The sequence below is a fragment of the Leptopilina heterotoma genome, unplaced genomic scaffold, assembly GCF_015476425.1.
Source record: "Leptopilina heterotoma isolate Lh14 unplaced genomic scaffold, ASM1547642v1 Lhet_247, whole genome shotgun sequence".
NCBI classification, from domain to species: domain Eukaryota; kingdom Metazoa; phylum Arthropoda; class Insecta; order Hymenoptera; family Figitidae; genus Leptopilina; species Leptopilina heterotoma.
Window position 1 is genome coordinate 188,492 of NW_025110963.1, and position 144,179 is coordinate 332,670.

Here is a 144,179-nt window from a genome sequence, read left to right on the forward strand (position 1 = left end):
GGGTTGTTAGGGCAATGTAGTGCAATTATACAGAGTACCGTAAATATGTATTATTTAACCATGTGTGCTTTTTGCAAATTTTTGCAGTTTTCTTTCAGTTTTATCTAACACAGGACCAAAGAAATCTCTAGTTTATAGTGCTGTCCACGAGATAAGATAATACCATGCAAAGTCTAGATCTCGTCTCGGTTTTTACATGCAAAGTCTCGTCTCGTGGGCATCACTACTAGTTTATAGTTTTTTTAAGTTTCTTATGTTCCTAATATTATATCTAATAAAATAAAATCGTTTATAATATATATTTTCTGCTTTTTATTTCACTAATAAAGTGGTGCACTACATTGCCCCACAAATTTTAGAATGTCGAAAAAAAGTGCCTTCAGTTTTTTGGATATAGAGAAGCTCTATATACATCTACAAAAAAATAATGTACACCATAAATGTAGCTAGAAGCATTGTCTTTCCAACGAGTCCTTATTGATCAAAATTGGTTAAATTGGTCTTCGAAAGAAAAGTGCACTACATTACCCCCTTCTACTCTACATATACTGTAAATATATTATTAACTTTAATAAAACTCATTTTAACCTTATTATAACGTTGGTAAAGATATTTATATAAATTATATTGTGTATCGATAAAAATATTAAAAGTAAAAGTTGAAATGTAATTTATAATAAGGAATCACAGTACCTTTTTTCCTCGAAAAAGGTGAAAAGGGGAATTTTTGTCCTCAAAAAGGGGACCAAAAGGGGATAAAAATTTATTTGTTTTTACAAATTGCATTCAAATTTTTTACCACATAGCTTTCATAAAATTTTTTAAAAATGATTAGATTTTAATCAGAGTTGCCAAAAAAATTTCTATTACACTTATTTACGGATTTCTTTAACTGTAAAATTATTCGAAAACAGCAATAATTTAAAAAAAAATTATAATCATTATTATTTTTCCATAGGAATTAAGATTTTCAAAACATTCAAATTCAAATATTTTTTAAATTCAACAATTTATGAGAATATTATTATAAAACATAAAGAAAATGATCACTCCGAGTCGAAGACTCAAAGTGATCACTTTCTTCATGTTTTATAATAATTAAAGATAACCGAGTGATAAGATGATTATTTTCTACTATAAAAAATATTTTTACTGTAACTTCTTCAAAATTATTTTCATCATTTCATTTCAATTATTATTGTTAGATATAAATTTGATTATTCATTTATTAACAAAATAAATTTTATTTCAAACAATTTCCACTCTAACTATATTGAAAAAATACTTTCGACAAATTAAAGAGAATAAAAGTCAGAAATTAAATATCTCAAGATAAACGTATTTGCTCTTCAGAATAAAAAATATTAAAAGGTAGTGGATCCTTTTCTTAAACTGTTATCTAGTCAACAGTTCCGATTAAACGGTACTTACTTGAATATAAAGGAAGGAAAATATATTGTAATAGGTGTAAGATTTCAATGATACGCTATTCCATTTAGTTAAAATAATATATGATTTATTATTGTACACGGAGAGAAAAAAAAGTGAGCCGTTTGATTTGCCAGGAGAGAGCTGTTTTCCCTTTATAAAGCGCAGCAGTTGCGCCGCAAACGTCGAACGGTTGTACTTTTTGAGGAGTATCGGTTCTCTTCTCCACACAAATAGAGCCGCTTACTTTCCAAAAAGTGTACCCGCTTTTCCCAAAAAGGAGAACCGTTCTCCCCTCGAGAGTAAGCAGCGTGCTTAACCTCAAGTTGAACGGCTGTTTCGCATTTAACGCAACCGCTCTACCGACAGGTAGAGCCGCTTACTTTTTTTCTCTCCGTGTATATAATTGTATTATTATTATTATTATATTTATATATTATTTATATTATTATATTATTTATATTATTTATTATATTATTTATAATTGTATATATTTAAACCAAATGACAATTTTAATTTTATATGCTTGTTATCAATTATAAAAAAACAATAATCTATTCTTTTGCACAATATCATGTAGTATCAAAATGAATGTGTAATTGTATAAATTGTGTGCTGTGATGGACAATATTAAATCAACTCACCAAAACAATTTCATTTCATTCAACCTATTTCAGAAAAGTATCTTATTACTTCCTCAGGTGGAATGTTTAGTATACACCTGTTTTGAGATAAGTATTTCTGTACTCCAATTTTATTTCCTTGGTCATTTTTTTATTTTCAATATTAATCCTCATATATATTTATACTATTTGAAAATTCACGATGAAGTAAATTTCTTTTTTTTTCACTGATTCCATACAATTAAATAAATATTCAAAACCCGGGGTCACCGGACTTAAACTTTATTCAATTGATCTATTTTACTTTTTGTTTAAATGCACTATATTTTTAATAATTAATCACTTTAAATTGTAATGCAAATTACGTTTTATCAAAATAATGAACAAAACAAAATCAAAATATCAAATCGAAAAATAAAATATCGCAGAAACTTCACAAAATATATATATATATATATATATATATATACTAGGGGTGCTTCGCCCCCCTGCGTGCCAACCCCCTAAAGTTTAAAGTTTAAGTTTTATTTATTAGTATTTAATTAACTTATTTTTACTTATAAGTTTTAAAAATTATTATACTGATTTCATTTTTTTAAAATACCTTAATAATTGGTTTTTAGCCAAATTCTTTAAAAGTAAATTTTAAAATTTTCTCTTAAAAGTAATTTAAATTAATTAATTATTAAGTAAATTAACTTTGTCCAATAATTAAATTCAATTAATATTGTTAATAGCAAATTATTAAAACATTTTTTATTTTTGTAGCTTTTAATGAATTTGTTTCCAAGATGCACCGCGAGGAGGTATAATAAATTTTAATTTTTAATTAAAGTTTATTATAAACTAATGTAGCATCTCGCCTAAACTAAAAATTTGTAAATAATGTATAAATATTATATTGTAAATATAGTAAATAAGTAATTCTAGGAATAAAAGCAGTACATCCTGCTTTTATTCCTGTAATTATTGAGACTTTTATATTAAATTTAAACAACTTTAAAATTTTTAGTCTTGTTCCATTACAAAGATTTAAGGAAAAACAGTTCTGCGGTCTTGAAATTTGCTTCTGATTTGGAATATATGGATAGAAACTAGAGCTGTGCAAAATTCGAACCTAACCGAGTTTAGTTCGGTTTTGGTGTGCCGAAATGTCGAATGTCGAATATTCGACATTCGACAATTCGGCGCCCCAAAACCGAACAAAACTCGGTTCGGTTCGAATTTTGTAGTAACTCGAATGTCGAATATTCGACATCCGAACTGGGCTAGTTCGAATGTCGGTTTTTCGACATTCCAACTGGGCTAGTTCTAATGTCGAATATTCGACATTCGAACTGGGCTAGTTCGAATGTCGAAAAACCGACATTCGAGCTAAGCTAACTCGAATGTCGAATTTTCGACATTCGAACTAGGCGAAAAAATTCGAACAGTTCGGTTCGAATTATTTTGCACAGCTCTAATAGAAACCCGTCCAGAAAAGTTATGAAAACCTCTCAAAATAAAGAACTTGAGGTCCCGATTGATCCGGATAATTAGAATTCTACTGTAATTGTTGTTATATATTAACTTTTTTTACCCATTACACATAGAAGAAAAAGAATTTATTCTTATGTTAATGTTTTCAATCACTGATTGAAACCAAAATTCTAAATAGCTCAAGAGGCTACAAGGTTTATGAACGGCCCCTTATTAGATAAAAAATCAATTAAATTCACAGAAAAACAATCAGAGATAGATTAATACAAAATTAATTATTCGAAAATTATTTTACTTACCCATGTCTTCACTTTCAGAGTTAATCTTCTTCAACTCACATTTGCGTGCTTCTAGATCTCTTAATTTAAAAACTCAACTATTCTAATCTATACTATACAAACAAAAAAATAAAAAAAAGCCATACAGTAAATCAGGAAACGAATTCTAAAACTAAAGTATTATACAATTAAAAAGTCAAACGAAAAAGCCCTAATCTATATTCAAAAACTAAAATCTATAAAAAAACACAAGAAACTAAAATCCAGAAAAAAATCCAAAACCACACAAGAAATAGTCCGGGAGCTAGCGACCAAAACAACTATCTCATTTCATACCGGCTGAAAATTTGAGTATAGATTACTGAAGACATGTAAATAACAGAAACCCACGTCTGGCAGGCCGGCGCTGGAGCAGGGGGGCGAATAGGTGAAAAATAATGTAAAATTTTCTCATTTCATACCGCTTAAACCCTTCATAACTCGAAAGTTGACATCCACACGAGTGTAAAAATGTGCGTCTGGCAGTTCTGGGGTGGGGCAAAGTCTGGCAGCCCTTCCAAGATGCGGCAAATCGGTCAAGCGGTGAAAAAAAAGTAAATTTTCTCATTTTATACCGATTAAAACCTTCATAACTCGAAAGTTTACATCCACACGAGTTTAAAAATGTGCGTCTGGCAGTTCTGGGGTGGGGCAAAGTACGTCTGGCAAAGGGTTAAACACGCAAAAAAATCGAAAATTTTTTCTGACTTCATACCGATTAAAACCTTTAGAAATCGAAAGTTTACATCTACACGAGTGTAAAAATGTGCGTCTGGCAGTTCTGGGGTGGAGCAAAGTACGTCTGGCAAAGGGTTAAACACGCAAAAAAGTCGAAAATTTTTTCTGATTTCATACCGATTAAAACCTTCGTAACTCGAAAGTTTACATCCACACGAGTGTAAAAATGTGCGTCTGGCAGTTCCGGGGTGGGGCAAAGTTCGTCTGGCAAAGGGTTAAACACGTAAGAAAATCGAAAACTTTTTCTGATTTCATACCGATTAAAACCTTTAGAAATCGAAAGTTTACATTCAAACAAGTGTAAAAATACACGTCTGGCTGTCGTGGGGTGGGGCAAAGTACGTCTGGCAGCCCTTCAAAAATGCGGCAAATGGGTCAATAGGTGAAAAAGAAGTAAATTTTCTCATTTCATACCGATTAAAACCTTTATAACTTGAAAGTTTACATCTACACGTGTGTAAAAATGAACGTCTGGCAGTTCTGGGGTGGGGCAAAGTACGTCTGGCAAGGGTTAATCATATAAAAAATCATAAAATTTAATCTCATTTCATACCGATTAAAACCATCATATATCGAAAGTTTACATTTAAACAAATGTAAAAATCTACATCTTCAAAAGGCCGCCAGACGTACATTGCCCCACCCCAGAACTGCCAGACGCACATTTTTGCACTCTTGTGGATGTAAACTTTCGAGTTATGAAGGTTTTAATCGGTATGAAATGAGAAAAATTACTTTTTTTACCGCTTGACCGATTTGCCGCATCTTCGAACGGCTGCCAGACGTACTTTTCCCCACCCTAGAACTGCCAGACGCACATTTTTACACTCGTGTGGATGTCAACTTTCGAGTTACGATGGTTTTAATCGGTATGAAATGAGAAAATTTACTTTTTTTTCACCGCTTGACCGATTTGCCGCATCTTCTAAGGGCTGCCAGACGTACTTTTCCCCACCCCAGAACTGCCAGACGCACATTTTTACACTCGTGTGGGTGTAAACTTTCGATATATGATGGTTTTAATCGGTATGAAATGAGAAAATTTTACATTATTTTTCACCTATACGCCCCCCGCCGCCGCCCCCTGCCCCAGCGCCGGCCTTCCAGACGTGGGTTTCTGTTATTTACATGTCTTCAGTAATCTATACTCAAATTTTTAGCCGGTATGAAATGAGATAGTTGTTTTGGTCGCTAGCTCCCGGACTGAAACTAATATTTAGAAAAAAAACCCGATACCACACAAGAAACTAAAATCTAGAAAAAAACATTAAAGTACACAAAAATTTTTAATCTAAAAAAACACTAAACCACAAAAAAATCAAAATCTAGTAAAAAATAAAAAATCAATATCACAATCAAAAATGAACTAAAAAGATTTTTCAATTATTTTCAATTAAGAGAGATATTTTCCAGAGCGCACAAAAATAGACCATCAATTGTCTACGGAGTTTCAGAAGTAAATAATGAGGGAATTTTCCAAGAATCAGTGAGATTAGTCAGTAGTCACCAGTCCAGACTAGACCCATCCCCACTCTGCGAAAAATAAACGAAAAGGAAATGGAAACGTAAACAAATCAACCGACCAATTAGTGATACCTTCGTCGAACTGTGAAAATGTATACAAACTATGCATTCAAACTATGTATTCTTATTTATGATGATAGCTACTGGAAATATCACTTCTTGCCTTTCTACTAGAAATATTATTATGGAAACATTAATAATCCTTAATACTATTATTTTTAAAATGATTCAAGCTCATCGTTATTCTTTTATTAGTATTATATTTTAATTCATGCTATACTAATAAGATATTATGAATCATTTAAAATTCAAAAAACTAATTCACAATATTTAAATATTTATAATATATATACTTACACTGATTTTCATAAGTAAATGTAGGTGAACACAAATCTTCCAGAACTATATCTCACAATAAGTCCATTTCAATTTATTAATGATATTAACACTGTAATTTTTCTTGTATTTTGTTTTTTTTTAAATTAGAGAGAATAAATTCAAATGATAAACATAAACTTCACGGAGAAAAAGGAATAGTTGACACATCCAGATACATGGATATCACAGACATATTATATTGAAAAATATGGGATATCCATAGTTAAGGTTGCTGCATCCATATTCTATGGCTGGCTGTATTATTGTTGGAGCAGCAAAAGATCTATGGTTGGGTGATCCATAGTAATAGAAATATGAAACAAAAAAATTAGAATCACTCAATTAATTAAATTTTATGTCACTTGAGATATTTTATACACATTTTTGTTAATTAATACACACCACTTATTGAATAACCGCATATTTACGAAATAAATTATTAACCGATGGGGGAGACACGAACCCTAGACCTAACGCATACTAAACACTAACGCTATCCACTACACTATACACACAACTACAATATTTGAGCATATAATATTCCTTATATACTCTACACATATTTCATGAAAATGAATTTACATAAACACAAATAGACAATAACGATAATAAATAATAAACAATTATAACACTATTTATACACAATAAACTCACAACGTGATTATATAGACGTGACAGGAAACCGACGCGACGGACAAATTGAGACGACCATTTTTAAATGGATGCCATGATAATGAATTGCGCGCAAGATATATCGAAATTTTGAACTAACTATGGATCTCCGGCTAGTTGAAATCCTGCGCATAATTTGCGCCAATGTTGCGATTATTAGGTTCCGGAACCAGAATTTTTTTTTTACTTGTACATGTTACTTCAAATGACAAATAAAGATATTTCCAACAGTTTTTGGGTGGGACAACATAACAGGGCGCTAGATAGGCAAATTCAAAACCTGTTACTTTGAATAGAACTAACTCTGGAACATAAAAAATGTTAAAACTCTAGAATGTGAATTAAAATAGTAACTAATTCTTATTCTAATAGTTTTTAGACAGGACAACCTAACAGGGCGCTAGATAGGCCAACTAGAAACCTGTTCTTTTGAATAAAACTAACTCCGCAACATGAAAAACTTTAATACTCCAGGATATGAATTGAGATTGTAACTAATTCTTATTGCAATAGTTTTTAGACGGGACAACATAACCGGGCGCTAGATAGGCAAATTCAAAGACTATTATTTTGAATAAAACTAACTCCGAAACATAAAAAACTATAATACTCCTGGATATGAATTGAAATTGTAACTAATACTTATTGCAATAGTTTTTAGACGGGACAACATAATTAGGCGCTAGATAGACAAATTCAAAGACTATTATTTTGAATAAAACTAACTCCGAAACATGAAAAACTTTAATACTCCTGGATATGAATTGAAATTGTAACTAATACTTATTGCAATAGTTTTTAGACGAGACAACATAATTGGGCGCTAGATAGGCAAATTCAAAGACTATTATTTTGAATAAAACTAACTCCGAAACATGAAAAACTTTAATACTCCAGGATATGAATTGAAATTGTAACTAATTCTTATTGCAATAGTTTTTAGACGAGACATCATAATTGGGCGCTAGATAGGCAAATTCAAAGACTATTATTTTGAATAAAACTAACTCCGAAACATGAAAATCTTTAATACTCCAGGATATGAATTGAAATTGTAACTAATTCTTATTGCAATAGTTTTTAGACGGTACAACATAACCGGGCGCTAGATAGGCAAATTCAAAGACTATTATTTTGAATAAAACTAAATCCGTAACATAAATGTGAATGGAAATGGTGAGTAATTTTTATTGCAATATTTTTTAGAAGGGAAGACAACCCGGCGCTAGGTCAACTAATTCCGTGGACATTATATTTTGTACATAACTAACTTCATAACTTGAAAAATTGCAAGACTCTCCTAGATTACTTCAAATGGCAACTTTTTCGAATTTCAATAGTTTTTATATGGTCGACTTATAGATGATTTATTTTTGTTTAAAACCTATTCGAGAACTTAAAATTTTAGGACTAATGTACGTTATTCAAAATATTACATGATTAAGTTACAATTAGTTTTTATAATGGCAGATTTTATAGCACAATGAGAAAACTCGTATTATTTTATTTTTGATTAATTTATTAAACATAACGAAACTGTATTTTCAAAATTTTTTGATTTGCGAATATATACATTTTAAAGATTTTTTTTAATAATTATGAATTGTTAATTCAATCAATAATGCTTAACATGCTTTAAGTACTACAAACAAATTAAAATTAAACTAAATAACATTGCGTAGAAACTATTTTTTAATCATTCATTCACGAGGACACACTTTGCATAATTCTGAATTCATATAATTATCAATTGTTAATTCAGTCAATAATGTTTTACATGTTTTAAGTTCTATAAATTAATTAAAATTAATCCTAATAGCATTGCGTAGAAACTATTTTTTATACATCCATTCACGAGGACAGACTTTGCATGCCTTTGTACAAGCTTCACACGTATAAAATGTTGATTTTTTTTTGTAGTCTGTATTGTCTCTAAATTTTTGTTTTAAACAAATTGTATGTGCCCATCTTCTACATAAATCGCACATTACCATTTTTTTATTTGGGTCTGTGTTTGTGCAATATTGACAGCTATCTTTTAAGTTCTTCGATTTCTTCAGTAGATTATCAGCTATTTTCATTCTGTATTGGTTCGCTTTAAAGTTAAAATTGAAAGTTCTATTTTTTGCTATGCAATCTAAGTAATACATTACGTATACGCCGCAATTATATCCATCTGTCTGCAAATGACGTCCTCTTGGTGGATCACTTGATACCCAGTTTTTATTGAGTAATTTGAATTTGTGGTTTCCAGATTGAATGTAGTTTGTAAATGCTGTAAATGCTCTTTCACTATCAAGACATTTTTGTATGCTTTGAGGATTGACAACCATTACCTCACTTGTGTCTACATCTATAATCATAGCTCTCCAATGGTCTGCGTATAGATAAAGCATGAAAACTTTTCCACTTTTTGGTAGGCTGATGTTATATATGGGACTGTCTTCGTCCATAGTTTTGTTAGAAAAATCTCCTACAATAGAACAGGATAAGGTTGTTGGAATATATTTTACATTTTTCCATGTCGGTAAATTAATTGCTGCAAAGCAGTCTATGACATCTCCATCAATCCATGCTGATTTGCCTTCACTTTTTGTATCTAAAGTTCGATAAGCGTTGCCATTTAAATAAAAATTTACATCACCAATTGACCTTGTACTTAGATAAATTCCAATTATGTAATTGTCCGAAGTGTACTTGTTATAATACTCTCTGTCATGAAACAGAGTATTCTTCATTGCTGTTTGATGCGTAGAGCAATCACTTCTATCTAGAGGACGAGTTTTTATCTCTTCTAGATTCTTGCAAATTTTTTTCAGAGTGTGACCATCAAAATGTGTAGGAATTTTTCTTTTCTTTGGTTTGTTCCATTCTTCTTTTGGATTTGCTGGAGGATGATGGTGTACTAAGATCTGATTATCTTCGTTTGGTTCTTCTTCTTCCACATTTCGGTTCAGCCCTTCAGTTTCAATGTTTTTATTAAATTGTTTAGATTTTTTTCCTCCGTCACTAGTTTCTTTTTCAGTCCTTTCGCCCTTTGTTGTCCTTTGATTTACTTTTACATGATTTCTTCCTTTTAAACTCAATTTCTCTATAAATATACGACAGTTTTGATTAGTATACGATTTCATTCCTAACACAAACTCCGAAATAGTCGTAGGTAATTGGTTTTTAAATAAATTTGTTTTCACAAATCCATAAAATCCTTCGACTGTTCCATTACTTAGTCGTGGTACTGAAGGGAGGTTTCCTTTTAAAAGTAAAGCTGTAAACATACAAGCATATGGCATATAATTATTTGTTATAAAATGCGCTAATGCTGGGCAATGATACTCATTGTTAACGTCATCAGCTGAAACACTTTCTTGTACAGAATCTAATATTTTTTTATATCTCTTCCAAAATGCTGAGTTTTGATAAATTGTGTTGTGTACATTTTTATTTTCACTATAAAGAACTTTGTTTTCTTCTGAGATAGCAGGATCAATTACTTTTTCAGGGATATCTTTCTTTTCAAAACCTGCTAAAACTGCAATGCTAGCAGAAGCTTCTTCGCGGCTAGTAGTCAATAAGACAAATACAATCGCTTTGAAAACTACATCTAATTCTTCCAGTGTTGTGCAAAGTATCATGCGTGATAAACAATCTAAATAAAAATCAATATTTAGCCAACATTTTCTAAATTTTGCTCGAATTGTTAGCCTGAAGTTGGTTGCTATATGATAGCAGCAAATGTGAACTATTTTTGTAGATTTAGGGAAAATACCATCATCTAAGATACAATTAAAAGCCAAATCTAAATATTGCGATGTTGACAGTCCATTCCACTCCTTATTTATTGCAATGATTGAGGCCCAACTCCAGTCTACAACAATTGCTTTTACGTTAGACAAATTGTATCCATTACTTTTGGCAAAGTACAAAAAACTTCCCATAAAGTTCCCAATAGTAGTAGCATCATGCTTTTCGCTTATCATTTCAGCCAAAGGGATAAACATTTGTTTTTTTCTCAGGACGAGAGTATACCAAAGAATTTTACAAGCCGGGATATCTCTTGGTTTCATTACAGTTCCACCGGTAGCATCAAAAAATAGGACCTCATCTTCAGGACTAAGAATTTCTAATTGATTTTTCGAATACATTTGAATGTTTATTGGCAAACTGCATTGTTGGATATAAACATTATTGTTATTTAACTCCTCAATTTTTTGTTGAAATAAATTACTTAAATCTTTAGATGCAAGAACTAAATCATTTCGATGCCTAAATTCTGAATTTGCTTTATGGTATACTGTTAAACTTCTTAAGTGTTGATTGTGTCCACTGTGCGCTACTTCTGGATCAACTTCTTCTCTGAGTTTCAATTGTAATTGTTTAGGAGTCATTTTCTGCATCTGTAGTTGAACCTTTAACCGTTCTTTACCACGGAGCGTTTGAAATATTGGTTGCCCTAAGTGCTTTGCCGTATTCCATTTAGTACAGGAAATAAATACATTGGTTGTTTCAGTCCAAACATTATAGAAAAAAAATATTTTAAAGAAGAGTTTTATTTTTGCAGAAACAGATAATGTACACTACGAGGAGAATCTCCTGCAAATATTATTGTGTCATATTTTTCTCAGAGTCTCTTTTAGAACTCACTAAAGAGAAGTTTGCTTTTAATGAATTTATGTCAATTATAATTATTATAAAAGTAAAATATAAATAGGTTAAATAAGTAATTACTTATTTAACCCAGCAAGTTACAAAATTGGACAATATCAAACAAAATATTAGTTACTATAAAAAATAAAAATAAATTTACTACAATATTACTAATTGTTACCTAAATGTTTATTAATTGTCAAAGAGTGTTCTTCACTGTCTGGCTCACTTGTAATCTTGCCATGTACAGTCTCCTTATTATCATCTACAATTACTTTTCTTTGATCTTGTAATAGGTTTGAAGTAAGTTCACGAATTCCACATGTATTTTTTTCCCACGCACGAACGATTCGTTTAACGAATTTTTTGTTATAAGGTTTTTTCAAGTGCTTGCAAATCTATACACAAATAAAAGATTAAAATAGAAAATATTTTTAATTCAATACATTTTGTATAATTTTATGTTACAAATATTATCTATAAATCTCCTAATTTCTCTTAAAAATCATATTGAATTATTAAAATCATTTTCAATTTATGACATTATCATAAATTAATATTTTCAAGGTTAAAAGTCCTAAATTTTAAATAGTAAAATATTTAACCATGGAACAATAGAAAAATATTAACCATACGTGTGTATTTTAAGTAGATTTTCAAACAAAACAAACTTTTAAATAGACAATAAGTTGATATTTTATTTTAATAAATATTTTTAATAAAATTATTTGTTATTAAAGTAAACTCAATAAAAGTACAACTATTGAAAACAATCGCTTTAAAAATAAAGCAGACTAGCAAAATTAGAAAATAAAATAATAATAATAAAATAATTTAACCTTTCCACATAGAGATGTTTGAGAACAACACGAAAAGTCTACTTCACTTATGTTCTCTACATTATGTGATATTGCAGAAGCCCAACTTGAAATCTGTCTATCAATATTTACTTCTTTCAAAGATGAATTGATGTTTGTCATGATAAAATTAAAATAAAAAAATTTTTTTTACTTTGACAGAAAGTTACATGGTAAATGTTTCACTAAAAAAAACAAATGACATAATAGAAACAGTTAAAACTGTTCATTCCTATGTGTTATTATCTATATGAAAATAATTGAATTCTTAAAAAGAATTTTATGCATAAAATTTTTTAATAATTTAAATTTGAACAAGAATTTTTTTTAATGTTTGAACATAGTTAAATTAGTTTTTCAAAGAATTGTATTACTTTTAAAAATAATTGAATTTCTGCAATCATTTGTATTTTTTCCACAAGTTAATTTTTGTTAGTGTTTTTAATTTATATTACTTTATAAATTAATTATTTTAAATAATTAATTAAATACATATTAAAATTTAACTTACTTTAAAAGATTTTAAATTATTGAAATTTTTTTAAAAATGTAAGTTCTGTTTCTTATTAAATTTATTTAAAATTGAAATTTTATAAGAATTTTAAATTGAAACAATTTTAATTTCCTATAATTATTAAAATTAAAATTAGTATTAAATTTATGTTGTCCTGTTTAAAAATTATTGGAATAAGAATTAGTTTCCATTTTAGTTAACATACTGGAATATTAAAGATTTTCATGTTCCGGAGTTAGTTCTATTCAAAATAACAGATTTCCAATACGCCTACCTAGCGCCTGGTTATGTTGTCCCATCTAAAAATTATTGGAATAAGAATTAGTTACTATTTCAATTCATATCCTGGAGTAATAAAGTTTTTCATGTTCTGGAGTTAGTTTTATTAAAAAAAACAGGTTTCTAGTTGGCCTATCTAGCGCCCTGTTATGTTGTCCCGTCTGAAAACTATTGGAATAAGAATTAGTTATTATTTCAATTCACATACTGGAGTTTTAACATTTTTCATGTTCCGGCGTTAGTTTTATTCAAAAAAACAGGTTTCTAGTTGGCCTATCTAGCGCCCTGTTATGTTGTCCCGTCTGAAAACTATTGGAATAAGAATTAGTTATTATTTCAATTCACATACTGGAGTTTTAACATTTTTCATGTTCCGGCGTTAGTTTTATTCAAAATAACAGTCTTTGAATTTGCCTATCTAGCGCCCTGTTATGTTGTCCCACCCAAAAACGGTTGGAAATTTTTTCATTTGTCGTTTGAAGTAACATGTAAAGGTAAAAAAAAATTCTGGTTTCGGAACCTAATAATCGCAACATTGGCGCAATATAAGCGCAGGATTTCAACAAGCCGATCTCCCAACCAAACCCAGATAACACAATGCGCGTTGTGTGCTACTAATATCATCTGCACGCGTGCCGATTTATCCGCACTATGCGCGTTCACTGGACCACTCAGATGCGTCATCATATGCGATCCATAACTGTCGCATATTGTGATGGGCACATGCGTGACGGTATAATGCGAATGAATTATATTTATACTTCAGCCTCATTTGAATTAAATAAAAAGAAAATATTATTGACATTAGTAATTTTTTTTAAATTAAAATGGTATTTATAAAAACGATTTTAATTTAATATTTCAGTATAATTTTGGAACTGAAATTGTTAAAAACTTCCAAATTCTTTTTTTTGAGGTTATATCTAATAAACAAAAATATATATGTACTTTAAACAAAATTTAACTTTCTTATTTTGCTGCAGTACTGAAAAATTAAATCCTCAATAATTCCTCACAATAATATCGCAATAAAAAACAATAAAAAATGAAATCACAATAAAAACTTATTTTGATAACACACCACAAACAATGCTGTCGCCATTATAAAATGTGTGATTGCCGATACGGGTGGTTGCGCATCATTAATTGCGTGCGTTTGAAGTGCAGTTCACTGCACACGCATTCACAGCATTCGCACTGTGGATGGTAAAATGCGTATGGATTGACTCTTCTAGCGAGTCGCACTTGTGAACGGAACATGCTTATTTTTGTCACAGGCAGGGTTGGGCGCGTAAAATACCTCAGGTAAATTACGTGGTTTTTTACGGTAAAATACAAGGTAAATTACTTCACTAGTTTTTGACGCGATGTAAATTACTCGAACTCCAAACTGTCAAACTAATTATTTTAAATTTAAAAAATAAACCATGAGCAAAGGTGGCAGGCATCGTTATATAATAATTATAATGCATGTTTTTAAAAATGCCTTTCTGTATTCATGTAAAATAGAACGACTTCAAATGCTCTAAATATTTATATAATATGAAACTAAAAATAAATATTGAAATAATTTCGAAATTATCTGATTAATGTAATTAATTAAACTAAAAATACATTAATAATTAATAGAAAACAGTATTTATTTATAAATTTACATATCTATAATTTCTACGTTTTGAACATTTTAAAGTTATGTTTGAATAAAAATTATAATTTTTTGTCAATAATAAATAATTTAAGTAACATAACCTAAAATTTAACACATGTTTCTTATTGGAATCTGAAAAATTGGTCTTTTTTATTTTAAATTACGAAATTATGACATTGGAATAACTTTTGTTTTGACTTAATGTAAGGTGATTAGTGATTTTGTTTAATTTTATGTTTCTGCAACATTCTTAACAACAAAATGTGAGGTTATAAACGGTTTCATTTGAACCATGTAATTTACCAAGTATTTTACCAGTTTTTGACGTAAATTACCCGACTTAGGTATTTTACGTCAAAAACCTCGAGTGACGCGTCACTGCACAACCCTGATCACAGGCGCTTACGAAATGCAGTTCACAACACTCGCATTATTACCAGCGTCACAGACGATAGTAAGATGCGTATATGAACCGACTCATCTGGTAAGACGCAGTTAGTGCAAGAAACATGCGTTTAAATGCGACGCACGATTGTTATCTGGGAAGTTTATATGGATGATAGGCAGCCATATGTGAAAATCCATAGCATGAATTGTAAGCCCAACCATGCCTATGGATGTCACATCCATATTTGATTCAACAATATAATATGGCTCCCTCATCCATTGAATATGGAATGTGCTTCCATTTTGAAAGTTGTCTCTTCCATTGAATTGGATAACACAACAATATTCTGCTCAACAATATTTTTATGGATATCCCTTCCAGACCTTTTCTTTCCGTGTTGTTCTGAATTTTTCACATCACATTTTTAGAGGAGGAAAAGGGTCATATTGTATTCTTTAAATCTCAATTTTTTCTATTAATTGAATTGATAAAATAATATTAAAATAAAAATATACCCATTTTGTTTATTATATGCTTTCTTCTGTAACATATTTCATTTGATTGTTCTAAAATATGCAAATTTTTCTTCTTTTCATTTATAAAAAATAGAAAATTGTTAAACAATTATGATTATAAAGTAGGAAATATAGCTATTTTATGCATAATTTTTATTTCTCAATAACAATATTGTTCACAAACTGATTCTTTCCTTTGGAAAAAACATTACACGGAAAAAAATGGTATGGTTGGGATATCAAAAATGATATTGTTTGCGAAAATATGGTTGGCACATCCATATATATGGTTGGTACAGCTATATATATGGATGTCCTATCCATACATCCGGCTGTACCAACCATATATATGGATGTGCCAACCATATTTTCGCAAACAATATCATTTTTTATATCCCAACCATACAATTTTTTTCCGTGTACATATTCCCGTTTCTTAATATTTATGTAATAAATTCTCAATTTTCATAAGGAAAAAATTTACCATAATTTTTTTATATTTCTCAATTACAATTGTTTTACTTAATAAAATAAAATTTAAAGTTTTTCAAAAATAAAGGGAAAAAATGATTATAAATTCTATTTGTCAATTAGGTATACAAATATTAATTAAAAATTAAATTGAAAATTTTTTAATGTTTAGAAAATAAAGGGAAAAATTTTACTCAAATAAATGTTCTGTTACATTTATTTACGAATTTCTTCAATTATTGTAAAATTATTCGAAAGCATCAATAACTTTATGTTTAAATAAATATTTAATAATTATTATTTTTTCATATACGAATTAAGATTTTCCAAACTTCTATAAGGGAAGTGTTCTGGTTGTGGGCACCCTTTTGTTTTTGCCTCATAACATTTGTCCATGTGCATATTATACAAATGTATGTGTACGAATTTAAATCTAGAGGTCTAAGGTGACTGTCAGTGAAGGAATTAAATTGCTTTTTTTAAATAAAAAAGTTTTATTCGAAATTTAGTGAAATGGAAATTTTTTGACAAAAAAATTTTTGTACCCGGTTGTGGGCACCCTTGAAAAATCCGCTAAAAATGAAAAAATATTAAAGGAAACCAACACAAATAAAGAAGAAATGAAAGTTTCTTTATTTTAAGAGACTTTGCCGGGATAAAGAACAAAAATGATGACACGTTTTCACACTATGCTCATCGCTAACAAAAGCATAATGCTTGCATGTGAAGTAGCTAGTACGCATACCATAACGCACTTCTAATGCACTGAACGACTATATTCATTACATTTAATGAAGTTTGCGGCTGTCACTTTCCTTGGCAGAAAGTTTAGACCCAATGGGAAGTAAACGATTGGTTCAATAATGGGCCATGCTTGGCGAACTCCGTTCCATTATTGGAACATTAATGGCAACCATCATTGGACCACCAATGGAGCAGGTACTTATAGAGCCAGTGAAACAGGTCACAATCGAGAAGAAATCACTAGCATGCACTCTGGCGGCGCTTGTCGGAACTGTTTTCTGGCGCGCATGCATATCCTGACATTATCGACACAGCGCTTGGCAACCAACGTTGCGCCACTTCCGACAAGCGTCGCCAGAGTACATGCTAGTGATTTCTTCTCGCTTGTGACCTGTTACACTGGCTCTATAAGTACCTGCTCCTCTCTCGCAAAGACATTCACAGTTATCCCTCCACTGTGAGATACGGTGAGGGAATTTTTATCAGTCTTTCACCTTTGTTTTACCAGAGGTGAAAAATTAAATTAATACGTTCTATTAATTTAAAAAAATATATATTTTTGAAAAATATATTTTTTTTAAATAAATTTTCGAAAAATGTATTTTTTAAAAATAAATTTTAATTAATAATTTAAAAAAATCAATTTTCAAAACCTTGGTTTTTTGTTGGCTGCCAATAAAAAATCAAGCTTTTGAAAATCGATTTTGTTTCCTTGGCAATTCCTTGGCAACTAATATTGGCCCGATGCTTGGCTACCGATCATTGGCAGTAGCGTGATCATCCCAAGTTTAAACCATTGGTGGTCCAATGATGGTTGCCAATTGTTTTGCCAAAAAAAACCATTGGGCACCAAGCATGGCCCATTATTGAACCAATCGTTACCATTGGCAACTTCCCGTTGGGGATAGATGAGACAGTAGTCCACATCATTGTCAGATGGTAGAGCCTCCTTAACATAAAGGTGCCCACAACCGGGAATGACAGTCATTTTTTAAAAAGACCAACACATTTTGTGATGCAGGATTTTGGTTAAACACGAAGGTGTATCACAAAATATAATAACAACACTGCAAAAAAAAATTAAACCCTTTCTTTCTGAACGAATCTACACCCATATGTTGCTCTTCGAAAACAATACAAAATTACTTTTTTATTTATTTAATGCAAATTTTCTTTATTATGCTCACAGCTATTACCTAAATACATATATTTGTTTCGTTATCAATACGAAAAGTCCGTATTGTCAACGAACACGACTTGCAATACTTAGTTCAGTAAAGTCTGCTTGCCGTCAAAGTTTACGTAGGGGTGCCCACAACCGGCGCACTTCCCCTACTTTTATAGTAAAAAATTTCTCGTAAAGAATTTCTGATAATTTTTACTACTTTTGGAATAAATTTTGCTACGTTCGAAATAAATTTTACTAATTTTTACAAATATTTACTTCGAACGTAGCAAAATTTACTGCAAAAGTAGTAAAAATTACCAGAAATGCTTTACCGGATATTTTTTTACTATAAAAGTAGTAAAAGTTACTTTTTATTTTTTTCCGTGTAAATTTAAACCTTTTTGAAATTGAACAACTTAGAAAAATATATATTTCTTCCTTTTTTATGATAATTTAGATGATAAAGTGATAAAATAATTATTTTATATTATAAGAATATATTGTTACTGCAACTTCTTCGAAAGTATTTTCATATTCAATTATCTATAAAATTTTAACTAAAATTTATTTTAAAACCAATTTTCATTAAACGCAACTCTTTCAAAATAAAATTAATTTTGAAATATTCATTGATTGTCATTATTTTATGATATAGTTGTTCAAGATTTAAATTATTTAAAAAGAAATTATTGTTAGAAATTAAAAACATAGAATGTTTTGTATTATAATTTGTGGTAAGTTTATAGTTTATGAAGCAGACAAAGCACACCCTAAAAAAGTAATCTTATAGTTGGAGAAAATATCCTCTTCTAATATCCTCTCAAGTTCTACTATTTTTAAAATTGTTAATTTTATTTTAAAAAGTAAGTAAGAGGTTAGCCGCTCTTTCCTGATATTAAAACTATTTTCCCTGGCCAAATTTTTTTTACAGGAAAATATAAAAGTTTACGGAAAATGAGTAAAATTTAATAATTTTTAAAAATTACAATTATAACCCTACCTGAATTCAATTATTTACTACAATTTTCAATTTAACTGTATATCTAAATCAATTATTTTAAATAATTTTCCGAAAGTTCTTCTAGAATAGTTCAATTATTTAAATACAAAAACTCAATTCTTTATAATAATTGTAACTGTCCATGTTTATTTCTTAAGTTAGTAAGATATAATATTTTTAAAACATAATAAAGACATTCTTAAAATTAATTTTTCAAAAATTAATAATTTTTCAATTATATACGATTGAAAAATTTACAAACAATTGAAATTTGGTGAAATTTTGTATTGAATTTATGAAAAATATAAATAAAAATAATCAAATTTTTGAAAACTTTTAATTGTAAATAATATGAACATGGTTTCTCCTAAATTTAATGAAGTTTAAAAAAGTACATTTTAAAAAATTGAAATTTATTTTGTTTAAAAATAATTGAATCTTAAAAAATTATGATAAAACACTTATAAGAATTAGATTTTAATAATATTGTAATGTAATTTTTCAAAAATAATTGAATTTGTTAAAAGAATTTTTGTATAATTTAAGAAAACTAATTAATTTTTTGATGAATTTTAATAAAAAATGTTGAACGTAGAGTAGAGGGGGGTAATGTAGTGCACTGACTTTACTGACTAAACGAATGAATTGAATTACTTGTCGTTGGTATGGTAGGGTTAAGGTATCAAATTATAGTAATGTATATCATTTAGGCTTTATTGTGCTTCTTCTAAAAGAAGTTGTGGCGTCACTTCAAAAACACTAGATTTCGAAACCATATTTCCGTTTTTTTAGTGACTTGAAGAAAATGTGAGGCTCGTTAAAAAAGTATCAGGAAAGTGATTTTTCCATGTAAAATTTACTTCTGAACCCAAATTTAGTATTGTTTTGACGTTTAATTTTGTTTTTATTGAGATATTGAAGTCAATGTGAAAAAAGTGCTTGGGGGCATTGTAGTGCACGGGGTTGTTGGGGCAATCAGAGTACCGTAAGTATGTATTATTTAACCATGTTTGCTTTTTGCAAATTTTTGCAGTTTTCTTTCAGTTTTATCTAACACAGGACCAAAGAAATCTCTAGTTTATAGTGCTATCCACGAGATGAGATGATACCATGCAAAGTCTTGATCTCGTCTCGGTTTTTACATGCAAAGTCTCATCTCGTGGGCATCACTACTAGTTTATAGTTTTTTAAGTTTCTTATGTCCCTAATATTATATCTAATAAAATAAAATCGTTTATAATATATTCTCTGCTTTTTATTTCACTAATAAAGTGGTGCACTACATTGCCCCACAAATTTTAGAATGTCGAAAAAAAGTGCCTTCAGTTTTTTTGATATAGAAAAGCTCCATCTACATCTACAAAAAAATAATGTACACCATAAATGTAGCTAGAAGCATTGTCTTTCCAACGAGTCCTTATTGATCAAAATTTGGTTGAAAATTGCGACCACAGGAGTCTTCGAAAGAAAAGTGCACTACATTACCCCCTTCTACTCCATGGTTTTTTTCTCAAAAATGTTAAAAATAATTCTAAAATATTATTTTTGCATGTATTAAAATTTTCGGAAATATGTTATTTAAAATACTGAAAGTATTGAATTTTGAAAAATTAGAAGCTAATTTTCATAAATTTATATTTTTATAAATTTTTATTTAAAGATTTTTTATTAACAGTTTTGATAATTCAATTATTTTAAAAATTTGCCATTAAAATTCTTCAAAAGTTGATTTTCAAAAATTGTAACAAAAATACTTGAAAAAATTAATTATTTTCAATTAAATTTTACAAAATTTAAATTATTCAAAAAGATTTTTATTATAGGTATATTTGAAAAATTTAATTATCTTAAACAATGATTCAAAAATAATTTTGCTTCCTCGTGAGGAAGCTTTGTAGTCGTTTAATTTACAAAATTTTTAAAAATCCTTTTAACAAATTTTCTTCTATATAGGACTATGTTATAAAAGACCCTGAACAATTGTCCGGATGTATGTATGTGTGTGTGGATCCCGATTTTTGTGAACACGATAACTCGAAGAGGTTTTAACGAATTTGGCTAAAATTTACCAGGTATATTTATCATAAAAATATCTCGAAATGGATTGATAGACTAAAAAATTCTCAGAACAAAAATTTTTTTTTTTCAAAAAATTTTTTTTAAGTTGGTTATTGAAGTTAATCTATAATAAAATCTTATTCTTTGCATCAAGACGAATCGATTGGTATATAAAAAGTATAAATTGTATGAAAATTTATAGAATTAAAACCATTTATAGACAAAAAATTTGAACTTTTATTCATTTTTTCTTAAAAATCATGTTGCTGTACAATAAAATGTTATTATTTATTGAAAAATGAATCAAAAATCTTATTCTTTGCATCAAGACGAATCGACTGATGTATATAAAGTATATATTCTATTGAAAATTATAGAATTAATTACAATTACAGTTGAAAAATTCACTTTTTTACTAAAATTTTTTTGTTTATTTAAATTCATATTACTGTATAAGAAAATTTTATTGTTTTTATTAAGAGGAATAAACTTTATTTTATAAATGTTAAATTGTATTAAAAATGATTTAAAAGTAAAATATATTTATCGTTAATGCTTCCTCCACGAGGAAGCAAATTTTTTTTGATGATCGTAAAGAGGAAGCAAAATGTTCATGTAATGAACATCTGGATTTACAACTTGTTTAAAAGATTTGTTTATACCTAGTTATTTTTCACACTATAGACATCGAAACAAGTTGCATTTTATAACTGAAAAATGTGGTATTTTGTTGCAATATTTAAAAGAAAAGTCTAAGAAAGTCAATTTTCCTAATTTTCCCCCCGTCATTTCCCTGACTATACTAAAAAAAAATTTATTTATACACACATACATCAGGACAATTGTTTCTCATGTCGAAATATGTATACCACGCTTAAAAAATTGTAAAAATAATTGATTTTAAGTTTAATAATCGACATCACTATAGAACTTCCTATGACGAAGCAAAATAATCTATTTAACATTTGTGAAAATTATTCTACTTCTTTTCACATATAATACACGTAAATTTATAGGTTTATAGTGATAGAAAATTAAAAAACAACAAAATGTTAATAAATATATATTAGTTTTATTTCTATAACAATATACGCTTTTATCGGTAATATAATAATGACTCACTGTAACGCAATGGAGATTTATTTATGATATTTTGATTTTTGTTTTAAATATATAATATGTTTATGTAAATAATAAGGCACATCTGGATGTTCATCAATCTAAGATAATAAAACTTAAAGAATAAAATGTCCCAAAGTTATGCTTTTTTTAATTTAACTTATCAAATTTATAATTTAATCAGATAAATTGAAATAAATTGACGAAAAAACACTGTCGTATCTTGTGTAATAAAAATATCCAGAACGATAATATCTTACATCCTAACTCTTGGAAATACCAAGTAGCAATTTTGCTAAACTATAAAAAGTAAATTGGTCGGTTGGGGGGGACATTGAGAAATAGGCAAGTTGTGTTAAAAAATCTAGATGCTGCACTCACAATGACAAAATTGATAATTAAATAACATCTAAAGTGATCATTTGACATTCGAAACTTTTGTTCGCGCATAAAATTTGCTCTCGCAAAAAAATACATCAATTCATTTCTCGTTTTTTTCCATATAAGGATTTCGATTTTCAATCTAAACTTCTACTTTATAAGGTGATCCAGGAATATGATCGTCACCCCATTTTACAATAACTATATATTCTCCTCGTTCACGTACTAAGTAGCTTACGTTATAGTTATTTCTTCCCGCGTGTTTCACATAAACTTCCTCGCAAGGGCCTTTAGGTCCATATACACCACAGTACAAAATGTTGTTGCCTGAAACAAATAATTAAAATTAGTTTTTAAATCATTTATATCATTTTCTTATAAGTCGACTCAATATGAATATTAAAATAATAATTTTTCAAGAAGCTTATTTAATAAACATTAGGCATTCTTTATCAATTTATGGAAAAGATAAAAGTGGGCTATGAAATTGGCGTTAATTCTGAGCGTCAAAAATCATTTCTTGCGTGGAACCAAAAAATCGACCATTTTTTTTAAAAATTTCAGATTAAAAGCGTGCCCTAAAAATTTTTAACTCCCCAATTGAATCGAAACTTGGAAATTAGTAACATTTTCATTCTTAAAAACCTAGTGAGATATTTTTCGATGCATAGAATCGACGCCAACTTCAGGAATCTGACAAAAGAAAATGATTTAAATTTTGAGAGGAATTCAATGGCTATAAAATAAAATCGGTCAGAAAATATTTTGACCATTTTTGAATTTTTATTTTTCTTAAAAATTCATAGATTTTAAAGTCCATCCGTAATTATGTAAAAAATATGTCTTAGTACCTTCTAATAAAAAAATTGCTGATTGAAAACATTTATTTTTACTATTTTTAAAGCATTTTCTTTATAAAAATTATTGTTTTTAGGTTAAAAATGATTTTTTATATGAGAATTCATTTGTTTATTTTTCTAACTAATTTCAAACCATAATTTTTAAAAATATATCTAAAATATAAAAAAATTATGATTAATAAATTATGATTTGAAATTAGTTAGAAAAATGAACAAATGAATGTCCAATAAAAAAATTGAAAAAATTCTAACAATTTTTAAGAAAAATAAATATTTAAAAAGTGTCAAAATATTTTCTGACCGATTTTATTTTATAACCATTAAATTCCTATCGAAATAATTTTATAGAAGATTTAGATCATTTTCTTGATATTTAAATGTTTAAAAAGTTTTGATAAAATAACTGTAAACTAATCGTTAAAAGACGATTTTACAATTTTTGAAGCATTTTTCCATTTAAAAAAACTTTGTTTTTAAGTTGAAAATGCTAAAAATTATCATTATTATTCAATTTTTTATTTGGAAATTCATTTGCTTATTTTTCTAACTAACTTCAAATTATAATTTTTTTTAATAAACATATAATAAAATATTAAAATAAATAATGATAAAATTATGATTTGAAATTAGTTAGAATAATAAAAAAATGATTTTTTCAGATTTTAAAAGTAACAAACAATTGTATTTTTTACATTTTCAACCTAAAAACAAAATGTTCTTTTTTTTACAAAAGAATGGTTCAAAAATAGTAAAAACTTAGTTTTTAATTCGGCAAATTTTTCGTTAATACAAAAACATATTTTTCACAAAATTACTGATGAATTTTACATTTTATCAATTTTTAAGAAAATAAATTTTTAAAAAGTGTAAAAATATTTTCTGACCGATTTTATTTTATAACCATTGAATTACTATAAAAAAATTACTATAAAAATGATTTTATAGAAGATTAAAATCAGTTTCTTGGTATAGTGATAAATATACATAGTCGAAACTTTTATTAAAATAAAAATTTTAAAAATTAATTTTTCTCAAAAGTTTATATTTTTAAAAAGTTTGTATAAAATGACTGTAAAATAATCAGTAAAAGATAAAATTATGAGACTTGTTTAAAAAAAAAAATAATAATAATAGAAAATTATTCATAAGTTCTCTAACATTTTTTTAAACTTATTGACTAAAAATTCTCAAAAACTCGGTGTTTAAAAAAATTATCATTTTTGTTATTTATTTCTGTTGTAAATGTTTTTAAAAATTCTTACATTTAATTTTAATGAAATGGTTTTAAAAATTTTTTTAGATTTATTTTAGAGCACTAAAATAGCTCTAAATTTTTGTATCTCCAAAAAAATCACTGAATGAAAAGCTTGATTTTTAAAATTTTTGAAGCATTTTTTCATTGAAAAGAACTTTGTTTTTAGGTTGAAATTGATAAAAAAAATTAATAAGGACGGTCAAAATATATTCTGACCCTTTTTGGATTAATATTTTTCTCAAAAATTGATAGATTTTAAAATCCATCCGTAATTTTGTAGAAAATATGTTTTTGTGTCTATAAAAAATTACCGAATAAAAAAATTGATTTTTATAAGTTTTGAAGCATTTTTTTGAAAAAAGTATTGTTTTCAGGTTAAAAATAATAAAAAATATCATTGTTATTTAAATTTTTATATGGAAATTCACTTGTTTATTTTTCTAATTTCAAATCACAATATCATAATTTTGTTATATTGTGATTGGAAATTTTTTAGAAAGATAAAAAAGTGAATTTCCATATAAAAAATTGAATAATAATGGTATTTTTTATCATGTTCAACTTAAAAACAATTTTTTTTCCAAAAAAAATGCTTCAAAAAATTATAAAAATCAATTTTTTTATTCGTTAATTTTTTTGGTGATACAGAAACATATTTTCTACAAAATTACGGATGGATTTTAAAATCTATCAATTTTTGAGAAAAATATAAATCTAAAAAGAGTCAGAATATATTTTGAGAAATTTCTTCATTTTCTGACTATTGATTTCCCCTCAAGAAATTATTTTAAACATAATTTTATGGAAGATTTAAATCATTTTCTTGCGATACAGTTAAAAATTCTCCCCTTAAGCTGTCAGTGCCATACATTTTTAAAAATACTTTAACAGCTTTAAATTGTTGAATATACGGCAATAAATTAACACTAAATTCTGTGATGATTTCATGAAAAAATTAATTATAGATACTTAAATATATTACATTAGATTTATTATAAATACTCTCAGTTAGAAAAGTAATCAAGTAAAATGATAATATTATTTACCTGCGTCTGTAGCATTGACAGTGAATTGATTTTGTTTTCCTAGATAAGCTTTTTTCAGTCCCATGCCTTTACTTGATACTTTACTGGCATCAGATTTGAAACGTGGAAGAATTGGACCGGCATTTTTTGACTTGGATATTTTTTGTACAGTTTCAACAACAATTGTGCTAGTTTCTTGAGCTCCCCTCTCAGCTAAGTCTTTCCCTGTAAATTAATTTTTAAAAATTTTAATTTTAATTAAATATAAACATTGTTTTGATCAGAAAGAAAAAATGGCAAAGATAATGAATTTACCTGTCGCTGTAACTTTATAAGGCGATCCAACAGTATGATATCCGTTATATTTGATGCTGATGTAGTAATCGCCAGGAACTAAGGGGGTGTACCTGACTTTGTAGCCTTCTTCAACTTCAGTGCAATCCATCGCAACTTTGCTGGGACCGTCGACAGTGACTCCGAGAGCTCCAGAACCAGCATTACACGTGTCAATAATAAAATCGGTCTTTTGTCCTGTTTTCACTTCGGACAATCCATTTCCATGGACGTGGATAGCAGCCGGATCAGCGTCCACTTTGCCGACCTTCACTCTAAACGGACTTCCGTTTATGTGAACTCCATTGAATTTAAGATGGATATTGTGGACTCCATTCTCATGGGGCATAAACCTCACCGAGTATTCCTCAGAGTCAATGGCTTGGATGAAACAGTCATCCTCAACTCCACTGGGAGAAACGATCTAAAAATCAGTTAATTATTCAATTTATGTTCAGATTCAGACCATAACCAGAAAGAAATATTGGCGGGTAAAAATTATTTTTGTTTTCAAAAATATTGATAAATTGGTCCCCTTCACAATAAATTCGCAACTATCTAATTACCAGGGCTCGAACCAGTGAAAGTATTTAAAAATACGGACTTTACGGACCAAAAATAAAAAATTACGGACCATTTACGGACCAAATGCTGAGTGCTGACAAAAATATAACCAGTCCGAGTCAAATAAGAGAACATTTTACTTAAAACTAGAAATTAAATTTTTCATAACTATAAAACATGAAGATATCGATCACTCCGAGTCTTCGACTCGGAGTAATCGCTTTCTTCATGTTTTATAATAATTTATTAAAGATGGCCGACTAATGAAATTATTATTTTATATTATAAGAATATTGTATTTCTTGAAAACTATTTTCATCACTTCAATTTAACTTTTTTTAAAAGAATTTTTAACTAAAATTCTATCTTTAAATCAATTATTTTTAATATTTTTCGAAAAGTTCTTTGACAATTTTCAAAAATCCATTTTTTACAATTCAATTTTACGAAATTACAATTATTCAAAAATTCTCCAATTAAATATATTATATTAAAAAATAACAAAACTTCAAAAAATTTTTTAAAAAAATTCAATTAAACCCTTTGAAAAAAATTAATTTCACAGAATTATTAGTTAAAATTTTAATAACAGAAATTAATTTTTAAATCAATTTTTATTAGAAAATTCAACGAGAATTCAATTATTTAAATAAAAAATTAATAACTTATTGAACAATTGAATGTTTCTTTAAATTGAATTCTCATAAAAAATTTTATCAACAAACTTTTCAGGATAATTAAATTTTTCGAGGAATTCGATTGAAATTGTATTAAATGAAATTGAAATTCTGCAATGAGTTTTATTATTTATGAAAATAATTAAAATTTTCCAAAGAATTTTATTAAAAAAATTTTTTAAATAATTGAATTGATATGAAGAATTTTATAAAAATAATTTTATATAATCGATTTTTTTCGAAAAAAATTGATGAAAATTGTGTTTGTTCGAAAATAATTAAATTTCTGTGAAAATTTTATAAACGAAAATAATTCAATTCCTGAATAAGTTTTATTTATACACAAATTTTTTTTTTTTCTTTAATCAAAAATTTAAAAAAGAAAAAATTTTTTTTTCTCTTTTGAATAAAATTTTTTTTTTTTTCTCTAAAAAGAGTTTTATTATTTACGAAAATGATTAAATCGCTGTACAAATTTTATACTATTTATGAAAATAATTAAATTGTTGACAAAAAAAATTTATAAAAAATTTACAAATCATTGAATGTATGCAAAGATTTTTATCAAAAAATTTGTTAATAATTTAATTTCTTCGAAGAATTTTATTATTTATGGAAATAATTGAATTTTTAGGGAGAATTTTATTAAAAATTTTCATAATCCTAATTAAATTCTTTTGAAGAATTTATTTGAATTTCTTTAAAATAATGGAGTTTCTTTAATAATTTTCATTGAAAATTTTCAAACTAATTGAATTTTATATAAACAATTTATTTCAAGTTTTTTACAATAATCGTGTTTCTTAATAATTAAAATTAAACATTTAATTCTTGAATTTTATTTAAATTTTTAGAAAATAATTTAATTCTTTCGAAAAATTTCTTTAATTTATTGAATACAATCGAATTTTTTTAATGATTGTATTGAAAATAATTAAATTCTTACTATGAATTTTACTAGATACTTAAAAAAAAGAATTGAATTGTTTTGAGGGATTTATTAAAAATTTTAGAAATTAATTACATTCTTTCAAAAAATGTTATTAAAATTTTTTTTTTAATTTGAATTCTTTCATGAAATGTTATTAAAATTGTATTCTAAATTGTAATTGAATTTTTGGGTAAAATTTTATTAAAATTTTTGAAAATAATTGAATTTCGGAGAAGAATTTTATTATTTATAAAGATAATTGAAATTTTGACGAGGATTTTTAAAAATTTTTGAAAATAATTGAAATTTCGCCATGAATTTTATTGCTTTAGAAAATAATTAAATTTTTGCAATTATTTGGAACTTTTCAAAAATTTTCTAAATTATATCGTTAAATTTACGAACTTTTATTGCTTTTTCAATCAAATTACGGACTTTAAGGATCTTTTTTAAAAAAAGGGACTTTTACGGACTTTAAACAAATTTACGGACTTTTACGGGATTTATGGATCTAGTTCGAGCCTTAAATTACACTTCTACATTAAATTAATTGACAAATTGTTCCCCTTTCGAATAAATTCGTAACTACCATCTAATTAATACAATAAATAAAATTCAATTAATTAGTAAAATTTAATAAAATTTTGAATTTACAATTTTTAGTTAAATGTTTCATTAAAATTCGACTTTGGTAAAAATATTCGCTTTTGCATTTTTCTCGCATTAAATTCTTCCCACGTGTTATGATATAGTATGTTCATTTCGTAAGAGAGGGGAAGCTATATTTAAAATGTTTTGCGATAGAAATAAACTTAGCTTTAAAAATATAAAGGTGTATGCAGAGTCTTGGAAAGGCCAATTAAAATGTTCATCAAATTATATAAAAAATTTACCAAAAAGTATTTGAAATTAATTTACCTTTCCATCGAGTTGTCCCTTGGCACCATTGTTGCGAACAAGGAAAGTTGCCGGTTTGTCAATTTGTACTCCGGAATCAGGAAATTGAGCTATTTCAACCTTGTGAGCATCTCCCATTGCTGGAGAAATGTAAACTCTATGTGGAGAATCCGGGATGTGTTGATCATTGAATTTAATTCCCACTCTGTATTCACCTGAAATTACAATACTCAAATTAGCTCAAATCGAAGTAATTATTTAGATTCCATAACTTTTACATAATTGTTCAAAATCAGTAGAAATCATTAAAATTTTTCATATTATTTTTCTGTTGTATACTTAGTTAATTATAATAATAAAGGAAATTACAATTACAATTTGAATTACAATTAAAATTCCAGAAATAAATTGAATATCAAGAATAAAAATAAGTTTATTATCAAAAATTGTAATTAGGTTGTAATTATGATTACGATATTAGAATGAAATAGAAAAACTAGTCAGCAAATGTTATAACAACTATGCACTTAAGAGTTATGATTCATTATCGTAATTATAAAGTGAATGAAGAAATGGTAATCAATGATAAAATCAATTAAATATTCTCTGTGCTGAAAAATTAGAAAATGGATTATTCATCATATTCGCCTAACTGACCGTCATCCTCTGAATCTTGACTTGTATCGTCTGAGATTGTAAGTTGAGTACACGTCGTGAAGGTGCTCATCTTTAAGAAGTGAGAAATTAATCAAAAATCTTTTTCTAATATCCGAGAGAAGACACTATTGAAATTGACAAATGGGAAAGAGAAGAAAAGTTAAATGACGAAATTAGAAGAACTTAATAAGAGACAGTAAATAAATGTAGCAAAAATTCAAAGATATAAAAGAGTGAAAGGGGAAGAAAAACAAAAATAAGGGAAAAGAGGCGAGTGCCGCTGTAGAAGCGGAGATTGGTCGCGCACCACTATACTTTTCTCCAACCGAACCTAATTCTCAAACTCAAATATTCTTCTTCAGCGTTTTTCGTTCTTGTTCTCTCTCTCTCTCTCTCCCTCTATTGGCTCTCTATTCGCACTCTTGAAAATTGATATTCTTCTCTTTCTTCTTTTTGGCGACCCAAATATAATTCGCATTCAGAGCGACGAGGCAACAAATATATTCATGCCACCAAAATATGAATCTACCTTAGTAAATATAGTCGATGATATTTTGGGATCATGAAGAGAGGAAGGGTTAAGATGATAATTCACACTAAGTTGAAGAAGAAACTTAGTCAAAAATTTCCAAGATTGATAGATAGATTAATCTTCGAGACCATTCACATATTTCAACTTGCTCAAGTTTGTCAACCGTTAAAGATTGGAAATTATGATTAATTTCCACCAGAAGGACCCTTTTTGCTAATTTTCTCCATCCGTTTGTAGAATTGAAAGAAGAATAAACAATAAGAGATTTAATTTAATTTCACGGTTGATTTCTGTATGATTGTTCTTGACCTATTTGTTTAAAAATGTAATACTCATCCCTGGCATGAAAAGAGTTTAATTTAAGAAGGAGATTCCATTTCATCAACATCCTTGCCAGTAATCTTACATTTCTTGTCAAGTTGCCAAACAATTTTCCAAAAAATCTCAAGAGACTCTGCATTAATGGAATTGAATAAACAAAATTTATCAATGGCTTGACAAAAGTTCAATACCTTTATTTACCATCAAAGTTTTATTAGTGATTCATCAGTATCATTCCTTGAATAGTGGAGAATAATCCTTATATGAAAAGAGTAGATATGCAAATTAGGTAAAGGAAGATATTCTTATGGTCATTCTTATGGTATTCGTTTTGGAAAAAGGAAGAAAATACATAGTGGAATTTGAAGATATTCTTATATCAAAGTCTACAAGTAGACAGAGTGAGGAAGTGTAAGATTTTTAGTCTTATGTCATTTTGAATTGTCGAGATAGAGAAGTACAATGTTAAACGAAGAAGTTGCCTTGGTGTGAGAAATAAAGATTTCCGTTACCGCCTGAGGAACGTGTCAAGTTTTATACTTTTATCTATAGTCTTCCATTCGATGAAGGGAGAAAGAAAATATCACTTGGGTTCTCGGAGTTAATCCTCATTTACAAAGGCTATTGTTCAAGTATTCGTATTGTTTGTGGTAATCCTTAAGCTAAATTTAGGCAAATAGAAAAATGCACTTGTGGAAGACGTTCATTTTTCTATTTGCCTGGATTGATTTATGCAATTAGCTTCTAGGATTAAAATTAACACAACTGAAATGAATCTGTACTGCCTCATAATTTACCTAGATCTGGCAAGAGTCCTATTGGCATGTGGACTAACTAAGAAATCCCATTGGTAAGAAAAGGACGAAGTCTATCCTTTTCTCATTAATGAAATTTAGTTAGTCCACAGTCACCAGGACCCCTGTCGAATAAAACAAATTTATAAATAATTAAGTAAATTAAAAAGCACTTAATTACATTTTAAAGTCGTAATGTAAACTTGCCTGGTTCGGAAACTACGTAACTGACGTAACAACTGCCATCCTTGCGATCCTTGAAGTCGATCTGAGCTTTGCTGGGACCCTCAACAGACACAGCGAGTGTTCCTGCTCCGGCCTCTCGAGTCCAGATATTAAACTCGCAAGGCTCACCCTGCTCTCCCCTCTCGAGTCCAGGACCTCCGGCGTGAACTCTGTGAGCTCCACCGTCCCTCAGTGGACCAACGGTGAATTGGAAAGGTGATCCAGGAATGTGCAATTCCTTGTATTTAACGGACACTGTATGTACACCAAGTTCCTTTGGCACGAAAGCAACGGCATAAAGACCATCCTCGATTTCCTTAACTTCAGCGTCTTCAGTGACACCGCCCGGAGAAGTGACCGTTGCCGACAGGTCAAAGGAAGTAATTCCAGGCATTTTAAACGTAAGTTTGCATTGACTGCCAACTTCCGTAATAGGAACAGCTTCCCTTTGTCGTTGAATCTTTTCCCTCTGACGATTGCTTCCTTCTCCGGAAACCTTGACTGTGAAAGGCGAACCCTCGACATGATGGTCGGCGAATTTCAAGTTCATGATGTAATACCCTGGTTCGGTTGGCTTGTACGAAATGTTTAATGTGCCGTCTTCGTTGTCTTTGCACTGGATTTCTGCTTTACTCGGTCCCTCCATGGAGAGGGATAAGCCACCGTATCCGGCGTTTCTCGTATCGATGGAGAATGTATTTTCCACGTGAGTCTTTCCTTCCTTGAGGGCATTGCCTTTAACTTTGACTTTTTTCGCGTCACCAACTTCACGATCCTTAACGTCTATTTTGAAAGGCGAATTGGCAATGTGCTTGCCCATTCGTTTTACCGCAACTGTATGTTCTCCAGACTCGCGAGGAGTGAAAGAGACACACATGTTTCCACTAGGCAACTTCTTCAGGAAGCATGGCTCCTCCAAACCACTTGGAGCTGTGATCGAGGCATTTAACGATCTGATATCTTCGTCGGATACTTTTCCTGGAAGCTGAACTTCACTCGAAGATCCTACTGATATTTGGTTCCTCTTGCGACCCTCGCCTTTAAAGAATTTACAATGTATTAAAAATTTGGTGCCAAACTAATACAAAATACAAAAAATAGTAATAAGTAATAAAAAAAATAGCATCCTAGAAAGCTTACCAGTAATTTTGGCAACGTAGGGACTGCCTCTAATGTGCTTATCGCCGAACTTAACAGTGATCTTGTATTCTCCGGGCGCTGTTGGTAGATAAGAAACAGAGACTGTTCCATCTTTGTTGTCGTGGCAGGAAATTTCAGCTTTGCTAGGACCTTCTACGGCCATAGACAATCCACCTGCGCCTGCTCCTTTGGTGGAGATAGTGAAGTTTCCAGGTTCACCACAAACGCCGTAAACTAAGCCAGGACCATAAGCCGTCACATATCCACTTGCTAAAGAATCTACATGGAACTTATAAGGGGATCCTGAAATAGAAATACATATTATTATAGCTTATATTGAAAAATTATCTAACGTAAAAAAATAGAAGAGTTTTCTGAGACGTAATTAGGTCATAATTAGTTTTCAGAGAAATACTGAGGCTCTATTAAAAATACCCATATATTCCATCCCTCTTACAATAAAATATTTTTTTTCGTCATTATACATTTGAGAAAATATACTAAAACTTATTTGATGCGAGTCAATGGTTATTCCAGGGTTTTTCAGATTTCTGAATCTAAATTTGATGTTTAATTTAAAAATACACTGTACCATAAAACAATAAAAATCATATCTTTAATTTCTTTAAACAGTGATAAAATATTAAAGTGACAAATGATATCTACATTTTTTCAGGGTCGCTGATTACCAATCTAATGTCAGATTTTTTAAATTCAAAATGGCGGATCCAATATGGCGGACCGAAAATTTTAAATTCAATGGATTTTTATCAAACTTGGTACCTAGGAGTTTTTGGGATCTCTGATTATGAATCTAAGGCTAGATTTTCAAATTTCAAAATGGCAAATCCAATATGCCGGACCAAAATTTTTAAATTTCATAGATTTTGATGAAGCTTTGTATCTAAGAGTTTTCGGTGTCGCTGATTATAAATTTGATATTATATTTTCATTTTGCAAAATAGCGGATTCAATATGGCGGACTGAAGTTTTTTAATTGAATAGATTTTTATTAGACAAGTGGTTTTGAATTTTGCAAATCTGGCATTAAATTCGTAATCTGCGGCACCGAAAACCCCTAGATACTAAGTTTAATAATAAAAATGAAGCAATATTTTAAAATTTTTTCAATCCGCCATATTGGATCCGACATTTTGAATTTTGAAAATGTAACATCAGATTCGTAATCAGTGATTCCAAAAATCCTTAGGTACCAAAACTTCATAAAAATCCATCAAATTAAAAATTTTCGGGCGTTAAAGGATTAAAAATAGACCGAATTAGTGTGAAACTTATTACTCGAGGGTTTTTGAAGTCGTTGAATTCAAATTTGATGTTAAATTTGCAAAATATAGAAATTGGCATATTCAATAGGGCTTCTCAATGTAACATAAATTTTATTAATCTATAGAATGTATTTGAAAAACTGACATCAAATTTGCAATAAGCGACCCCAAAAACCTCTACATAGTGATTTTCATAAGTGTTGCTGCATTTCTTAAATGTTAATTCGGTAAATTGGTATTTTTAATTTTGAAAATCTGACTTTGGATTTGTAATCAGCGACCTAACTTTATCAGTGTAAGTTTAAAAATAAAAAATTTATTTAGTAAAAATTGTAAATCACAGATCATTTTTTATTTTTAATGTAGTTTTTAACGTTTTAGTATTTTTCTACCCATTAAAAATTTAAGATATCAAATTTTTAGAATTTTTTTGTACTATTACAATTAATTGTATAATTAATTCTGAAAATTATATTTTAATCAATTTTAATTGATAATTTTAGTTTTAATTTAGTAAACACAAAATTTTAAACATCAAATTTATTTACAGCGATATTCAACCGATTAATTTAAATTTTTGGAAGTGTGAAACAAATATTAAAATAAGTGTAACTTTTACGAAAGGAAAAATATAGTAAAGTGTAAGATCCAGATTTATCAAATCTATTTTTTTAACTTTAAAGTTCAACACTCCAGTTTTCTCCGTGTGGAATATTGTATGGTTAGGATGGGGAGTGTAAAATGTATTTAAGGTAGAAATGGAGGAGGGAGAAGAAGGCTGAATTTGACATAGATAAGGTAGAGTGATAGAATGTTGAATAAAAAAATTGGTTTCCATTAATTTATCTGTTTAAATTGATAAATAGATAATGTCTTTTTTGAAACGATGAACGACAATTTAATAATATGTCATTTGGCACGATTGTACATTTGTACACGAAAATACAAATGAACCTGGATTGTATTTAATATTAATTGGCTTGGGATTATGTGATTCGTGCTGACAATTAGTTAACATAAATTGCGGACAATTAATGATGACAATCTGAGAGAAATCTTAAGCACAAGTGTAAGCAATTTATCGTCTTAGTTTTAGTTAGTCGGTCCTTTAATTAATAACCTCACTGAAATAGCTTTCAAGTTAGTTGTTTGAACATTCAATTTATTATCTCAACAGCTAATTTACAATTAAAAATTATTTATCCAGAAATAAGTCAAGGTTCAACTTCGATGATTAGTAGTTTCAGACTAATTGAAATTTAGAGGGTAAGTAATTTATAAAAAGACATAAATTATTTTTTAGTTTTAAAGGAAGTTACCTGGAATATGTTCGCCATTAAATCTCACAGAAATTTCATGAAGACCTTCTTCTCTTGGATCGTATTTGAGAGAAACAGTGCCATCATGATTGTCTTCAATAACAGGTTTGTCAATGTTTCCACTTGGCATCTTTACTTCAGCTGAAACAGTTGATAAGAACCAGAGTTAATAACTGGAGAAATACAGCTAGTAATTAAAAAAATTTGTTTACTAGTTTATAGTCCCAGTACTTAACATGTAAATTTATTGTAACCGCCTATAAGATTGATACTTAGACCGCGGCTTTCTTTTATATCTGTGATTATAATATTAAACTAATTGTTCTGAACTTTATTATCGTACATTTTAGACAAAACATAACAACAGACAATATAAACATTTAATAGATCTGACTTTAGGCTGATTTTGTCTAACCATTAGCAAAACTTTGGAAAGGATAGTTAAAGAACTTTTTCAACTCTTCATTGGAAGACCACTTATTAATATGTGTCCCAAGTTAAAAATTCAACTACTTTAAAAAAAATTAAGAGGGAATTCATTGTCTAGTGTTTTTATTAGTCTAGTCTATTTATTTATCTAGTGGTAACATAACTCAAAAAACTTTTCGCCTTTTTTGAAAATCTGACGGGGTTAGAACTGAAAGAGTTTTTAATGATCTTTTGATTGATTAATTTTACTTTTTAACATTTTAAAAATTTGACCATAATTTTTTATAATTAATATTTAATCTGATATTTTCACCAACATTGGTCTGATTCATTTTAAAATAAATTATTGCAAACGAAAGCTGATATTTTTTTCATCGATTTAATAATTTTTAAAACCCCGATTTTGATTATTGCATTTAAAACTAAATGTAATAAGTGCAATCTTTTACTTACATATATATGTTCTTTAATTAACCAAAAGCATTCATGTCTCTTATACTTATTAATTAATAAGAAGACTGTTTATTATCAGGTACGTATATCATATTAATTTTCGACTCTTTAAATAAAATATTTGCTTTTATTTGATAATATTAAACTAAAAGCTAAATTTAAACTCTAGGGTCAAGTATAAGTAAAAATATGCATTTTTTTTAAATTAACGAAATTCAATTTCTTCGAGTGTTAAGTAATAACAATGTCATCGACGAATTCAATGATAATGAAGGTTTCGGGGTTAAATGATGTGAATGTTTATAAAAAATGGCGAAAGTAAGTATTTCAAGTTTTTTTTAAATAAACATTTTTTAAAAATGGCAACAATATTTGAGTAATTTTTGAAAAATTGATAAATATATTTTCAATCACAATCACTGTTGACAAAGTGTCTAGCGATTCGTCAATTTAAAATTCCCGGGTTTTTCCCGGTTTTTTCCCGGGTTCTTGAATAATTTTCCCGGATATTCACAAAGGATTTAAAAACATATTTAAATGTTTATCAATAACATTATTTACGTAATTAAATATTGTTTTTATTAAATTACAATCATTAAAGTTATACAATAATTTCTAAAAACTTGACATAGAATATCAAAATTTCACTTATAAAAATTTCTCAACTTTATAATATAATTGTCAATTCAGGGGAATTTAAGAAATTTATTAAATTTTACAAAGATGTCAGAGGTTGAAGTGTGAAAAAATTTGAAAAAAAATTCCGCTCGGTACATACATTATACCCTTTGAAATACTTGTAAAATTTAATTAATTTCTCAAACCATGAATTGCTCATTATAATGTTTACATAGAATTAAACTAGAATATTTAAGCTTTATTTTGACATAAGTTTCAAGAAAATCGGATGCGACGTGTTTTAAGATATTCAAAAAGGTTATCTTTCAAACTTAATTTTTTTCATAAATTCTATTATTTAAAAAAAAAATTTCTACCATTATAAAGTTGAGAAATTTTTGTTTTAAAACCACTAATAGTAAATAAAGTTTGGCTTCAATAAATATAAGAAATAATGATTTAAAAATTGCCTTACAATGTCAATTGTTTATAAGAAGGATCGTTTTCAAATGGAATGCCCCATATTTAGTTTTAAAAAGTAAAATCTTTGCCTTTCCTATATCACAGAAGATTCTTAATTTCTTCTTATAAAATTTGTTACGTATTGTATACCTATAAATTGTTATATAAAAATAATAATAGTAAAAATCCTTTAACTTTTATAATATAACGTATACTAAAGTTAGTTTTAAATAAAATTTAAGTTATTATTTTTACTACTGCTTCATACTATCAATTTACCCTTGACGATTTGAGCTGTGACCGTGTTATTATTTTACGCTTTGAAAAAAATTATAATTTTTTATATACATAATTCAAAAAATACCCTATAAATAAAAAATTCCCGGGGTTTTCCCGGTTTTTCCCGATTTCCCGGTTCGCTAGACACCCTGCTTGAATTTATGAAGAAAAATTTATTATTAGAAAAAATTTTCAATTTAAAAACATTTAAACAAAAATATCCAAACTTATCTAAAATGATTTACAATTTGTCTACATCAAAGGATTTTGTCCCTCATTTATTAATAGGCTTTTTAAAAAAAATTATTACAATTTTAATATAATATTTGTTTTTATTGATATTACAGCATCGGTTGCCATGGTAACCGTTTCCATAACACCAGTTGCTATGGTTACCGTTTTTGTAGAAACTGTTGCTATGGTTACCGTTTTAAGGTTTACCATATCCATAACAACTGCGTCGCAATATTTATATTATATTATATTAATTTATATTTATATTATATTTGAAAGAAACCATCATACATTTTTGTAGCATTATATTAGGTTCATAAAAAGTACACTGAAAAAATGTATTTCTGTTATACATGCAAAATGTGGACCAATACTACCATACTGTATTGGTATGATATACAAAAAACATAGTTGATCTGTTTTAGTCTTATGAGCAAATCTACGGAACTGCATGATTTAACGTAGTAAATATAAAAAATTTTAAATTACAAGCACACATTTTATTTATAGACAATTATGTTAAGGATAAATTTAAAAATCGTAATTTTTCATGTGAATCCTTTTCTTTTAGTGAAAAAAGTTCTGACCAAAATTTTTTTTTTCAAAAATTCATTATTTAAAACGACAAAATAAATTAAGACTACTTAAGCTTTAGGATAAATTCAGGTCAATTATTTTAATAATAAAAGTTATTAAAAAATTGTACATATTTAACGTTTTTAAATAATATCTATTATTCACATAAACATTTAACTTATTGTATATTATTTTCAAAAAGAAAATTATAAATCAGGCACTGGATAATTAATACAAACAATGTTGGTGAGGGTACCAATGTCGGTGCCGAAACGTTCAAAAATTAATATACTTGATTATTGAGCATATTATGAATTATATAAATTATACAGTGTAATCCTGATTTTTAATTTTCTTTTTAAAAATAATACAATAATAATTACTCGATGGAATCACTAAGTTTTATTAAATTAAACCTATTATTCTTCAATCTGTAAGTGTGCCATTAAAATTACTTACAAATTTATAATCGTTCGCTAAAATAACAAAATAAAAAAATCTTCAAAACCAATTCCGTAGATTTGCTCATATGCAATGTGGTCTAGTCATACGTATGAGAGAAATAGAATTATGTATAGGAAGAATACCAATACTGTATTTAAAGGACACCAATAGTGTTTTATTAATACTAACAATAATCCTAACCATGCTCGTATGTCAAAAGCCATATAATTTTTTTCAGTGTATTTGAATTAAAATTTTCGAAAAAAATAATTAATATTTCATTGAAATAAATGAATTTTTCTTTATGCTACCAATGATCTACGCGCAGTCTCCTTCGCTAATACCAATCAAGTTAGAGTGTACTATTCAGAAGCGCTCACTTATACTTCAGCTCTTAATATTATAATCCATTTTTACTATCAGCCTCTCAATTATTGTACAGAAAATTCAAGAGGTCTTCTAGTAAGTTATTATAGTTCTCAACGAAAAGCTCTTAGAATATTTCAAAGTACGTTTCTATAAGATCTATACTTTAATTTTCTAAAAATTAACTTTGTATGCTATCTGAAGCTAATTTTTAAATACTAAAGTTGAAAATTTTTAGAAATTAAGGACATACATCAGTAAACACTGTATTCGTAAAAAATACCAAGTAGACCTAAGTAGAAGATGTTACGTTAATATTAAAACTTAAAATATGTTAAGCTACCAAAAGAACTTAAAAGTGATTTTATTTTAATAAGTTTAAGTATATAGTTTAAAAAATTATGGATTTCAATAAATAAGTACTGAATTAATTATGTAGAAAATGAAATAAAAAACCTTTTCTCGTCTGAATGAAGAAGATACTCTGGAATATGAGGGGACTGAAACTAAGTCCTGAAGTTTCTTTTGGTTCAACCGGCTGAGCGTAGCAAATTGGTCCACGTATAGGACGATCTAGTTCGCTATGTGTTACACTTTTCAACCAAGCTCTATAATAGGTGGATATTTCTTGCCACGTGGTTGGAATTTCACGCGGTTTAAACATCTCCAAAATGTGTAAAAAAAATTACACTTAACCACCTAATTTGTTTCTTGTTAACACTATCTGAGAACACCATTACAACTTTTAGCAGATTATCACTAATTTTTGTGTTCGGACTCTTTTACAAATGGTTCCAAAATTCCTGTTAACTACAATATTTCAATACTTTTAGTTATTTTATGCTTTTATTTTCTCTAAATTTCTTTATATTTTGAATATATAGTGTATTAAATTTGTATAGGATTATTTACATATTGTAATTAATTTGAAAAGTAATGTTTATAAAACAAGTGGAATTATAAAAATATTTAGATAAAAGGTAAAATGTTTTAAGCAGTCGTAAAAATTTAATTTCTTCAATAAGAAGATTTAGTAGTTTTGAATATTTAGTTAGGATACATTTAGTAGTTTGGAAAAATGAGATGCAAAAGAAATGAAGCTAAAGAATATTGAGGCTACTATTTGAAATCTTTGATCGTGGAACCACTTTAAAAGAATATCATCAAAAAACACAGAGCGCGCACCAATTGCAAAAATAGATGATTTTTTTGCGGATTTCAATTTGCACCACAGTCCTTGAAGGAATTCATACTATTCGGAAACACATCGCTAACAAGACTGTCGGAGGCGGGATGATTTTAAGACAGAGATAGTATCGAGATGGCAGCTGCCCGAAATCTTTTCCAGTTACGGCACACCAGGACGTGATATATCAGGGGTCGCTTGTGTTTATTAAATGACTAGTCAGGTCGTCAATTTGGCGCAGACGCCCTGACGAAAATTATCCAGAAAGAGGGAGATTTCTTGGACGGAGAAGACATTCATATGCAAGGAAAATATTTGATTCAGGAAGAGAAATTAGTGACTTCAGGTACATGGCTGATTAAATTTATAAATGTCATTTTTCAGTCCTATACCGACAAAACTGAAAGTATAAATTTATATATTGAAGAAATTTTAGTCAATTTTTTATTGTTGTTTTGTTTAAATTCAAAATTTCCTTGACAACAAAAAAAAGACTCAAAACAACAAGAAAAAAGCTCTGCAAAAAAGACGGACAAATTTCGGACAGAATGTCCCTTGTTCGAAACCAAGAAATTAGGACTTGTTTATTCATAAATCTAATTGTTTTTCAGTTATTAAATGACGAAGAACTTATTTTATAAAAAGAATATTTTATATTTAAAGAAAATCGTACAGGTCAACAGAACAATTTAATAACAGTGCTTGAAAAAAATCGAAGGTCCTAAATTTTCTTATTTTTAAGTGAAATGTTGTTAGCAAATTTAACAAAAGATTGGAAAAATATCAAATTTATAGAATTACTACAAAAATTCTGATTTTTTGGGACCGAAACATTTTTGAAAAACTTAAAAACTTTGAATTTCTTTTAAGGAATTACACTATAAAAAAGTAAGTTTTAAAATTTTTGTTAAAAAATAAAAAATATTAAAAATAAGGCCCGTAGTAAAAGATTCTTCGGGACCCTTTCCAAAAAAATTGCTTTTGCAGTGGTCAAGATATCTTTTGACTGCTTCATTTAAAATAAAAAAACAAAAAATTTTTTGTCAATGGGTGAATATAGCTCATGATTGAGCGAAGGGTTTTTAAAGAAATTAAAATTTGACATTATATTACATGGTCTTAATGACACATTTAACATCTTAAATCTTATAAACATTTAAATCCCAATTTTAAGAAAATTTTTCTTGTTTCTGTAGAAAATTAATAATAATAATTATACAAAAATTTAGAAAATTACTTAGTTCTTAAATACTTTTAAAATTATGATGATTATGGTGACATTTATCAACAATGTCATCAGAGATTTAAAAAAAACCGAATTTTCAAAGAATTAATTTAATAATATTGATACAAAATAATTTAATTTTACAAACAGTCAAATTCGAATATATTCCTTTTTAATCAGCATAAAAAGCAGCATTAAGAAGTCTAAATATTAAAAAGATTTAACATTTTTATTTAAATTAAAATTTCGAAAAATCTTATTTCAAATTCTGAAAAATTTGTGTTTTAAAATGTTTGAGTTTTGTTTTCTTTAAATATAATTAGATTTTTACAAATAAATAATTGAAATTTCCTAAAATTCTATTTAAAATAATTGAATTTTTTAAGAATTTTATTAAAATTTTTAAAATAACCGAAGAAAGTTCGCCCTTCGCCGTAATTATTTTTAGAATAGACATATAGACACCATTCAAGTTTGAAATTAAATTTTTGATTAGAAAAATTATCTTATTTATAATTGAACCTGAAATTTTTTAATTTCCTTCAATTTTTTTAAAGAAAAATTATTCGAACCTTTCTTCTGACATTTGACACGTGATACAATTTAATTTTTTTAAAAAAATTTTTTGCAGTAATATTCATTTAAAGTATACTATTTTAACATTTTAAAAAAATTTTTAAATTTTTAAAAAAATTTTTAAAAAAGTTTAAATTTAAATTTAAAAAATTAAAACAAAATTTTTTTTTAAATTTAAAAACATTTTAAAATTAATAATTTTGAAAAATCGTTGCGCTGCAAATTAAAAAATACTATTATTTAAAAAGTTTCAAGAATTACAGTATAAGTAAATGGCTTCAATATTATAATTCAATAAATACGTAAAAGGTGCATTTGAAAAAACTTAACAAAATGAAATATATCTGTAGATATGTATATAATTTTAAAATTGTTTTACGAATATTTGGTGAAATTTAAATTTTTTATATGACAATTGCTTTATTTTTCACTGTAGAATAATTATTTCAAAATGTATGTAGGATAAGTTTTGAAAAAATACAAAATTTGAATTTTTTGTTTAAAATAAAAATAGCGTTTAATTTTATAAATATTTGTAAAATGTATACTTTATATACATCAATCCATTTGTTTCCGTGCCAGCAATACAATTTTGACAAAAATTAACTAAACTTTTTACTAGGAAAAAGTTAATTCAAAAAAAGAAAAAAACAATTTTTTTCAAAAATTCAAAAAAATGATTTAGTCTACAGATTTCAGTAAAATATGAACTTTATATAAAGGTTAATCGATTCGTTTCAATGCAAAAAATACATTTTTTTTAACAAAGAAAAATGATTAATCTTAAAAGAAAGGATCAAATTTTGAATGCCTTGAAAAGCATTTTTTCACCATTTGATAAAATTTAATAAAGCAGAAAAAACTTATAATTACAAAATATTAGGTAAAAAATGTTTACATACTGTTTATATGATACCTGTTTTATATAAAAATGATACTGTATGCTTCAAGATTTTATTTGAAATTAGTTAATTAATGTACTAATTTTTTAGAATAAACAAATAGAAAAAAAAATTATCCAAACAGAAATTTAAAGATGCGAACAAAAAATAGATGACAGAAATAACTTATTTTATTTCTTTGTATAAATAAATCGTTTTTAAAAATACATATAACAGATTAAACGAAGGGTTTTGGGATGAGAAGTACTGAAATCGGTCCTATTGAACAGCGCGAGAAGAAAATATATATCGTGTGCGTAGGTGATTTCCTGTCTCGTAAATTGTATTAAATGTCTTGAAGAAAATAATAAAAATCATGAAAATGTTAATTTTCTACTTTTAGAAAAATTGATTGTCTCGTTAGAAACATCCCATTATTTCCAATTCTTAATCTCTTTCATTTTTAAATTTTCAAATATAACTTTCAGATGAACAGAAATAAGCATCATAATCTTGGTGGATGTTGAGGTTAATTCAAACCGGCTTAAAGAACACATTTTTAAATATAAAATTTTAAAAAAAAATTGTTATTATTAATAAGTTATAAGCAAAGCAAAGAGTTCATGGAATGAACACAAAAAATAATTCCTCCATGAGGAAGCAATTGAAAACTTAAACTTGATATAGCGGTTTTGCATTAATTTTCATATGTAAAAAGTAATCGGTTGAATATTTTTTATATGCTGTAAAAAATGTATAATACCAATAGAAGATTTTTACGATGTTAGATAAATCGGGTGATTGATAATTTTATCTAACATCATATATACATTATCTTTAATTGAGTGATAAATTCTGGTATACTAATAAAAAAATTTATTCCAAGTGTATTAAAGAAACGATATTTTTTTCCTAAAAAAATTTTTATTATTATTTTCTATTATTTTTTTTAAATATTCTGAAAATATATAATTTTGACAAATTTATAACCCGTAGTTGACGATTCTTTTGAACTTATACTTTGCACTTGACACTAAAAGCAAACGTTAAGAAAACAAATACCACAAAAATTTATTGAAATAGAAAACTAATACCTTTTGTTTTTTTTAGAGAATCTTAGAGCGTGGACATGAAAACCGTTTCAATTTCAAATTTCGAAAGACGGGAAACTGATCTAAATTGGATAGGTAGTTTATTTGTGAGAAAGATTACTTGAGATCATTAGTCACTGCATGGCTTAATTTTTGTTATATTTTACTTGGCAAGCTTCCGCTTTCTTCCATCTGACTTATTAAGCTTTTTCTAAACTAATTTTCTCAAGTTTCTATAGTTTGTATAATTTAGTTTTAAATTTACTAAACTATTACAAATTCTTTCTTATTTTCATTAAAATGAAATTATTATTTCTCCTCTAATTTACTGAGTTAATAAACGGAATATTTATTATTATTCGATTTCATTTCTTAGTTACATGTACAAGTATAAATAAATAAATAAATATTAGCACTAAATTATATTTACACTAAGTTTTATAGTGAAAACTTTCGGAAGCTGAGAAGCTCATTTTGGTGGAAGTAAAAAATAATTTATTTTTCAACAATTTAAAGTTGCAATTGAATAAAAATTATAATTTCTTGTTAAAAAGAACCGATTTAGGTAAAGTATGACATTTCTCAAGTATTTCTTACTGACAAAAAATTGTAAGTTTTATTCAAATGCAACTTGAAATTCTTTAAAATGTTGAAAATTAAATTCTTTACCCTTCCAGTAAAAATAATTTAAAATTTGTCTACAAATTTATGACATTGGACTGACTCTTGTTTTGACTGTCCGTCAGATACTTCCTTAAATTAAAATTTTTTATCCCAATATTCAGTAAATTCAAATAGAAACCCAGTCGGACAAGTTATATAGAATAGAATGATTCTGCAGAATATCTTTATAGATTTTTGAAAACATTCCAAAGGAATTATATAGAAATTTTATACAACTTTAAAAACAAAAATATGAAATTTGTTTTGTTTAATGTCTTTCCGTCTGTAACGATTTCTTATAATTTCTAAAGAGATTTTAGTAGAATTCATACAGATATCCCTTAAAATCGTTTAAAAAATTTCTTGAACTAGTAGGAAAGAAAAATGTAATGAATTAGTTTTCTAATTACAAATTTTAGAACCGTTAATAACTAGATGATAATTTAATATGTGATAATTTATCTTTATGATGAAAATAAATGTAATTTATTTAATGAATTAAAGTTTCTAATTCTAGAAACTTGAAAATTTGGTTAAAATAAGTGTCAAAATGAATGAAATTATGAACTTTAGTTAAAAATTATATAAAGCTATTAAAGAGTCGCTGGACTATAGAAAAGGTGATAAATGAAAGATGAAGTTTCGTACGAATTTGCAAGAAAAAGGGACGAGGGACTGTGTGGGTAGTTAGATCTTTTTTTGGATTGTCCTCGAGGCTCTAAAGTTCAATTTTTGGCCAACCACAAGTGCGCATCCGTGGCTACTTAATCACCTAACATTAATATCACGTCGCTTCCGACACCATCGTTCGTGTAAAAGAACTCGCTTCCTCTCTCTCTCTCTCTCCCCTAACCATTCTAAATTTTGTAAATCTGACTTCAGATTTGTAATAAGTGACCCCAAAAATTTCTGGACTATGAACGTGGTTACTATACTTTCTTCACATAGCAACCGTTGCTATGTAAATAATAACCATAGCAATCATTGTTATGAAAGTGGTATAACCATAGTAACTATTTTAATCAGTTACCATAGCAACTGTTTATATTGCTACGTTTGACATGACAATAGATACCACAAATTATTATAACTTAATAATTCGTGAAAGTTTCAGTTTTTATGGAAATATTTCTGAAAAATTATTGTGATTTTCTCGAGAGTTAATTATTTATTTTATTTGTTTTAACAGTACGAGTTGAGAATGAATACTCTGATGCTTTTTTTCAAACTTCTGGAGTCCCTCAGGGTTCAAACCTTGGAACCTTACTGTTTATATTGTTTATAAATGATATAAATTTAGTTAGTTTTCGTTGTTTATAAATGATCTAAAATTATATATGTCAATATCCAATGGAAGTGATTAGGTACGTGCAGTTGCAATATGATTTGAATCAACTGCAATCTTGGTCTAGAAAGAACAGACTGTTTTTGAACTTGAATAAATGTAAAGTCATAACATTTTCTACTTCTCTGGCACCCATAAAACAAAATTACTTTACAGATGGTAGTGTTTCTCCAAGAGCATCAACGATATATGACCTTGGAGTAACGATTGATAATTCATTTTCATTCACAAATCACATTCTGTATGTACAATTAATAAAGCTACACGTCAATAAAATTTATTATTATAAAAATCTTATGTAAATGCTTTTATGTTTCTAATGTTAAACAAAAATTGTTTCATTATATTTTACATAACCGCTAATGGCAAAACTATGAGCTTAAAGTCTGTGGAAGAAAGGCATAACAGCATAACTGACATTTTTATCAAATTTGAGATAACATCAGCTTTGTATATATTTAATATTGCTCTTCAAAGTTCAATAGCTGAAAAATCATTAAAATGGTTATTAATGTAGAAAATAATGGAAAACATAATCGCATAATTGCATTTTTGACAAAAGGAGACCAGCATAATAACATAACTGCATTCAGCTTAAAAAACAATTGACATAATTAAAAATGAAAATAACCTTTATGAATAAAAACAATAAGAATTTTGTAATAAAATGTTTTTAGTAAAATACATTTTTCGTACTTTAGATTAAATATATTTATTTTAATAAAACTGGAACAAATTTTTTATAGCATAAATTGTGCATTTAATTATGTACTTATTTTTAAGGGTATTTCTATTCTAAAAAATTTTGGAAAGTATTTCAAAAAATAAATTGAAAAATTCTTCAAGTTGAACAGTAAAGTAAATTTTTTTCTCGTTTCAATAAATTAAAAACATTTTATAAAAAAATAAATTTTATAACTAAATAAACTCTTATAATTTTTTCTAACGAATTAATAGTTTAATTTGTCTTTGTATGAAAAATTTTTTTATTATGACAAATCAAACCAAAATAAATTGTGACATTAAAAGTGTCTGAAGTTGGACTCATATACAATCTGAACTTGCATAACCGCATAAGTGCAATAAAACTCATGATTCCGATGAAAAATTATCAAAATTTATATCAAATCGTGTGTTTTATTAAATGATATAAAAGAATTTTGAAAATATATTAAATAATAATACTAAATGCAAAAGACCGAACAAATCTGTTGATTTTCTGAATTGACAGAAGTGAGAGAACATTAAAATTAATTTATCTCGAAATCATGACAAATGCAGTTATGCCGTTATGCCTTTCTTCCACAGAAGTATTTTTGAAGGTTTCTATTATTTTGGGGTTGAGTGGGCATTGTTTTACGTTGAGTCAGGAGTTTGAATTGTCTTGCATTAACATTTTTGATAGAATTATATTGTCCGCAATTTCACGTGTTATTATATTGCACGCAAATTTGAATTAGAATTGTCTTGCACAATTTTTTTTTGTTAACTTTATATTGCACTTGTTTTTCAATTAGAATTATCTTGCTCTGACATTTATGTTATAGCATTTTATGAATTATTAATTAATTCGATGGGAGGCATCGAATTAAGATCTAATAGGGGATCCTATTTGTATGTTGCTTATATGAACTGTTCGCTCGAAAAACGACTTAATTGTTTTTAAGTCATTTCGGGAAATCTTAAAATTAAGATTCATTTTTAAATTATATGTCATTTAAAGCATTAAACAATTTCCTCCTAGCATCCTTTTTAAATAGGATCCCTTGTAGCATCCTACGTAAGAACACAAACAAATGTCTGCAAGGGATCGTTAATGGAATCGTTAAATTTTTTAAGTTGGGACACTTGAGGAATTTTGCCCCAAATACTAAAATAATTACTAAAAGTTTTTTCATTTTTTCATGTTTTTTTATTGTGATATTCTTTTAAAATTTTGAAGTATGAAGGGTTCCTAAAATAATTTTAGTAATTAGTATATTTGTATTAAATTATTTGCGACTATTTTTATTATTGGTTTTTAGCTAAATTAATTAATTAAATATCTTATATTTAGTGCAGAAAGAGAGAGATTGGTGGGGTTGACAACAACCCCACAAACTCGACCTAAATTGAGGGGGGAGAGGAGTGGGGTTAATGTCAACTTTTGTTCTGCAGGTCAAAACATGGACGTAAGAAGTAAATGGACGTAGCACTAAGCTGCGGGGTCTAGACTGTCGTAGGTAAGGGGGAAACAGTTCATTGCGCATGGATTGGTGGAGACTCGGTAATTGGTCAATCTTTTGTCACATGTATAGCAGACGATAACGTACATATTTGTTTGTTGTCATCGTTGGTGACTCTAAACTTATCAACAGAAATTAATAGTTAATGTTTCTATTAATTATATAATAATGAATTAAATATGATTAACGGTGTTCGAAGATCTCTGATATTTCGAGGTTATGTGAGATCTTCGATTATCGCCCAACAGAATAAGGCAGTGACTGGTTTAAATGACGTGAAATAGGTAAACAAACATTTTCCAACTAATTTTTAAATAATCACAGACACTTTTTACAAAATATGTCAACTACAATAGGTAAGCATCTTCTAAATTACAATAATCGAAAATATTGTTCAGATTCATGCAGTAATGCGGTTATAAAATGAAAAATTGGAAGGTAATGTATAAAGCAAACGATATCATAATAGCTGTGCCATTGTGCTCGCTCTGCATGCTTCTGCCCTCTACTGGCCACTGGCTATAAGCACTTCTTGCAGCCTGTCAATGTTATGTAAAATTTATTTATTTAAAGTATATATTTTTTATATTAAATAATGATACAGGGACAAATAATAGGTACAGTGATTTAATCAATAGTAAATTACAAATTATAAAGTAATAAATATTATATAATAGGTATCTAATTGTTAAAGTAAAGAATAAACTATAAGACGATAAGAAAATCTATTCTTTATACATATTTTATTAAGAGTAGTATATATTATTTTTAAATATTCACCAAATGATGAATCTAACAAATTTGTTGCATATTTTTATTAGAAAATGCATTTCTTGGAATGTAATTTTTTTGCAGGTTATGTTTTATAGTTAGATTTCCCTCTTTAAATTATGCGCGGCGCAAGCGCCCAAATCAACCAATCCACGAGCCTCCACCTAATCATTACCCTTTACCGATGATGTGTAACACCCCCCTCGTCTAAAGTAGGACTTTGTGCTGTGTCCATTTATTTCTTAGGTCCATGGGTCAAAACAACCTTAAATATAATCAAAATTGAGGTGTATCCACCTCAATTTACGCCATTTCACAGAAATTTAAAAATATTCTGTCCGCCATATTGGATCCGCCATTTTGAATTTTAAAAAATTAACACTAGATTCGTGTTAATAGGGTCAACACTTGACCAGTGGGTCAAAATTGTCTTAAAATTTGACTTGAATTTTAAGGGCTCAGAAGGTCAAGAGGAGGTTAGATATTGAATTTTTAATATTTTTAAATTATTGAAAATTCCATTTTAGTACAATGTTACTTTAATTTATATCAGGTTATAATCTTTATGGTCTCTTATTTATAAAATTGAGGCCTTGGATCCAATAACTCGCCCGACGCTCGGAAGAACGCGCAACTTCCAGTCAGTGAGCAGTGAGCGCCTCTGGGCCACTCACTGCTACCCGACTGGTATTAGCGCGTGCCTTCGAGCGTCGGGCGAGTTATTGGATCCAAGGCCTCAATTAAAGATTAAAATATTTGTTGTATTTCTAAAATTACAATTTAACAGTAATAAAGAATATAAAAAAATTTATTTTCATGAGTCATTCTTTGTAAACGGGACCCCAAAGCCTGCAAAAATTGGTTTGAGTTTAAATTGCCGACCACAGGCTTAAAATCAAGGTATAAAAAGGAGTACATTTAAATGTCAAATAACGGTTTTTGTAAATAAATCTAGTATTAGTTTTTCAAAATTCGAAATGGCGGATCCAACATGGCGGACAGAATATTTTTAAATCTCTGTGAAATGGCGTAAATTTTGATACAAAATAATGTATTATCTAAAGCTAATACTTTCATTCAGTCAAGTTCTAAAAACTTGTTCGTTATATTGCAGTACCCATTTTTAATTAAACATAATTCAAGACTTTCATAGTATTAATTATTTTTAATTAATAAATCAATTAATTAATTACAATTAAAAATTTATCTTTTAAAAAAGAATAGAAGCTATTATATAATAAATAGCACGGAAGGAAATAAATATTTTATAAAAATATGTTTACTTTAAGGAGAAAAAGCGAAAAACTAAATTTTAATTTTGAAATGAAAATGATGAATTATAAAATAATTTTCTTTCGGTGTAAAAATATTCAGCTAGAATAGAAATTTGTTATTAAAAAGTAGAATAAAATCCAAATTACAATCACTTTTAAATTATGTCTTTATTTAGAATATTTATAAAATATTGTTAAAAGTTTGTTCATTCAGGAAATGAAAGAAAATTGAATTTCAGTCGAGCGTGTTTATTTTATATAGCACATGCGGTTGGAGTATGCTAATGTTGCCAAAATTGTTGCAAATATAGGCGCTAGGAGGTGGTAAGTGTTACAAAAAAATATTGTATGACACTCCTGAGTAAATATGATTAAAATATATTCGTGTAATGAGCAAGTTCAATAAGGTGCAAGTCAGTGTGAATTTAATTCCTCGCTCTGGCAAAATGCCCTACAGCTAGACCTCTTTTTGTTTTATTGTTCAACATATATAATATAAGTAAATGCTTAGGGTCTAATTAGTTTTGTTTAATCCTTGTTTTGGTTGTGAATTATTAAGTATAATTAAGAGCTACGCAAAGCTCTTAATTGAATTGAATTATTTATCTCTGAATTGAATTTTGTATAGACTTTAAATTCGATTCCTGACAATTTCATACTTATTTTAATAAAAAAATACTCTTGCCTATCTTATCAATTCATTTACTCATAATTTCTAATAATTTTAAAACAATTGTTTATTAATCATTAGGAATTCTTTAGTGCAAGATTTTTATATAGATGGTCATCATCCTATTATTTATAACGAATTCTTGAAATGGAATAGTTTTCCATGAAGCAGACGATATATTTTTCAGAATTCTTCTGTCTCATTTCGGATTGATACTTAGGGGACTTTTGAAAAATTGCAGCAAGTTTACTGTACCTAGGTACTGGGCACTTCAGTTTTTTAAAATTTAATTACTTAAATATACAAAATATATCAATAAAAAAGTACTTACATGTTACTTTGCCACTAGTAGAAGGTAGGGGGATGTTATTAAGCCGAACGACGTTGAACTTTTTCTGAGAAGAATCTTTTGTAGTACTACGTTTTGTAACACTGACACTCTCCTGAACACTCGAACTATGTTGTTCGACGACGTGTTGTTGTTGGCTTTGTTTAGTTTTTTTCGCCTGTCGAGTTTTGTGGCTGCTATGCTCTCGGTATTCCTCTGAAGCCTGGAAAAAAATTAAAACAAAATCATATAGAATTGTACTTCATTAAAATAATTTCTTTTTCATTTCCTTTCTCTATTCATATATTTATGAATATAAATATATGAATAGAAAAAGTAAATGAAAAAGAAAAATCATCAGATTAATAGCTGAAACATTCAATGAACGAGGGGAAAATTATTATCGAATATTGTAGAAATCTATATGAAATAAATAAATGTTGCATCTTTCGCGGCTGGTTTTCCGCCAAAATGATATTCCTATTTTCTTACGCAAGTATCAGTGTAGAATCCTTGAAAAATTTTGCCACATGAAAGTTTGATTTATAGAAATATTTTGCGGTCAATTTCGCGCCTGACAGTTCCATCTTCAGTGCCTGAATTTCCTCTGTATGAAAATTTGTTAACTTAATCGTTTACACGTGTACAACATTGCCTTTCGTTCTTCCTCGTATTTGTTTCATATTTATAACATTAAAGATGTTCATTTAAAAAAAAACATTTTCCGTAAAAATAATATTTTTTCAAATTCATACTCACATTTCTTACAATTTTTGCCAAAAACAATTTATATTTTTAACAAGCAAAAAACTTCAAAAAAATTTTTTAAGAAGAAATATGAACATTGATTATTATTAAAATTTAAAAATGTAAAAATATTTTGCAAAGAATAAATATTTCTTCTTATTTTCAATACCTATTTCTTTCTTTAAAAAAAAATAAATTACAGAAAAAAATTGTTGACTGATTTTAATTATTCAACCGGCATCGTCTTGAAACTTAAATCAAAATTAAAATAAAAATAAATAAATAAATAAATAGTAAATAAAATTTTTCGTATGTAAAAATATTGAATTTAAATAAAACAAAGTCATACGCATGCGTCGCGAACATAAGAATGCAAAATATTTCGTTCAAATTTATATGTCGTGTAAATCGCATTGTACGTGGGCGTATCAAAAAACAATTATTTCAACCACTTGCCAATTCGTGCTATTCCCAACCGAATATTATTCAGAAAGGTTAAAATAATAAATAGTACTTCTTTCCACTTGAAACTCCTTATAACGATTTTTTATAATTAAATAATTTTTTTGTTTATTTAAATTCAATATTTTCACATGCGAATAAAATTTGTAACTGATTCAAGAAGAGGACACTGGATTTTCTTTTTCTAAAAGAATAAAATGCTACATTGTTTTTTCATTTTACTTATTTAGAAAAAGAGGTAAAAATATTCTAACAAGTACAAAAAAATTTTATTTTTAAATCCTATTAACACAGTGATTTCTCATTTAAAACACAGCATAAAAATCAGCTTTTTAGAAAACAGAAAAATTGCGTTATTTTCGGTGGCACGTTTTAGAAATTCTTACTCACTTAAATCAAATCAATTTTATAAGAAATTTGGTAAAAATCCATTTCACAAAATTAAGCATAAAATATGGAAGATGGTCTGAGAGAACTAGATATAAACACAATTTGAAAGTATTTTGCAATATGGATAAAACCAATGAAAAGCGTAGGAAATCGGGATAAACTAACAACGGTACACTGCGTGTCCAGAGACTTGTCACAAAACAGATTCACTTCTCACGGAATTCGCGAACAATTCGAAATACGTCAGTGATACTATTATAGTTTCATAGCTCTCCCAGTCAAGGCTGTTGTAAAATGAATCCATTGAACATATGGAAGATATATATATATATATATATATTATAAAAAATTTAAAGTTACCTGTATTTTTTACTATCCTACCGAAACTTTCATAAAAATTTATTAAAGATTTATAATTGCAACCTTCGGATTCATAATTCAAAATTAGCCCCTTCGCTGTTTGGAACAATATTCATATGGGTTAGCCCAAAATGTCCAGCAAAATCTGGTAGATGGAATTTTATGAAGCTTGGTATACAAGCGTGTTTGCAGTCGCTCAATTAAAATATGACTGTAAAAAAAATTTCAAAATGGCGGATCCAATATGGCAGACAAAATTTTTCAATTTTAAACAGATATTTATAAAAATTAGTATACAGGAATACAAGGGTTTTTGGGGTGGCTGAATTTAAATATGACCTCAAAAAAATTCAAAATAGCGGATCCAATATGGCGGCAAAAATTTTTCAATTTCAAGCAGATATTCATAAAAATTAGTATACATATTTTTTTGGGGTAGCTGATTCTAATTATGACGTAAGAAAATTACGCCATTTTGGATCCTCCATTTTGAATTTCTAAAAATGAATGTTGAATTTAAATTCAGCAACCCAAAATACCACTTGATACTGAAATTGATAAAAATCCGAATAAATTTTAAAAATTATGTCCTGCATTTTGAATTTTTAAAAAAGAATATAAAATTTGAATTCGCGACCCAAAATATCCCTCGATATTGAATTTGAGAAAAATAAGAATAAATTTTAAAAATTACATCAGCCATTTTTAATTTTAAAAAAAGGAGGTCAAATTCGAATTCAGCGACCCCAAAAATCCTTATACACCAAATGTGAGTTAAATTTAAAAAAAATTAATTTTTTTCATGAATTCTACTTGTTTTTAAATTGTTCTATTACTTAAAAATAATAAATAAGTATTTATTTATTACTTAATCTAGTATCATTGAAACCTATAGTGTGTTAATAATTATACAAAAGAATTTATTTTATAATTTACATAAGAAATTGCATTTATTTCGCGCTAAGATGTTCACGACCCAACCTTGGGTCGTTAACAGGCAACAGAATAGAAAACCCAAAAACAAAAAACACCCATGTTTTACATTGTATATTACTCATCTAATTTTATTACAGTTATTTTTAATCTGAAATTGTGAGTTATTTTCAATAAATTTATTAATAAAAAATGATAAATTATATGAATTAATTTGGTACTAAACTACTAAATTTTAAATGTAGAAACATGACGATGAAAAATGTGCAATTGTTTATTATTGTACTAGAAGTTATGTTGAAGAAAATGATGGATTAAAAGTTGGTCGATATATAAATCACTGCTGTAATTTTATGTTATAGAAACAATATAGAAACCTGCCAAACAGAAAATTTGACTGTTTTATTTGTTGTGGGTAATTTTTTGACGGGATAATCTTAATGAGGGTAAATATCCAATTTTACCTCTTTTTGGTATAATTACACGGCGAAACACATGGTATAACATTTTCTTTCTCTGGACTGGATAAAATTAAATATTTATTTTATTTTTAGAGAATTCAGTGTTAAAATAATCCTCAGTTTTTATAAAGTAACATTTTTTATTGTAATAAAACAATAAAGCCACATAATTAGATTCAACTATAGAAAGATAGTTGAAACCTAATTGAACGCCTTTATATAAAATCCAGCCCAAAAATTTCCAGGCGAAAATTTTATTTAAATTTTCAGAAAAGTTTCACACTAAACATTTATTGAAGTGGGACATTTAAATATTTAAAAAATTTTGCTGTAAACTTTGCAAGTAAATACTTCGAAGTTTGCAAGTAAATCTTTAATATATTTTTAGGAAAGTTTTGGTGCTGTGTGGGTTAACCGTTAAAATGTTAAAATGTTAAGATGTTAAGATTAAAAATATCTTTTGAGACTATTAAAATTTTGTTTAAATCTAATTAAACAACGATTAAAAGAGCGTTAATTATGTTCATTTAATAAAAGTAAATCTGATTATTTTTGCCATGTGAACTAGATCTATTTTCGAAAATTCACGTCGCTCATATACAAATCTCTAAACTTACACAGCTCTCGTTTGTGCAGCTGTCTTTTCGTCTTTTAGTTCTTTCCAAATTAATTAAAAACAACCATTTATAGAAGAAAGAAAGTTGATATAATTATTTTTAGACTCAAAAATTGTTGTCAATGTTTGTTCAAATATACAAAATTTAATTCATATTCCATTTGATATAATGCAATTCAATAAATATGTCACTTTAATCTAATCATGCAGTATAGTTAAAAAAAATGTGTGAATTCAGATTTAATTTTTTTCAATATCCATTTTTCATCGAAATTAAAAAATTTCATTTTCTAAACGCAATCTTGAAAAGATCAAAACTCTGTTAATATTTAACTTTTTACGATCAACTGGGTGGTAGACAACCAGGAAGAAAAATTGATATCTTAAAATATGTGCTTTTACTTGCAAGATTCATTTTTCGATAAACCGGCTTTTATATTTTCCCTCAGAAGATACTGAAATATATTTTTTTAAAAATTCAAATTCATTCAAAAATATTGTTATTTGTTTATATCTTATAAAGGGTTAAAGTATTATATTATTTACCTTGATGCAAAATTTTAAAAATCTTATATTGCAAATAACGTTAACGAAAACATATTTACACAACTTTTATTCCCACCGGTAATAAGACTGGAATATAAAAGAATTTTAATTTTTCATATTCTCTAAAATTTGAAGTCTTTTATTTTAATTAATCCCGAAATTTTCCTTCGAATTTCTATACCCTAAAATTAGACATAATATAGAGAAAATTAATTCCTTTTTATTCCAAAATGCAATTTGTATATCCTATCAGTAGATTGTATTTCGAAAATTTTTAATTTTAAAAACTTTGTAAATTAATGTATAAAAATAGATAATTCTAAATTCCGTTAAGGAGGAAATACATTTATAATTTTTTTAAGAATATGCCTTTTAGAAGCAGTAACTTTAAATATATTCTATGCCCAAACCAGAATAAAAAGATCTTTTAAAAATCTTTTAATACTGAAATAAAGAAATCTCGTTTTTTTTTCAAGTGAATTAAAATACATAGAACTTACAAATTTCTATTCTATACGTGGGGTAAAAAAGAGGGGATTTTCAGGATTAAGTAGAATTAACTATTTTAACTCCATTCTATTCCAGTTTTCTAACCAGGCTGTATCTTAGAATCTATTAGGGTTATAACATTGGTTCTCCTTGGCAACTTTTAGAAATATGTCAGCTTTAACTTTTTCTATGAACTATTTATTCGAAAAATGATTAATTCAAATATGATTCTAGAAAAATTAAAAAAATTCAGGTTTCAGTAAAAGACGAGATTTTTTGTATATCTTAGTTTTTGAACTGGGGGGATATTTTTTTAAACTATGCAGAATTTAATTGACCTTCTTTTGATAATTAATTTTGACGCAACAAACTACAAATCATGATTTTTTGCACCAAAAATGTTGGATCTTGATAAGATTTCGTAGTTTTAAACTCAGTTGTTTTATATGCATCTCAAAATGAAGCTATTGAGTAAATAAAATTTCATTTGTCAGTTAAATAGATCAAAATAGCTAAACTGGACTACTATTTCGGTTTGTGTACATTTTGCATAAACGGAAACATTTTCTCCAGACTCTAATTTTAAAGACGTGCGAAACAAACCACATCACAAATTAATTGAGTTATTTTAACATTTCGCGACAAAAGGTCTTCAAATTTTAGATTATGTTAAAGGATAGTTCTATTTTTCTAATATAGTTATTTTTTAATTAATTTAAAGAATAGTTGTTATTTAATATTTTGTACCTAAACAGATTTAAATAGAATTTTTTGTATCAAAGAGTTGATGTGTTTGCATATTTTCACTCTAAAAATAAAAGCATAACCTAAAATCATTTAAAGCCACTTTTTGTCCCGGAGCGTCACGCACTTAAAAACAAGCTCTACTTCTTCTTGGATATTGATCAAATGTAAATAAATTACAACTGTCGTTAAAAAAAATAAAAACTATTTACAAAGTATGAGCATTAGAAATAACGTAAATTGATAATGATTTTCAGATGGAAAAAAATTTGCATGGCATAATGTTGCTGATGTATATCGAGGTACAACGTTTAATTTAACCAATGGCATTAATTCGCCACCTGTCTTTGTCCACCCACACTCGCCAGTAGGGATCTCGATTATAAATTTGGGAAAACTTGACTGGCACTCAAAATAGTCTAGAAAAGCTTCACACTTATGTAGTTTTACTTTACTTTCAACGAAATCAGTTTCTTGATAAATGTTTACGCTGGGAAAAAATTTATTTGTTGCAAATAACCCATTATTTGTCTATTATCAAATAAAAATTTACTCCAATCAAATAAATTTTTTCAGTTTGTAAATTTCAAATATAGTGTTCCATTTTTTAATTTCCTAAATAATAATTTATATTTTGTATTTTAACCATGAGAATTGAAAATTAATTCTAACATTCTTTCAAAAATTAAAAATATTTAAAAAAAGTAAAAATTTACAATACAATACATAATCATTTGTCTGGCCTTAAATAATTTTCATAATAAAATAATTGGAAACACAAATTATGTCCAAAGAAGGAAATAATACGAATTCTAGAGTCTGACCTTATTACAATCTTCACTACTTAAATGTCGGACGGAAGTGAACAACTTCCACTTGCCAGTATAATCCCAAGATTCAATCTGACAAGCTATCTTTCATTTCTAATTATAATTCGAGCAACTGCACCGGGCTAACGACTATAAAATATAATTTATACTGATATTCATCATATTTTTCATTCAATATTTCTATCTATACAAAGTTAATGTGCTTGGAGATAAACTTTATATCATATTTTTCGAAATCAGAATTCAATGAAAATGATAGTTCCAAATTTTACCTTGTTCAATAATATAATATAAAACAGATGAATAAATACTAAACAAATATTATGTTCATTTCAAAAACATTTTACGTTCTTCTTGAAAATGGACAATGTTTGTACGAGAAAAAAAATGTAAGTCAAAAATATATATAATAATAAAAATATTTTTAAAAAAATTCGAATTTTTCTAAAAGTAAAAGTAATTATTAATTTTATAAATTTAAATAAAAAGTATACGTATACTTTATATCGGATCAATTGATTTTTTAATATCAGGAATAATTTTGGCAGGAGTTCATTTAAATTTCAGACTTCGCACTCGATAATTAATTTTTAAAAAGTAGCAAAAAGTAGCTTTTAAACTAAAAAAGTAGTAAAAAAATAGCTATCGAAAAATTAAACTTGAAGATAAAAAAAACTCGTTTTAGACACTTCACAAAACTGATCAAAATTCCATTGCATATTTTTTATTTTCCTGACTTTTTCATAATTTTCATCAAAGATATTTACTTCCTTTTATACTGCTAATAAATTGAATGCCTGTAACGAATTTTATTATTGCTGAAAGATTTTAAATATTTATATAATAATTCAATTCTTGCCAAGAATTTAATAAAAAATTTTAAATAATTCATATCTTTCGACTAATTTTATGCAAATTCTAATTTAAAAAATTGAATTCTAAAGAAATTTTTATTATTCATAAAAAAAATTGAATTCTTACGAAGATTTTTACAAAAATTTGTTAAATAATTGAATTCTGTTTCGAAATTTTATGAAAATAGTAGATGTCGAAATTCATTGAATATTGCGAAAAGTTTTTAAAAATAATTAAATTTTACAAAGAATTCTATTCAAATTTTTGCCAATAATTGAATGTCTGTGTGGTATTTTATTAAATTTTTTTAAAAATAATTGAATTCCTAAAAAGAATTTTATTATTTATGAAAATAATTCAATTCTTGCGTACAATTTTACTAGAATTTTTTAAAATAATTGAATTTCCAAGAAGAAATTTATTACTTTTAAAAATAATTGAATTCTTGTAAAGAATAATGTTATTCATGGAAATAATTGAATTTTACAAAGAATTTTATTAAAATGCCTCAAAATAATTGAATTTTCGGGAATAATTTTGTTTTTTATTGTTATACTTGAATTCTTTCGAAGAATTATTTATGTAAATAATTGAATTCTTGAGAAGAATTTTATTAAAATCAAAAAGAATAATTGAATTATTTCAAAAAAATTTAATTAAAATTGTATTTAAAATAATTTTAAAGAATAATTTCATTTTTTGAGCAATTCCTGTTGCGAAAATTTTTGTTAAGGGCTTTTGAATCATTATGACGTCACAATTTGTTGAAAGCATTTGTTTTTAAACTGTGACGTCATAATGGTTCAAATTCCCTTAAAATGATTGAAAAAAATTGAATTTCTGTGAAAATTTTTGTTATTTTTGAAAATAATTAAATTCTTCATAAGAATTTTATAAACGATGTTTTAAATAATTCATTTTTTTTGAAATATAATAAATATTATGAAAATTTTATTTAAATAATTGAATTGTTCTGGAAAACTTTATTTGAGGAAATCATTGAATTTTTCGATTAATTAATTTAAAATAGTTTTAAAAATAATTAAAATTATTCCATGAGTTTTATTGTTTATGAAAATAATTGAATTCTTGCTTAGAATTTTATCAAAATTTTTTTAAAAAAATTGAATTTTCATGAAAAATATTATTTTTAGTAAAAGTAATTGAATTATCTAAAATTGTATAACAATTTTGTTAAATAATTGATTTTTTTGAAAATTTTAAAAAAATTAAAAATTTTATGAATTTCTATTCTAAATTAATTGAATTCATGTGGAAATTTTATTATTTATGAAAATAATTGTATTTTGGATTAGTTTTATTTTTTTTTTAAATAATTGAATTCTTTTGCGAAATCTTATATGAAAATACTAGATATTGAAAATAATTGAATTTCGAATATTTTTCGAAAATAATTGAATCGTTTTAAAGAATTTGATTATAATTTTTGAGAATAGTTTTTTGATTTCCAGTATTAGCGAATTTAAAGTAGTGGAAATTCTTAAAAAATAAACAGAAATAGTATCTTTCAGTGTCTGGAATCTAAAAAATTAAAGTTAATAGTTCAAAGTTAAATTTGTTAATTAGATTTAAAACATAAAAATATTTTTTGTTAAAAAGGAAATTAAACATTTTTGAAAAATTTGTAAAAAGATTTGAGAGGAAATTTTTGATAATCCTTATGTATCTGATTTTAGGTGTTGATGAATATTAATAATACAAACGTCTGAAAGAAACGAGTCTTCTTTTAAGCCCGATTTGGGATTAAACGGATTACACTAATTTAAATATTTGTTTATTTTTAAATACGGAGAGACCCCTTTCATACTCAATTGACTTCATTTCAGATTGAAATTCGTTAACTTATATTTTAAATCTAAAAATAGTCAGAATTTAAAGAAAAATGCGTTTCAGCTGTAACCGCGTCAGAAAAAAATTTGTTCACAAGAAACGATGACATCTGCACACATAAATTAGGATAATTGTCCCTGGAGGTCGATATATATTTATCCGATTTAAAAATTTTAAAAAGTTCCGAAATCGTCAACAGTATAAAATTAATATTTAATGAACTGATGCAAAATTTTTAAAGATTGTTTAAAAGTAAATCACATTTCAATTATCTCGACAAATCTTCTTTTCCAAAAGACGAAACTAAAAAACAGGAAATATATTGCCAGCATATAAATAAATTTAAAACTATATTGGTCTTTGGTGAAAATTTTACTTTCAGCAGGCTTAACGTTAAATGGTAGAAGAAAACCTCGAAGTAGAAGTAAAACCTAAAGAGATTCTTTATAGAAAAAAAATTCAATCTTAATTCGATAGTCGAGTTCATTTAAGCAAAGCACTGTTAACTCGCATTAAAAATAAAAATACTCACTAACAAAATTAAAAGATTGTTGTCTAAAGTGAAAACCTAGTAACCGTATTTTCCGTATGGTCGAAGTTCACTTAGGTTATAAACAAATCACAACCTTACGGAAAATACGGTTACTAAGTTTTTACTTTGGACAGCAGAATTAAAAAATTTCATTAAAAATGCGAAAAGAAAGAAAGATTCCGAAAAGACCTGGTTTCGAAAGCATTAATACGACGATCGCTTAGGTCAATCATCACTCCATCCGAAAGGGACACAAAATATAAATTCGGAGCTAGCGACCGGAAAGAGACTCCTCAACCGGAAATAGGGGTTAAAGTGCCAGAAACAGCTTCGCGGTATGATTTCGTTGATAAAAGTCGACAAGAGATGGAGTCGAGTAGCGAATAAGAAGAAGGATTCAGAAAGGGTGGGAGGTGTCCAGTGAAGGGGCTCTTGATGTTACGAACTTTGGCAGAAGTCTTTCGCGGATGGCGCTCTGTGAGGAGGGATGTCACAGTAGATGACGATTGCGTTATAAAGCAGGAGATGACGATGACACCACTTACTTGTTTATTGGTAATGCTTGTTTATGGAATTGGTTGACGTGGTCCCGATGAGCTTTCGGAGTGAACTGTGTCGTCGGAGGGTTCGCGACAATGTCCTCAACGATAAACGTGTTGCCTCTATAGTTAGCTACACTTCACTCCCCCACCTACCCGGATCGTCGACGAAGAAAATGATACTTTACCATTAGAAAAAAGCTGATACCCATGAAAATTTTCCTTTTTTTCACTCGTACTGTTCCCCCTTTTATTTTTTAAAAATACTCTTTACTTTCACAGGAAAGCAAAAGCTCCTTTTTCTTTTTTATTCAGGAAAAATGTGTCACTTTAACATTCGAAAGTGGTGTCAGAACAAAATGCAACAGATTTAACATCAGTTGAGAATTTTGCTATTCGTGCATATTAGCATTGGTTCAAATAATAAGAAACAAGTGACAATGTAAACATGTACATTTCGAAATTTTTTATAAAGTGAGTGAAAGAATCCAAATATAAGAACTGAGGAACCATTCCATTTCCTTGCCAACCCCTGTATAGAAAAAATTATTCAGCTCAGTCGTTTTGTATTGAGAGTAAGCAAACTCTTAATACGATTTTGATATCACACCGTATTAGGATGCTTTTTGCTCGCCCCGAATACTTTTCTCTTTCTGTGATTAAATAGTGGTTTCATGGGCACAGTTCACATCGCAATTTAAAAATGTGAGTTATTCGGAACGTAAAAATGGAGTTTTAATAAATATAATAATTCTAATATTTTTCGAAAAAAACAGGGCTCAAACCAATGAAAGTATTTAAAAATACGGACTTCACGGACCTAAAATGAAAAATTACACTGGTCGACAAAATTAAGGTTTTTTTTGCTAAAAGAATAAATGAAAGTGAGTCTTACAGGATTTTAGCCGTAGATTACGAATCTGTAAGAGAAATTGTCCCATCACGTCTCAATTTTCAGAAAAACGGGGTCAAAGTGTCAAAAAACGGCATTTTTGGCACTTTTTGAAGCACTATAAAAACAGAACGCGACGTGATAAGAAGCTCAAGTATCGCTTAAATGAGAGCTCGAACCCTCAACTTTAACATCCAAAAGCAAAAAACCATGTAGAAATAACTCAAAATTGTGGGGAACAACTTTTTACCAATTTGCCCTATATGATCGCTAAAATAATATCTGTTTGGCACGCAAGCGGTAAAAAATTGTTCCCCTCTTTGTGTTATTTCTACATGGTTTTTTGCTTTTAGATGTTAAAGTTGATGGTTCGAGCTCTCATTTAAGCCATATTTGAGCTTTTTATCACGTCGCGTTCTTTTTTTATAGTGCTTCAAAAAGTGCCAAAAATGCCATTTTTTGACACTTTGACCCCATTTTTCTCAAAATTGAGACGTGATGGGTTTCAGTGAATTATTGAATGGTGAACACCTTAGGCCCACTTTTTTTAAAGCAAAATTGCAGCTGTTTTTTTCCGAAGTCCCCTAAATTTTACTTTCCTTAGTAAAATAAAAAAATTTTTTGCTAAAAGTTAGCTAAGGAGATACAGTTTCAGGGCATATATTATTAATTATGTTATATAATACGGTTTAGGAATTACAGTCGATCAAAAGATGGGTGGCCACCTTGGGGCCCCTTATCCAATATATATTAGAAAATAACAACTTCAAAAAATTGAAAACAAAAACATTTTGAAAAAAATTAATTTTACAGAATTGTTAGTTAAAAGTATAAAAAATTTAAATTTTTAAAGATTTTAATTTGAAACCTTTTCAGAATTCAATTATTTTTTTAAATTCATGCTATAATGCTTTTAATATTCAATTATTATTATTTAAAATTTTGACTGAAATTCATTTTTAAATCAATTTTTATTAGAAAATACTACGAGAATTCAATTATTTAAATACAAAAACTAATAACTTATTAAATAATTGATTGTTTCTTTAAATAATTGAATTCTCATAAAGAATTTTATCAACAAATTTTTAAATAATTGAATTCCTAAAAAATATGTTTATTATTTATGAAATTAATGGAATTATTGCGAAGAAATTGATAAAAAATTTATAAATAATTGAATTTCTGTGAAATTTTTATTATTTTATGAAAATAATTAAATGTTTGCATAGAATTTTATTGAATTTTTTTAAATAATTGAATTCTTTTGGAAAATTTTATTAAAATAGATATTAAAAATCATTGAATTGAGGAAATTTTTTGAAAATAATTGAAATTTAATTTTTTTTGCAACAAATTTTATTAAAATTTTCAATAATAAATAATTTAATTCTTAAGAAGAACTTTATTAATTTTTTTTAAATGATTGAATTCTAATGAAGAATTTTATAAAAATCATTTGAAATAATTAATTTTTTTTGAAAAATTTGATGAAAAAATTGTCTTTGAAAATAATTAAATTCCTCTGAAAATTTTATTATTTATGAAAATAATTGAATTCCTAAAAAAAAATTTATTATTTACGAAAATAATTGAATCTCTGTAAAAATTGTGTATTATTTATGAAAATAATTGAATTATTGCGAAAAAATTGGTAAATCAATGAATTCTTGCGAAGAATTTTATTAAACAATTTGGTAATAATTGAATTTTTTAGAAGAATTATATTATTTATGAAAAGAATTGAATTTTTCGGAATAATTTTATTAAAATTTTTGATAATGCTAATTAATTTCTTTTGAAGAATTTCTTTCAATTTTTTTAAAATATTGGAGTTTCTTTAATAATTTTAATTGAAAATTTTCAAACTAATTGAATTTTATATAAACAATTTATTTCAAGTTTTTTACAATAATCGTGTTTCTTAATAATTGAAATTAAACATTTAATTCTTGAATTTTATTAAAATTTTTAGAAAATAATTGAATTCTTTCGAAAAATTTCTTTAATTGTGGCCTTGGATCCAATAACTCGCCCGACGCTCGGAGGAACGCACAACTGCCAGTCAGTGAGCAGTGAGCGCCTCTGGGCCACTCACTGCTACCCGACTGGTATTAGCGCGTGCCTTCGAGCGTCGGGCGAGTTATTCGATCCAAGGCCTCAATTTATTAAATACAATTTGTTTGTTATTTCTCTAAATAATTGAATTTTACAAGAATTTTGTTACAATTTTTGAAAATAATTAAGTTTCGGAGAAGAATTTTATTATTTATAAAGATAATTCAAATTTTTAAGAGAATTTAAAAAAATTTTTGAACATAATTGAATTTCTGCAAAGAATTTTATTTCAGGTTCTAAAATACCCATGATATAAATTTACCCATGAAATCTATTTTTAATATCAAAAAGAGAAAAGTAATCGGGCAAACAAAAAGTGTTGTACTGAATACTTCTTTTTACTGGGTACGCTATGACCTCTGAAAATCAGCCTAAAACGAATGAAAGTTATAGACTTTTTTACTTCGCTTCGTACGGCAGTACTGAAGTAATATAATTAATTTTTTAAGACAGAAAAAGACACAAGGCTACCTTTTGCAAAGAAAGAAAATATATTTGTAAATCTTTCTATGGAAGCTTTCGTGTTAGCATAATTATCGATAAACACAGATTTATTCTGTATAAGAATTCATCCATTTACTACATTACATACCTGGATAGAAATCTGCCCAGTAATACTGGTTTTTTCAGTAACTGTAATGTTGGTATCAAATTTTACCAGACAAGATAATTTGTCTAATCACCGAAAAATGACTGAACAGTATAACTAGACAAGTGTACTTTTAGAAATTCTGTCAAGTCACTGACCAGAGGATTTGGTCACAATCGTAATAAGAATTTCGTCTTAGAGACAGGTTAGTCAGTTTCTTGAAATATTAACCATACATGACTTCAGGAAAGCTGGTTCTCTACTAACGATAAAACATAACAAAGTGCAATTAAATGAATTTCAGATTTTTTAAAGTCTCTAGCCAAAAACTCTTGGCACAATCGAAATATGAATTTGGATTCAAAAACTGTCCAGTCATTATCATTAAGGAACATACTTCGCTTAAGTTACTTAAGAATACACTTTTAGTCAACCATTTATTGGCATCTATTAAAATAATGTTATGATGTTCTATATATTTATAAAAAGCTCAGTTCTAATTGTATTATTTTTCAATTTTTTGCCAGGCTCTTCGAGAAGCCCTGGCTTTTCGAAAACTGCAGAACATCTTGTCGACAGCCAAGGGGTTAAATGTTATAATAAATTAGCGTTATAAAGTAAAGAAGTAGCAGTTTTTTGACTTGAGTTCATACATTAAATTGTAATCCTATTTTTGAAAGACGTTATTTTTTTGTTAACCTATTAAAAGAGTCATTTTTGGATTTATTTTTTATGTCAAGACACTTTTCTATTTAAAAAATTACTTTTCTTACCGTGAAAGTGTAGAAGCCTTCCGGAATAGGTTGACCACCGAATTTGATGCTCAAGGTATATTCACCGGCATCCGCTACTGTATAGTAAATATCGACAGTTCCATCTCCATTATCTTGAATGTCTATGTCAACATCTTCACTGTAACAGAAAATTAAGTTTTACAATCGAGAAATAAATAACAAATCCACATAACTAAAACTGGGAAACTAATACATAGTTATATACTCAAAAATAAATAACAGACATAACATTTTAAAACAGGAAGAAAAATAATTACTATTTGTTATTCCGTTTTAAGTATTACAAAGTAGTACATTTATTAAGAAACAATAATTTTCGTACTAAGGGCATAAAATAGGTGATGTGGCGAGGGCGAGATTATAGGTGAACTACAATTTTAACTACTAGACACATTTAAGAAGACGTCAAAGTCGATGCGTTTACACAAATCTTGAATGAAAAAATCACATCAACTTTGACATCCCTATATGGTGCAAAGTATAATACTTTTTGTTCCAGGTAAATGGAATTAGTAGAACAAAAAATATTTACCTTTAATTGCAAATGTAAATAGACATGTCTGTATCGTGACAGAGTTATAAACACCAACACGGCACTAACAGTCAATATAAACTTTAAAGACTAATATAGTGTTTCCACTATATTGACACAAGGACTAAATAAACTGACTTATGACAGCATTAGAGAGCGGTAAAAACTATCCTAAGTAACGAGAAATTTTAAATATTTGTCTGAACGAAAGTGACTTTTACTACTGCAAGAGCAAGGATTAAAAGGAACCATTTACAATAATGGATAAACAAAAGATTTATAATTTCTAACTAAAATAAATAACAGTCGAAAAATTTATTACGCTTATATGTGTGAAAAAATGATTAATTTTTATAAAAATTTTAAAAAATTCATCTTAATGGATAATAAATGTATGCAGTAAAAGTAGGGTCATTTTTTTATTTTTTTGTAAAAAAGGTAGGGGAGAGTGGGGAAAAGGCGCTATGCGGGGCAAAGACGTTTTTTAAAATATCTCCTTTATTTTCTGTCAATTCCAATTGGTATTAAAAATTAAGTTGCAATGCAATCAGACCAATTGATTAAAAAAAAACCTAAAAATATCAAATATTTTAAGAAATATAACAAAAAAATTGTTTTGCAAAAATAAAATGATAATTTTACTAAACAAACTTTTATTTTTTAAAACATAAGTTTAAGTATTTAATTTTTAAAAACGTAACATGTAAATAAATTAAATATTTCTCTACACAACTGGCGTGGTGTTTTAGTTTAATTTTGTATCTAAATATTTTAAATTTAAAGTAAAAAAAAAGTTTGTTACGTGGGGCAAAGACAATATTGAACATAATTTGGTTAAAAACAATTGAATATTCGAATTTTCTATGTATTAATTCACAATATTAGGTTAAAATCACTAAAAGTTTTTATTTTTTATTTAAATAGTTTAATTCTTTTAATAATATGTTATTAACCTTATGTTTCGTAAATATTATACTAATAAATATCACTTGTTAATTTTTTTAAGGCTTATAAATGCTTTCTTTTAGAAATATAAGCGAAAACGTCGCTGCCCCAGCGTGTGGGGCAAAGACATTTTTTGCATTGTTTTTAAATTTCATGAAATAATGTATTTATAATTATAATATACTAAACAACAACTATTAAAATTTCTTGTTGATTAGTTTTAGAATAATGAAAAACAAAGGCCGCATAAATTAATTGCTTTATTTAAAAAATATACATCGATAAATGTAAACCTAGCGCCTTTGCCCCACTCATCCCTATAGAATTTATTAATGTTTCGGTTTTTACATATAAAAATACATATCTTAAAGTATGTAAAAATATAAAATGACGGCACAGTAGCTGACTAATTGAAACTCCTTTTCTCCGAGGGTTCTGCATGTTATTCTTATAAAAGTTAACCAATTAATTTTCGGTAAATTTCTTTCTATTCCGAATGCCAATGAGCCGCCAATTTTATTTTTAAAAAAAGGTTTTAATATATTTTTACATACTTTAAGATATTTATTTTTATATATAAATATCCAAACATTAATAAATTTTGTAGTTTTTATTACAAAAAAAATCAGAAAAATGACCCTATTTTTACTGCCTACAAGGTAGTATTACCCCTTAATATCTTTTACCGATAAAAATATAGACTTTTTTTAATATGGCAAGCTGAAGAATTTTAAAGTCGAATGTCTCCCACGTTTATTAGGATTTTTTTTGTTACATTTAAAAAAAACAAATTCCTACAGTTTCATCTTAATCCCCCAATAGATGGAGATTTCCATGATCCCTTACCATGGCATTGCTCTATTACTCTACAATCTAAAGATACAAAACATTATGAAACATAAAATAAATTTTTAAAAACATTTTGAGATGTTTTATAGTTTTTATATTGATAAGGTTCACATATATTATTTTTCCATAGTTTTATTAAAAACATTTGTGATGTTTTTAAGATTTTAAACCAAGATGATATTGCATTTTAAGAATTCAAAATTTTAAATATCATGTTTTTGACCCCTGTGTTTATAAAATGGATACAAGAATATTATGCAACATGAACGAAAGGATATTTAGTTATTTATTTTTATCTAAAAATAAGGGACCCCATAGGATTTTCATTCGTTTTTGCTCTCAGTCGATTTTTCTGTAACATTAAGATATAGCCGTTCTTGATATTCTGAACAAGAACTTCGAAATCCCAAAGTTAACCCAGACAGTAAATTTTATTGAAACTTATTTCTCGGGGGTTTTTGGGATCGCTGATTACGAATCTAAGGTCAGAATTTCAAAATTTTCAAAATTTAAAATGGCGGATCCAATATGGCGCACATTTTTTGAAAATTGCTCAAATTTGCATAAAATTTGTTACTCGGGGGTTTTCAGGGTCACTGATTACGAAATTCAAAATGACAACCCTGAAAACCCCCGATTAACAAGTTTTAAGGTATTGTTTAAAATAAATATTACTACTTATTGTAATATATTATTATTTTAATTGTAGCAGCATCCATTCAGAATAAAAAGCAATTTACCGGAAATTAATTGTTTGACTTTTATAAGAATTACATAAAATTTTCTAAGTGGGTCATATATGTCCCGGAGGCACGGAAAGGGTTAAAGAAAAATCGAAGGGGAGTCAAAACAAATGTAAATCCTGCGAGGTTCTTATAAAAAATATAATATTAAAAAATTATTTTGTTTACTTATTTAGTTTTACTAAACCATCATGGGATCTCATTTTCACAAGGAAACGCCAAAACGGGCGTAGTGCATATAAACGAAAAAGAAATTCAACAATTGTATACATGGAACACAAATGTAATTTTACATGCATAAAAGAATGCAAATATCTTGTCTGCAAAATTATTAATTTTAAAAACAAATGTGAAAATATTACTTAGAAGTGCAAACATATACTGTCGATTCAGGTATATTTTTAGCTTCTTTGGAAAGAGAAATAAATAAAGTTTTTCTTAAGAATATTAGGTATTAGTAAAGTGAAAAAATTGCAAGACGGAGGGACATGTTAATAGAAAAAGAAATACTTCTTCTATTTACTTTAACATACGTCGTTGTGAAAAGCTGTTGATGGTGAGATATTTCGGTCCTTTTCTCGATAACCATAAAATAAGGAGTCTTCATTACGTTACTGCAGAGACATATCCATTTTTAACTGGGAAGCTAATTGAGAATGTATGTGAAATAATGAAAAATAAGAAATGAAAATAACTTTAGGATGAAGGGTTCTCGAAAGTTTGATGATTGAGACAAGTCATCATTAACAGAATGCAATAATAAATAGGTATGAACTTAAAAATAGAATGTTGTTTCTAAAAAAAATTTTGTTTTCATTTTTTAGAGCAAAATACTTTTTTATAGATTTGAAACATTACTTTTTGCTAAAAATAAATAAATCTATATATTTAAGCAGTATATAATGTGTTGCATTAAAATCAATATCTAGTTTTTTATTTTTCCATCTTAGAGGTTAATGTTCAAGGTTCCATTTCGTTTAACGCAGACATGTTTATTCTGTTGTTTTATTTTTCTAAAAACGTTCAAAAAATACTAAAATTGCATTCTTTGGCACATTTGAAATGAAATTTCTCATAGAGCTAATTAAATATTATCAAGACCAGATTCGGATTCTATGGCAAAAATCGGTTGTAACATTATTATTGAAAATAAAATTTTGTTGGCCATTGTAACATATAAGGAAATTTTACCAAATGCTACTAAACCCAATATCTAACCCAATATCATAATAAATCTATGTTAAATAGATTAAAATATAAGAGCACAAATAAATTATTGAAAGATAGAAAAGATATTTATCTCCTATTACTGAGTGTATGTAATATAAAAAATGTAACAGGAGATTTAGTAGCTAATAGGAAATATTATAGCTCTATTAATAGTTTGCCGAGCATATAGGAGCACGTTTTTGTTGTCGCCCGATCTGAAATCATATAGTTACTTATAGTCACTAGAAAAGTCACGTCGAATTTTTCGTAATGCTATAAATACTTGGTTGGAGACTCTGCCTGTTTTATTTAATACAAATTTAGATCATGTCCAACATTCCAAGTTATATTATAGAAACTACATTCCGGAAATATTACGATTGGAAAACAACGATAAAAAATTATTCTCCTCTCTTAGTTTTCTTATATAATAAAAGTTACTATCATTTCGAAAATATATTCTACATTAGTGGAATTTTTAATTTAGTTATAATGCAATGTATTATAGATAAAGATGTAATAAAAATAATTTTTTATTAAATTTAGAAAAAACTGAATATTAGTGCTTATCTCTATTGCAATTACTAAAGAGACTTAAATCATTACTGTCATATTTGTTACCCATGACAGAATACACGAGTGGTAATGAATTAGTAATAACTGACACTCTGTCTTTGAATATTGGCAGCTGTCTTTCTATTGTCAGGCAATAATTAGAGTTCTCCACTCGACAAGAATATCTGTTTGACATATTAAGCATTCTATGAGACATTCGCTAAATGCTTTCATAATTTATATATCTTAATTTACTTCTATAATTTTTTCTAGAATAAGTAATTAAACAGAAATTATTAAATTAACATTTAATTTTAAATACTTAAATTCTAATGCAATTTTGCTCTCATTCGTTTTCAATTTTTATAAAAAACATGATTTATTACAGCTTCACAAAGAAGATTTGTGGTTCTAGGATCAGAGCACACCTTAACGTAAGGAAAGTTATGATGATACCTAAACCAGGATTTACCTAAATTTGCGTCTGTGCAGAACAATTATAAACAGTTTCACGAAGAAATAGAAAATATTAAACCTATATACAATTGTTTAGTGCAGACTCGAACTTAGGTCAGTCACCGTTTAGGTATACTTACTATATGCGACCTCGTCTGAAATCCAAAAATCGATTTTTTGGTCATAATTCACTTTTTCTCAGACGTGGTCGCATAAGCCACTCTAACGGGTGTGGCATAAACAGTACCCCTTTCTGTCCTAAAACCATAAAGGGGAATGAAGGTTCTGTTCATAGACAAAACTTGCAAGAACGGATTTACCTCACATAAGAATCTCACTCCTATTAGCCTCACATCTTTTATTCTAAAATTAGTTGAAAGTTGTTCTACGGAAACAACATTGGCTGGAGTGATTGATCTCATTGGTCTTAAGTCAGGTTTCTCTGGATTTGTTACGAAGTGTTTCGTTACTTACTCTGCCTAATTTGTCATGTGTAGGAAAAGCATTTTTAGAATATAGAGTCGTTGGTCTGTCTTTCTTCTTATGGGCCTGTCTCGTTTCTTGTCAAGTCTCTTGTACCTTTCTTTCGTATCAGCGTTTGAGGAGATGTGGTTTTCGTGAAATTAGAATTTAAATGATTTTACGCATGATTAATTGTCAGCGTACGTCACATGGTCAGCGACCCTTTCATAGTCTCTTTCAGGTGCCGTTCTGTGGGAATATGGAAGAAGGGTTCTTCCGAAAATTGCGAAGCAAAAACAAGGAAACGACTTGATAATGAGGAAGCCTACTGGGGAAAATCAGATACACTGAAAAAATGTTGAGTACCGTGCAATCCCCATCGTCGGAAAGTGGAGGAACTCTAGTTTTGATGTGCTACGATCTCAATTTGGAAAATCTACGTTCCTATGTCGGTGTCGCTGAACACCCAAAATTTGAGACTCAAAACCTTGAGACTGCAATAGCCGCATCTTGGGCGCTCAGCACGCCCGAGTTAGAAATGCAGCTCCTCCAAACTAAAGTCGTATCGCATTCGTAAATTTTCAAGAAACGTTTCTGTTCTTAAACAAGTACATCAAGCATTGATAGTTTAATCCATTATCAGGTATCCTTACTGATTTTAAGGCTAATTTTCGAATATAAGCAAGAGGGCTTTTTAACATTGAATCATTTAAAGAGGGATCGAACATTGGCGTTAACGGCGAGTTTGCTAGTTCTTTGAGTGTTGAAATTTGATGTGCCTCTCGGAAATTTATGTCCAAAACCACTGAAAACAAGTAACCGGAGTAGTCCATGCAGCTCAACATGAAGGCACCAAAAACTATTCTCTCTGTTAATTTTTTTGGCTCGTTGACTACAGACATTCCCATTATAATTTGACTGATGTTGAACGTGTTCCAAGTGCTTTTGTTAAATTGCAACAACAAAGCTACAATTCTAATAGCAGCAATAGCAATAGTTGTAGCAACTATCATGTAAATGAGCTCCTCAGAGGCTTCAACACTTCCAGTTTTACTTTTTAAATTTGCAATTACTGCCTTTACTGTATTAAACGAAAAGGTACGCATTGGGTTGCTTACAATAGTTTCATTCGATAACATTAACACGACCGTATTTATTGTAGTTTCAGATCCTTCTTTTTCCAGAAATGATGCTGTGATTGATCTTTCTCTTCTGATGTCAAGTGTTATAGTACAATGCATTGATTGCTCAATGTAGCGTCTGAATCTTCCTATACCAATGTAGTATTTCTCGGACCTTGTAACAGAGCCAGGCATAAACATTAATTTTATTGTTTTTCCGTGAAGATCCAATAGTTTATTTGGAAACCATTTTGTTCGTGGCTTAACTTTCTGATTGGTATATTTGTTTGCAAAAAGATTGATTCTGTGAATTGTTATCGCATTCTTCGTTTGCCATGTTTGGTTTGAAATCGAATTTTCCAGTACCGAAATGTCTAGCCAATCTTTGTGCCATAGTGATTTTAGCATATCCTCGTAAGAGTAAACCTTTCCTTGCTTTGAAAAGTTAATTAAACACTTGGGCAATGAATCTCTTTGGGACCAATGTTGTAATCCTGATAATATAGCGTTTAAATGAGATTTTGTATCCTTTCCAAATACATTGAGAATAAAAATAAACAGCGTCGTTCTTCTAGGGATTTGCAGATGAAGTGAAAAGTATTTTTCCAGATTAGCTTGTGCTTCATATAAACTTATACTCAATGATGGGAAGTGTTTAGAAACATCACGAATGAGTTGTGCGTTAGCATTGGTTTCCACATTTGCAATAAATTGATCATCAATTATAAACATTACCTGGTGGAGTTTTGATTTTTCCTTTAGAAATCTTATTAATCCGAAAGTGTAATTGCTTCTTCCTGATGCACCAAGAAAAATTACACGGAAGAGTACAAAACAAAAAGTCTTTCTTAAAAACTTGATCATTTTTTATCCTTTAGTGCAAAATTAACTGCTTCGTTTGTGAGAGGAATCGACTCTGTTCTTGTAGTTGTTTCAAAAAGATGTTGAAAGTTCGATATTTTCTTTTAGTATATGACATTCTTGAAGGGCAAATGCGTTTATTTATATTTGCTAACACTTGTACGTGGCCTACAATGCTCACAATTATCAGTCATTTGATGCAAAAAGATAACAAAAATGACTTTTTTTTAAAATTATTTTTCTAATATTTTCCATAATGTTTGGAATTGTTAGTCAATTCTTTGCCAAACTTTCTGTAATAAGAAAAGTACCTACGTATTGAATTTAGGATGTAAATATTTATGTAGTTAATATATTATATATACCACTGTTTTTAAATAATTAATCCAAAAAAAAAATTAAAATTATTCTTTGCATTATCAGAACTTTTCAATTGAAGGAAAGAAAACGGGAATTATTGGTTATTTTTGAAAAGTAGAGAACCATTTTTTTTGTCATATCAAGATGCGAACTGCATTTATAATAATTAAAGTTGACATTTTTCTTTCCTTTCGTATGTAGATTCTATCTTTTTGAAGGTAAAATTATAACAATAGGAAAATTTTCGTTTTCGCAATTGGGTCAAACCACGTCAACTCCAAATAAAATTGTTAGTTTTTTGTTAAAATGAAAACATTTATGAAAATCAATAGTTCGCAACGAACTAAAAAAACACTTTTAACCATTTTTCGAATATTTAAATTTTTATAACTTTTTTTACAATAACAAATTTTTGAATCATTTAACAAAACATAAATAAGAATATAAATAATGTTAATGAAAGATATCTGTTTCACTAATGCGGAAGCGTTATTAAACAAAAAATGAGGGAACGGTGGAATACTACCTGTTTCCTACTACCGAGATGATTCACTTTCAGGCTCCTTACGCAATTTATTCATAATATATCTTTATGCTTGTAGATGCCAAGTACCGGTTATATTTTAGTTGCTTTTGTATGAAAACTTAAAAAATATGGAATTTCAAGGTGAGAAAAGAAAAGTTTATTATAAACAAATTCAGTTATATTGAAAAATACTAATAGTAATATAAGTGTAATAATGCAATGCAATATTATTAACATTATACATGAGTTATAACAGTAACATAATGGTAATATTACTTGTTACTTTGAAGCCAAAATTTATGTTTTTCGGTTAAATTAATTTTTTTTAAATAAAATTTTGTCAAAAATTTTGACTAGGAAATACAATCGAGGCCCCTAATTTCGGACGCTCGGCTGGGGACAGATGCGTTAATACCAGTCAATGAGCAATGTGGCGGACAACTTTTAAGAAAGTATTTGAATTTTTATGAAACTTCATACGTCAGAACGAAAATAAAAAGTCAAAATTATAGATTTGATGTGGAACCAATAATTGCCATCCTGTCCTATAAAAATCGGTGCAATTCACAACAAAATATTACTGTTCAATGGATCTACTTTTTCACACTGTTACGTCCTGATTTAAATGTAACATCATAATAATATTTAAAAATTTTAATTTAATTTAATAAATTATTTTAAAAAATTCATGAAATCGGGCTAAAATTGCAAACTCGGGGTTTTTTGGGGTCGCTGATCACGAATCTTATGTCAGTTTTTCAAATTTCAAAATGGCGAATCCAATATGGCGGCGGAATTTTTTCAAATTTTTATACAACTATTCATACTAAAAATTTTCTTAACGGAAGAAATTATGGAGATGAAAATGTTGTAGAAAGAGAAAAACAGATTTAGAATTAGAGAATTCATCCGGTAACAGCGACATCTCTCCGATTCAGTTTGTAAAATTTGTTGTGGCAATATTTTCCGAACGTGCATTTTTCTTATTTGGGGTTTAGCCAGTCTTTATAAATCAAACCCACTATGCCTTCGAAGATAAATCCTTTAGTGTATTAAACTCTTGAGTGAAAGATTTTTGACGTATGTCACGTGGATTTTCACATTATGGGTCATGAAAATACTAAGAACTAAATATTTAATTTGTAAACTGCAATAATAAACTTACCTTCCAGAAGTAGAACGTATGCGACAGGTTACAGCACCGCGACCAGCGTTTTCAGTATCAACAGTGATGCAGTACTCCTCGCCCTGCGCTAAAGTTTGTTGAACTCCTTCCTTAATCTTACACTGGTCTGCCTTACCAGTTGATACACTCTGAACATTAACTGGACTTCCCGGAACTTCTTGTCCTCCGTACTTGACGTTCAGCTTGTACCGTCCGCAATCATCAGGCAAATAAGTTGCCTTATACTTTCCATCACCAAGATCTTCAATCCCAACTCGTCGAGGAACTTGGTCTGGTCCCTGAAAAGAAATAAGGAAAAAATAAAGAAAAAGTACGAAAGTAGTATAAAATATAGTAAATTATCCTTTTGCTTTAATTATTTCTTTACTTCTTCGCCTTCGTTTTAAAATATCAGAAAATCTTATTACTAATATTTCATTCTCGATAAAACAAAATTAAAACCAATTTGCAAATAAATTGTTTACTTTTTTTAAACTGGTATTCATTGCAAATTATTTGGACAAAAGACATAAACTTACCAGAACTTGAACTTCAAGATCTCCATATCCAGCATTGGATGTATCTACAACAAAGTCGGTAGGGAAGGAGGCGGTGCAAACAGGAGCAACTCCTGGTCCAGAAAGAACAACTTTGCTAGGATCGCAAGATGTATTAACGTTGACTTTGTAAGGACTTCCTTTGATGTTTTCTCCTCCATATAGAACATCGACCTGCACATTGCTACCAGCTGGTGAAGGCTGATAAGTCACCTCGTATATTCCACCACCACGACTTTTGATTTCTGGTTTTCCAATTTGGCCCCTATCAGTTTTCACTTTTACATCCAATTGCGCTGGGGGTGCTTTTGAAGTGTCGACGATAAACTTGGCTGGAACCCCTTCTCGTACTTTATTCGGTTCTATTCCAGGCCCGTGAGCTACCACATCTCTTGCGATTGACTAGAAAATAAATGGTTTTATTTGTTTCCATCTATTGCTTTCTAATTTCCAATTCAAAGATTATTAAAATATTTAAATTGTTCTAAATAATATTATTAAACTTTTATGTCTATAATATTAATAATTACTCTTCCTCAAAATTTAAATATGTAATAAAAATAGTATTAGGGTAGCTATGAAAAAAGAATTTAATATAATTTTACCTGCGATTCTATTGGAACTTTGAATGGAGATCCGGGTATGTCTTTGTCGGCAAATTTGATACTGACATCGTATTCTCCTGGTTCACTAGGTTCATATTCTACGCTGCAGGATCCATCATAGTTATCTTTGCATTTCACAATCGCTTCACTGGGACCTTCTATTAAAAGTCGAAGTCCTCCAGTACCAGCATCTGTAAAAAAAAGTATATAATTTATTTACTCTCTCTGCATTAAGCAAGTTTCGAGAATCCAAATGCAATTTTCTTACAAATTAAATACATAACCGTCTTATGACAACTTACAAAAAACACTTGATCTATACGCTTCTTTATTAACATTACAAAAAATACCCTAATCTATCAAAAATCGCGAATGGCTTCCGTTTCCAGTTCCAATTGCTTTTACTAAATTCATTCCTATTTCGCCCAACCTTCCCAGTAAACGAAAACTAATTGAAATGAATTAAAAAGAATTCACAAAGAGCTTTCGTGAATCCCGCTTTGTGACAAATACGAATTGGAGCCATGATGCAATTTTCCTGAATTCGTGAAACTGTATTGAACTTCCGAACCTTCTATCCGTACCAATTCACTGGACAAGTTTTGAGCCTTTAATTTTTTTCAATTCGTTAGCACGAATTCAATGCATTCCTTGGCCATTTCTTTCGAATGCGAATTCGTTTGGACAAATTGGTACATATTGAATTAAATTCAATTGAATATACAAAGAGCTTGAGTGAATCCCGCTTTGTGACAAATACGAATTGGAGCCTACCAAAAATGTTAATTCGTTTCAATTCATTTGAATTAGTTTTTTTTTACTGGGTTTTTCACTTACTCTTAACCTCGACATTTTTGATTGTTAAACTACTTCTATTCATCATTCCATCCACATTTGCTCTACTCCTTCTTGATCTTTTCAACCTCCTCACTTTCTTCTCTCTCTCATTTCTCTTCTTCACCATTTCTACTATCATTCATCCTTGCCTCAACCACTCTACCAGCATCTTCCTTCACACAATGCTGAAGCATTGCGTGGTTCATTTTATACATTTTTTACTTATTCATACCACTCTTCCATTCCTTCTTTCATTCCATGTTTTCTCTCTCAACAGCCCATGTAATTCTTCTTTCCCTCCACGTTCTATCCTCATCAATTCTTATCGATTCTTTTCAACCTCGTTTTCAGCCTCATCACATCTTTTTCTCCTCCTCACTACCCAACTCCACCAACCATAACTTTGGTATATACCATTCTCACACATTTCTATCGCTTGTACCATTTTAACACTTACACTGACCCTCACTCACGCAAATACTTTTTCCACCTCTCCTTTACCCTCCATTGTACTTAGATTCATACCCCTGATCACAACGTTATTTTTTCTTTTCTATGTTTTATGACATCCACTCGCCTCGATAATTCTCCCATTTTCACCTGCATAGACGCATTCTCACTTCTCTTAACCTTTTCTTCATTTCCCAAAAAACGTTCTTCCAATTCATACATTTTCCTCCGCAAGTCTTCCTATTCTTTTATCCAGTCTAACTCCCACTTTATCCACATTCTCTGCATTCTCTCCAAGCTCTCACTAATTGTCTTAATTTCATTATCTTCTTTATTCGCACGTTTAAACTTTTTTACTATTTTCTTCAATTCTTTGTCCAATGATACACCCCACTTTTGAAACAGCTCTAACAAATCCATACAGTCTTCGCAAGTCTTTTCATTCTTACCTACTCCCCTTTCAAATATTGGCGCACTGCTCTCGTTACTCGTTACGAATATGACATCAGTTTTTAAAAATTCAAAATGACTGATCCAATATGGCAGACGATTTTTTAAAAATTGTTTAGTTTTAGGTACATGAAACTTAGCACTCGGGGGTTTTAGGGATCCCTGATTACCAATCTTTAGTCTATTTTTAAATTTAGATTCTCCTGCTAATTTTACAACAAAAATTCCTAATTAGTCAGCAACTCAGTTTTTACAATTATCCAATTGATCTTAGATTTCCAAAAAGCATTAACTCTTGAAAGTAAGTATCAAGTAAATCTGAATAAATTTTGAAAAATCTCATCAATCATATTGCAAACGCCATTTTGAATTTTAAAAAACTATCATCGAATTTGTAATCAGTGACAGGGGTTCACCCGAGAACCAACTTTTAGGTCAATTGAATCAGTTTTGTAAAAAGTCATCCGCCATATTAGATCCGCCATTTTGAATTTATTTTAAAAACTAACATCAGATTCGTACCCAGTAAAAAAAAACTAATTCAAATGAATTGAAATGAATTAACATTTTTGGTAGGCTCCAATTCGTATTTGTCACAAAGCGGGATTCACTCAAGCTCTTTGTATATTCAATTGAATTTAATTCAATATGTACCAATTTGTCCAAACGAATTCGCATTCGAAAGAAATGGCCAAGGAATGCATTGAATTCGTGCTAACGAATTGAAAAAAATTAAAGGCTCAAAATTTGTCCAGTGAATTGGTACGGATAGAAGGTTCGGAAGTTCAATACAGTTTCACGAATTCAGGAAAATTGCATCATGGCTCCAATTCGTATTTGTCACAAAGCGGGATTCACGAAAGCTCTTTGTGAATTCTTTTTAATTCATTTCAATTAGTTTTCGTTTACTGGGTAATCAGCGACCACATAAACCCCCGAGTAAACATTTTCAAGCAAATACGATTATTAAAAAAAAATTGTCCGCCATATTGGATCCGTCATTTTGAATTTTTAAAAACTAACTTTAAAAATTCGTAATCAGCGACCCCAAAAATATTAAGACATGAGATGTAAAGAAAATCCGTCCATATGAATAATGTGCCCCTCAAAGGGTTAAGCAGGAGCGTCCATACAAAATGAGCATAGAGGGCTCCATACTAAAAACGCTTGGTTTTTCTCTCTGTGCACGCAATTTATATAAGTAATATAATAAAATAATGGATTATTATTAAGAATTATTATTAAGAATCGAGGGGAAAGAACTTAGAAGCTAAGCACACGTGTACGAATACAATAATTCGATTCCAATTTAAAATTCAAATCAGAAACTTCACAAATAATCAGAAGTTTATTAATTTAACAAAACTTTAACTTTATAAATTAATTTAGGTTTCTAACTAATCAATTATTATGATCAAGGTCAATTTTATATTTATTAAAGAGACTTAAATAAATTTTCTATAACACCATATGTCTAAAACTGGACTAAAGTGCCGTTTTTAACGCACTAATGCGAAAAAAGAAGATAAAACGAACTTCTACGCATGGGGCATTCTTTCTCAACTTTACCACCACGCTGCCCATCTTCAGTTTTAATGAAAATCATTGAAATACCACTTAAAATTTGCAGAAAACAAACTCCAGGATCGTAATCAGCGACCCCAAAAACCCCCGAGTAATAAATTTCAACCAAATACAATTATTTTTTAAAATTCATGTCCGCCATATTACATCCGCAATTTTGAATTTTGAACGTATAGCGTTATATACGTAATGGGTCAGACCAGAAACCCTTGAAAGTTCATTCGCTATTGAAAATAATGCTGCACAGAAAACACATCGCAATTAGTTAATTTAAGTCACTTTTGACGGCCATATTATATATATTATAATCATATGAGGCTAAATTAAATTTGAAGTTATAACCTCAAATTTAATTTAGCCTCATATGACAACGTAGACATGAGGAGGGGACTCTGAAGTGATTATACAAAATGAATATGTCCAATTAAACAAACATTATAGTTAGATAAAAAATTATATTCTTGACTTTTTTCCGTTTATTGAGAGATTCAGAGTGAACCATTTACAACGGACAATTTTTCCACTCGCCATTCAAAAGTTGACATTTTTCTGCAAATTTTAAGTGGTATTTCAATGATTTTCGTTAAAACTGAAGATGGGCAGCGTGGTGGTAAAGTTGAGAAAGAATGCCCCGCATAGATTACACAGCCACACAAAATAAAAAAAGTGTCGGGGTTGGAAGATCAGAGTACCCTATCCCTATGTATTTTGGGCCGCTGAACACGAATCCGGTGTCCGTTTTGGTCCAGCACGTGTACTTTTTTTCCTAACCTCAAAAAACATGTCAAATTTTTTGTGGTATACAAATTTTTTTAATAACTGATGGATTTTGATAAAACTTGGTAGCTAGGGGTTTTTGAGGTTGCTGATTGCGAATATGAAGTTAGATTTTCAAACTTCAAAATGGCGGACCCCAAATGGCAGATGAAATTATTTAGAAATTGATGATTTTTTAGAAATTTTCTTAAAAGTTGATGGTTTTTGATAAAACTTGGTACCTAGGGGTTTTTGAGGTCTCTGATTACGAATATGCATTCGAATTTTCAAAATTCAAAATGGCGGACGAATTTTTTTTAAAATTGATGGATTTCGGTGAAACATGTTATCTAGGGATTTCTGAGGTAGCTCATTACGAATATGAAGTCAGCTTTTTGAAAATCAAATTGGATGATGAAAATTTGAAAATCTGTTGCATTTTTATGAATCTTGGTATCTGGTAGCTACTCGGGTTGCTGATAGCGAATCTGAAGTGGGGTTTTCAAGATTCAACTGGCAGTCGTATTTTATTATACCTTACCAGTGTCTGCATCCAGGGCACCTCCACGCGGTGACGGTGGGCAACGGAGATTGTCCGCTATCCGGCTAAGTCCCTGGATAATGGCTTTGATGCCGTCATGGCAGACACACGTAGAAAACGTATTACGATGCAGCGGCTCGGAACCGCAGTATCGGCGTCTGGTCAGGGTGACCAGACAACCTGAGATTGACATACAATCTCATAATTGTAGCAAAAATCGCCATTTTGAATTTTGAAAATCTGACTTCATATTCGTAATCAGAGACCTCAGAAACTTCTCGGTGCCAAGTTTTATCAAAAACCATCAACTTTTACGAAAATTTCTAAAAAATCATTAATTTCGAAATATTTCATCCGCCATTTTGGATCCGACATTTTGAATTTTGAAAATCTAACTTCATATTCGTAATCAGCAACCTCAAAAACACCTAGCTACCAAGTTTTATAAAAATCCATCAATTTTTAAAAAAATTTGTATACCACAAAAAATTTGACATGTTTTTTGAGGTTAGGAAAAAACGTACACGTGCTGGACCAAAACGGACACCGGATTCGTGTTCAGCGGCCCAAAATACATGGGGATAGGGTACTCTGATCTTCCAACCCCGACACTTTTTTTATTTTGTGTGGCTGTGTTACCCCACCTTCTATGCTACTGAAGATCTGTTATTAACCCAACATAAATATTTAACCGCCAGATTAGTTCGGTCGGATAAGTGCCTCGCTCGGCGGACGCTGAAGGACCAAGGGTACTTGGTTCGCGCCCTTTAGCCTAGAATTTTCCCGGCACGTGAGATAATCTGAGTGGGAAGTTTGACATCGAGATATAATGATGTGCATATTGTAAAAGAATTTATATTCCCCAGTAGCACGTAATATTGGGAACATTCCAGCAACATTGAGGCAATATTGGTAATGTTAAGGCAGTGTTATCAATGTTACTGTAATATTACGTGCTACTGGGGTTTAAACACTTGTATAGCTAGATAAGCGTAAGACGGGTGTATAAACAAATAGATAAAAAATAAACATAAATATTTGTTAACTATCTAAATCGGTCTGTAAAAAATACCAAATACCAAAACTTAATAAGATTTACAAACGAAAAATTTTTCTTCCTTAGAGATTTTTATATGGCAATGAGATAATAGTATATTACATTATAAGGGCAGAAAGTTCGAATTCCGGCACTCTGCGAAATGATGTCCGAGGCGAAGACGAGAGCATCATCGCACTGTGAAGGGCTTCGAAATTTCTGCCCGTGTAATGTATACTATTTTTCTTTATATACGGTCGAAAGTACGCCCGTTAATTTATTTTTTAAGAAAATTGCAATTGTGATTAATTTGACGTGTGAGGAGCTGTGGTTTTCGTGAAATCAGAATTTAAATGATTTTGCGCATGATTAATTGTCAGTGTACATCACATGGTCAGCGACCCTTTCCTAGTCTCTTTCAGGTGCCGTTCTGTGGGAATATGGAAGAAGGGTTCTTCCGAAAATTGCGAAGCAAAAACAAGGAAACGATTTTGATAGCGGGAAAGCCTACTGGGAACAATCAGATGGGTCGACATTTACTTGCGGGTTTCCGAGAAGTCGTGACGCGGTTTTTGACAAGTGTTAGAATCGAGAGATATTTGAGAGTTTGATTTCTTATTTTGTAATTTATTAATTATTTCGAGTTTTGAGTTTTATTAATAAATAGTTGTTTGCGTTAATTCTGTGTTTTAATGTGTTTTGCGTTCATTGTGGACCGGAGGAGAGTGCTAAAGCGTAGAGAATATTGGTAGCGTCTCAACGGTCGTGTTTGAAAAGTTCGTTTGGTTGTTCGTTGTCAAGTTGACCGGTTTGCATCACGGCATCGTCTTGGAAGAATTCCCCGATGAGATTTTGTGTTTTTTGAGGAAGCTGTAGTTGCGAGTAGCAGAGTGTTTCTTGGACGGGATTCGATGCAAATGTTTCGGATTGAATATTTAAATATATTAATCTGATTCATCAGTAATCTCTTCGTCACAACAGAATCCTCATGGGCAGACTTTTTAATTGTTCTTAACCCAAGCCACGGAATTCAATTGGAGGAATTCAATATAAAAAGGAATTTGTCCCGTGTATCATTTTTGTATTTACTTGTATTCTGATCATTTAAAAATGAAACGTTCACCATTTATCCACGCAATTTTAAGATGTTTGTAATGAAGTGGCTTTACTGATTTCGAAGTATTTCCATATAACGCAAAATAGCTGCATGTTAAAGTACTGTGTGGGTTTTTGAAAGCTCTAGGTTTGGCAGGTTTCCAATAATCATAAGTGTCAGTTTATGGCTACCAGAAGCATAACTGAATGCCATAAAAATGATTCTCTTCTTCGTTTATCTCCCAGAGTAGATTCTTCTTGTCACCACATGAAAGTTTCAGCTGGTAACATTTTATAATTTAAAATAATCTCATCACAATTGTAAATCTTTTTAAGTCTGTAATCTCTATCCTTAATTCTTTTATCAACTTCTGCCTTAAAATCTGACAGAAGCGAATTGTTATCAGATAATTTTTCTCCACAATGTTTAGTTCAAGTATATGTCCTCTTTTCCATCTGCTAAGCCAAACACTTCTTTCTGTAAAATCTTCAGCAAAATTAGGAAAAACAGATCTAAGTGTAATTACTTTCGCTTGTAAAATTGGTTCATAAATAGTAGCTCTTTTTTCTCGCTGTTGCATAAACCATAAAAACAAAGAATCTCATAATTTCTCATAACTGCTTATCTTAAGAGTTTTTTTTATAAAGAAAGAGAAAATATTTTCTTTGTCTCCCACTATTCAAATTTGACACTATTACCTACATCTCCAATCAAAAACAGTGACTACACCATATTCTACAGGAATTTTTTCAAATACTCTTTTCTAAGTTTTGAAGCTTTATAATTTCCTTCAATAATCATAAGTTTCTTATGCTTTAAACCTGCCATGCTATCAATTTAATCGACTTACACGTAAATTATCGATTTTAAACTAAACACAAGCGTAATCAGGGTGAACATCTATTTTATGAAATATTGAAGATTCATGTAATTTATAAGCTTGATAATCAGAAGATAAATATATTGTATTAATTTATTATCAACGTTTATCTCCTTGACTACGAATTTCAATGTCTTGTTTTTTTTAATTTAGTGTTACAAAATTCTTGATAAAAGATCATTTACGGCCTAATAGAAAAGAGTTAAGTTCGATTTTAAATTTATTGATCATTGTCATATGTTTCGTAAATCTTGAGAAAGAATAGTCTTTTCACTAAATTTTAATGTTCCTTAGAAGCATTAACAAAAAATTGTATTCTAAATTTCTAATACGAAATTAAAAGTTTAAAACGCTTAAATAAATTAAAATACAATGAAAACGAACCTTTTGTTTCAACAGTAAAGTGATTTGGTTTGTTAACCACACCCTTTTGGAGTCCAGGTCCGAAAGCACGACACCGTCCTGCATCACTTGTTTTCTTGACGCTTACTGGAAATGGAGATCCAGGAACGGGAATATTATTACAAAGAACATCTATTGTGTGCGGTCCTTCTACGAAAGGCGTATATTCAACTTTATACGTTCCGTCATTTTGAGGCGTAATCACTTTTTCAAGTACTCCACCAGTTGGATTATTGATAGAACAAGAAATTGGTACGTCTTCGTTTTTCACTTTTGGGACAGCTCGTGTGTCAATTGTAAATTCTGTTGGTTGATTCACATTAAGATCTGCAAAGAAAAAGTATACTTTTGAATATGATTATGAAAAAATAAAAAACGGACGAGAATTATATTCAAAGTAATAGGCGAAGAGAAATCTCTTCGAATTGATTACCCTAATTATAATTTTTCATTAAGTTCATTTTTATTTTCATAAAATTGATTGGATATAATGATTAGTAAAAGAAGAAACTTACTTGGAGAAAGTCCATCTACTTTAACTTTGGAGACGTCTAATGCTGGCTGAACGTTAACTTTATATGGACTACTCGGAACTTTCAGTCCTCCATAATTTAAATTCACAGTGTAAGGTCCGGGTGTAGGTGGACAATAATCAACGGTATAAGTTCCATCCTCGTTATCAGTTAAAGAAATAGGAAGATCTCGTCCTTCCGGATTTTTCACAGTGACCTCTAAATCTCCAGGTCCCGCTTCGCGACAATTAACATTGAAATGTATAGGCGTATTAGATTTTACATTTTTCTCCAATCCTGGACCAGAAGCTGTTACTAAGGCAGGATTAAGTGGAGCTGCCACTTTTACTCTGTATGGAGATTTCTTAACAGCAACTCCTCCATAACTCACCTGTAGAGAATTTTTAAATTATATTAACAATAATAACACAAGACTTTATTGACTAAAATGTTACAACCGATTCTTATAAAATTTTGGCAGTAGAATCCGAATTTGACATTGAATATTTTAAATTGGATTTAATAGATTTCTGTCGTACCATGACAACATGCTGAGAACCTGAAGTCGGTGTATAATGACACTGATAAGTACCATCTCGTTTATCATCAATTTTGATTGGAACATCGCGTCCCAGGCCATCTCGAATTTTAACATCAAGAGGAGCTTTACCAGCTTTTTTAGTGTCAATTGTGAAGTGAGTTGGTTTATTTGACGAAACTCCTTCCGGTTGTATTCCAGGTCCATGAACATCAACCTAATTACAAGAAATCAGTGGTTTACATTTTTTTTAAAGAAAAAGAAGACACAAGACAGAAATATACTTGATATTAGGAGGTATACAAGTAACTTAAGTTATAAATATGTGGAACAAACCTTATCCGGTTCGTAGTCAGCTTTCGGGATAATGTTGGCAATATAGGGAGACTTGGGAATTTCTTCTGAATCACAGAGAATATGAATTGCATAAGGGCCTACAGCAGTTGGATAATAAGTGACGTCTGCTGTGCCATCGCCATTGTCAAAACAATCGATTTTAGCCTTGGACGGACCCTCAATAGAGAATCCGAGAGCTCCAGTCTCTCCATTTGTATCGACTACAAATTTCGCTGGATATCCAACTACACCTCCAGTCAATCCGGGTCCAAAAACTCTGATATTTGATTCTTTGTATGGTCCGACATTTACTTCAAATGGTGACTTTCGAATTTCTTTTCCTCCATAGGTTACCATTACTACATGACGTCCTTCCTTCACAGGATTGTAAACGCAATTGTACGTCGTAGCATCCACTTTTGTTAGCCTAAAGTCATTTCAATAACTTAATTAATACTTCAATTTTTGCAATTACTTATTCATTTATACATTCGACTTTTGCCTTAGTACTAACATTACAAGTGTCCTTATGGAAATGTCTTACAAATTATGTATCTTATTTACTAGATTTTTGCGCCTACAGCACATCAGTAATCAAAGTGAGGTATTATGGGTGAAGAAACTAGTTGGATTTTTAAATTCACTGGAAGAGCTTTTCTATTAAATTTAAACAGTTGTAATGTCACATAAACACGTTTATGAATGTGACCAATATTCTACAGATCGAGTTGTACAATTGGGTGGTTCAAATTTTTAGCGATTTTAAAGTTATTCGAATATATGCTTTCAAACATTGCCTTACCAATGGATAAAAAGTAAATTATTTTGACAATACTCACTGTGCAGGTAGATTAACACCACCGGGACCAATCACTCGAACTTCGGGTTCTCCATCCCCGGCGTCTTTTGTTATAATAGTGAAATCTGCGTCATCTTTAACACGTACTCCGTTAGGCAAAAGTCCTCGACCATAAGCTCTGCACTTCTTTGCATCGGAGACGGGGGCCATATTAACTCCCATCGGACTTTCAGGAATAAGTTTACCGGCAAAAAAGACATTAACAGAGTGAAGGCCAAGAACGGGAGAAACGTATTCACACCTCCAGACGTTTGGTGATGTTTGTCGTAATTTTGACGGAATGATGTTTTTCTAAAAAAAAGGATGAATATAAAAACTTTTCTTATAATTTTTTTCTTTCACGAAATAAATATACAAGTCTTTAAAACATTATTTATAGAAATAGATGTAGTGAAGAAACTTCGTTATTTGAACGACTCACGAAAGTAATGAGCAAATTGAAATACCAGCGGATCGAGAACAATGACTTCTGGAACACCTCTACCAGCATCCTTGGTGAATATGTCAAAGAATGTAGGTCTGTTTATAACATTTCCAACAGGTTGAAGGCCAGGACCACTAGCTGTTACTTTAGTAGGATCTCCTGCATGTCCTTCGACAAGTACAGTGTACGGACTTTTTGGAATCTCCCTTCCGGCAAAGAGAACTTTCACTTTGTGTGGTCCTTCAACTTTTGGTGTGTAGGAAACAGAATATGTAAGATTTCTGTCTTGATTGAATCTGATATTTACCTAAAAGTTAATAATTAAATATATGTCAAAATAATTATTGAGAGGGTAAAGCAGACAATAATATCAGGATTGCCACGCTTTTGCTCATTTCAAATTCCCTGACTTTTCCAGGTTTTCCAGGTTAAAAAACGCAATTTTTCCAGGTTTTTAAAACTACATTTATATTTTACAAAATTTTAATTCTAACCTTTTTGAAATTAAACAACTTATAAAAAATTGTTATAAAACATGAAAATATCGATCACTCCGAGTCTTCGACTAGGAGCAATCGATTTCTTCATGTTTTATAATAATTAAAAATGTTGGACTGATAAAATCATCACTTTATATCCATAAGAATATTGTTACTCTAACTTATTCAAAATTACTTTCATTATTTTAATTCAATTATTGTTTTCCTCAATTTTTAACTAAAATTCTTCTTTATAAAGTTTAAATTAATTATTATTAATAATTTCTGAAAAATTTCTTTCAACATTTTCAAATCCTTTTGTTTACAATTCAATTTTACGAAATTTCATCGATTATTCAGGTATTCGGAAATTCTTCAATCAAATATATATTAGAAAATAAAAACTTTAAATAACTCCAAAAAAATTCAATTCAACTTTTACAAAAAAATTAAATCTACACAATTTTAAGTTAAAAGTATAAAAAATTCAAACATTAAAAGATTATAATTTGAGACCTGCTTTTCAAAACTCAATTGTTATTTAAAGTTTTAACTGAAATTCATATTTGAATCAATTATTATTAGAAAATTCTACGACAATTCAATTATTTAAATACAAAAAAAAAATTATTGTAGAATTGAAAGTTTTTTAAAATTCATCTCTCATTTAAAGAATTTTATCAACAAATTTTTAAATAGGTAATTAAAATTCTTTTGTGAAATTTCAATAAAATTTTTAAGAACAATTTCATTTTTCAAGAAATTAGATTAAAAATGTATTAAAAATAATTGAATCTCTGTAAAAAAATTTCATTGAATTGAGAAAAGTTCTTGAAAATAATTAAAAATTTTGTCAAGAATTTTATTAAAATTTTTTTAAATAATTGAAATATTGCCAAGAATTTTATTAAAATTTCTGAAAATAATTAAATTTTAGAGAAAAATTTTAATATTTATAAAAATAATTGAAAATTAGATTAAAAATGTATTAAAAATAATTGAATCTCTGTAAAAAATTTCATTGAATTGAGAAAAGTTTTTGAAAATAATTGAAATTTTGTCAAGAATTTTATTAATATTTTTTTAAATAATTGAAATATTGCCAAGAATTTTATTAAAATCTTTGAAAATAATTAAATTTTAGAGAAAAATTTTAATATTTATAAAAATAATTGGAATTTTGACTATAACTTTTATTAAACTTTTGACCATAATTGAATTTCTGCTAAGAATTTTATTACTTTTGAAAATAATTGAATTCTTGAGAAGAATTTTTTAATAATATTTTTTTTTTAAATACCTAATTATTTTTAATACAAAAATAAATAATTTATTGAATAATTGAATGTTTCTCAAAATTGAATTCTCATAAAAAAAAATTAACAAATTTTTAAATAATTGAATTCTTTTGACGAATTTTAATAAAATTTTAAGTATAATTACATTTTTCGAGGAATTCGATTAAAATTGTATCAAAAATAATTGAAATTCTGCAATGAGTTTTATTATCTATGAAAATAATAATTGAATCCCTGTAAAAAATTGTATTACATATATATATATATAAAAATTGAATCTCTGTAAACATAAATTGAATATTTTTGAAAATAATAGAATTATTGCGAAGAAATTTATTAAAAAAATTTAAAATAACTCATTTCTTTTGGAAAATTTTATTAAAATAGTAGATATTGAAAATCATTGACTGGAGGAGAATTTTTGAAAAAAAAATTGAATTTTTTAAAAAGAATTTCATTAAAATTTTTGAAAATAATTTAATTTTGGAGAAAAACGTTAATATTTATAAAGATAATTGAAATTTTGAAGATAAATTCCATTAAAATTGTATTAAAAATAATTGAAATTTTGCGATGAGTTTTATTATTTATGAAAATAATTGAATTTCTGTATAAAATTTGATTATTTATGAAAATAATTGAATTATTGCGAAGAAAAATTTTAAAGGCAACTCTTTTAAAATTGAATTAAGAAATTTGAATTAAGAAAATTGAATTAAAGAAAAATTAAATTTCAAGAATAAGCACAATAACTTTTGAAAACAATAATTTTCCAGGATTCCAATCAAAATTCCCTGACTTCTCCAGGTTTTTTCAAGGTTTATAAAAATTCCCTGAATATTGTCTGCGCTTATTGTTTAAATTCACGATAAAAAATGTATAAAATACCGGCAACTTTTCGCCTTTAGGATCTTCAACGAAGACGTCAACTTTTCCTTTGCCCGCAGAAAATGTTTCAACAGTGAAATTAGCTGGTGCTCCAATTATTGGACCGGTAGGTTCTATTCCTGGTCCATAAGCGCGAACTCTAAATAAACAAATAATTAATTATAGTATTTACTGATACTTAATACCTTAAATATACGAAAATAAATTTAAATGCCAATCGGTTATAAGCAATACACATAGCATTAGATTACAGAATAATATAGAAATTAAAAAATTTACCCAACATACAAAAAAAAAACTGCTGCAAAGATTAAAGCTCAAATTTCAATGTGTTTATTTCGGGAACATACTTTGCTTCTTTATGAATATTTTTATTTCTAGATTATTTATTATAAATTGCGTTATTGTCATACATTATTAAAATATTTATTACCAAAAATCTCCAAAACGTAGCTTTTTGTCGAATTTTCCTATTTTTAAAATACTAATAACTTTCTATAAAGGGTTAAAAGTGCGTCTCAAAGAGATCGTCAACGTTTTTTTTTAATATTAACAATTTTTTAAAAAAACGTTTATTGGAAAATTTTAAAATGCAAAAAAAAAATAATAGATCTCTAAAAGGATATAACATAACTCCATACAGTTTTATTTATTAATTGCAATAAAACAAAATCATAAATTACTCTCCAAATTTAAATTAGTAAAGATGTTTACTAATTTGAATTAGCGACTGACTTTTTGCTTTTGAATCAGTAAATTTTATTAATAAGTTAGTTGAAACTACTATTTATTATAGTAAAGTTTATTCAATCAAAAGCAAAAAGTAAACATTTTTACTTATTTAAATTTAAAGAGTATATCTTAGCCTTAAAAATTTGGAGCGAAAATAATATTTAAAAAGAAATAGCTATTCAATAGTCAAAAATTAATCCACAAAAAGTCATTGTCAAAAATGAATCTACGCGACTTACCGAGGTGGGGGAATGCTGCAACCGAGAAATGGAAACAAATTTTATAATTATTATTTAAAAAATTTTTAGATTAGTTATTATTAGTAAAAGTGACATTAGAAACTTATTAATAATATTTTTTAAATGGTGCTCATTCCATTAAGTTCGTAAATGTGTAACGAAGTGTTTCGTTACTTACTCGGCCTAATTTACAATGTGTAGAAAAGGTATTTTCAGAGTTTAGAGAATCGTTTGTTTGTCTCTTTCTTATCAGAGGTCTGTCTCGTTTGTTGTCAAGTCTCTTGTATATTCCTTTCGTATCAGCGTGTGAGGAGCTGTGGTTTTCGTGAAATCAGAATTTAAATGATTTTGCGCATGATTAACTGTCAGCGTACGTCACATGGTCAGCGACCCTTTCCAGGTTTCTTCTAGGTGCCGTTCCGTGGGGATAAGAAGAAGGGTTCTTCCGAAAATTGCGAAGGAAAAACAAGGAAACGATTTCGATAGCGGGAAAGCTTTTGGGGACAATCAGATGGTTCGACACTTACTTGCGGGTTTCCGAGAAGTCGTGACGTGGTTTTGACGAGTGTCAGAGTCGAGAGTTATAGTTGAAAATATGATTTATTAATTTTGTAGTTGTTAATTATTTCGAGTTTTATTAATAAATAGTTATTGTTTGTTAATTCTGTGTTTTAATGTGTTTTGCGTTCATTGTGGACCGGAGGAGAGTGCCAAAGAGTAGAGAAAATTGGTAGCGTCTCAACGGTCGAGTTTGAATAGTTCGTTGGTTGTTCGTTGTTCAGTTGACCGGTTTGCATCACGGCATCGTCTTGGAAGAATTCCCCGATGAGATTTTGTGTTTTGCGGAAGCTGTGGAGTTGCGAGTAGCAGAGTGTGTTCTTGGACGGGATTCGATGCAAATGTTTCGGGTTGAATATTTAAATATATTAATTCGATTCATCAGTTAATTTCTACGTCACAAATGAAAATAACAATTCTGAAATAGGCTACCTAGTGAGCACAGAAATATTCTTAACCCCTTACTATGTTTTCGGAATAGCTGAATCCAAATCTGTTGGACCAAATATTAGTTGTTTTTTGGTGTATTATGTTATATGTTTTAAGGGCGAATTTAAATGTTTCAAAATATTAAATTTCTTGGCAGAAACATCAATTCTGATATTTAAAGTTTAAGTTAAGGGCATGTTAATCAGTTGTCACGTATATGCGAATACGTATATGCGAATCACTCTGAATAACATGATCTTAATAGAAAATTCAAAATTTTTCTACAGCATATGTGACGCTCTACGACAGAAGGTATCTAGCACTAAATAATTTTACATTATGCCTTTCGTTTTTAGATTGAAATAAAATTTTTAGAGTGACAAACAGGATTAAGTCTTTATAAAAAAATTTATAATCCAATGTTTACTGGATAAAAAATATTTTTAAAAAACCATTTTTATTTTAATTAAAAACGGACTATTTGTTGAGAAAAAACTATCTCTTAAAATAATATAAAGTTTTTAAGAGCTTTTTGTCACGGAACATCATATATGCATTGATAGTTGCTAAATGCAAATGAGGCTCCGGATCTTAAAAGGGCACTTGCAGCATTGATTTTAAATGGTAAAAGTGCCCTTTTAAGATCCGGAGCCTCAAATATAAAAATAATCACTGAATCTAACAACATACCTGTTTGGATTTGTGCGAGGTCTTAGTGGCGCTCCAGGTTTCAATTTTGCATTTGGATACTGCGAGAGGTATGTCATCATTGACATTTCGTCGATATTTGGATTGACCATCTCCTCTGGTTTTATGAGCTGCATTAAAAAATCAAAGAAAAATACTATATTTATCTAAGAATAAACATTCATAATGTAAATAAGGGTGCAGAATTGGTGAAAAATACTTTTTCAAATTCTTACTGTAAACAATGTGTTATAGTTATTGCGAAAATTATCTTATGCAACTCAAGCGTATTATGATCACTTTATCTACCTATACAGGCGTATAGTGAGTTCCCCCTTATAACCTAGCTGTCAATAAGTGCCTATTATTGCCCTAGGACAATAAAGTACCCATTATTAACCTAGGTCAATAAAGTACTCATTATTAACCTAGGTCAATAAAGTACTCATTATTACCCTAGAGCAATAATGGACACTTTATTGACCAGCTGGGTTATATGGAAAAACTTAGCTTGTACCAGCACAGGTAGCATAGAGTGACCATAATACGCCTTTGTTGCAAGAAGATAATAAAAAATTTGTTTTTAAATCTTTTTAATACACATTTTTCTCAAATTCGTCGAAAAAAGAAAAAAACATGGATTACTATTATGGGTTTCTTTTTTATTTATTTAATAATTGAAAAAAGCAATAACAAGTTTTTCTGGGACTATAAATAATAAGAAGAGAATATAATATACCTGAGGTATGTTCAACCAATCGTCAGCAAGACCCATAGCCTCCGAAGCATTCTGCATCGCATCATTGGGATTCCAATCCTGCCAATCAGGGCATAAACCTGGCGCAACAGCATCAACCAAGGCACCGACAGCACGACCATCGTTCCAATCTGATGTGAAATTTCCAATCGGCATGTTTGGAACTTTTGATCGGATCCAGTTCATTAGTCTTTGCTTGGGTGTAGCACCCTTGTCTGGACTTTCCATATCTTCTCCATCCCACATTGGCATCGATATCGAGTAGTGAAGAATGAGAGTCCATATTAGGCCCAGAATCAATTTTAGTTTACAGTCCACAATGTCAGTAGAATCTGTCAAACAAACAAGTTTTGGAAATAATTTCACAACTCTTATTATTGTATTGCAAGTTTCATGGCCTTCAATATTAGAAAAATTTTTGATGACCCCATAATAATATTAAAAGCCATCCAAAACCCTTTCAGAATTGACTTCAAAAATACACTGAGAAAAATGTTTAGTCCAAGCAAATGTTATTTGTTAGTACAATAACAAAAATATTTAGTTGGCTCAACCAGAATGTTGGGTAAGAAGACATAAAACTTTTTTTTTTATAAAAAATTAAACATCTTTTTTCATTTCCTCCCCTAATACAAAGTAAAAGTAATAAAAGAATAATTTACATTTAAAATAATTAATAAAAAACACCTTTCTCAGAAACGAATAAATTATAATTTACGAAAAAATCTGGGTTTAAATTGCGGGCATATAGGGTTCTCAAAAAGGGTTTGAATTTCTTAATTGGATCAACAATTTGCTCATCGAAATGATTATTTAGAAATTTTTGGAGTCCCTGGTTACAAAGCCATATTCAGTTAAAAAAATTTTTAAAATTACAGTTCGAATATTTCAAATTTTGTGCAATTTTTGACAGTGATTGTTAATGGCAATAGACTTTTGGTTACAATTAATATTTAATAATATCGAAAAACATTTTTTTTAAAAAAGAAGAAGAAAAAAGAATTAAATAAGAAATAATTTGATAAAAGAATTAAATATTGAACATCAGTGTTACGTAAATAAAATTCAGAAGTCTAAACATCTTGAATCAATATTTAAGATTTCTTCAGTTATCGCATATCAGGAAAAACTTCCTTGATATTATCACTGACAATAAGAGGGCCCTGATACGGTCAACGAAGTTCTAGCCAATGTATTTGTCGTGCCACAAAGAGAAAGTGGGCGGACTTCTTTAGTTTCGAATGAAGGTCAAACTTGTCCCAATGCCACTATGAAGATTCAGTATCCAAGATATCTGACCTCGCGTGTTTGAACCTATATTTCCTTTGATTTGGCTAAAGCATGATTTAAGAGTCTTACATAAGTAAAATATTAATTGCTATATTGAACGATTTTCAGACTCGCCTGCAATTTCCCCTAAATGCAAATGTCATAATTTTATTATTTCACATAAAAGAATTTGATAAAACTCACATTTGTTATAATTTTTCTTTTAGCATAAGTGTGGTTTGGCATATAATTCCTTATTGTCATAATGCTCATTGACAGGGTGTCTACTGAAAATATGACTTAAAATTCCAGGACATTTTCAAGACATATTTCTTTTTTTTCAGGACATTTATATGTGTAACAGGGTTGCCACAAGTCAGGGAAGTCAAGGAATTTAGGGAAAAGTCAGGGATTTTTATTAAAAGTACTAAAAAAAAAATTTAATTTTTAGAATTTATAGAAAAATTCTGAATTTTGGTTTGCCAATTTTTTTTGTTTGCCTTATAAACTATGAAATTGACAAAAACTTTAATATAAATCCTTCAATTTTTTCTATTTTTGACAATAATTTCTTTTTAAATAACTTCGCATAAATTCAATTATGTTCAAAAAATTTTTTTAAATTCTCGTCAAGATTTCAATTATCTTTATAAATAATAAAATTCTTCTCAAAAATTCAATTATTTTCAAAAAATTTAATGAAATTCTTGTCAAAATCTCAATTATTTTCAAAAATTTTCCTCATTTCAATTATTTTTAATATCTACTATTTTAATAAAATTTTCAAAAATAATTCTATTATTTAAACAAAATTTTAATAAAAATTTAACAGGAATTCAATTACTTACCAATTTTTTTTATAAATTTCTTCGCATCAATTCAATTATTTCAAATTTTTTAATGAAGTTTCTCGAAAGAATTCAAATATATAAAGAGAATTGAAAAAAATAGTCTGAGAAATTAAATTATTTCGAAAACTTTAAATAAAATTCTATAATAATTCTAATATTTAAAAAAATGTTGACAACATTCTTTACAAGATATAGTTCATTAAATTGCCATGTTAATAACATTTTCCTATACAATTCAATTGTTTTCAAAACATTTCTTCTTAAGAATTTAATTATTTTCACAAATAAATTTTTTATGGGAAATCAATTATTTAAAAGAATTTGAATAAAATTCTTCCTTAGAAATCAATTATTTTCTTTCTTGAGAATTCAATTATTTTTAAAAATTTTGATAAAATGCTTTATAGATTTGAAAAATTATAATAAAATCTGTCATAAAATACAATTATTTTTGTCAAATACAACATATTTTGTAAAGGACTCAATGCCCGTGATTCAATTATTTAAAAAAATTTGAATAAAATTCTTCACTAAAAAATAATTTATTTTCAAATAATAATATTTTTCTCTAGAATTCAATTATTTTCACAAATAAAATTCTTCACAGGAATTCAATTCTTTAAAAAGATTTTTAATAAAATTCGTTGCAAGAATTCAATTATTTTCATAAATAACAAAACTTATCGCAGAATTTCAATTATTTTTATAAAATTTTAAATAAAATGATAGAAAATTGCATTTATTCTTACAATTTTTTTTTAAATTCGCCGAAAAAATTCAATTATTATTAAAAATTTTGATAAAATTCTTCATAAAAATTAAATTTTAAATAATATGCCATTACTGAATAAATTATTTATTTTTGTACCTATTTAAATAATTGAATTCTCGGGAAATTTTCTAATTAAAAATGATTAAAAAATGGATTTTACTTAAAATTTTAAATTATAATTGAATATTAAAAACATAGCGTGAATTTTTAGAAATAATTGAATTTTGAAAAGGGTTAAAATTAAAATCTTTGAGAATTTGAATTTATAGTTAGGTATAATATTCTTATGAAATAAAATAATTATTTTATTACTCTGTCATCTTAAATTTATTATAAGTTATTGAATTTGAGAATCTTAATTCCTATATAGAAAAATAATAATGATTAAATATAGTATATTTAAAAAAGAAGTCAGGGAAAAAGTGAAAATTTTGAACCTATACTTGAACAAAAATGTTTATTTTATTATAAAAATAGTTAAAAATTAATATTGTAGATCTATCATTTTCAAAATAATTATTTGAAATCGTTTCAAAATTGGAGATCAAACTGAAGACTGACAGTTGGAGAAACACATCCTGATTCAAAGGAATTTGTTTCGCTACAAGAATTTACCATCGTTTTTAAAATTTTTTTTTTTTTTTTTTGATGGATGAATATCAATGGTTCATAACATTTTTAAATGAGAAATATTATTTTAATAATTCTCTATTTAGAATAAAGATAACTTTTTATTTAATGTTAGAAGAAAAAATTTCTCCGTGTAATTTAAATATGTATAATAGTCATATACAGTTAACACATATATTGACAATAACAACACGTGCTGCATAACCTTGTCTGCAAACATCAGCTTGAACACAACGGTAAGAACGTCTTTCATCACGTTTCTCGCAATATTTTCACTTATTTTGTAAAACATTTTAGCACAAATTAATTACTTTTTTGTTTACTTATATTCTATAACTTAATATATTTTAATGATGTTCGAATTTTACACTCGGCAATATTATAATAAAAGAGTAGAATGTAAAGATCACTCCGAGTCTGGTTATTAAACACAATTTCTATAAGGAAATATTCAAAAAAATTTCCCTCTAAAAACAATTTTCTAACTTCGTCGACTGGGTGGAAAACTACCGCATTTGAAGAATTCGTTATAATAAGTAAACCATAACATTTAAGTTAATGGTAAAACATAGCTATTCGTTAAAGCCATCATAATACAAACTATACCATCTCGGAAGATGTTTATAAAATTTCGAAGAAGAAACTTTTTGCTTTTCTTGACATCATGGAAGCATTATTTCGCCGTAATTTTTCAATTCAATTTGTTCACTTTCTTTTATACGTTTTCTGACTTTAGAAACTCAAAAGTCACATTCTTCAAAAATGTAGTTCCGCATGCGTTGTGCAAACACTTGAAACAATCATTAGTCTTTGAATCTTATTCATTAGATTTAATTGTCTTTTTCTCACTTTAAAATTTTCCAAAAAATGTTTTTTGCAAATATTAAAAAAAACTGCTAAAGTTTATCTGCTAGATGAAATATTTCTTATCTGACTATTCTTGCCCCACTCTCACCCTTACTACTACTTCTTGTTAAACATACCAAAATTTTTCTAGTAAACAATTGTTTATTTTTCAAAACAGTGTATTCTCATTGAACCTTTTTTTAGTGCATAGAAATTTCTATTTAAGAATAAGCATAAGTCTATTTTATTTCTAGCAACAGTATATTGTCAACTTAAAATGAAAGCAAAAATATTTCTTCTTGTCCAAATTAGTTTACTGGCTTAATGTTAAGAAACAGAGCTAATCAATTTTTTTATTATAATACTCTTAGAAATTACGTCACTGAAAGTTGTTCAATTGTGTAATGCTATTATTCCATCATCACTGAGGCGGTGGTTAGAAATAAGACAATCCGTAATTATAAAATCTGTCATTTAGGAGGATTAGCTAACTAATGCATGGAATGTATTATTGAATTCCATGTGTAAACTTTCATTAGAGATATAATTTTTAACAGGGACCGTCACGGAAATCAAATTTTGATTTCGTTACGATATTCCAAAACAAAACGAAATTATTAATGTATTTTGATTTTGATTCGGTAACGAAACAAAATTTACTTCCTGTTTCGATTCTGATACTGTAACGAAACAAAATTCACTTCCTATTTTGATTCCGATAATGTAACGAAACAAAATTTACTTCCTATATTGATTCTGATACGTTAACGAAACAAAATTTACTTCCTATTTTGATTCTGATATTATAATACTGCAATTCGGTTTTCTTATAGAAACAGAAGTCGATTCGAATTCTATTTCAGATTTCGTCTGTAAAAACGATATTATCTTCTGATATATTTGACATTTGCAACAAAATTTAGGTTCAATGAGACTTATACACGCGCAGTAGTATTTTATCAAAATTAAAATAAAAAAGAATTTTGATTTTGATATTGGAATCAAAACTAAATAGAATGGAATTTTGATTTTGATATTGGAACCAAAACGAAATAGAATGGAATTTTGATTTTGATATTGAAACCAAAACGAAATAGAGTTCAATTTTGATTTTGATATTGGAATCAAAACTAAATAGAGTGGAATTTTGATTCTGATATAGAAATGGAATATTTTTCCAAGTAATTTTAATAAAATTCCCTGACATATTCAGGTTTTTTTTTGCAAAAACTGTTTAAATCATTTAAATTTATATAATTCATTGAACTTAGTAACCATATAATAATATAATATTAAAAAAAATTATTTCACGAAAATTATATTCTTTCTAACTAAAGACATTACTACAATTTAGTAGAATTCATGTAAGAATTCTATAGAATCGTTCTAGTCAAATTCTATAGAATATTTTCAGTTGGGTTTCCATGTCCAAATATTTTTATACAAAAATTTTTTTGCGACAAATTATGTTTTTTTTTGCAATAAAATTGTTATGAATTTACAAGGTTTAATTGTAAATAAATTTGAGTCTTATAATAGAAAAGAGCGATGAATTTTAAATGAGGAATAGTATTTGCTTTTTTAATTGATTTTTTCATGTGAAATAATAGTCGCAAAGTCAAAGTAAATTTCCCTTCCTCAATCTTAGCGGGCGTTTAATAATTAATTAAAAAGAATTTATATTCCAATAGCTATTGTAGCTGTGCTATTTTTGGTTTATATATTTTAAACAATATGTAATCTTTAAATTTGAATGCGAACGAAACGTCGCTAATTTGCAGCAATAAGTATGCAGCTGATACAATCAGCATGTACAGGCTGGAAAATCAGTGATTATTCTCTGATTCCTTACAGTGTATAAACAATGCTTGAATCAACTGCATACTTATAGCTACGAATCAGCGCGATGTTTCGCTGATTTAAATTTAGAGAGTGATATGTCATGACTCACTTTTAATGATTCAACACATATTGAACTGTGAGTCCCTTCTCACACTTTTTCTCATCTTTTATTCCTTTAAAATGCTTGAAAAGGATAAATTCTACTACAGCAAGCGGCATTATTAAAATATTATTTAAACATAATGTTCAGAATGGGTCAAAAAGTCTACTGATTACAGTGACATATACTTATAACTAGACCAATTAGTGACTATTCACTGTTAATTAGAGAGAATTCACTTATTCAAATTTAAACAGTCTAAAAGAAGAACTAAATATATTCTTTAAAACACGAAAATATATCTCGTGTAAATGAAGGTAATGTATTCAGAAAAAAGGTGATATAATAAATACAATACAGACAAATTAAAAAATTTCAATTTTAAATTAACGTGAAATTTTACATTTACCTAGGAAGAAAAAAACTTTTTAAGAGTATACATTTTGAACCTTAAACATTGATTGCGAAAAATTTAATGGTTTTTTCGGTTTTGGGAGAACGGAGAAAAACATTTTTCGATGTTGAGCATCGATGCTAACTTCAGGTACCTAAAGAATATTTTTTCTGAATTAAAATTCGATTAGATTAAATTATTTTAAATAAAACTTTAATCAATTGAAAATTTTGTTAAATAAAAATTCAATGACCTCATACCTACTTCGTTAAGTAAAAATTGGCATCAACCTGGAATAAAATTTTTTAAGTTTTTTGTAAAAGTAAAAACATTTATGAAAATCTATAACTCACAACAAACAAAAGAATAGTACATTATGCAACAAACGAGGTTACCTCCCTTGTTCCATACTTTGCTTTATACAACAAAGGCGTATTATGGTTACTCTATATGCTACCTGTACCGGTGCATGTTAAATTCTCCCATATAACCCAGCTGGTCAATAAAGTAACCATTATAGCCCTAGGGAGATAAAGGGTATATTATTAACCGCTCCCAGGTCAATAAAGTACCCTTTATCTCCCTAGGGCTATAATGGTTACTTTATTGACTGCTGTGTTATAAGGGGGAACTTAGTACGCGCCTGTACAGGTAGATAAAGTGACCATAATACGCCTGAGTTGTATAAACACTTTTAACCATTTCTCGAAATTTAAAATTTTTATAACTTTTTTTACAATAAAAAATTTTTGCATCCTATTAAAAAAAATTAATAACTCAAAATTATTTTGTTAGAAATTAATGAAAATTTTTTTGGGAGTTAATTAATATGTATACTCTTTTAAATAAAATTATTGCAAAAAAAAATTTCAAAAATTTATAATTTTTCATAACAATTTTACAAATAATGTGTATTATTTTTATGCTTTCTAGAGCAAGCATCTTAATGAAATTTATACATAACATACCTTAGACTCTTATTCTTTTGTTACCGAAAAAAAAATTTCGTATTTTTAATTGTAACCTGAGATTTTGAACTTTTTGTTGCGTCGTGCACCGACCGCCACAGTGGTTTAAAATCGAAAAACTGAGTTCAAAATTAAATCTTAACCAATTTTAATCTTCTTTTTTTTAAACAGTTGTTATTAAATTCCTAAGAGATTCCTCGAGACCGATTTAAAAAAAAGATTGCATTTTTTTTATTTATTTATAAACATTAAAAAACTTCATTTCTTCATAAAAATAGTACTCCTTTATAATATAATGTTTACATTCATCGCTTTAAAAAAATTAATACAAAATAATGAAAGAAACATTATTCATCAAGGTCAGTTAAAAAAATTGTTTATATTTGTTATAAACAATTTAGAGACTAAAAACTTGACGGTTCAAAAACTGATATATTATATAGTTTTAAAAGTTATGTTTATAAAGCAAAAGAATATTTTATGATACCTTTAAATGAGATATTGAAAAAAATTATTTTTATTAATTGTATGTCAAATTATAATTTTCTTGCAAACAATAACAAAATTAGACATTTCTTAATTTTCTTAATGAATTTCTATATATATATATGTATAAGTATTAGAATAATAAAAGAATAGAAATAATTAACAAAATGTCCCATTTGTTAATTTGTTTGATTAAATAAATAAAAAATAAACTTTTTTTAAAAATTAATACCTAAATTAAAAAATGTGTACAAAATATAGTCATATATACTAGATTCATTAATAAGACGATTTTATTTAATTAAAATGATAAAAAGCACTAATATTTTCTTGAAAAAGTGCAGTCATTAACATTCACATTTTATTTTTAGCATTTGTTAATTAAGACTACTTCTACTACTTTTAAATGTAACTTGGTTATATTAAAATTTTTTTGTTTAAGAAAGAGGATTACTTTGTTGTAAAAATTAACAATACGAGGTATTTGTTAATTTAAATTGATTAAATAATTAAAAGATTTAATTTCATTATTTCTATTTCAGAAGGAATATGTTTTAAGGTTTTATTTGCCAACTGCATAAATTAATAAGGAATTTCCTCAAAAAGCAAGTAAATTAATTATTTGTCTATTAAAAATGTTTACCAATTAATTAATTAAAAAATAATTTTTTTCAATATCTTAATTAAAGATATCATAAAATATTCTTTTGTCTCATAAACATAATTTTTAAACTATAAAATACAGCAATATTTGAATAATCAAGTTTTCAGTCTCTAAATTGTTTATAACAAACATGTACAATTTTTTTCAACTGACCTTGATGAATAATGTTTCTCTGATTATTTTATATTAATTTTTTTCTTTAAGCGATAAATGTAAATATTAATTAACTACCAGAAAATCCCCATTAATTTCTAACAAAATAATTTGAGATATTAATTTTTTTTAATACGATGCAACAATTTTTTATTGTAAAAAATTATAAAAATTTTAAATTTTGAAAAAATGGTTAAAAGTGTTTCTTTAGTTCGTTGTGAGCTATAGATTTTTATAAATATTTTTATTTTTACAAAAAACTTTAAAAATTTTATTCTAAGACCCTTTTAGAACTTTTAAGAAATTTTTAAATTGATATAATCTAAATTGTAGTCTTTAAATTTTAATCATTTATTTGGAAATAATAATTGATATAGAAGCCAAAAGCAGGGTGTCTACTATTTTCGTTCAACAAAATTTCCGGTTTTTTCCCGACTTTGTCCTAATTTTTCCCGGTTTTTTTCTCATCAAATTTAAATTTACTTGATTTCAAACATAAATAAATCTACAAATGTCTTCAAAAATTGTTAATAGAGTTTTTATGAATAATTAAATTCTTTTGACGAGTTTCATTAAATTTTTTGAAAATAATGTTTTTTCAATAATTTTAATTAAAAATTTGGAAAATAATTGAATTAAACAAAGTATTTTTTAAATTTTTTAAAATAATCTTGTCTGTTCATAATTATTATTGAAAATTTGATTAATTCCATTTTATTAAAATGTATTGATACTAATTGAATTTCTGCAAAGAAATTTACTATTTATAAAACTAATTGAATCCTTCCAAAGAATGTTATTATTTATGAAAATAATTGAATTCTTGCGAAGAATTTTATTAAAATTTTTTGAACATTCAGAAATTTAAAATTATAAAAATTTAAGAGAAGTTCAATAATTGCAATTATTGAATAATGATTCAATAATATAACTTTTAGAAGCAAAAAATTTATTTAAAACTTTAAGATGGACTTTATATTTTAGAAATAAAATTATGATTACGGTGACTAACTTCCTTTGATTATTTTCAAAAATTTTAAATAAAATTCTTTCAAATGAATTTAATTATTTTTAATAAAATGTAAAGAAATTTCAATCATTTCAAAACTTTTCAATTATTTGTTTATAAAAATGCAATTATCTTGAAACAATAGAATTGAAAAATTTCAAAAATCTTATTTTTCAGAACTTTCAAAAAAACTTTGCGAAAATTCAATTTTATTAAAAAATTTTAAGTGTGTATCTTTTTTTTTAAAACTATTAAAAAAAATTTAATTATTAATTTTCGCACTAAGAAACATGAATACATTAGAATGTGACTATATAAAATTCAATTTTTTATCAATTAATTAATTAAAATACTTTGAAAATTCGATTCGTTAAAAAGATTTTAATGAAATTCTTTTACAAATTTAATTATTTTCAGTTGAATTTCACAAAATTTCTATTAATTCGATAATTGGGCGTTTCTATATGAAAAGCGCCCGTGCGTCACTATTATTAAATAGGCTGTATCTTCTTTTTCTAATTATTATTAAAATGAATTTTTTTTAATTATGATGTATTAAGAAATATAGGAATTTGTCCAATTTTAATTTCAATTTTACAGCATAATGTATGAAAGATGTACTATTTTTAATGTCGTGATGCACGGACTATATATTTAAATCAGTGACTGATTTTTTACTATAAAATTAATTATTTTTAACTAATTCAAATTTGAGGCTCCGGATCTTAAAAGGGCACTTTCAGCATTGATTTTAAATGGTAAAAGTGCCCTTTTAAGATCCGGAGCCTCATTTAGAGAACAATAATATAAATATCTATAAAAATTGAAATATAAAACGATTTTTTAAACAAATTAAAATAATAAAACTTTTTTTAATTTTGTGAAACAATTCCCGGTTGGCATTAAATTTCTGGTTTATTCCTGGTCAAATTAAGTTCCCGACTATTTCCCAGATTTCCCGGTTAGTAGACACCCTGAAAAAGTCAGTCACTAATTAAAATAGTAATATTTCTACTGATCATTTAAATAAAAATAACTGATTGTCAGTTAGAATTAACTGACGTTTCAGTAAATTTTTTAATTAGTCAAGTTTAACCAATTTTTCAGTTATTTTTTTTACTGAAAATCAGTTTGTTTTGAACTGATTCAGAAGCTATGAAGAAGTTAAAACTATGATTTTTAACTGAATCAAATTTAGAGAGTATTTCTGTAGTTACTTGATATAAACTAAAAGAAACAAGAATTTAAAAATTGAACTACAAGAATTATTAAGAATTATTAAAGAATGTAATAAAGACTCTCAAAGAAAATTTGTTTACTTTGCACAAAAATAAAGACAAGTAATGCAATTTCAACAAAAAAATAGACATTTATAAACACTGTGGTGGGAGCGAAAAATTTGATATCTCAGTTGTTTTTAAAGTCTGCGTGAATTTTTATTTAATCATAATTCAAGAAGGTGTAAGGAAACGCAAGAATTAGTCATTAATAAGTGTTGTTAGTTATAAATAAGTTATTAAGAAGCGATTGAATGAAGAGAGGAATTTGACTTACCAATGTTTACTATGCGTATTCCCTCATCCTCGAGGAATTTGAGAGCGACAGAAACGTTCTCCAGTTTCTGGGATCGAAAGGTGGGTCGTTTATTATGTTTGGGAAGGTGTTTTTGTGAGAGAACCTCAACCAAACTGACGAGCCTGAGACCATCGGAGAGATCGGACTCGAGATCCCCAATGTGCTTGCTGACACATTTGAGGTGTTCGTTGGCCCATCTGGTGAAGGTGTTCTGCTGTATCCGCTTCCACTCGGCATCTTCTGCTAATTCCCGCTCGACCATGTCTTCCTCCTCAGCCGCGGAGTTATCGCACATGACTGATTTTTTTTCTTCATTCATTTTATCGGCAGGCCTAGAAGAATCGTCAGAAGCAGTGAGGTGGGGTATCCCCTCCGATTGACAGCTCGACGGCTCAAAGTACCGGCAGCAGCACGACACCGGTGTATAGCTGATACGATATCAAAACTTCTTGGCTCGGTCGTCAATACAGTGAGATCAGAGAATTTTTAGCTCCTGTTCCTATATACTCGCGCAATCTGTTGCTAAATCTTCGAGTCTGTCTTGAAATTCGGTCCTCTCTACAGCCACGGCAATAACCGTTGGAGCCACTTTAAAAATAAGAAAGTTCAAAAGTTATTTTATTAGAACATAATCAAGTTTACAAGACTAAATTCATTAATTAGAATAAACTCAGGCATTCCAAATAATCCTTTTTCCCCCTTTCGTCCCCTTTTTTCAATTTTATCACCTTCTTCACCTTTTTGATAATTTGTCACCTTTTTCCCCTTTTTTGGCGATTTGTCCCCTTTTTCACCTTTTTCTAATAAAATAAAATAAACAAGTTTTTCTTTTTTTGAAATCTTTTTTAAAGTATAAAAGGAGATTTTAAGTTAAAAACACTAAACAAATCGAATTTTGGACAAGTTCAATTATAGTCTTTTTAAACCTTCTCAACAAAATTTCAACTATTTTCAAAACTAATAAAATTCTTCTCCAAAATTCAATTATTTTGAAAAATTTTAATAAAATTCATGGCAAATTTCAATTATTTTCAAAAATTTTTCTCAATTCAATGTCTTTCAATATCTACTATTTTATTTTGAATATAATTTTAAACAAATTCTTCGGAGAAATTGAAATATTTTCAAAAATAATAAAATTTTCACAAGCATTCAATTATTAAAAATACAATTACCTCGAATAATTCAATTATTTTAAAAAAGATTAAGAAAAACTTCGAAATTCAAGTATTTTTAATATCTACTATACTACTTATTTATAAAATTTTCCAAAAGAATTAACTTATTAAAAAAAAATTGGAAAAATTCTTCTCAATCATTCAATTATTTTCAAAAATAATAAATTCAATTATTTTTCAAAATATTAACAACATTCTTAGCGAAAATTTAATTACTTTCATAAATAGTAAAATTCTTGTTAAGAGTTCAATTATTTTACAAAATTTTTTCGCAGAAACTCAATTGTTTAAAATAAAAATTTATCAGATTTGTTGTAAGGAATTTAATTATGTTTACATTGTAAATAAATAAAATGTTGTAAATAAATTATGTTTACATTGTAAATAAATAAATATCTAAATAAATAAATAAAGAATAACATTTTTCAGGAATTGCTCAAAAAATGTAATTATTCTTTAAAATATGATTTCAATTCCTCGAAAAAATCAATTATTTAAAATTCTTTGAAAGAATTATTCAATTATGTATATCGATAAATAACAAAATTATTCCCGAAAATTCAATTATTTTGAGACATTTTAATAAAATTCTTTACAAAATTCAATTATTTTCATAAATAACAATATTCATCACAAGCATTCAATTATTATTTTTAAAAGTAATAAATTTTTTCTTGAAAAATCAATTATTTTAAAAAATTCTAATAAAATCGTTCGCAAGAATTAAATTACAGGGTGTCTAACAAGGATTGAGAAAATATGATAACTGACATATTTAACAATAAATTAATATTTAATGATAGAAACAAACGATAATAAAAATCTTCTAAGTTTTATTAGATTAGAAAAATTTTTTATTCACAAAAATTCTAATTTTTGTATCAATTTTTAGAAATTTCCCTGACTTTTAATGAAATTTTCTGACATGCCCTGACTTTTCCCTGACTTCCTTGACCGTTAAACACTCGCTCTGTTAATACTCTCTAAATCTGAATATGTGAAAATTCACATATTTGTACGTTATAAGTCGTCTTCTCGATTAATAAGTGCATATGCACTTATAATAAGTGAAATTTCACTCAGAATAAGTGAAAAATTCACTTATTTATAAGTGTATATGCACTTATTGATCGAGAGGACGACTTATAACGTACAATAAGTGAAATTTCACATATTCAGATTTAGAGAGTAGTCTCCACGCTTTGGTAAAAAATCTAAAATTATCAAAAATTCGAAAAACCCAATTTTTTAAAATTCAACATTTTTTCTTCTTTTTTATGACATTTAGCTTCATTATTCTAAGTTTTATTACATTAAAAAAATTTTTTATTCATAAAAATTTTAATTTTTGTATCAATTTTCACATTTTAGAAATTTTCCTCACTTTCAATGAAATTCTCTGACATTCCTTGACTTTTCCCTGACTTCCCTGACCGTTAGACAGTCTGAATTATTTTCATAAATAGTAAAATTCTTTGTAAAAATTCAATTATTTTATAAAACTTTTTTGCAGAAATTCAATCATTTAAAAAAAAATTTATCAAATTGTTGTAATGAATTCAATTATGTTTATAAATAATAAAATTCTTCTCAGGATTTCAATTATTTTTGAAAAAATTATTAAAATTCTTTTCAAGAATTCAATTATTTACATAAATAATCAAATTAATGTTAAGAATACATTTTTAAAAAATTTGAATTAAATTCTTTGCAAGAATTCAATTATTTTCAAAATTGTTTCGCAGAAGTTTAATTATTTCAAAAATTTTTATCAAATTCTTGTAAAGAATTCAATTATTTTTCAAGATATTAACAACATTCTTAGCAAAAATTCAATTATTTTCAAAATTTTTTCGCAGAAATTCAATTATTTAAAAAAATATTTATCAAATTGTTGTAAAGAATTCAATTATTTTTAGAAAGAATAATAATTATTATAGAATAATATAGAATAATAATAATTATAGAAAGAAGTAACTTAAGTTACTTAAGTCTAAAATGAATTTTAAAAAATTTCCAAAAGAAGACAATTATTTAAAAACAAATTTAAAAACATTCTACACAAACATTTAATTATTTGTATAGATAATAAAAATTTTACAAGAATTGAATTATTTACAAATTTTTTATTTTCCTCGCAAGAATTCAATAATTTTCATAAATAATAAATAAAAGTCATTGCAGAATTTCAATTATTTTTATAATACAATTTGAATCGAATTTCTCGAAAAAAGTAATTATTCTTAAAAATTTTATTAAAATTTGTCGAAAGAATTTCCTTATTTAAAAATTTGTTGATAAAATTCTTTATGAGAATCCAATTTTAAGAAACATTCAATTATTTCAATAAATTATTTTTCTATTTAAATAATTAAATTCTCGTAAAATTTTCTAATAAAAATTGGTTTAAAAATGAATTTCAGTTCAAGTTTTAAATAATTGATTATAAAAGAATTATAGTATACATTTTTAGAAATAATTGAAATTTGTAAAGGTTTCGAATTAAACAATTCTAAAGAATTAATTTTATTGAAAAAGTTTAATTGAATTCTTTTTAAATTATTTGAAATTTTTATTTTCTAATAATATATATTGAATTAAAGAATTTCCGAATAATTGTCGAAATTTTGTAAAATTGAATTGTAAACAAATTTAAAAATTCTCAAAAAACTTATTCAAAAATTATTAAAGATAATTGATTTAAAGAAATATTACAATTTTTGGGGACATTTTTTAATTTGCTTCTGTCTGTTTGACAATTAATTTCTATTGAATGATATGGTTAACCAAAAATAGCAATTATCTTGCAGTAACTTGTGAATAAAAATTATAATATTTGTCTATTACCTGTTTCCTTTGTCATTGTCTTGTACCCAATTTTGGATAAGAATCATCTTGCAGTAAAATTTTAGTAAAAATTATAATCTATTGTTTGTCAATCGTTTAGTTTCCAGTAAAAAAGTATTGGAACTCTGGGTTTGTCTGGGTTTTACTGGTTTTACTCGGTGTTGCATCTAGAGATGGGTACGTAATGTACTTCATTTTCACACCTGGGTTTGTTACGTATGTTACGTACGTAGAAAAGGACACAAATAAATCTCTGTCTTTTTCTAACCCATACTTTGCGTTCGCGAAGCAGTTGTGCTTAGGACTTAATGTTTGTTACGCATATTTTGTGGAAGAAGTAAACAAGTGAACTTAACCTCACTTTTTCTGATTGCCGGCATATATATATATATATATATATATATATATATATATATATATATATATCCTTATTAATAAAATCAGATGTCTGTCTGTACATTGCTTAAAACTTCAAAATGTTAACATGATTAGTTATTATGGACATCAGAGATTCCAAAAATGTTCTTAAAAAATTTAATGTATGTATGCATGTATGTATGTATGTATGTATGTATGTATGTTTGTCTGTCACAAAAACTTTGTACCCCAATCACACAAAAACATGTGAATCGATTTAAGTCCAACTTGGTAGGTTATTAGGTATTGACCCAAGGAAGGTTTATAAATTTACAGATTTAAAAAATATTAATTAGAACGGGAGATATTCAATTTTTTCAAAAAATTCAAAAAATCGAAAATTTCAAAATTTTTTATTTTTCATGGATTGCTTTTGAAGTTTATATACTTGAGTATTATATGTTATTTAGTCACATTATAGCATAACTTTGCAAAAAATAAAGTCCTATAACTAATATGTAAGTATAAAAATGTTTTCAAAAAATCGAAAATTTCAAAATTTTACATTTCTTATGGATTGCTTTTAAACTTTCTATATTTGAGTATTACATGTTATTTGGTCACATTTTAGCATAATTTTTCAAAAAATACTATTCTACAACTAAGATGTAAATATAAAAATATTTTCAAAAACTTGAAAAATGGAAAATTTCCAAATTTCACAATTTTGAATGGATAGCTTTTAAACTTTCTAAAAATGAATATTATATGTTATTTAGTCAGATTTTATCATAATTTTGCAAAAAATACTATCCTACAAGAAATATAAAAAAATTTTCAATATATCAAAAAATCGATACTAATTACTATATGAAGTATAATTCAGTAGTATTTTTGGAGTCTCTGATTAATATTTTGATGTCAAAATAGTGCAATTCAAAATTATTTATCAAATCAATCTAATATTTTCAAGAAGTTCAGAAATATTGAAAATGGAAATTTTTTATGATTAAAATGATTTCGCAGGATGTCAAGAATTGTAAGTCACCTGTGATACAATACAAGCATATTATGCCACTAGGCAAAAACTTACATGTTAAAACGTTTTTTCATTTTAACTCTAGATTTAACTTTAAGAGATGTTTTGAGCAATGTAAAGACAAAAGTTAACACGGTGTCTATTTTTGTTTAACAAAATTCCCTGCTTTGTCCAAACTTTTCACGGTTTATCTCTTTTTTGTCAAATTTAAATTTACTTGATTTTATCCATAAATAAATCTACAAATGGCTATAAAAATTTACTTATTTTATGAAAATACTGTTTCTTAAGTTCATATAAATATAGATTGTATTACTTGCTGTCGTACAGTTTTCTGTTTATACTAATACATTTAACTGGGTATCTACCAAACGGGAAAAACTGTAAAAAGCTGGGAATATGCCGAACCGGGAATTTTCCTATCAAATTAAGAAAAAGTTTCATTATATTAATTCGCTTTTAAAAAATTGCTTTTTACTTCAATTTTTATTGATGTATAATATTTATGAAAACAGACCCGAGTCAAAATTTAAGCCCTACTTTCAGCCTAAAATTTAGGTCTTATGTTAGGTTTTAGCAGTCGTAACGTAGGGTCTACTTGCGATACAATTAGTTCCAATTAGACTCTACTATAACTCCAAAAACTGTATGGAAAATTTAATTTTTTTAATACATTAATTAAAGTACTACAAATTGATAAATATTGTTCTCTGCATTTGAATTGGTTAAAATAACTAATTTGATAACAAAAAGTCAATCACTGATTCAAATAGTAATATTTTCCTACTAAAATAGCTATAATGGTAACTAATTATTATTTTTTTCCGGTCAAATTAAATTCCCTAGCTATTTCCTGATTTTCCAGATTGGTAGAAACTTAAATGTATTGGTAGAAACTAAAACCCGTCGAAGACGGGTACGACAGCTAGTATATATATATATCGAATTGACCTTCGAGATTCAAGCAACGAGGAGGATTCTAACTCTGATGAAAATTATAACTCATCAGAAGATGAAAATGTTAAAAGTTCTGACGACGAAAATGCGCATGACGATCAGATGGTAGAATTCGAGGAAGCGAATTGGACTGCCGGAGCGATTTGTTATACATAGTAAGTATCCATTTAGAATAGAATATACTTCCATTATAATTGGTTCGAATTGGAACCAATTGAAGTATCCATTAATGGATACTTTAAGCAGAAGCCTTTCAGGAGACAGTTCGTAATCTTAAAAATGCGAACAAATATTTACTTTCAAAAAGAGTTCGTTCACTAATAACGAAAGATTTGAATTTTCCCAGTACAAAGGTTTTTTAATGGTTTTGTAGCTAGTACCCATCTATGAGGCATTCCATGTCAAGTGATCCGGGTGGAGAAAAATTTTTCTCCAATCGTAGCAAAACTTGGGGCTTTTGTAGTACTAATAGATAGTAATTTTTCGTGAAAATATTTTTTTACCTAGTCCAATATTTTCCGAGGGGGAGGGGGTTAAATTTTTGGGTTTTTCAGTACAATGCTTATTTCGATAATTTTTTACTCTTAAACTATTAAACATACAAATTTGGCAAGGTACATTTTGGAAAGGTTTTTTCATGCTCTTTCGATTGAAAATAAGCATTTAAAAAAAAAAATTTTTTTTGACCCAAAAAAATCAAAATTAAAAATAAATTTTAATTTTTTGGAAAAAAGGTCCCATTTTTTTTTTTTTTTTTTTTTTTAAACGAAAGCTGAGGTTTTTTCCTAAAAGGACATATAAATGAAAAAGTGGGACAAGAATGTTTAAACATTGAAAAAATGAATTTTCTCGTAAACAGAGCTAAAAACCGGGTTTAGAGAGTAGAAACCTCTGTTTTTCAATGTTTAAACATTCTTGTCCCACTTTTTCATTTATATGTCCTTTTAGGAAAAAACCTTAGCTTTCGTTTTAAAAAAAAAAAAAAAAAAAAAATGGGACCTTTTTTCCAAAAAATTAAAATTTATTTTTAATTTTGATTTTTTTGGGTCATAAAATTTTTTTTTTTTAAATGCTTATTTTCAATCGAAAGAGCATGAAAAAACCTTTCCAAAATGTACCTTGCCAAATTTTTATGTTTAATAGTTTAAGAGTAAAAAATTATCGAAATAAGCATTACACCGTAAGACACCTGGATCACTTGACATGGAATGCCTCCTATATGGGGCCTTATATAGAGGATCTAACGCATTCAATGCAACCCAATCCGTAATTCTCACGATTAATCATATATGAATGGATGCAACGCCAACCCACATAGCACCATAGTATGAGGTAAGGTTATGTTGAGTACTAATCGTAAGGCACATAAGGTTACACAATATTGCTGCGGTAGACCTGAGGTGAACTAAAAACTTCCGCCATGGAGGTAAGGTTACATGTTAGGGTGTGGTGAGTATATATGATAAGGCCATGGTAACCTTACACGTTAAGGTTGATGTAACCTTACACGTTAAGGTTGAGGTAACGTTACATGTTAAGGTTGAGGTAAGGTTACATGTCAAGGTTGAGGTAAGGTAATTATTAAGTTGTAAGGTTGAGGTAAGGTTAAGGTAAGGTTGTGATAAATTTACCAGTTATGGAAAATATTGAAAAAATAATTAATAAATAAATATTCAATTAAAAAGTTAGTTTGTTGCTCCTCTCTATTTTGGAAACCTGACATGAAGCAGAAAATTTTGAAAACAAATTTGGGGGGACTGGGATTCGAACCCGGGATCGACGCGCATAAACCTATCATTCTAACTAACTGAGCTAAGTAGAGAACTGGCAGAAGGAAAATTAATGTTGCCTTTAAGGTGAACCAAGAAGATGATTAACTCCTTAAAGGCAATATTAATTTTCCTTCTACCAGTTCTCTACTTAGCTCAGTTAGTTAGAATGATCGGTTTATGCGCGTCGATCCCGGGTTCAAATCCCAGTCCCCCCAAATTTGTTTTCAAAATTTTCTGCTTCATGTCAGGTTTCCAAAATAGAGAGGAGCAACAAACTAACTTTTTAATTGAATATTTATTTATTAATTATTTTTTCAATATTTTCCATAACTGGTAAATTTATCACAACCTTACCTTAACCTTACCTCAACCTTACAACTTAATAATTACCTTACCTCAACCTTGACATGTAACCTTACCTCAACCTTAACATGTAACGTTACCTCAACCTTAACGTGTAAGGTTACATCAACCTTAACGTGTAAGGTTACCTTAACCTTAACGTGTAAGGTTACCATGGCCTTATCATATATACTCACCACACCCTAACATGTAACCTTACCTCCATGGCGGAAGTTTTTAGTTCACCTCAGGTCTACCGCAGCAATATTGTGTAACCTTATGTGCCTTACGATTAGTACTCAACATAACCTTACCTCATACTATTGTGCTATGTGGGAATGAGTAAACCCAGAGTTTAAATATTGCAACATCAAATAGCAATTATTGTTTCGAGAGTTAATTTCTTTTCCATTGAAAACTATTACTTTTTTTCTTAAAAAATGCGGACACGAGACACTTGGAGAAAAATACGAAGTTGAAGTCCACAACGTTGATCAACGAAAAAAATTTATTTAATGCAATCAAGTATTATTTTTAATTTAATATTTAATTGTAAAATAATTTATTATCAAAACATAAATATCAATATTTTTTTTCTAAATATTTTTTTGTCAATATTGCTGCGTAATTTTGAATTAATTTATTTAGTGAATAATTTTTTTTTGTTGATCAACGTCGTGGACTTCAACTTGGTGAAAAATCGCTTTGAAGTTATAAAGTTCAAAAAAATAAATTATTGAAACCAATGGTTATAAAATTCTTATGAAGAATTAAATTATTTTCAAAAATAACAAATATTTTCACAGAAATTCAATTCTTTTTAAACATTTCAATAAAATTCTTAGCAACTATTCAATTATTTTCATAAATTATTTTTTATAAAAGTGTAATTATTCTTAAAAATTTGTCGGTAAATAACAAAATTCTTCCCGAAAATTCAATTCTTTTGAAGCATTTTAATAAAATTCTTTCCAAATTCAATTATTTTTATAAATAACAATATTCATCACAAGAATTCAATTATTTTCAAAAGTAATAAATTTTTTCTTGGAAATTCAATTATTTTAAAACATTCTAATAAAATCGTTAGCAAGTATTCAATTATTTTCATAAATAATAAAATGCTTTTTATGAATTCAATTATTTTTTTTAAAATTAATAAAATACCACACAGACATTTAATTATTGTCAAATATTTGAAAAGAAATATTCTTTGTAAAATTTAATTATTTTTAAAAACTTTTCGCAATTCAATGATTTTCAACATCTACTATTTTCATAAAAATCCCAAACAATTCAATATTGTTACTCATGTTTTTTACTGAAATTTATGCGTTAATTTTGAAAAATCATAGTAGTAATTGTCGCAAATTTCTTCGTACGGTTGCGCAAAAGAAAAGCATTGGAGAGGAGTCTGGATCAGAGTGTTTCAAAGAAAAAACTTTGCAGGGGGGCAGAGTACCCCGGATAGTGGTTTGCCTTAAAATGGAATTGGACTAAGACCGGTGATGTCACTGTCTTGCAATACCCGGCGCAGTGACCTTCGTGTCGTAATATAATGTAAATATTGGTCGTTTTCATGGTGATTCAGAGTTTTTGGACATTGAAAAGTTTATTTCAATGAGATATATGTTCAATTTTTAACCAAAATATTTTTATAAAATTTGCAGCTTTTAAGAAATATCTTATCATGAACTGATGGTTCATGTACATCTTCACGGTTTTAATTTCTGCTGAAATGGAAAATTTCTTGTTTTTCCCACAAGGGATCAAAAAAATGAAGATTTAATTCATCTTGTTTACAAAAATGTCCATGAACTCGTAGATGGAATTTAGCAATAATTCAAATTTGCGCTATGAATTAGTAAAATTCCACTAAAAACCATCAGTGGAATTCCACACCTCTGCGAATTAGATTTAGAGTTTTTTTCACATTTTTTTTATTTATTTATATCACGATACAAATTGTTGATCTTTAATTACCTATTTTTTTATTCTAAAGAAGATTAGATTGAAAATTCTTTTACAAAATTTCAGTGTTTTGCCCACGAATACAACGTTACCATGTGACAAGGCTACATCGAATTGAGGTAGGTCAAGGTTTACGCTCGTATTCAATGAAACTGTTCTGCGAATGTACACGTACTTTCAAGTAGACTATAAATAAATAATTATAAATAGATATTCATAGTCGTCCGGATAACGAAAGGCTATTGACATTAAATCTTCTTCCAAGATAATTATTCGAAATAATAGTTCTTAGAAAATAACAAACAAAAATAGATTTTTTTCTAAATATTTAAACTCCAGCACCTGCAGTTTCTATAGGTAAAATTAAATTCTTTTTAACCATTATTTCTCATCTTAGAAACAGGTTTTTATACTGATCATTTTGATTTGTCATTCAAGGCAAAATTAAAAGAATCCAATAATACATTGACTTTAGTTTTTAAAGAGTGTGTATTTTTAAAACGTAAAATTTATTTTAATTTTAGTAGTAAAAACATTTCGTTATGCAAGTCTTTTCAGGCAAATAGTTATGAGAATTTTTTGTTGTGACAGCAAAACTTGGGTCTATTGATCTGATTTCAATGACAGTTAAAGAAGTTGAATGCAGCGAATCCAACAAGTTTAACTGACTCATTCTTCGTTTCATGTACAAGTATGGTTATATTTCTACAGTGATAACTCCTTTAAAGTATGCGAATAAATATAATCTCTGATTAATTTGTCTGTATAGAAGAGACACTAATACTTTTTTGAAAAAATTTCATACATTAAATAAATCAGACTAAATTAATATTATTTTATTAATACCTAGTTAAAATAATTATTTATTAATAGCAATAACTGAAAAACGAATTGATCAGTGTTTTAGAATCATTTTTACTCGGAACATTTTTCACCCACTTTTACTCGCATAATTATTACAATAAACCACATTCGTAGCATCAGCCCCTAATTAAACTTATAAAATTTACAATATTTAAAATCTTAATTAAATTATAATTAAACAAAATTACATTCACAGACTTCGCACCCGACGATTAATTTTAAAAATGTAGCAAAAAGTAGCTTTCAAACTAAAAAAAGTAGTTAAAAAAGTAGCTATCGAAAAATGAAATTTGACGACTAGAAAAACTCGTTTTAGACACTTCACAAAACTGACAAAAATTTAAATAATTGAATTCTGTTTGGAAATTTTATGAAGATAGTAGATCCCTATTGAAAATCATTGAATTGTGAAAAATTTTTAAAAACAATTGAATTTTACAAAGAATTCTATTAAAATTTTTGATAATAATTGAATGTCTGTGTGGTACTTTATTAAATTTTTTGAAAATAATTGAATTCATAAAAAGCATTTTATTAATTATGAAAATATTGAATTCTTGCTAACGATTTTATTAGAATTTTTAAAAATAATTGAATTTCCAAAAAAAAATTTATTACTTTTAAAAATAATTGAATTCTTCTGATGAATATTGTCAATAATGAAAAAAATTGAATTTTGCAAAGAATTTTATTAAAATGCCTCAAAATAATTGAATTTCTTGAAATAATTTTGTTATTTATCGACATAATTGAATTCTTTCGAAGAATTTATTATTTATGTAAATAATTGATTTCTCGGGAAGAAATTTATTAAAATCTAAAAGAATAATTGAATTATTTTTAAAAAAAATTAATTAAAATTGTATTTAAAATAATTGATTTCTTTCGAACAATTTTATTAATATATTTCAAAATAATTGAATTCCTGTGAAAAATTTTAATATTTTTGTAAATAATTGAATTCTTTCAAAGAATTTTTAGAAAACATTTTTTTAAATAATTTATTTTTTTGAGGAATTGAAATCAAATTTTTAAGAATAATTACATTTTTTGATCAATTCCTATAAAATTGTATTCAAAATAATTGAAATCCTGCTATGAATTTTATTATTTATGAAAATAATTGAATAGTTGCTAAGAATTTTATTAAAATTTTCAAAAATAATTGAATTCATGAGAAGAATTTGATTATTTATGAAAATAATTGAATTATTGCGAAAAATTTTATTAAAATGTTTAAAAAAAAATTCATTTATGAGAAAAAATTTTGTTATATTTGAAAATAATTGAATTCTTCATCATAATAATTTTATAATTGTTTTAAATAATTAATTTTTCTGAAATATAATAAATATTATGAAGATTTCATTTTAAATTATTGAATTCTTGTGGATAACTTTATTTGTGAAAATTATTTAATTTTTCGATTAATTAATTTAAAATAGTATTAAAAATAATTGAAATTCTACGAGTTTTATTATTTATGAAAATAATTGAATTCTTGCTTAAAATTTTATCAAAAATTTGTTTAAAAATTGAATTTCCATTAAAAAAGTTATTATCAGTGGAAGTAATTGAATTATTGTGAAGAATCGTATAAAAATTTTGTTAAATAATTGATTTTTTTGAAAATGCTATTCTAAATTAATTGAATTCATGTTGAAATTTAATTATTTATAAAAATGATTGAATTTTAGATGAATTTTATCAATTTTTTTAAAAAAACTTTAATTTATTTTTATTTATTTATTTATTTTTCAAGATATCATAATACCCTTAATTAAATTAAGGGTATTGATCAAATAAATCGATCTATTGTAAGATTCTAAACAATAAAATTTGATACAGAAGAAAATATAATTTTGGATGCTTTAATTTAATAATTAACTGAATAAATTTAAATCACAGTGTTTATTGATTCATTTTATGAATGGACATAGAATTTAAGACACGCGGACTGCTAAACTGTCTTTGCATTAGTTTTTCAATTATTTAAATATTTATATAATGATTAAGTATTTTAAAAAGTCTTAATACCATCAGGAAATAGAAGTTTGGCAAGTGAAATAAGATGCGTCAATTTTAATGTACTTTATTGTGAAATAATAATGATGATACGCAACAAAAAAGAGAAGATCGAAATAAACAAGAATCTCGCGAAAAGTATGTATATGCAAAAAACGAATGAATCCGCAGACATTGAAATTTAATTAACTAGATGTTAATCGTTAATATTTATTAATAATTATAATATTAATTTTCTTCTAAATATATATTTTCAAATTTTAAGTTTCTTCATCAGTGAAAAATTTTCAAAGTATTTTTTATTGAGATAATGTGAAACTATACTTAAAAATAGCTTAATTTTCCTTGTAAAAATCCCAAGTCTAAATTTGTAGAAGATTAAATGTTATTGGTAAATTTTGTAACCCTCGAACTGAAGTTTAGGAAGAATCTTAAGAATTATGACTCAGGTTACGGCCGATTGCCAATGTATTTTTAAAAGTTTTTCTAAACTCTTCTTTCTTGATACATTCGTTGAAGTTTAAATTTTAAAACACACTTTTGAAATTGATATCCAGAAGAGTTTTTAATATCTCAGATTATAGATTTTGTTTTTGTTTCAATTTTTTCTAACTTTTGGTTATTAAAGTTATTAAGTTTCAAATCATATACAATTTTCAAAAATCTAATATTGCTTGTTGAAGCATGGTATGAAAGGTTGAAGAAAAAAGAGAATTGTTCTTTTATATTTAACAAGCTTAATACTATTGCTTTTTTGAAAATAATCACAATATTAATTGAATTAATTAAAAATTTAATTTTCAATTTCAAAAAAGTATGCAAATTAGTAACAGTAGGAAATAAGATCGAAATGTAAAAAATAGTAATTAAAAGTTAATGTATACAAAATAACAAATAGTTTAACTATAAAAAATACAAAAACTCATTATTATTGAATAGGAACTTTAATCATGAAAAGATGAAATGAAAAAATTACTAAAATTCCAAGACTTTGTAATTTGTGTGATGACTCGAAATTCACACTTCTTTTAAACATTTAAAACACTAGAACTACCTTTTTTTGGAAAATTCCAATCTCGGTGTTAAATCACAATATCACCTAACAGTCTTAACTTTTCACTTCTGCACACTAAATTTTTTGCCGGTCATCCATCGGAGTGACTTTTCCAGCAGTAACGCTCGCGTTTATTATCGAACTTAAGATACAGATTGGTGGTTACTTAAAAAGTAAACCGTCAATGTCGTTGCAAACACGAAAGCAGGTCTGACTGAAGTTCTCCAACTCCAAGAATAGTTTGCGGACCCTCGCGTTTAGCCCCAGACACAAGAGTAGGGAGTCCGAATCTATATATACATATACGTATGGTCTTCCCTTCGCACACAAACGATGCGGGGGTTTAATCTGAAGATTAAGTAAGAGACTCTTATCTATAAAGATCCTAAGAAGTCACTTGAGAAAAACTAATTCTGATATTATACAATTATGACCATGAAGAAAGTGCCTCCACTTATTCTTATACTAATTATAGTAAGGAATCTACAAATTCTTGAATTCCTCCTCCTCCTCCTTTTTCTTCTTCTTCTTCTGTTTTAAAAACATCACGAAATAAATATAAAAGCAATGTTACGCGCGCAAAAGCTGCATTGTATGTACTGCTATTCTTAGACGATTAAAGCGATGTATTAAACATTTTTTTATTTTTAAAAAAATTACTAATTGATGAAGGCGCTCGTAAAACCCACGCATTTCAGTCCCTGAAAATGACCGTGAATCATTATCAGGAAATTCCCAAGAAACGGGAACAATTTTGTGGCATGATTTTCAAAACTTAAATAAAACAAAAATCTGACAAGTGCGAGTTACACTCACCGAAATTAAACTCCTTTTTTATAAAAAATATATGGGGAAGGAATATGATTGATTAAAAGAAATAAATACAAATTAGGAAAGAAAGAAATCGATTAAATAACAATATCTCTCCTTTTAAATACTACATATGAGGCTCCGGATCTTAAAAGGGCACTTTCCGCATAGACTTTACATGGTGAAAGTGCCCTTTGAAGATCCGGAACCTCATATATAAACCTATTGAGATGAAATTCATATACATATATTCTCACAATAGTACAGTCAATCTGGCATTTTTTTTGGAAAAAAATACCTTACTCGAGATTACTTCATAAATCGTTAGTGGCACATGTGACTAGCTTAAAATCAAAAAGTTGGGACACGCCCCCTTGGGGAGGGGGGAGAAACTCAAAATTTCTTTGGATTTTATTTTGTACGAAAACTGTAAGTCGTACTAAAAACTTTCTCAAATAAAAGTTGTAGAGAACAAATTTCTCTCCACTTTATCTCATTAGGTCCCTACTGTACAACTTAATGTGCGAAAGCTAGAGGGCGCCAAAATTGCAAAGAATCAGTTTTTCCCTTTTTTCGTATCAAAAAAACCATTTTTGCGTTTTCGTGTAAATAGAAAAGTTGTAGAGCTTAAAAAAACCTACAAAATTCATATACATAATTTTTTTCTACGTTGCACTCTTTCGGAGAATATATAGTCTATTTATTAACTGTTACATATAGGCAATCCATATAACACAGGACCGCAAAATTATTTTAAAGGAAATATTGACTGGGCCATGTTTTCTAAATGTTTTTTGGGTCACTAAATTCGAATCCAAACTCAGTTTTCCGCCATCACGTTCAGTTTCTTCAAAATGGCGGATCCAATATGGCTGACGAATTTTTTTTAAAAATTATCAGATTTACTTGAAATTTTGAATTTTGAATTTTTGAAAACTAAGGTGAAATTCGTATTTAACAACCCCAAAAACCCCCGAGTAACAAGTTTCAGGCGAATTGGGTAAATTTTAAAAAAATTGACGCTTTTTCAAATCCGCCATCTTTAATTTTGAATATTGACGAGTTTTTTTTATTGTTTAACATTATATAATAATTTTCAATTGCGTTAAAGTTGAGTTTGGATTCGAATTTAGCGACCCAAAAAACATTTAGAAAATATGGCCCAGTCAATATTACTTTTAAAAAAATTTTGTGGTCCTGTGTTATCCCTGGTAAAAATTTTGGACTAATTCCGGATTAAATACGGACAGATTATTACTGATTAGTCCGAAAATTGTACGAAAAAGGTCCGAAAATGATCCGCGTTATTCTGATATTAATCCGAACGAAAACCTGAATCCGAAAACACTCCGGAGTAATCCTGAATGTCTACGAATTCAGTCCGTAATTAGTCCGCAACAATCCGAATTTAATCTAGTTAAAAAAACTTAATCCGTAAAATGTCCGAAGCAATCCGAACTCTGTAAGCAAGAAATCCGATATTAGTCCGCTTCAATTCGGAATTAGTGTGGTAAAATCATATTCCGAAACAAATACGAAACAATCCGAAATATGTATGCTAAGAATCCGGAAATAGTCGGCCACCCGAATCATATTATATCCCTGGTAAAAATTTCGGACCAATCTGGATTAAATCCGGACATATTATTGTGTATTAGGACGATAATTATACGAAAAATATCCGAAAATGATCCGCATTAATCTAACGTTAATCCGAGCGAAATTATGAATCCTAAATCAGTCTGGAGTAATCATGAATGTCTATGAATTAAGTCCGTAATTATTACGCAACAATCCGAAATTATGTCCGTTGAAAAATTCATCTAAAATAAATACGGAATAATGCGAAATCAATATGTAAAGAATACGAAATCAGTCGGCAATAATCCGAAAGGAATCCAGTTGAAAGATTTAATCCGAAACAAGTATGGAACAATCCAAAATCTGTACGCAAATATTTTGGTATAATATTGAATTTGTATATTAAAAACAATTTGTATTAAATTCAGATAAATTTAAACTATAAATATATATTCGTATGGCATAAACCTGACCATAACCAGATTAATGCCGGACTTAATCAGACTAATTTCACATTTGCAAGTTGCGTATTATCAGACTAACTTCGGACTAGATCGGACTAATTCCGGATTCACTGGTTATACAAAAACCGTATTGAGTTTGGATTTATCCAGGCTAATTCTGAGTGACAAAAACCTGACCATAAGCAGACTGTTTCGGATTCACTGGTTAAACCAATCGGATTACTTCTGCATTTACTAGTTGCATATGATCTGACTAACTGCAGACTAAACCGGCCTAAAAACGGATTCAATAGTTATAAATACGGTAATGATTGCAAACTTAATTCATGGTGAAAAAACTCCACAATAAACCGTACTGATGCGGACAAATTCCGGATTAGTCCGAAATCGGTCCGACTTTTTGTTCAGGGTATTTACTTATGATAGATAAAATATTTACTTCTGCAGTCAATTTGTTTTTACAAATTTACTAGTATTATTAGTTATCTTTTTCTAATATTATAATTAACACTGATGTGTTAGTTTTTTGTAATTTCTTTTCGTGGCACTTCATAAATTCTATTATGAATTTGAAATCCTATGCGAGCGTGGTATAGTGGTCAGTGTATTCGATTTCAGTGCGCGTTATAATGTTAGATAGGCGTAGGTTCGAATCCCCAAGCGTTAGAAATTTTAAGTTAATGTAAATAAAATTGCGATAGGTATATCGAAAATATGTAATGCTAATTAATATGTGTAATAATAATTATTTTTTTTATTAACATTCACTAAATTGTCCGGTCTAATTTTTGACTGTTTCGGACTAATTCCGGATTCACTAGTTAAAATTAACTGATTAATGTCGGACTTCATCCGACAAACTCCGGATTTACTAGTTGTTCACAAACCGTATAGAGTTCGGATTTATCCGGATTAATTTCGGGTGACAAAAACCTGACCATAAACCGCACTGTTTCGGACAAATTTCGGATTAGTCCGAAATCTGTCCGGTTTTTTAACCAGAGATATGAATTACCTATACGTAACAGTTAATAAATAGACTGTATCTCCGAAAGAGTGTAACGTAGAAAAAATTATGTATATGCATTTTGTAGGTTTTTTAAGCTCAACAACTTTTCTATTTACACCAAAACGCAAAAATGGTTTTTTGATACGAAAAAAGGGAGAAACTGATTCTTTGCAATTTTAGCGCCCTTTAGCTTTCGCACATTAAGTTGTACAGTAGGGACCTAATGAGATAAAGTGTAGAGAAATTTGTTCTCTACCACTTTTATTTAAGAAATTATTTAGTACTACTTATAATTTTCGTACAAAATCAAATCCGAAGAAATTTTGAGTTTCTCCCCCCTCCCCAAGGGGGGGGGGGTGTCCCAACTTTTTGATTTTAAGCTAGTCACATGTGCCACTAACGATTTATGATATAATCTCGAGTAAGGTATTTTTTTCCAAAACAACGGCTTTTTCAGGCTAGATTGACTGTACTACAATAAGATTACAAGAAAAATATAGTATTATTTTATAATGTACCCCCACAGCACAATTTATTAAATATTTACTTGCAATATTCAGCATATTGAACTGATAAGTTTAGTGAAAATTGTGTGAAGATTTAAATGTCCCGATTAAATAAATGTTAAGTGTAAAAATTTCCTGAACATCCAAATGATATTTTCGCCTAATTATAATTATAATTAGGCGAAGATTTCATTTAAATGTTCAGGAAAGTTTCGCGCTATAAACATTTATTTCTTCGGGACATTTAACCCCTTGACTGCCGATGGCAAAGATCTTTGCCATTTCAGACTTTGCTCTGACTGCCGGAAAACAGAAAATCTTTGCCATGATAAAAATTGATGTAAAAAAGTCAAAACTAGCTGAAAATTAAAAATAAAATGATTTCTTAAAAGTCAACGCTATGCAGAATGCGACACACGTTTCTGTTTTTAAATTCAATAAATTATAAAAATGTTATAAATTTTTAAAGACAACACTTTTAGCAAATTTTTTAAAATCTTTGCCATGGACAATACAATGCATTTTTATTTAAAAAATGTCTAAAATCGCCTAAAATCTATTACTCAAGGGTTTTCGGGGTCGCTGATTACGAATATGATGTCAGTTTTTCAAAATTCAAAATGGCGGATCCAATATGGCGGACGACTTTTTTTAAAAATTGATCCAAATTACCTGAAATTTGTTACTCGGGGGTTTTCGGGGTATCTGATTACGAATATGATGTCAGTTTTTTAAAATTCAAAATGGCGGATCCAATATGGCGGATGACTTTTTTAAAAATTGATCCAATTTACATGAAAGTTGTTACTCGGGGGTTGTCGGGGTCGCTGATTACGAATATGATGATGATTTTTCAAAATCCAAAATGTCGGATCCAATAAGGCAGACATTTTTTTAAAAAATTTTGGATTCGCTTGAAAATTATCATTCGGGGGTTTTCGGGGTCGCTGATGACGAATCCGATGTCAGTTTTTCAAAATTCAAAATTGCGGATCCAATATGGCATACCGTGGAGATCCACTTTACCCATGAACTTATTGGAAAGGTGAAATGCGTTAGGACATTTCAATGGAATTTCAATTTTTGCACGCTCTTTATAGCTGTTCTATGAAACCGACATTTGTAAAATTTGTTCTGCTTTTATGATAATAACAAAATTTTTTTAAAAAAATGTTCGCAATATTGGATCCGACATTTTAAATGTTTAAAAACAGACATCCGATTCGTCATCAGCGACCCCGAAAACCCCCGAGTGATAATTTTCAAGAAAATCCAAAATTTAAAAAAAAATATCCGATATAATGGATCCTCCATTTTGAATTTTGAAAATCATCATGATATTCGTAGTCAGGGACCCCAAAACTCCTCGAGTAACAAATATTAGCTAATTTTGATCTATTTTTAAAAATCCGTCCGCCATACTGGATCCGCCATTTTGAATTTTGAAAAACCGACATCAGATTCGTAATCAGCAACCCCAAAAACCCCCGAGTAACAAATTTCAGGTAATTTGGATTAATTTTTAAAAGCCGTCCGTCATATTGGATCCGCCCTTTTGAATTTTAAAATACCGACATTCCAATTAAATATTCCGAATATTGGAAGTAAATATTTAATAAATTTTTAGGAAAGTTTCGGTGCTGTGGGGGTACGTAATATTATGAATATTCTGCAATCTAAACGTAAAACAACATATGTGTTGTAACGCTATTTCTACACTATTATTATAAGGAAACTAAATATGGAACATTAATAATAAAAAATCACTTATAAATCCAAAACAGTTCTGAAACTATAATTTTAAAGTTATTGTAGCTGAATTCTAAGACAATTTTACATACTCAAAATCTGATTTTAACCGATTTTTAATATTTAACCAAAGAAAACGTTACTTGTGCAATCTAGTTCTTTATAGTTTGTCTAGACGGTCCCCGGTAGGGCGCCAGACAACTTTTGTATCGTCGATATTGTCAACAGGACTAAAACATAATTAATAAAAAATCATTAAGTCGAACATTACTCAATACTTAATTAAGATCGACTAAACAAACATTAATATTAACTAGATTTTTCGCACGTGCCTGTACTAGTCAGCTATGCTGGTCGTGGAGAGAGGGGTGAGTTTTGTATTCAAGAAAGAGAAGGTAGTTTAAAACACAGTGACGGAATTAGAAATAAATTAACAATCGATTAGATAAAAATAATTAAGTATATTGTACCAACGAAATTCAATTAATAAATTACAATAAATTATGATGATCATTTTGTCGTTTATAATTAATAATTTAAATAATAAAATACCATAAGCAGAATTACTTGAGTATTCTGAATTATAACAAAGAACCATAAATAATATAAATAACTTACAGATTCTGTATTGATGATAAGTTGACTCGTGATAGGGAACATGATTTCATTTTACACTTTTAATTTATTATTTATTAAAGAAAACATTAAACTAATAATTAATTGGAATATTGAACCCACTGTAACATATTATTTAACAATTCGAAACCATAAAAGAATTAAACTAGAACTAAACTAGAACTGATTCTGAATATATTACATTTTACTAAAAACTGGAGAAATTAACTAACGATGTTAACACAACAAGGGATCGATGACAAGAGAGAGATTCAAAAAGGTTTTGCAGAATTATTTTAATTTGAAATTAGTACTGAATTTTGGCGTTAGGTGACTTATCGGTATTCTCGATATTTTCATACAAAAAGGGGGTTTTCTCCTACCTTGCTTCTCCCAGAACTCTGAATTACTAATACTATGATACTTAAACTAAAACGACTTTTCCTATGGCAAGATTGCGACCTTCTTGATCATAAGAATCTGTCAATTAACCTAAAATGAGAGCTTCTTTGCCAAACGAAGTCGCTTTCGTTTGACAAAGCCTGCCAACTCACTAAAACTAAACTAATTTATCAAAATTCCTTAATGTGGAGCGCCAATGTTTCAATTGGACTTCTGCTAAGTGTAGAATAATAACTTAAACAAATACTTAAGGACAGTATTTTATGACGCTGAAAATTACTGGATTATGCTCTGAAAAACTGATTATTATGCGAAATTATGCGTTGAAAAATTAAAAAGTGCAAATTGATGCTTTTGAAAGAAAAACGTTATTAAGGACCCAAATAAAGCTTTTAACATTATGTTAATTTTTTTTAAGAAAAACCACCAACATTTTTAAATAAAGCAACTTATTCTCTATAAATATAGAGTAAAAGTCATCATAAGAAATATGTTTTGCGATGACCACGGTAACAAGGAGCTGATTTCTCAGAAATACAAAATTCAAACGAATTTAGTTAAAGTAAAAGATAAAAAAATGCTGTGGGTTCTCAGCTGTAAAAAGATATTGTTTGGGGTCATCCATAAAGCATACTTAATTTCCGAAATTTTATCCCCCCCATCTTGATACTTTTTCCATTAATGATTAATATGAAGCATAATATTTTATGGATCCCCCTACTCCTTCAAAAATCACATGCTTTATGGACGACCCCTTTCTTAAAAAAAGAAATCATTCTACTGAGGTGAGGAGTAGATTTTTATGTATTAAAAAAGCCCACTAAACTCAAGAAAAATCGGAGATTCAGTGCAGTAGTTTTTGAGAAATAGTGCGATCACCGATTTGCAAAATGCTGTTTTAAGAAAAACGAGTTTAAAATTTTATCATACTCTTTCATTAGACGAAATTTTGTTCCAGGCTACAGGAAGCCAGACTTAACTGAACCTTACTTCAGATCTTTAAAGCTTTATATCTCACTCAATTTTTAAAATATCAACTTATTATTTCACAAACATATGTCTGAGACCCTACGCACACAGTACCGAAACTTTCCTAAAAATTTATTAAAGATTTACTTGCAAACTTCGAAGAATTTACTTGCAAAGTTAGCTCAACATTTATTGAAGTGGGACATTTAAATCTTTGCAGAATTTTCACTAAACTTTGCAAGTAAATACTTCCAAGCTTGCAAGTAAATTTTTAGTAAATATTTAGGAAATTTTCGGTGTTGTGTGGGTAAACTTAGAAAAAATACAAGAAAAGAAAAACCGATTTTTTGAAAATTACAACTAGGATTGCCCTTTTAATTATGGATGATTAATTTTATTCATAAATTTATGATAAAATGTATTTATAAACAGATATTTCGTTAATGCAGATTTAGACTGTAAAATATTTTTATATTTCTTGTACAAAAAATATAATTATGCACAATTATGCGAGAATTCAAAAATTGTGCGGTGAAAAAAAATTATGCGTTTTGATGCGACGTTAAATTTATTTTATTTTATTCATAAACATTATAATACGTAAAACTTTAAACTTTCTTTAAATTTTTTAAAATTATGCGATTATGCGCTTCGCACAAAGTGTAGGTCTCTACAAATACTAAAGCAGGCACTGTAACAAATTTACTTTAACAAAGACAATTAATATAACCAAAATTCAAATACTTGAAAAATGTTCTCAGATTAGTGCTATTGTGACGTAAATCGTAAAAATAACATCACAGTGTGTACCGAAATTGAGGGTTCCTATCAAAGAACCGGTTATAAATTTTTGAGACTCAAAATTCTCGCCCTCTAAATAAAAGAAGGATTTAAAATTTTAATTTCTTGAAAACATTTTGTACCAATACGTATTGGTATAAAGACTACCAAAATGTTTCTAAAAAAATTGGGATTAAAAACAGTTTAATTTTTTATGTACAGGGCAATGATTTCGAGCTTAAAAAAATTATAACCGGTTCTTTGATTGGGACTCTCTATTCAGCCCAATAGGTCCCGACTTGTAGAAGTTAAGGGGGACAGGGTGATTTTTGGGAATTTTCTTTTTAAAATAAATTTCTTTCATTTCTCGTTCGACATCTTGTTCGACACCATGACCTCCAATCAGATCCGCTACATTTTTTCTGTACTCTACAGGTAAAACTATAAATGTTTACTATACCCTGGTTAAAAAACCGGACAGATTTCGGACTAATCCGAAATTCGTCCGAAACAATGCGGTTTATGGTCAGGTTTTTGTCACCCGAAATTAATCCGGAAAAGTCCGAATTCTATACGGTTTGTGAACAACTATGGAAACCGGAGTTGGCCCGATGAAGTCCGAAATTAATCAGTTAATTTTAACTAGTGAATCCGGAATTAGTCTGAAACAGTCAAAAGTTAGTCCAGACAATTTAGTGAATGTTAATGAAAAAATAATTATACAAGTTACACATATTAATTATTATTACTTTATGATACATTCAACATATTTTTCGATTTATCTATCGCAATTTTATTTACATTAACTTAAAATTTCTAACGCTTGGGGATTCGAACATATACACCTATCTAACATTATAACGCACCAAAATCGAATACACTAACCACTATACCACGCTCGCATGGGAGTTCAAATTCATAATAGAATTTATGAAGTGCCACGAAAAGAAATGACAAGAAACTAACACATCAGTGTTAATTTTAATATTGAAACAAGATAACTAATAATACTAGTAAATTTGTAAAAACAAATTGACTGCAGAATTAAATATTTTATTTACCATAAGTAAATACCCTGAATAAAAAGTGGGACCGATTTCGGACTAATCCGGAATTTGTCCGCATCAGTACGGTTTATTGTGGAGTTTTTTCACCATGAATTAAGTTTGAAATCATTACCGTTTTTATAACTATTGAATCCGTTTTTAGGCCGGTTTAGTCTGCAGTTAGTCAGATCATATGCAACTAGTAAATGCAGAAGTAATCCGGTTGGTTTAACCAGTGAATCCGCAGCTAATCCGAAACAGTCTGCTTATGGTCAGGTTTTTGTCACTCAGAATTAGCCTGGATAAATCCAAACTCAATACGGTTTTTGTATAACCAGTGAATCCGGAATTAGTCCGATCTAGTCCAAAGTTAGTCTGATAATACACAACTTGCAAATGTGAAATTATTAAATCCGGAATTAATCTGGTTTTTGTCAGGTTTTTGTCAGATTTTTGTCATACGAAATTATAATTGTAGTTTGAATTTATCTGCATTTAATACAAATTGTTTTTAATATACAAATTTAATATTATACCAAAATCATTCCGGATTAAGTCTTTGAATTGGATTGAATATGGATTGTTTTTAACTGTCTGTGGATTGTATATATTTACAAATTCTTCAGTCTGAAATAAGTCTTATTATTATAAGACTTATTTCGGACTGGAGTGTTTTGATCGGATATTATTCGGATTGACGTTGACTATTACCGGATTCTTTGCATACAGATTTTGGATTGTTTCATACTTGTTTCGGATTAAATATTTTAACTGGATTAAATTCGGATTATTGCGTACTGATTTCATATTCTTTACATATTGATTTCGGATTATTTCGTATTTATTTTAGATGAGTTTTTTGACGGACATAATTTCGGATTGTTGCGTAATAATTACGGACTTAATTCATAGACATTTAAGATTACTCCAGACTGATTTAGGATTCACAATTTTACTCGGATTGATGTTAGATTAACGCGGATCATCTTCGTACAATTATCGGACGAATCCACACTAATATACCCGGATTTAATCCGGATTAGTCCGAAATTTTTACCAGGGATATAATATGATTCGGGTGGCCGACTATTTCCGGATTCTTAGCATACATATTTTGGATTGTTTCGTATTTGTTTCGGATTATACCTTTTAGTTGGATTAAATCCGGATTGTTGCAGACAATTTTCGGATTCTTAGCATACAGATTTCGGATTGTTTCGTACTTCTTTCGGAATAGGATTTTGCCACACTTAATTTCAAATTGTTGCGGACTATACCGGATTTTTTGCTTACAGAGTTCGGATTACTTCGGACATTTAACGGATTAAGTTTTTTCAACTAGATTAAATTCGGATTGTTGCGGACTGATTCCGCATTCTTTACATATTGATATCGGATAATTCCGTACTTATTTTAGAAGAATTCTTCACCGGTCATAAATTTGGATTGTTGTGGACTAATAACGGACTGAATTCGTAGACATTTAGGATTACTCCGGAGTGTTTTCGGATTCAGGTTTTCGTTCGGATTGATATCAGACTAGCGCGGATTATTTTCGGACTTTTTTCGTACAATTTTCGGACTAATCCGTAATAATCTGTCCGTATTTAATCCGAAATTAGTCTGAAATTTTTACCAGGGTAAATTTTAGCTTACCATGTCCCAAAATGTAGAAGTTAAGGAATAGAAAATATTAATTTTATAAATTTTTTCGAAACAATTAAATTTCATTCCTTTCTAGTTCGTAAATATGACCTCCAATCAGGTTCGCTAAAGTTCTCCCCAAATCTACAATTGAAAATGTAAATGTGAACCGAATTTTAGCTCAGTAGGTGACAATATGTAGAAGTTCAGTATGGGGACAAAATCATTTTTTGACATTTTTTCGAAAAATTAAATTTCATTCCTTTCTAGTTCGTAAATATGACCCCTAATCAGGTTCGCTAAAGTTTTCCCCAAATCTACAATTGAAAATGTAAATGTGTACCGAATTTTAGCCCAGTAGGTGACGATATGTAGAAGTTCAGTATGGGGACAAAATCATTTTTTGACATTTTTTCGAAAAATTAAATTTCATTCCTTTCTAGTTCGTAAATATGACCCCTAATCAGGTTCGCTAAAGTTTTCCCCAAATCTACAATTGAAAATGTAAATGTGTACCGAATTTTAGCCCAGTAGGTGACGATATGTAGAAGTTCAGTATGGGGACAAAATCATTTTTTGACATTTTTTCGAAAAACTAAATTTCATTCCTTTCTAGTTCGTAAATATGACCCCTAATCAGGTTCTCTAATATTTTCCCCAAATCTACAATTGAAAATGTAAATGTGTACCGAATTTTAGCCCAATTGGTGACGATATGTAGAAGTTCAGTATGGGGACAAAATCATTTTTTTGACATTTTTTTTTTAAATTTGATTTATTTCCTTTCTAGTTTGCAAATATGACAGCCAATCAGGTTTGCTATATTTTTCCTGTAATCTACACTTAAAATTGAGTATGTGTACCGAATTTTAGTTCACTAGGTCATGATATGTAGAAGTTAAGGTGGGGGGACAGGGTCATTTGTCGTTATGTTTTCTGGAAAAATCGATTTCATTCAGTGCTAGTTCGTAACCATGACTTTCAATCGGGTTCGCTATATTTTTCCTGTAATCTAGACGTGAAAATACGTATCTGTACCGAATTTCAGCTCACCAGGTTGAAATATGTAGAAGTTAAGGGGGGGGACGCCTATTCTGCGTGTGGGACGGACACACGAGTGTTTTCATAAGGATTCCGTTGGTACACCTACTGTGTAAGGAACCCTAATTAACACACTTTTGAAGCTAATAAGTGTAGTTGAGAAAATTATTTCTTTAAGTACAATATTCCTAAAGGTAAAACATAAACTACAACAAATTAAAAGTTAGAGAAGGATCACAGATATTTCTCAAAAATAATGATAATTTTAAGGTTTAATTTATAATTATAAATAATAATAATAATAATAAGAAATAATTTTATGAGTGATAAGAGTTAAATCCTTCCATTGTTTAATTGTTAGTAGTAAAATAAATGATCATGGGAAGGTGAAGAATTGAAAAATTTAATGTATCGTCAGAAATGCGACGTTTCGTTGGCTATAAGGTTTGCCAACCTCATCAGGCAGATTCGTTAAAACATAAAAATCGCGTCCTAACTCGTCAATATAAAAAAGATTTCATTAAAAAAATGTATAACACTTCCACATACGTCAAAATTAGAAATAAAATATTTTATCCCACAGGCACGAAAATGGTGCTTTTTTATGCGTGGAGAGAGGGCGTAAAAGAACTCATTCTGTGGGAAATTGCCACTATACGATCTTCCCTTTTCCCCTTACCTAGTGAGTGGGAGATAAATGCGTTGAGTGAAAGCGGGAACCATTACTTACTGTACAGTGAGAGAATAAAGTTGAGTCTTGGCAATATCATACATATTGTGTATATAATTTATGTAATGCTAAAATTTATATAAATAAATCTAAGTTGTGAAATATAATTACTCTTTTTTATGTTGAATACGTAAAGTGTGGAAATCCTTTTGATACTTAAAATTGATTTATTAAATATAACAATTTATAACCTAAAAATCCCACAGTGGTGACCACTCGACGATGGTATTACGACCAACCTGAATTTCTCTCACCTTTTTGACGATTTTTGGGACTTTGACGATTGGCAGCAGAATTGTGCTAATGAACGCATCCGGTGATTCCTGCTTATTTCTTTATCACGCTTTTTGGAAACGGTGCCCAGAACTTCATCGCCTTTGGTCTACTCGTCGCATATTTGTTAGTTTTAACCCGTTACTCAGGGGTTTTTGAGGTCGCTGATTACGAATATGACATTCGTTTTCCAAAATTCAAAATGGCGGATCTAATATGGCGGACGACAGAATAAAAAATTAATTATAATGGCTTAAAACTGAATACTCGGGGGTTTTTAGGGTCGCTGATTAGGAATCTGACATTAGTTTTTCAGGGTATTTAACGAAATTTGATTTCACCAAAAATTATCATACTAATGTCAGATTAACCAGTTTCAAACAAATCCAATAAATTTTAAAAAAATATAAATGTGTCTAGAGATGCACGACGAGACTCTGTCCTTTCATAAAAGAAAAGAGATGAAAATATAACATCAATTGTTTTCATTGTTTTTCTCGCGAGATTCTCGGTTTTTCGAGACGAGACTCGCTCGCAATGCATCACTAAATGTGTCGTAACATTGTTATCAGTTTAGGTCTTTTTGGAGCGGAACTTCCCCTGTTGAGCAGTCGATTTTTAACGAATTTGGCATTTCGGCACTTATTTGCTTCCCAATTCCAGGTTATCGTGAATCATTTCTTTTGATATATATATTTTTTCTCTTTCTCTTTGAGCTTTGTTTCTTTTATCTTAAATTTTCTTTTTTTAGAAAGATTTTTTTTTGTACTTTTTCAAATATTTCGGTTTTACTAATACAAGCGGGTTGGAACGCTGGCAATTTAAAGTTTATTGAAAAAAATTCGCAATGGTCATAATTTGAAAATCAATGATCCCTCTTTAATTTCAGATAAAGAAAAAAAATTTGGTAAAAAATTGTTCCAGTTATGAATTTTTTTTTAATTTTTCACATTTTTCGATTTCTTGATCAGGTGGGTGGGACACAGGCCAATAAAAATTTATAGAAAAATTTCAAATGAACACAATTTAAAATTCAATAATCCGTCTTTAATTTCTGACCAAGAAAAAAAATATGGTCAAAAATTGTTCGAGTTATGAATTTTTTTTCACTTTTTTTGAATTTTCGTTTTTCTGATAACGGAAGTGGGAACAGTGACTATTAAAAATTTATAAAAAGAATTCGTAATGGGCATAATTTAAAGATCAATAATCCCTATTTAATTTCTAACCACAAAAAAAATTTGATTCCAAATATTTTGTTTCTAAAAAAGTCAAAAAAAAAAAATCAAAACCCGTGGTTCGGCAGGACCGCGGGTATTCAAATGTACAGAAATAAATAAATAACTCAAACAATTTTCGACCAAAATTTTTTTTCGATGTCAGAAATTAAGGAGGAATTATTGCTCTTCAAATAGGGACCACTGCGAATTTTTTCTATATTCTTTTAATAGCCAGCGTTCTCATCCTCCCGTTTCAGAAAACTGAAAAATGTAAAAAAGTCAAAAAAAAATTCGTAACTGAAGCAATTTTTGACCAAATTTTTTTTTCTTTGTCTGGAATTAAAGAGGGATTATTGCTTTTCAAATTTTGACCATTGCGAATTTTTTTAATAAACTTTTAATAGCCAGTGTTCCCACACGCCCGTATCAGTAAACTGAAAAACGTGAAAATTCAAAAAAAAAAAATTCATATTTCGATAAAATTCAAATTGCGAGCTAATCTAGCAAAAAAAATATGTGTTGAAAAATTTTATAATAGTAGGGGAGAGTCTCCAGTTGTGAGACACCTCCAGTTGTGAGACAGTCAATTTTTCTTAACATGCAATATTAAAAAGCCGATTGGTTTATATAAAAACATTTCTTTTTATATGAGCCAACTATTTCGTGTACGCCGAAGCGGATATATAAACTGTTTTTGTTAAATACCAACACCGTGTGTGATAATCGACTAAAAAGCGTTTTTTCAATAAATGCAAAGTACTTTTTTTCCAAGTTAATTAATTGGAAAAGGTAAATGTAATGCATTTTCTTTTAGTGTTTTCCTTATATTTTGTGATGCAATATTGCATTGTTCCAATCTACGGTTGAAAATAATTTAATTTTCCTTTTTCAAAATAGCGCTAATTTCTGGGTGTGAGACACAGCATATCACCAGTTGTGAGACGGTGTCAACACCCATCTGGGCAGCCTAAAAAATACGACTTTGCAGGCATACTATTTAAATGTTGTTTTGATTTTTTTTCTAGTATTTTTGGGCATGTCAAGTGGAAAAAAGTCAATTGATTCAGAAGAAATCAATTTTAATGATCTTGTTGAAGCTATTAAATTGTGTTTATTTGATAGTCATATTTTGACGAATAAATATTATTATTTAGTATACAATAATATATATTATTAATATATTTAATTATTTCCACTAAACATAACGTTTTATGTCAAACTTATTAAATTTTAGCAATTTTTAATGAATGTCTCACAACTGGAGACATTTTTTTCTTTTGAAAAAAGCGATGTGCTCGGAAAATGTATCGTAAAATTTTTTGAGTTCATCGAAACACTATACTTTCTTTTAATAAAAGTTGCGTATTTCTGTTACTTTTCGAACGGTGTATTTTATTTACAATTTCGTTTACCCGTTTACAATTTACGGGTCAAAAATAAAACCCGTCTCACAACTGGAGACTCTCCCCTACATTATGATACAAGTTCGAGAAAGCGGAGCTTATTGAAAGGCGACGTTAGCGCCACGAATCGAAAGCGAGTGCAACAGGCAACACGAGTTGGAGCCGAGGGCGAAGCCCGAGGCGAAAACGAGTGGTGACTGTTGCACGAGCTGAAGATGAGTGGCGCAATAACGTCGCTTTTCTATAAACTCCGCTTTCGAGAACGAGTATCATACACTATTTTATATAATAAGTGCATAGTTTTTACAAAAACTGAGCAACAAGTGTGGTTTAGAGGTTATCTGAGAGGGGGAGACACTTTGTCACAGACGATCCGAACAGGGGGTCTCCCCCCGACGGGGTCCAGGGGCAGCGCCCGGGGGGGCTGGGGGCGAAGCCCCCCGACCACAAAAAACCAAACTCAAAATAATAATTAAATTAACTAAGATTTTCAAGAAGGACATGTTATGAAGTCCCCCGCTACAAAATGGCGTATATATGTTAAAATAAAAAATACTGTATTATTTAATAAGAAATAGAAATCAATTGTAATACATACATGTAATAGCATAAGGTGTCATAGGAAATTCTAAATAGACCATAAACATAGTCAAGAAACCTAATCTGCAGAACAGTTCGTCGCTTGGGGGCAGCAACATGCCGACTCAGCTAAATGGTGAAAAAGATGCCGTTTCAAAAAGAAAAGTGAAAAACATGCCATTTCACGAAACCTGTGGAAACTATGCCTCGCCGCGAAAGCGCTGATAAACATACCTTCTCCAAACGAACGGTGAAGAACATGCCTTTTCAACCGTTAATATTATATTAAAAAGGCTGAAAAGGCATGTTCTTTACCATTCGTTTGGAGAAGGTATGTTTATCAGCGCTTTCGCGGCGAGGCATAGTTTCCACAGGATTCGTGAAATGGCATGTTTTACACTTTGCTTTTTGAAACGGTATCTTTTTCACCGTTTAGCTGAGTCGGCATGTTGCTGCCCCCAAGCGACGAGTTTGAGAAATAGATTCCTCTCGGCAGATGGCGCGTCGGAAGCAATGTGTAAAATACACGAGTCAAATAGTGTAGTATAATGTCACTAGTGTGTTATAAAAGTTCTAACAAGTGTGTCATAATGTAATTATCCTGTTATAAAAGTGTGATATAAAGTAACTAGCATTAATTGCGCATGCGCCCTGGCCATTATCGCTTATTTATAGCATCGGCTGCTATAATACGCGATTTACGGCACTCTTTCCATGCGTCGTAAACGACACTTTATATGCACGTATTATATAAATAATATTAAATAGCTAGTGCCCCCACCCATTCCTTATCAGAAACATCTAAATGATCAGTTTTCAGTGAATCCAAGCAAATTTTTTGAATTTGTCAGCCATATTGGATCCGCCATTTGGAATTTTGAAAATCTGACATCGGATTCATGATCAGCGACCCTTAAAACCCCTGAGTAATCAGTTTTGAGCGAATCCGAGCAATTTTTTATAAATTTGTCCGCCATATTGGATCCGCCATTTTGAATTTTGAAATTCTGACATCGGATTCATGATTAGCGACCCTTAAAACCTCCGAGTAATCAATTTCTAGTGAACCTAAGCAAATTTTACAAATTTGTTCGCCATATTGGATCCGCCATTTTGAATTTTGAAAATCTGACATCGGATTCGTGATCAGCGACCCCAAAAACGTAAGAATTAGTCATTATTTAGCAAATTATAACTATTTTTGCAAATTACTAGGTAAATTTGTTTCCATAATTTGTAATAAAGTTTACAAAAAGAGTCGCAGTAATGACACCATTTTGATTTTCCGATTTTGACACTTTTCATTCAAAGCAGTATGAGCTTACGAGTATTTAGATCTATAATAAGTTGATTTTCATTGGAAAACATTTTGGGCAGAGCTTTGGTCCGTTTGACGTGGAACGTCCTATATATACATTATATACATATGTTGACACTGTGCCTGAACCAAAAAAAAGTTTGACAAAAATGGATCCAAAATCTGGTTGTTGGGAATGTTTCTGCATCATATCAAAAGTAAAAATCCGTTGAGATCAAAATCCTAGCTGATCCTTTTTTTAAGATATCAATATATGTGGACGTCCATATGAAAAGGGCCCATTTTGGCACTATTGGAGTTATCTATATGGGCGTAATCCTGGCAAAATTTGGAGAATTTTGAGTGGTCTTAGAACTTTTTTGGTTGAAAATTCGCTGAGTTACGGAATTTCAAAGTTTAGAACGCCAAAAACCTCATTTTGAGAAAAACGGAATTAAAGATTGTGATACCAACTAATTGTTGTATCTCTGGTTCTTCTTGGAAGTTATTCAGATAAAAATTGTTTCTAGTTCAGGGCACCTTGAAGATAAAAAACCAACAGGTTTTAAATTTTTAGAACCACCCCCTCCCATTAATTAATTAATTCATTAATTTAAAAACCGACAATAGGGCCCTTTTCTAAAAAGGACAGTTTTTCTATTAAAAAACCATTTTTTTACAAGATAAATGATTAGGTACAATTTTATTGTGTCATTTGAAGAAAAAGAATAGATATTAAGCTTATTTAAAAATTTTTGACAGTCTCTATTATGAAAAAATTGACGCAATATTAAAATTTTCATTTCGACAATTACGAAAAAAAGATTCTAACATCAATATCTCTGGTTCTTCTGGAAAATTATTCAGATAAGAATTGTTTACAGTCCACGGTACCTAAAAGATGAAAAACCAATAAGTTTTAAATTTTTAAAACCTTCCCCCCTCTTAATTTTGAAAAATTTCATACTTAAGTACGAGAAACCGACAATATGGGCCCTTTTCTAAAAAGGACAGTTTTTCTATTAAAAAACCATTTTTTTACAGGATTAATGATTAGGTACAATTTTATTGTGTCATTTGAAGAAAAAGAATAAATATTAAACTTATTTAAAAATTTTTGACAGTCGCTATTATGAAAAAATTGACGAAATATACAAATTTTCATTTCGATAATTACGAAAAAAAGACTCTAGCATCAATATCTCTGGTTCTTCTGAGAAGTTATTCAGATAAGAATTGTTTACAGTCCAGGACACCTTAGAGATGAAAAATCAAGAGGTTTTAAATTTTTCTACACCTCCATTTTTAAAATACGTATTACTTTTGCAAATGACCGACAAAATGGGCCCTTTTCATTTTTCTAAAGAACCAATGAAATCAAACAGTTAAATTATCTATAAATTAATGAAAACTGCATGATTCGACTTGTCAAAACATGTAGATTGATAAGAAAAAATAAAAAAAAAATTAAGATTTTGCTCCAAAACTACTAAATTGCGATTATCTCGAAAACTGGAACCGACAATATGGGCCCTTTTCATGTGGACGTCCACATATTTACATGCAAATTTTTACAAAACATTCAAATTAAAACTTTGTAACTACATGTATAGGCAAACTAATCACGCAAAAAGTATCTTAAATATTTTTGTATGTAAATATATGTCATTACATTTAAAATAAGACCTCAATGAAGAAAAATGATTACTATTAATAAAAATTTCGAGGTTTTTCAATATAAAGTTTAGTTAAAATTTGGGTTTGAACTTTTAATAATATTTGCACAAAATTTTATTGAAAAAATACAAACAATAAGACATATATGTAGACATACGAAAAAAATTTTATTACGTTAAGGTCCCCACTTTGCTTCACATTCCTCTAGTTGGACACTTAAGGATACGTTCTTATATTATGCATTTTTTTGAAATAACAAATATTTACTGATTGTTTAAGCACATTATCAATTATAGGAGTTTTTCAGGATTAAAAATCATACAAATTTGTTACAAATACTTGAGTATTTAATAAAATATAAGCATTTTAATGAAAAATCATGAAAGCTTCAGTAGTCGGACACTTTTTTCAATAGTCGGACATCAGTCAGATATTTTAGATTTATAAAGTAAAAAAATAATTTTTTAATTGCTTCCTGCTGGAAAATTGAATTAAAGCTTATAGAAGTTAATAATATAATGCTTAAATCTTATAAATTTTAATATTTATGATTAATTATCAACAGAACTTTGTGCTACTTATTGCGCTACTTGATAATGGTTGTATCTATAGTCGGACACTATGATTTTTAAAATAAAATATAAAAATTTTTTGTTTAAATATAATGTACAATAACACTACCTATTTTCATAAAATATAAACTTGACACATTCGTCCAGTATATTCTTTAAAATAATTATCACAATGCATTATAATTTACTTGATAAAAAACACGAAAGTGTCCGACTACCGATACTATAAAGCCATAGTAATTCTTATGTAAGATCCTACAAATAATAAAGCAGCAACACACTTTTTATATAACAAATCAAGTTTAAATAATATGAAATTGTATTAATGTAAAACAACAGAAGGTTATTTTTATCAAATACAATAAATTGCTGTGAGCATGGTATACAAAGATCACCATATCTTTAACAAATATTAATCAATTTTCTTTATTGAAGTCTTATTTTAAATGTAATTACATATATTTACATACAAAAATATTTACGATACTTTTTGCGTGATTATTTTGCCTACATGTAGTTACAAAGTTTCAATTTGAATGTTTTGTAAAAATTTGCATGTAAATATATTGATATCTTAAAAAAAGGATCAGCTAGGATTTTGATCTCAACGGATTTTTACTTTTGATATGATGCAGAAACATTTCCAACAACCTGATTTTGGATCCATTTTTGTCAAACTTTTTTTTGGTTCTGGCACAGTGTGTGTTGTGAGGGTGAATATGAAGATAACTCAGATGAAAGAGCAGAAGACGAGGAATATGTACCAAACCAAACAAGAGAATATATGGCTGAGCTAAAAAGTCCAGGAATAGTAAAACACCGAATAAATTCAACTTTCTACAGAAATCGGGATCAGAAATTGCGTAAATATTTCGGCAGGGATGAAAACAGTTCTTTAGAGTATTGCACAGACGTCCGAGGTTTGATAAATGAAATAAAAGGTGACATTTATGTTCCTGATAAATGGAGATTGTTTATCGCGATCAACAATTCATAAGTTCTATAAATGAAAAAGAGAAGGCTGCGTGGCTCAGTTTCCGAGATGTTACTGAACAGTTTTTAGGAAATTACAAAAGTCCCGACTATTAAACTATCGTTGCAGATATGGTGCCAAACTATCAAAACTTGGGATGTTTGATGAATCTCTTCCATTAGGATCTCAAAGAAGTCAAAAAAAGATAGCAAGGTATCAGGCTGATCACCTAAAATGTATTTGTGTCTTGACGCGGTAAAAAAATCAGTTGGAAAAGTAGGGTCAGTATATTTTAAATCTTATAAATGTAACCTTTTTGGGATAAATAACGAAGCCAGTCATGTCCAAGTAAATATTAGTATTGATGAGGAAGACAAAACTGGAAAGGATGCAAACGGAGTGATAAGTATGTTGCATTATTATTTAAATAATTATGCAAGACAGAGAATTTAGTTCTCTTTGCAGACAATTGTGTCGGGCAAAATAAAAATAATTCTCTTCTACATTCTCTTTTATTGTGAGTCATAAAGAAGGTGAACAAATCAAGTTCACTAAATTTTCTTTTCACAGGTCATACCAAATTTTCCCACGACAGAAATTTTGGTATTATAAAAGCAAAATATGCAAAATCTGTTAGAGATTGCCATGTGCATTGACTACAGTGGGATAAATTCCTTTTGCAACACTTTAAAAAAATTCCAAATTTAACAAAGTATCTCCATTTTTCTTTTGATGAAGATATGCATCAAGACAAAATATTCTGCAAATTTTGAAGAAGATGTAGTCCTAAAAAATCTACACTTAAAAAAAACATTACTTTAAAAGTAATTGAACCAGAAGAACTTTCACCGCAAAGAGCCTGGTACCTATGCGAAGAAATTCGTCCTCTTTGCATTAAGGAATCGTCCAAAGATTTAGTTGCTCCAAAGCCAAACTCTCAAAAACCAATGATATTTAAAGAATAATAAATTACGGAAACAACTGTATCTGTTACTGCATACTTTACAAATAATATGTTGATTTAAATGTTGATTTAAAAAAGCACTTTTTAACTTACTGTAATATATTGACTTTTAAGTACGATTCCCTTTTCCCTTACTACGTCACTGCATAGAATAGAAGTAAAATTAAGTTTTACTTTTCTAAGATTTTTGTTAATATTATTTTTTCAGTTTATAATTTATTTAAGTTTCGATTTTTGGTTAATAAGAAATTAATCTGTTGAAATAGGATATGGTTAAACACAGTCGTTAACGCAGGTAGAGCAAGAGAGAAATCAGGGTGTCTAGTAATTTAGAAATATAAAATTCCCGGGGTTTTCCCGGTTTTTTCCCGGTATGTAAATAATTTTCCCGGATAATTGAAAACTAAAATTTTACAGTAAATTTAATCGTAATATTTGTAAAACTTATAATAAGAATTGTATTGTGATTTACTTGACGGTAATTTCATGTTTAAAATCAAAAACAGGTGTCGCATCACTGTAAAAATTTGGCACAAGCTTCCCAGTGGGCAAAAAACCATCATTGTTTTAAAAACGTTCCAAAAATGTTTTTAGAACGTTTCATGTCTGCCAAATAACGTCCCAATAACGTTATATGTTTCTAAAACGTTTTAAAAGCAATGGAACGTTTTTGGAACATTATTTGGCAGACATGAAACGTTCTAAAAACATTTTTGGAACGTTTTTAAAACAATGATGGTTTTTTGCCCACTGGATTGTCACATCGAAAATCATTTCCCATATAAGTTAGGTCTTAATTGGACAATAATAAAACATTGTCTAATATACGAAGAGAATCAATATACAATTCGAAATTGAAAAAAAATTAAGTTAAGCGTTGAAAAAATGTAACTATTTTTTCCAACAACATAATAAAGTACTTCATAAAAAAATTCCCGGATTTAAAAGAAAATTCCCGGGGGTTTCCCGGTTTTTCCCGGGAAAAAAAAATTCCCGGGGTTTTCCCGGTTTTTCCCGGATTCCCGGTTCGCTAGACACCCTGGAAATAAACGTGAGTGATGCGCGTGTCAGAGAGAAATAGAATAACAAGACGCGTTGTGTCGCGAAACCACTATCTGCTAGCACTTAGTTTTAATCAAGCATATAGCGAGAAGCGTTGAGAGTATTACGCGTGGGGTTTGTATCGATTAGAGAAAGAATTGCAAATTGTTGTTAGTAGAGATTAATAATTGTATCTAGACATTTCAATTTAAATTCAATTTATTAGAATATACTCACCAAGAGGCAGTAAACAAAGGCACAATTCAGTCGTTTGATGCACTGCTTCTGAAGGAAATGGAAATTGCGGAACAAGACAAAGTCGTGTTGAAAACCTAAATGAAATAGCAAAACAACCGGAAGTTGAGCCTGTAGAATCATTGCAGACAAAAATATCAAATAAACTGATAAAAGAAGGTGACATCAAGAAACCTCCTCATTTGTATAAGTGAAATGTCAAGAGAAACGCCAAGCATGAATATAAAAAAGAAAAATACCGTGATTCCAATTCAATGTCAGCAATATCCAAATTAAAGAGAGGTCAAGAGGGCAG

The 144,179-nt window shown here is 28.4% G+C and overlaps 1 protein-coding gene across 5 annotated transcripts; it reads right to left on the bottom strand.

The window, feature by feature from the left end:
* Nucleotides 1–22,495: 22,495 nt before the first annotated feature.
* Nucleotides 22,496–120,504, bottom strand: LOC122503190 (filamin-A). Of its 5 annotated transcripts, XM_043613638.1 has the most exons (24): nt 120,285–120,504; nt 105,858–106,466; nt 94,302–94,651; nt 93,566–93,693; nt 91,889–91,903; nt 90,918–91,056; nt 88,275–88,559; nt 87,809–88,119; nt 86,970–87,396; nt 86,635–86,850; nt 86,099–86,486; nt 85,566–85,910; nt 77,552–77,742; nt 76,929–77,348; nt 76,390–76,688; nt 66,585–66,723; nt 51,861–52,080; nt 35,762–35,902; nt 33,157–33,459; nt 31,999–33,054; nt 29,509–29,702; nt 26,401–26,842; nt 26,107–26,310; nt 22,496–23,272 (listed from the first exon to the last, which is right to left on the bottom strand). In XM_043613638.1, exons 2-24 carry the CDS (start codon nt 106,195–106,197, stop codon nt 23,088–23,090), a joined length of 6,738 nt encoding a protein of 2,245 aa, XP_043469573.1. In that variant the 5' UTR covers nt 106,198–106,466; nt 120,285–120,504; the 3' UTR covers nt 22,496–23,087. The 5 variants fall into 5 exon arrangements, with proteins under 5 accessions (XP_043469573.1, XP_043469574.1, XP_043469576.1 ...); XM_043613639.1 differs by lacking the exon at nt 91,889–91,903; XM_043613641.1 differs by lacking the exons at nt 66,585–66,723; nt 76,390–76,688; nt 76,929–77,348; ... (11 more) ...; nt 105,858–106,466; nt 120,285–120,504 and adding an exon at nt 62,219–62,371.
* Nucleotides 120,505–144,179: the final 23,675 nt, after the last annotated feature.

Coding starts and splice junctions, on each gene's coding strand:
- LOC122503190 (XM_043613638.1), bottom strand. CDS start 106,197: ATGAATGAAGAAAAAAAATCAGTCATGTGCGATAACTCCGCGGCTGAG. Junction 88,120..88,274: donor TCATTGTTCTCGATCCGCTG/GTATTTCAATTT, acceptor CCTTTTTTTTAG/AAAAACATCATTCCGTCAAA. Junction 23,273..26,106: donor TGTCAATGCTACAGACGCAG/GTAAATAATATT, acceptor TATTTGTTTCAG/GCAACAACATTTTGTACTGT.